This window comes from Pelophylax lessonae (assembly GCF_965119305.1).
Source record: "Pelophylax lessonae genome assembly, chromosome: 2".
NCBI lineage: Eukaryota > Metazoa > Chordata > Amphibia > Anura > Ranidae > Pelophylax > Pelophylax lessonae.
Window position 1 is genome coordinate 574690681 of NC_138769.1, and position 117869 is coordinate 574808549.

The 117869-nt window shown below is 44.0% G+C and overlaps 1 long non-coding RNA gene and 1 pseudogene across 2 annotated transcripts; both read right to left on the reverse strand.

Annotated features, from left to right (window-relative positions):
* Positions 1-26250: 26250 nt before the first annotated feature.
* On the reverse strand, positions 26251-90842 carry LOC309546386. The gene is made up of 3 exons (XR_014224931.1): positions 90653-90842; positions 40167-40293; positions 26251-26581 (listed from the first exon to the last, which is right to left on the reverse strand). It is a non-coding gene; the product is annotated as an uncharacterized lncRNA (long non-coding RNA).
* On the reverse strand, positions 63824-65033 carry LOC309546719 (annotated as a pseudogene). The gene has a single exon. The product of its transcript is annotated as an uncharacterized misc_RNA (transcript).
* Positions 90843-117869: the final 27027 nt, after the last annotated feature.

Sequence of the window (117869 nt, forward strand, 5' to 3'; positions counted from 1 at the left end):
CCACTTTCCACCTAAGGACGTACCCGTACGTCCTTGGGTTTTAGTGGTTATACTGGGATGATGCCTGCAAATGGCCGCTGCTGATGTTCAGTAGCGTGCGCACTTGTGTCCTGGCTGACCGCTGATTGGCCAGGAAATGTAGGGCTGGCTTTCGGCCTCACAACGCACTATTACGACATCATGTGCATGGCACATATGGGCCCGACCTCGGCCTCTCTTTAGGGACGCCTTTGAATGACATCCCGGCCGCACATGCATGGCATAACCCATGGGGCGGCCATACACAAATTTGACGGGCTGACACATACAGGTGTAATCTATCAGATAGTATTTAGTATAGCCCCCACCCCTTTTTCTTACTTAAAGACCCGGGCGATCCTCAATGGGTAGGAGTTACATTCTTACACTGACATAGGAGGGGGACACAGAGTGGTTCACTCCCCCCTGTATCACCAGCCGACCTACCACCCTGGGACGATACCGACTACTCTTTATTGATACCACATACCAGGTAAAGGGGCTTTATATGGGTTTCCTCTCCCTCTATGTATTTATACACATGTGACTATGTCCCTCCTTTATCTATGTAAGTGGGGGGAAATAGAAGTATGGACATATAGGTTTTGGTGGATAATATATGAGGGGAGTTATACTTCAACTACCTAGATACATTTTTGTCTAAATACATTTGAGGTGACAGATACAGTATGGTATTATCCTTGGTATAGCCCTTATAAAGTATGTTTTCTTGGGATGGGGAGTAGGGGTGTAGTTGGGAATATTTAGAGCTATTTACCTTATAGTACTTTTGGAATCCCCCTCTTGTCCCTCCTCATTCCACACCTATTGGTTCTTGCTAATAATTATTACCATAGAGTAGGGTTGAGCGGACACCTAGATGTCCGTGTTCGACGGGATCGGCCGAACTTTAAAAAAAAGTCCGGGTCCGTGTCCCGGACTTTTACCAAACTTTTCCCGGACACCGAACCCCATTGAAGTCAATGGGGACCCGAACTTTAAGGCACTAAAATGGCTCTAAAACACCAAAGGAAAGGGCTAGAGTGCTGCAAATGGCAGCAAAACGTAATTAAGAGCATGGCAAGTGCTCTGCAAACAAATGTGGATAGGGAAATAACTTAAAACAACAAAAAAAAATAGAAAAATAAAACAATGTTCTTCTTCATCTCTGAAGGACGAGGCCCATATGGAGTAGGAGGGAGGTTGAGGTGGTGGTGGATGTGGCGGTGACATAGGCGTGCGCACAGGGTGTGCTGGGTGTGCCTGGGCACACCCTAATCACCTAGGGCACATAGCATTGCCAGTGAGGAGATGGGAAAGATCTCCCTGGGACCTGCTCTGCTCTATTTCTCCTTGCCTACAGGTACATGGCCCCGATACATTACTCTCCCTGCTGGCAAACACATGCATGTGTATTTCAACTTTGGGGTGCACACCTTAATGCAATAGGCTGCGCACACCTATGGGCGGTGTAGGTGGAAGCGGCGGTGGAGGAGGACCAGGGCCGGATTAACAGCATCATGGGCTTGGTGCTGAGGATTTTGAAGGGCCTTAAGGGCCGTGCCTTGCCATGCACCCAGAGGAGGAAGGGTGCAGCCATGCATGCCTAATTCAACATGGGATGCTGTCTCTGAAGCCCATAAACACATCCATGCATCGCCAACTGTCCCTCCTTGTCCGGCCTTCACGCTGTGTGGGGAGGTTCTGAGGGTGCTGCCTGGGGAAGCGAGCATAGAAGCCAGACTTCTGTGTTTACAAGTGACAGAAGAGCGGTAACAGTGAATATGGCCAACCCGGGGCCTATATAAAAGGTAGGGGCCTGGAGCTGCAGCTCCAATAGCCCCTACATTAATCTGGCCCTGAGGAGGAGGACGAGGTAGCCAACACTGCTTCTTTTCAAAAATTTTAAATGAGGGTACACCCCAAAAGAGTGAGAAAGAGCAAAAATGGAACAATGGGTGGGTAAGGTCGGTATCCATTGCTATTCTGCATAAGGTACGGAAAAGTCCCGTGGGATCCATGCCTGGTTCATTTTAATGAACGTGAGCTTGTCCACATTGTCTCTGGACAGGCGGCTGCGCTTGTCTGTTATAACGCCCCCAGCCGTGCTAAATACCCGTTCAGATAATACACTGGCTGCAGGGCACGCCAGCACCTCCAAGGCGTAAAGGGCAAGCTCAGGCCATGTGCCCAATTTGGAGACCCAGAAGTTGAAGGGGGCAGACCCGTCATTCACTACATGTAGGCGTGTGCACACATACTGCTCCACCATGTTGGTAAAATGCTGCCTCCTGCTAAGACGTTCCATCTGAGCTGCTGGTGCTGCTGTTTGTTGTGGCGTGCTGACAAAGCTTTTCCACATTTCGGCCATGCTAACCCTGCCTTCTGAGGTGCTGGCGGTGCCCTGGTTGCGTTGGCGACCTCCTCCTCCTCCTCCTCTGCCTTGTGCTTCCACTGTGGCCCCGCTGTCAGATGGGAATGCCAGCAGCATGGCGTCTACCAGCGTGCGCTTGTACTCGCGCATCTTGCGATCGCGCTCCAGTGAGTGAATTAAGGACGGTACGTTGTCCTTGTAACGGGGATCCAGCAGCGTGGCCACCCAGTAATCAGCACAAGTTAGAATGTGGGCAACTCGGCGGTCGTTGTGGAGACACTGCAGCATGTAATCGCTCATGTGTGCCAGGCTGCCCAGAGGCGACGAAAGGCTGTCCTCTGTGGGAGGTGTATCGTCCGTGTCCTCTGTATCCCCCCAGCCACGCACCAGTGATGGCCATGAGCTGGCCTGGGTGCCACCCTGCTGTGAACATGGTTCCATCTCCTCCTCCAGCTCCTCCTCCTCCTCATCCTCCTCATCCTCCAGAACTGTGCCCCTGCTGGACAATTGCGTCCCTGGCGTTTGCGTGTGCAGGAACCCACCCTCGGAGCCCCTTGCGAATGACTGCCCTGAAAGCCTTGGAAATGTTACCTCTTCATCCTCCTCCTCCTCCTCATCCTGTGCCACATCCTCTTCCATCATCGCCCGAATTGTTTTTTCAAGGAGGCATAGAAGTGGGATAGTTAAGCTGAGAACGGCGTCATTGCCACTGGCCATGTTGGTGGAGTACTCAAAACAGCGCAACAAGGCACACAGGTCTCGCATGGAGGCCCAGTTATTGGTGGTGAAGTGGTGCTGTTCCGCAGAGCGACTCACGCGTGCGTGCTGCAGCTGAAACTCCACTATGGCCTGCTGCTGCTCGCACAGTCTTTCCAGCATGTGCAAGGTGGAGTTCCACCTTGTGGGCACGTCACATATGAGGCGGTGAGCGGGAAGGCCGAAGTTACGCTGCAGCGCTGCCAGGCGAGCAGCAGCAGGGTGAGAACGCCGAAAGTGCGCACAAACGGCCCGCACTTTCTGCAGCAGCTCTGACATATCGGGGTAGTTTTTAAGGAACCTCTGCACCACCAAATTCAGCACATGCGCCAGGCAAGGGATGTGCGTCAAACCGGCTAGGCCCAGAGCTGCTATGAGATTTCGCCCGTTATCGCACACCACCAGGCCGGGCTTGAGGCTCGCTGGCAGCAACCACTCATTTGTCTGCTGTTCCATGCTCCTCCACAACTCCTGCGCGGTGTGTGGTTTGTCCCCCAAACAGGCAAGTTGTAAAACTGCCTGCTGTCGTTTACCCCTGGCCGTGCTGAAGTTGGTGGTGAAGGTGTTACGCTGTCCGGATGAGGAGGCGGTAGAGGATGAGGAAGCGGAGTAGGAGGAGTTAGGAACAGGAGGCAAACTGAAGCGCCCTGCAATCCTCGGTGGTGGAAGGACATGCGCCAAATTGCTATCCGCCTCAGGCCCATCCGCCACTGCATTTACCCAGTGTGCCGTTAGGGAGATATAACGCCCCTGACCGTGCTTACTGGTCCACGTATCCGTAGTTAGGTGGACCTTGGCACAGATGGCGTTGCGCAGTGCACACCTGATATTTTCCCCCACTTGGTTGTGCAGGGAAGGGATGGCTTGCCTGGAAAAGTAGTGGCGGCTGGGCACGACGTACTGTGGGACAGCCACCGACATAAGGTTTTTAAAACTGTGCGTCTCCACCAGACGGAATGACAGCATTTCAAAGGCCAATAATTTTGAAATGCTGGCATTCAGGGCCAGGGATCGCGGGTGGGTAGGGGGGTACTTCCTCTTCCTCTCAAGTGTTTGGGAGATGGAAAGCTGAACGCTTCCACGGGACATTGTGGAGATGGTTGTTGGTGACCCAGGTGGTGGTGTTGCTGACAGATCGTCTGTTTGCGGGGTGGCAGGTGCCGGTATCACTACAGATGTGGCTGGAGCGGCCGAGACTGCAGCAGAAGAGGAAGCAGGATGAGCCAGAGACGTTTCTTGGTTTTGAAGGTGTGTACTCCACTGCAGCTCGTGCTTTGCACTTAGATGCCTGATCATGCAGGTTGTGCTCAGGTTGAGAAGGTTTATGCCTCGCTTCAAGCTCTGATTGCACAGGGTGCAAACCACTCGTGTCCTGTCATCAGCACATTTTCTAAAGAACTTCCACGCTAGAGAACTCCTTTGAGCTGACTTTGGTGCGCTCGTTCCCTTGCTGCGTTGGGCAGTAGCGGGCGTAGTGTCTAGGGCACGGCCGCTCCGCTTCTGCACCCTGCTCCCTCTTCTGCTGTGCTGGTGGCTCTGTGCGACCACCGCCTCTTCCTCCAAACTACTCAGGTCACCTGCATGACGTTCATTCCATGTGGGGTCGAGGACCTCATCGTCCTCCACATCATCTTCCACCCAGTCTTCACCCCTGCCCTCCTTGTCGGTCTCCACAATGCTGAACGCCGCAGCAGTTGGCACCTGCGTTTCGTCATCATCGGAGACGTGCTGCGATGATCCTTGCATGTACTCATCTTGAGAAATAAGTGGTTGGGCATCGCTGCACTCAATCTCTTCCACTTCTGGGGCAGGGCTAGGTGGATGGCCCTGGGAAACCCTGCTGACAGAGTCCTCAAAAAGAATAAGAGACTGCTGTATGGCTTGGGGCTCAGACTGCTGGCCTGATTTGCAAGGGGGTGAGGTGAAAGACGGTTGGACATTGGCTGCAGGTGCCAACTCTGACCTTTCTGCAGTAGACTGGGTGGGAGACAATGTGAAGGAACTGGAGGCACTGTCAGCAGCAAACCAATCTACTATCGCCTCAACTTGTTCTGGCCTCATCACTTCTAGGGGCGTTTGATGCCCTACCAAATACTGATGCAGGTTCTGTCGCCTACTCACACTTGAGGAAGGTGTTTCACTTGTGCGTGTAGCTGGCACAGATCGACCACGTCCTCTCCTTGCAACAGGAGCTCTACCAGCAGCACCACGACCCAGGCCACGGCCCTTATTTGACGGTCTCCTCATATTTCTGTAATTTAAGATCTTGCCCTAGAAAGGTTTTTATTGAATAGCGGAATAGGAAATATGATCCAAAAAAGTGTATGTATCTCGCACGTACAAAACCACACTAGGCCCCAATTACTATTGTTTCTACCCCTAAAAGGATGGATGAGGAGTAGGAGGAGTATGGAACAGACAGCACCCTCAAATCTTCAGAAGTATGAGATGAACCCCAAAAACTTGGAAAGGTGGATCTCACACGTACCGACACAGACTATCCCGCAATTCAATTGATCCTCAAAGGTTTTTATTGAATAGCGGAATAGGAAATATGATCAAAAAAAGTGTATGTATCTCGCACGTACACAACCACACTAGGCCCCAATTACTATTGTTTGTACCCCTAAAAGGATGGATGAGGAGTAGGAGGAGGAGTATGGAACAGGCAGCACCCTCAAATCTTCAGAAGTATGAGATGAACCCCAAAAACTTGGAAAGGTGGATCTCACACGTACCGACACAGACTATCCCGCAATTCAATTGATCATCAAAGGTTTTTATTGAATAGCGGAATAGGAAATATGATCAAAAAAAGTGTATGTATCTCGCACGTACACAACCACACTAGGCCCCAATTACTATTGTTTGTACCCCTAAAAGGATGGTTGAGCAGTAGGAGCAGGAGTATGGAACAGGCAGCACCCTCAAATCTTCAGAAGTATGAGATGAACCCCAACAACTTGGAAAGGTGGATCTCACACGTACCGACACAGACTATCTCGCAATTGAATTGATCCCCAAAGGTTTTAATTGAATAGCGGAATAGAAAATATGATCAAAAAGAAAGTGTATGTATCTCGCACGTACACCACCACACTAGGCCCCAACTACTATTGTTTGTACCCCTAAAAGGATGGTTGAGCAGTAGGAGGAGGAGTATGGAACAGGCAGCACCCTCAAATCTTCAGAAGTATGAGATGAACCCCAAAAACTTGGAAAGGTGGATCTCTCTCACACGTACCAACACAGACTATCCCCCAATTTAACTGATCCCCAAAGGTTTTTGATTAAATAGCGGAATAGAAAATATGATCCAAAAAAAGTGTATGTATATCACACGTACACAACCACACTAGGCCCCAATTACTATTGTTTGTACCCCTAAAAGGCTAGATGAGGAGTAGGGGGAGTATGGAACAGGCAGCACCCTCAAACCTTCAGAAGTATGAGATGAACCCCAACAACTTGGAAAGGTGGATCTCTCTCACACGTACCAACACAGACTATCCCCCAATTTAACTGATCCCCAAAGGTTTTTGATTAAATAGCGGAATAGAAAATATGATCCAAAAAAAGTGTATGTATATCACACGTACACAACCACACTAGGCCCCAATTACTATTGTTTGTACCCCTAAAAGGCTAGATGAGGAGTAGGGGGGGTATGGAACAGGCAGCACCCTCAAACCTTCAGAAGTATGAGATGAACCCCAACAACTTGGAAAGGTGGATCTCTCTCACACGTACCAACACAGACTATCCCCCAATTTAACTGATCCCCAAAGGTTTTTGATTAAATAGCGGAATAGAAAATATGATCCAAAAAAAGTGTATGTATATCACACGTACACAACCACACTGGGCCCCAATTACTATTGTTTGTACCCCTAAAAGGCTAGGAGTAGGGGGAGTATGGAACAGGCAGCACCCTCAAACCTTCAGAAGTATGAGATGAACCCCAACAACTTGGAAAGGTGGATCTCTCTCACACGTACCAACACAGACTATCCCCCAATTTAACTGATCCCCAAAGGTTTTTGATTAAATAGCGGAATAGAAAATATGATCCAAAAAAAGTGTATGTATATCACACGTACACAACCACACTAGGCCCCAATTACTATTGTTTGTACCCCTAAAAGGCTAGATGAGGAGTAGGGGGGGTATGGAACAGGCAGCACCCTCAAACCTTCAGAAGTATGAGATGAACCCCAACAACTTGGAAAGGTGGATCTCTCTCACACGTACCAACACAGACTATCCCCCAATTTAACTGATCCCCAAAGGTTTTTGATTAAATAGCGGAATAGAAAATATGATCCAAAAAAAGTGTATGTATATCACACGTACACAACCACACTAGGCCCCAATTACTATTGTTTGTACCCCTAAAAGGCTAGATGAGGAGTAGGGGGGGTATGGAACAGGCAGCACCCTCAAACCTTCAGAAGTATGAGATGAACCCCAACAACTTGGAAAGGTGGATCTCTCTCACACGTACCAACACAGACTATCCCCCAATTTAACTGATCCCCAAAGGTTTTTGATTAAATAGCGGAATAGAAAATATGATCCAAAAAAAGTGTATGTATATCACACGTACACAACCACACTAGGCCCCAATTACTATTGTTTGTACCCCTAAAAGGCTAGGAGTAGGGGGAGTATGGAACAGGCAGCACCCTCAAACCTTCAGAAGTATGAGATGAACCCCAACAACTTGGAAAGGTGGATCTCTCTCACACGTACCAACACAGACTATCCCCCAATTTAACTGATCCCCAAAGGTTTTTGATTAAATAGCGGAATAGAAAATATGATCCAAAAAAAGTGTATGTATATCACACGTACACAACCACACTGGGCCCCAATTACTATTGTTTGTACCCCTAAAAGGCTAGATGAGGAGTAGGGGGAGTATGGAACAGGCAGCACCCTCAAACCTTCAGAAGTATGAGATGAACCCCAACAACTTGGAAAGGTGGATCTCTCTCACACGTACCAACACCGACTATCCCCCAATTTAACTGATCCCCAAAGGTTTTTGATTAAATAGCGGAATAGAAAATATGATCCAAAAAAAGTGTATGTATATCACACGTACACAACCACACTAGGCCCCAATTACTATTGTTTGTACCCCTAAAAGGCTAGATGAGGAGTAGGGGGGGTATGGAACAGGCAGCACCCTCAAACCTTCAGAAGTATGAGATGAACCCCAACAACTTGGAAAGGTGGATCTCTCTCACACGTACCAACACAGACTATCCCCCAATTTAACTGATCCCCAAAGGTTTTTGATTAAATAGCGGAATAGAAAATATGATCCAAAAAAAGTGTATGTATATCACACGTACACAACCACACTAGGCCCCAATTACTATTGTTTGTACCCCTAAAAGGCTAGATGAGGAGTAGGGGGGGTATGGAACAGGCAGCACCCTCAAACCTTCAGAAGTATGAGATGAACCCCAACAACTTGGAAAGGTGGATCTCTCTCACACGTACCAACACAGACTATCCCCCAATTTAACTGATCCCCAAAGGTTTTTGATTAAATAGCGGAATAGAAAATATGATCCAAAAAAAGTGTATGTATATCACACGTACACAACCACACTAGGCCCCAATTACTATTGTTTGTACCCCTAAATGGCTAGGAGTAGGGGGAGTATGGAACAGGCAGCACCCTCAAACCTTCAGAAGTATGAGATGAACCCCAACAACTTGGAAAGGTGGATCTCACACGTACCGACACAGACTATCCCGCAATTCAATTGATCCTCAAAGGTTTTTATTGAATAGCGGAATAGGAAATATGATCAAAAAAAGTGTATGTATCTCGCACGTACACAACCACACTAGGCCCCAATTACTATTGTTTGTACCCCTAAAAGGATGGATGAGGAGTAGGAGGAGGAGTATGGAACAGGCAGCACCCTCAAATCTTCAGAAGTATGAGATGAACCCCAAAAACTTGGAAAGGTGGATCTCACACGTACCGACACAGACTATCCCGCAATTCAATTGATCCTCAAAGGTTTTTATTGAATAGCGGAATAGGAAATATGATCAAAAAAAGTGTATGTATCTCGCACGTACACAACCACACTAGGCCCCAATTACTATTGTTTGTACCCCTAAAAGGATGGTTGAGCAGTAGGAGCAGGAGTATGGAACAGGCAGCACCCTCAAATCTTCAGAAGTATGAGATGAACCCCAACAACTTGGAAAGGTGGATCTCACACGTACCGACACAGACTATCTCGCAATTGAATTGATCCCCAAAGGTTTTAATTGAATAGCGGAATAGAAAATATGATCAAAAAGAAAGTGTATGTATCTCGCACGTACACCACCACACTAGGCCCCAACTACTATTGTTTGTACCCCTAAAAGGATGGTTGAGCAGTAGGAGGAGGAGTATGGAACAGGCAGCACCCTCAAATCTTCAGAAGTATGAGATGAACCCCAAAAACTTGGAAAGGTGGATCTCTCTCACACGTACCAACACAGACTATCCCCCAATTTAACTGATCCCCAAAGGTTTTTGATTAAATAGCGGAATAGAAAATATGATCCAAAAAAAGTGTATGTATATCACACGTACACAACCACACTAGGCCCCAATTACTATTGTTTGTACCCCTAAAAGGCTAGATGAGGAGTAGGGGGAGTATGGAACAGGCAGCACCCTCAAACCTTCAGAAGTATGAGATGAACCCCAACAACTTGGAAAGGTGGATCTCTCTCACACGTACCAACACAGACTATCCCCCAATTTAACTGATCCCCAAAGGTTTTTGATTAAATAGCGGAATAGAAAATATGATCCAAAAAAAGTGTATGTATATCACACGTACACAACCACACTAGGCCCCAATTACTATTGTTTGTACCCCTAAAAGGCTAGATGAGGAGTAGGGGGGGTATGGAACAGGCAGCACCCTCAAACCTTCAGAAGTATGAGATGAACCCCAACAACTTGGAAAGGTGGATCTCTCTCACACGTACCAACACAGACTATCCCCCAATTTAACTGATCCCCAAAGGTTTTTGATTAAATAGCGGAATAGAAAATATGATCCAAAAAAAGTGTATGTATATCACACGTACACAACCACACTAGGCCCCAATTACTATTGTTTGTACCCCTAAAAGGCTAGATGAGGAGTAGGGGGGGTATGGAACAGGCAGCACCCTCAAACCTTCAGAAGTATGAGATGAACCCCAACAACTTGGAAAGGTGGATCTCTCTCACACGTACCAACACAGACTATCCCCCAATTTAACTGATCCCCAAAGGTTTTTGATTAAATAGCGGAATAGAAAATATGATCCAAAAAAAGTGTATGTATATCACACGTACACAACCACACTGGGCCCCAATTACTATTGTTTGTACCCCTAAAAGGCTAGGAGTAGGGGGAGTATGGAACAGGCAGCACCCTCAAACCTTCAGAAGTATGAGATGAACCCCAACAACTTGGAAAGGTGGATCTCTCTCACACGTACCAACACAGACTATCCCCCAATTTAACTGATCCCCAAAGGTTTTTGATTAAATAGCGGAATAGAAAATATGATCCAAAAAAAGTGTATGTATATCACACGTACACAACCACACTAGGCCCCAATTACTATTGTTTGTACCCCTAAAAGGCTAGATGAGGAGTAGGGGGGGTATGGAACAGGCAGCACCCTCAAACCTTCAGAAGTATGAGATGAACCCCAACAACTTGGAAAGGTGGATCTCTCTCACACGTACCAACACAGACTATCCCCCAATTTAACTGATCCCCAAAGGTTTTTGATTAAATAGCGGAATAGAAAATATGATCCAAAAAAAGTGTATGTATATCACACGTACACAACCACACTAGGCCCCAATTACTATTGTTTGTACCCCTAAAAGGCTAGATGAGGAGTAGGGGGGGTATGGAACAGGCAGCACCCTCAAACCTTCAGAAGTATGAGATGAACCCCAACAACTTGGAAAGGTGGATCTCTCTCACACGTACCAACACAGACTATCCCCCAATTTAACTGATCCCCAAAGGTTTTTGATTAAATAGCGGAATAGAAAATATGATCCAAAAAAAGTGTATGTATATCACACGTACACAACCACACTAGGCCCCAATTACTATTGTTTGTACCCCTAAAAGGCTAGGAGTAGGGGGAGTATGGAACAGGCAGCACCCTCAAACCTTCAGAAGTATGAGATGAACCCCAACAACTTGGAAAGGTGGATCTCTCTCACACGTACCAACACAGACTATCCCCCAATTTAACTGATCCCCAAAGGTTTTTGATTAAATAGCGGAATAGAAAATATGATCCAAAAAAAGTGTATGTATATCACACGTACACAACCACACTGGGCCCCAATTACTATTGTTTGTACCCCTAAAAGGCTAGATGAGGAGTAGGGGGAGTATGGAACAGGCAGCACCCTCAAACCTTCAGAAGTATGAGATGAACCCCAACAACTTGGAAAGGTGGATCTCTCTCACACGTACCAACACCGACTATCCCCCAATTTAACTGATCCCCAAAGGTTTTTGATTAAATAGCGGAATAGAAAATATGATCCAAAAAAAGTGTATGTATATCACACGTACACAACCACACTAGGCCCCAATTACTATTGTTTGTACCCCTAAAAGGCTAGATGAGGAGTAGGGGGGGTATGGAACAGGCAGCACCCTCAAACCTTCAGAAGTATGAGATGAACCCCAACAACTTGGAAAGGTGGATCTCTCTCACACGTACCAACACAGACTATCCCCCAATTTAACTGATCCCCAAAGGTTTTTGATTAAATAGCGGAATAGAAAATATGATCCAAAAAAAGTGTATGTATATCACACGTACACAACCACACTAGGCCCCAATTACTATTGTTTGTACCCCTAAAAGGCTAGATGAGGAGTAGGGGGGGTATGGAACAGGCAGCACCCTCAAACCTTCAGAAGTATGAGATGAACCCCAACAACTTGGAAAGGTGGATCTCTCTCACACGTACCAACACAGACTATCCCCCAATTTAACTGATCCCCAAAGGTTTTTGATTAAATAGCGGAATAGAAAATATGATCCAAAAAAAGTGTATGTATATCACACGTACACAACCACACTAGGCCCCAATTACTATTGTTTGTACCCCTAAAAGGCTAGGAGTAGGGGGAGTATGGAACAGGCAGCACCCTCAAACCTTCAGAAGTATGAGATGAACCCCAACAACTTGGAAAGGTGGATCTCTCTCACACGTACCAACACAGACTATCCCCCAATTTAACTGATCCCCAAAGGTTTTTGATTAAATAGCGGAATAGAAAATATGATCCAAAAAAAGTGTATGTATATCACACGTACACAACCACACTGGGCCCCAATTACTATTGTTTGTACCCCTAAAAGGCTAGATGAGGAGTAGGGGGAGTATGGAACAGGCAGCACCCTCAAACCTTCAGAAGTATGAGATGAACCCCAACAACTTGGAAAGGTGGATCTCTCTCACACGTACCAACACAGACTATCCCCCAATTTAACTGATCCCCAAAGGTTTTTGATTAAATAGCGGATTAGAAAATATGATCCAAAAAAAGTGTATGTATATCACACGTACACAACCACACTAGGCCCCAATTACTATTGTTTGTACCCCTAAAAGGCTAGATGAGGAGTAGGGGGGGTATGGAACAGGCAGCACCCTCAAACCTTCAGAAGTATGAGATGAACCCCAACAACTTGGAAAGGTGGATCTCTCTCACACGTACCAACACAGACTATCCCCCAATTTAACTGATCCCCAAAGGTTTTTGATTAAATAGCGGAATAGAAAATATGATCCAAAAAAAGTGTATGTATATCACACGTACACAACCACACTAGGCCCCAATTACTATTGTTTGTACCCCTAAAAGGCTAGATGAGGAGTAGGGGGGGTATGGAACAGGCAGCACCCTCAAACCTTCAGAAGTATGAGATGAACCCCAACAACTTGGAAAGGTGGATCTCTCTCACACGTACCAACACAGACTATCCCCCAATTTAACTGATCCCCAAAGGTTTTTGATTAAATAGCGGAATAGAAAATATGATCCAAAAAAAGTGTATGTATATCACACGTACACAACCACACTAGGCCCCAATTACTATTGTTTGTACCCCTAAAAGGCTAGATGAGGAGTAGGGGGGGTATGGAACAGGCAGCACCCTCAAACCTTCAGAAGTATGAGATGAACCCCAACAACTTGGAAAGGTGGATCTCTCTCACACGTACCAACACAGACTATCCCCCAATTTAACTGATCCCCAAAGGTTTTTGATTAAATAGCGGAATAGAAAATATGATCCAAAAAAAGTGTATGTATATCACACGTACACAACCACACTAGGCCCCAATTACTATTGTTTGTACCCCTAAAAGGCTAGATGAGGAGTAGGGGGGGTATGGAACAGGCAGCACCCTCAAACCTTCAGAAGTATGAGATGAACCCCAACAACTTGGAAAGGTGGATCTCTCTCACACGTACCAACACAGACTATCCCCCAATTTAACTGATCCCCAAAGGTTTTTGATTAAATAGCGGAATAGAAAATATGATCCAAAAAAAGTGTATGTATATCACACGTACACAACCACACTAGGCCCCAATTACTATTGTTTGTACCCCTAAAAGGCTAGGAGTAGGGGGAGTATGGAACAGGCAGCACCCTCAAACCTTCAGAAGTATGAGATGAACCCCAACAACTTGGAAAGGTGGATCTCTCTCACACGTACCAACACAGACTATCCCCCAATTTAACTGATCCCCAAAGGTTTTTGATTAAATAGCGGAATAGAAAATATGATCCAAAAAAAGTGTATGTATATCACACGTACACAACCACACTGGGCCCCAATTACTATTGTTTGTACCCCTAAAAGGCTAGGAGTAGGGGGAGTATGGAACAGGCAGCACCCTCAAACCTTCAGAAGTATGAGATGAACCCCAACAACTTGGAAAGGTGGATCTCTCTCACACGTACCAACACAGACTATCCCCCAATTTAACTGATCCCCAAAGGTTTTTGATTAAATAGCGGAATAGAAAATATGATCCAAAAAAAGTGTATGTATATCACACGTACACAACCACACTGGGCCCCAATTACTATTGTTTGTACCCCTAAAAGGCTAGATGAGGAGTAGGGGGAGTATGGAACAGGCAGCACCCTCAAACCTTCAGAAGTATGAGATGAACCCCAACAACTTGGAAAGGTGGATCTCTCTCACACGTACCAACACAGACTATCCCCCAATTTAACTGATCCCCAAAGGTTTTTGATTAAATAGCGGAATAGAAAATATGATCCAAAAAAAGTGTATGTATATCACACGTACACAACCACACTGGGCCCCAATTACTATTGTTTGTACCCCTAAAAGGCTAGATGAGGAGTAGGGGGAGTATGGAACAGGCAGCACCCTCAAACCTTCAGAAGTATGAGATGAACCCCAACAACTTGGAAAGGTGGATCTCTCTCACACGTACCAACACAGACTATCCCCCAATTTAACTGATCCCCAAAGGTTTTTGATTAAATAGCGGAATAGAAAATATGATCCAAAAAAAGTGTATGTATATCACACGTACACAACCACACTAGGCCCCAATTACTATTGTTTGTACCCCTAAAAGGCTAGATGAGGAGTAGGGGGGGTATGGAACAGGCAGCACCCTCAAACCTTCAGAAGTATGAGATGAACCCCAACAACTTGGAAAGGTGGATCTCTCTCACACGTACCAACACAGACTATCCCCCAATTTAACTGATCCCCAAAGGTTTTTGATTAAATAGCGGAATAGAAAATATGATCCAAAAAAAGTGTATGTATATCACACGTACACAACCACACTAGGCCCCAATTACTATTGTTTGTACCCCTAAATGGCTAGGAGTAGGGGGAGTATGGAACAGGCAGCACCCTCAAACCTTCAGAAGTATGAGATGAACCCCAACAACTTGGAAAGGTGGATCTCTCTCACACGTACCAACACAGACTATCCCCCAATTTAACTGATCCCCAAAGGTTTTTGATTAAATAGCGGAATAGAAAATATGATCCAAAAAAAGTGTATGTATATCACACGTACACAACCACACTAGGCCCCAATTACTATTGTTTGTACCCCTAAAAGGCTAGATGAGGAGTAGGGGGAGTATGGAACAGGCAGCACCCTCAAATCTTCAGAAGTATGAGATTGTGTTCACTGTACCCCACAAAGATTGAGTTCACTGCACCCCACAATGATTGTGTTCACTGCACCCCACAAAGATTGTGTTCACTGCACCTCACAAAGATTGTGTTCACTGTACCCCCCAAAGATTGTGTTCACTGCACCCCACAAAGATTCTGTTCACTGTACCCCACAAAGATTGTGTTCACTGCACCCTAAAAGGATGTTGTTCACTGCACCCCACAAAGATTGTGTTCACTGCACCCTAAAAGGATGTTGTTCACTGCACCCCAAAAAGATTGTGTTCACTGTACCCCCCCAAAGATTGTGTTCACTGCACCCCACAAAGATTGTGTTCACTGCACCCCAAAAAGATTGTGTTCACTGTACCCCCCAAAGATTGTGTTCACTGCACCCCAAAAAGATTGTGTTCACTGTACCCCCCAAAGATTGTGTTCACTGCACCCCACAAAGATTCTGTTCACTGTACCCCACAAAGATTGTGTTCACTGCACCCCAAAAAGATTGTGTTCACTGTACCCCCCAAAGATTGTGTTCACTGCACCCCACAAAGATTCTGTTCACTGCACCCCACAAAGGATTTTGTTCACTGCACCCCAAAAAGATTGTGTTCACTGCACCCCAAAAAGGATTTTGATCACTGCACCCCAAAAAGGATGTTGTTCACTGCACCCCAAAAATGATTTTGTTCACTCCACCCCAAAAAGATTGTGTTCACTGCACCCCACAAAGATTGTGTTCACTGCACCCCAAAAAGATTGTGTTCACTGTACCCCCCAAAGATTGTGTTCACTGCACCCCACAAAGATTCTGTTCACTGTACCCCACAAAGATTGTGTTCACTGCACCCCAAAAAAGATTGTGTTCACTGCACCACAAAAAGGATGTTGTTCACTGCACCCCAAAAAGGATGTTGTTCACTCCACCCCAAAAAGATTGTGTTCACTGCACCCCACAAAGATTGTGTTCACTGCACCCCAAAAATGATTTTGTTCACTGCACCCCAAAAAGGATTTTGTTCACTGCACCCCAAAAAGGATGTTGTTCACTCCACCCCAAAAAGATTGTGTTCACTGCACCCCACAAAGGATTTTGTTCACTGCACCCCAAAAAGATTGTGTTCACTGCACCCCAAAAAGGATGTTGTTCACTGCACCCCAAAAAGGATTTTGTTCACTGCACCCCAAAAAGATTGTGTTCACTGCACCCCACAAAGGATTTTGTTCACTGCACCCCACAAAGATTGTGTTCACTGCACACCAAAAAGGATTGTGTTCACTGCACCCCAAAAAGATTTTGTTCACTGCAGCCCAAAAAGATTGTGTTCACTGCAGCCCAAAAAGATTGTGTTCACTGCAGCCCAAAAAGATTGTGTTCACTGCAGCCCAAAAAGATTGTGTTCACTGCAGCTCACACACAGAAAAATGGATGTGGATCACTGACACCTGCCTATCTCCAATCCCACACCACACAGCAATATCGATTGTAGTTTGTAGAACACAGTTTCCCTAAAATTCAGCAGACTCTGTCCCTAACAGGATTGAGAAGAGATCGTAGATCAGGATTGAGTGCAGATTCACCCCACCCCCCACACAGCAATATCGATTGTAGTTTGTAGAAGACACTGACCCTATAATTCAGCAGACTCTATCCCTAAAATGCCTACAACTCGCCCTGCCTAAACACTCCGACCTGTCCCTCAATTCTATCCGGACACAAATGGTTTTTTCCTGCCTATCTGTCCCTAATCAGCAGCCAGCACATTGATGTGTGCTCTGTCCCTTAGCTAAGCAGCAGAATGACGCTGCTGCGGCGGCTGCCTCGAACTTATAAAGACTTGGTCACATGCTTCAGACGGCCAATCACAGCTACTAAGACATTTGCAGGCATGGCTGGGATGGCTTAAGGCACACCAGTTAAACGATTGTTGATTGGCTGTTGAAAGCCCGCCATGAAAAGAGCGCCAAAGCATGCAAAACCCGGAAATAAAACGACCGAACACGGATTTTTACCCGAACATACAGTAAAGTGTCCGTGTCCGTGTTCGGGTAAAAAAAATCCAATTATTCGGTACGAACACGAATAATACAGTCCGTGTTCGCTCAACACTACCATAGAGCAAACTCTTTGTTGTAGATAACTACGGTAACCGCAAGATGCATGTTGCTGATTGAAGCCTTGATGACCTATGGATGAGGTCCCCTTTTGGACTACCCTATCAACTGAGGGAGTTGGCAACAGCTGGTCGTAGGATGAATAATGTTTGAGATTGTTTATACTGATGTTTACAGGTACTGAGGCATGTGGAGTGTTTATACTGGAAGCCGTATACTTCATTCCACAATCATAGTATTAAAATTGTTAACTGTATATGTTCTATTGTAGAGCTTGACTGTAATCTGCTTTCCTGAAGAAGCAGGCATTTGACCCGTGAAGCGCAACTGCGTCGGAAGCAAGCTAGTCATCACCAGATCCAATAAGGAGTAATGATCCAATTTCACATTGCGGAGTATTAATGTAACCTGTACATGGAATTATGTGTTATGTCATGTCCTCATTGAGTGTCTTAATGATTTTAAACTATGTATAAATACATTTTTGATACTTTTTATTAATTGGTATCGTCAAAGTCCTTATTTAGCTTATAGGGTCTTTTTGTGCAATTTCTCTGATAGGATGTGGTACCGGACATCTACAGTATGTCCAAACACCAGAGGGCCCTCCTTTGCGGTCCCTCCTCCCTCCCTTTCTTTTTCCTCTAAGCCTGAGCTGTGTAATCTGGGTCAGGTTAACTTTAGGTCAGGGTGGATGACTCATCCTGACAGCTCCTCCTCCTTATTTAGCTTAAAGGGTCTTTTTGTGCAACAGCTCAGGCTTAGTCCTGAGCTTAACATAAGTTTTAGCTACACTAAGTGGAGCAGCAGGGGTGGAGCTCAGCTCTAAGATAAAGAAGTTGATGCTAAAATGTAACCAGTCTGCCCAGAAAACTGTTTGGATGAGTCAAAGTTAGGATACATGCAAATGGGTTTTTTCGCCGGTCAGCATCAAATCCTCATGTTTTCGGGGGCACAAGAGGCACAGGTGCAGCATCTAGTCTCACTCCCAGCAGTCTTTCAAAATCAAATTACTGAAATGCCACTTGATTGGTCCGTGGCACCCCTGCCTCTTGCTGATGTCACTCCCAGTCTGGCGGCTCCAGTGTTCCACGCTGGTTAATGCCACCTCCAGCCTGCTTTCTGCTGCTCTCTGCTGTTCCACCACGAGCACACCAGTCACAAAAGTACCTTACCATTCAGGACCTTCATTGATGACCCTGGGAAGCCTAGTTACACCAGCCACAGACCACTAGATATGCCTACTTATTTTATACTTGTTGTAAGTTGCCAATTGGCTTTTAAATAAAGCTGCTACACTTAATCTGGCACCCCCTTGTGTTCCACTGAGGTTGCACAACTAATACACATATATTTTTGGACTTTTATGGACTTGTCTCATTTGGACTTTTAATCATAGGCTTTTGTGCATACCTTTACAGCATATCAGTTTTCCTGCGCCACTGAATTTTTTTAGTTACTGACTGAAATGTGCAGTTGCTGGACACAGATGGAAGCTGTACTAAGTGGTACTTGTGTTTGGGACCATATGTATTCAGGGATGTATGTCCTGAAAACAGAATTACTGCGTTCGGGGCATATACTCCTGAACACATATCACCTTACAGTATCCAGACGCATTCAGCCTCCGCATACCTTAGCCTGTCACAGATTTTGATAGGATGCTGAGCTACTAACTCAACAACTGTAATAATTTGTAGTACAAATCAGAGGACACCAAATCGGCCTTAGACCTTGTTTACATTGGCATTAGAAACAGGCATTTTGGGCGTGCATTTGCCACTCCCTGAATGCCTGGCAAAGCGGCCTTTAATGGATAATATGGACAGAGCTGTTCACATTTGAAATACAGTGCATCCGGAAAGTATTCACAGCACTACACTTTTTTCACATTTTGTTATGTTACGGACTTATTCCAAAATTTATCGTTGTGTGACATGATCCCCTGATGACGTCAGCACGGCCTGGCGAAACGTGCATCGGGAGCGTGAGACCGTAGAGTTCCGGGTTGGCGGAACGCTGGCGTGGAGTGGCGTTCCATCCACCGAACCCGTCGATTGTTGTATCTGTATTTGAATGCGGAATTTCAAGTGTAATTGAGTAAGTGCAATTTTAACATTAAACCTTCGTTATATTGGCATATTACACTATCGGAGTCTCCTTTCTATTTTGCATTTTGGATGTCCCTACAACCGGAGTTTCCTATAAGTACCTGGTCATGTTTCTTTGCTGATGAGACAGTGATAAAGATGGCTTGGAGCTTTTTTGGATATCAATGCTGATTATGACCCCCTGTAATTAAGGGGTCATATCCCTCTGGTAAGAAGTACCTAATCAGAGCACTGGGTGAAGGTCTTGAGGTGAAGGCTTTCCATCATTCCCACCAAGTCCACGCAGTTCACATTGCTGAGAATATTTATCACTTTGAATTGAGCACTTTAAGGACTTTATATATTATTTATTTATATATTAGCTGGTCTTCTGCTTTACCCATTGTTGTAGTTTTATGCTATTAATGGTTTTAGCAATTTAAGACTTATATTGGCTTTTACATTTATGCACATTAGCACCTTATTGTGAGTAATAGTGTTGAGTGCAATATTCACCCCCTTTTTTTACATTCATCACGTTCACACGTTTGTTGTTGCTGCTCGCAGTGTGGAAGAGATTCCCATAATCGCACACTCACTAATTTGTTATAGACCTCACAAAGTTTATTTAGCACTTATCAGTGCAATATTGTTAAATATTATCCACTTTGCGCAGTTCATTTTGGTTATTTCATCATTTTTTCTATAAATACTGTAAATACTTATGTACATGGGGTTTTTTCCTTTTTCAGCCAGTTCCTGTCTATGTCTGGCGTTAGACAAGGATTTTAAATTTGTCCAATTGCTTTTTACCCTAGTTAGCTTGATGTCTGAAACAGCCCAGACATTGGATTATTACATGATCCAGACATTTGACTGTCATATAATTAATATGGGCATCCTAGGTTGGCTTAAAGACTGTGCTGAAGTTGAACAATAGATCAACTTCAGCACAACCAACCTGCCTATAAATGGATCGAAATTCAGCTGGTTCCTGCTTAACTGGATGAATTTTGATCTGTCTATGGCTGGCTTTAGACAAGGATTTTCAATTTGTCCAACTGCCATTTACCCTTGTTAGTCTTGTGTCTGAAAGAGCTTAGACTTTGGATTATTACATGATTGGGACATTTTACTGTCATATAATTTTTATGGACACCCTAGGTTGGCCTAAAGATTACACTAACAGCAATGTTGAGGCATTTTTAAGCATTTACGAAAATGGACAAACGGATCAGGGCAATCTACCATTATCAGTTTACATAATTTCACTCTTTTAATAGGAACTCTTGATAGTAGACTGATCAGTAGTTCTTGCAACATAGCTGGGTGAGAATTGTTGAAAATTCCAGAAAACTGATGTGTATATTGGCCAGCATAGACAAGATGGGGACACTTCAAAGCCAGGTTACTGAATCCACACAGACTGTAGATTTCACACAATGGGATTCTCTTACCTAGTTTTATTTTAGGCAAAAAAGAAATACAGATAACCAAATAAAGTTGGCATAGCATATATACCCAACAAATGCTCAAAAACTGAAAAAAGTACATGTTTTTTATATTTTTTTCTTCCCTGGTATAATGTTTTCTTATATAAGGCATGTATATATAATGTTGCTGGTCTTTCGGGGTACTTTAATTTTCATTTCAGTCTATGCCATTGTTTGTAAACGACCATTTTATAGGATACCTACCTATACTGAAAATGAATATTCACAACCTCTAATCACTGATCTGATAGCTTTGTGCTTTGTGTTCTTATGAACTTCCTCCTATAAGTTCAGAATGGATGAGACTCACTTTATTGGAACATCAAGTAATCAAGGAGCTAAGAAAGCAGGTTGGTTCATGAGAGGTTTTGGGCTTGACAGTTTGCTGATGTGACCTGATCTTTTAGAAAGGAAATGAGGTAAGAAAGGCTTAAAGGAATTACTGCTAAAAACAGTCACCCTATGCAATTATCTGACCCAGTTTCATTAACACTCAGGAGAGAAATGGGCCAAGCACATGGCAGTGTAAGACAGATAAAGGGGTCTAATATGATGCAAGGAGCACTGTTGTGCTGTAATCTACAGTACGTAATAATTATATTTGTTTACAAGTCTAAAGCTCCTCTAGGCAGATGAAAAGTGTAATCTGGTTGGATGCAATGGGTTATGGTATTTACCCGTTTCATAACAGACACCTCAGAGTGGTAAAAAGCAGTTTAGAGATGAAGATGATTGGCAGGAATAAGGACCATATTCAAGCTTTGCAGTGAGGAAATAATTCTGGGTTCCATACAGCAAGTATACCCCCTTAACTTTGGATAACAAAAAAGAAAGGCTATGTGCAATAGGTCGGTCCTTTGTAGAGAGAGAAAAATGATTTATTTGTGGTACAGAGCACTGTGAACTGTTTCATAGATTCAATGAACAGAGAAGTACACAGTAAATCTGATTACATTCTGGCCTTCTTAAATGAGAGTGCTGCAAAGAAGATCTGTTCCTGTTGACCACAGCAACCAGCTGGATTCTCCCATTTGTTCTGTTAGTGAAGTAGGAGACTGAAAGTAAAACTTTAAATATAATGAAAAGTAAGAATAATCCTTTATCCACCACGATAACATTTATAGCTACTAACACCAGGGATAGTTGGTCCAGGAATATCAAATTGCCTTCTGGCGGACCAGGAAGGATTTTTTCTCTTGCTACAGCAAGTTGGACCATGCTTCATAGAGGTTTTTTTTGCCTCCCTCTGAATGAACTGTGTATATGAAGGTTTTCAATTACTTTATTTTGCTATTGGTTGAACTAGATGGGCTTGCACCTTTTTTCAGCTTGTCTATGTATGTAACTATGAAGCCAAATCACAAGACAAAACAAATGAATCAGACCTTTACCATAAATAACACTATTTATGTATACTGTAAGACAGGGCCGTCTTTAATATTGATTGGACCCTGGGCAAATATTTTCTTTGGCCCTCCAAAATCCACTTATTACCTATTTGCAGGCAGTGTGGTGCCCAAGGGGCAGCTGCTTCGGGCCCCACAACAATGACTGGGCCCAGGGCAGCTGCCCCTTTTGCCCTGTGTTAAAGATGGCCCTGCTGTAAGACTGTTATACTCTGTTTTTCTTGATTTTTTTAATCTGAAACCCAATGGGGTTGATTTACCAAAACGGGAGAGTGCAAAATCTGATGCAGCTGTGCATTGTAGCTAATCAGCTTCTAACTTTAGCTTGTTCAATTAGGCTTTGACAAAGAAGAAAACCCTGGAAGCAGGTTAGATTCTTTGCAGAGCTGCACCAGGTTTTTCACTCTCCAGTTTAAGTAAATCAACCGCAATGTATCTTTCAAAAAGAACGATGGGCATGTGTAAAGAGTATTTATAAGAGTACATACTATATGAATTTATTAATCACTTGCCGACCGCTCACATGTAGCGTACTGCGGCAAAGTGGCTCGTTATCGTCTAGTGACGTAGGTCTACGTCGTTGGACTCCTCCCCTTGTGGGCGGAGCGCGCGCGCCGCCAGGGGCTCGCCCCCATTGTATTCAGACACAGCGGGAGTCTGGCCAGGGGAGGAGAGGTGGTGATCACCGCCGCTCTTCCCCGATCGTCGGGGATCGAGTGAGGAGATCTGCCCGCTTGTGTAAACAAAGCGGGTGGATGTCCTAAGTGACAGGCAGGGACAGATTACAGGATTCAGCATAGCTGAACCTGCGATCTGTGCCTGTGTCACACAGTCCCCTCCCCCACACACGTCAGTAATCACCAGGCATACATTAACCCCTTGATCACCAATAAAAGTTAACCCCTTCCCTGCCAGTGTCATTTTTACAGTAACAGTGCATATGTATAGCACTGATTACTGTAGTAATGTCACTGGTACCCCCAAAAGTGTCAAAAATGTCAGTTAGTGGTCCGCCGCAATGTTGCAGTCCCGCAAAAAAAATCGCAGATAACCGCCAGATCGCTGCCATTACTAGTTAAAAAAAAAAAACAATAAAAATGACATAAATTTCCCGTAGTTAGTAGCTGCGATAACTTTTGCACAAACCAATCAAAATACGCTTATTGGGATTTTTTTTACCAAACATATGTAGCAGAAAACTAATTGGAGTAAAATGTTAAAAAATTTTGATTTTATATTTCTTTGGGGGGGGAATTTCATCTAAAAAAATGTAAAAAATATTGTTATTTTTTCAAAATTGTCGCACATTTTTTGTTTATAGCGCAAAAAGTAAAAATTCACACAGGTGATCAAATACCACCAAAAGAAAGCTCTATTTGTGGGGAAAAAAAGGCCATAAATTTAATTTGGGTACAGCGTCGCACGACCGGGCAAGTGTCTGTTAAAGTAACACAGTGCCGATTCGCAAAATATGGCCTGGTCAGGAATGGGGTAAAATCTTCCGGTCTTGAAGCGGTTAAAAATACGCTCATTGAGAATTTTTTTGTCAAAGACATGTAGCTAAATACATTTTGGCCTAAATATATGACAAAAATGTAATATATTGGATATTTTTTAACTGTCAAAGTAAAAAAATATTGTTATTTTTTTCAAAATTGTCGCTTTTTTTTATTAATATCGCAAAAAATGAAAAGCGCACAGGTGATCAAATACCACCAAAAGAAAGCTCTGTTTGTGGGGAAAAAAAGGACGTAAATTTCGTTTGGGTACAGCGTTGCATGAAAGCGCAATTGTCAGTTAAATTCGCACAGTGCCAAATCGCAAAAAGTGGCCTGGACGTAAAGCAGGAAAATCCTCCGGTCCTAAAGTGGTTAAGCACTACTCAACTGAATGCTGCATATACTTTTTTTTCCCACTTTTTAAGCAAAAAGGCCCCCTTCACATCTGGGTGTTTTGGGATTGTGGCAGAATTGCCTGCAATCTCAAAAAGCAGTACAATCGCAAAACACAGGTTTAAGTGCCATTATTTTTAACGCCACCTAAAACAGTGTGGCTAATTGCACCGTGTGAAGCTTGTGAGCAGGAGCTTCTCTTTGGGCGACTTGATGGACGTGATGCGATTTGCCATTGCAACAAAGCTGCACTGTGTCTTAAGTGCCATTGAAAAAAATGGCACCTGAACCTGTATTTTGCAATTGTAAGGTTTTTTTGAGATCGCGGGAAGAATCACAGCAATTCTGCCATGAGGTGTAAATGGGGTATAAGCAAATTAATTCAAGAAATGGCAAGTTATGGGTAGGAAACACTGTCACTCTGCTGAAAGAGAATCAGAAAAATATAGAAACTGACCTGGTTTTTAAATGTGTCATTCTCCTCCATCATTCACTACCTAACAAGACGCTGACCTAGGACAAGTATTCAAGCCAGAAATCCCAATTGCACTGGTTATATGCTTGTTCTGCATTACTAGCTCACATGACATCAGGACTCAGCTTTATTCATTCCAGTTTATATCATATTACCATTGTCTTTTTACAGTCAGACTGAGCAAAGACTTGAAAGTGCATGTTGGCAACGATGTAGCCTATTGCCAGTAATTTTGTGGTAGGCAATGTCCCTCTTTAAGAATTAAACCTCCCTTCACAGCATGCTTCCAGGAGACTACAGGGACATATAAGGGATATGAAGAATTACTTTTTTATTATTGGGAATTTGCGTAGTCCCAGACTGCATCATTTAAAAGGGCATGTTTATTATCAGATCTTGTTTTGTGATGCACAGAGAAGTGCATTTAGGACTTATTGACCTTCTTATTTGCAGGCCCAAGATGAAGGAGCTTCAGGAAACCAGGTTAATGTGATTATAATTATTTGCGGAGCAAGGCAGCCTAGTACATTGAAACAGTGTTATGATTAAAACTCAAGGTGCTTTGCAGGCTGTGTCCCTAGGTGGTAATCCACCTGTAGTAACGTAGAAAACCTGTAGGAAAAAAAGAGAAAGAAATTAATGCTGTTAGTTATCATTAACATCAGAACATTACCAAGAACATGGCAGCATAGAGAAGCATGCATTAAACATATTCATTAAAGGATAAGTTTGCCTTTATGAAAAAATAATATATGCACTTATTTTTGCAGGAAAAAAAAATTGCATTTACTAGTTATTACGGGAGCCTGCAGAGAATTGCATTCACGATCAGTGGATCATGGATCAGTGGGTGCAATGTCATGCTTCTGCAGGCTCTTCCTACAAATCCGTGTCCCTTACCTCTGAATGGACGGTCATCTTCAGAGTTGTAATAGGTTTGAATGGACTAGGAGTGCACTGATCAGCATGCTTGCCATTCATTGGAACTACAAGTTCTTCTTCTGCAGTGGAAGACAGGATTTGTAGTTTATTCATTAAAGATCCCTATGAGTTAATGACACAGCTCTATGGGCCAATTCCCACACAACTGCATCAATTTACAATGCCACAGCAGCTACGGAGAAGAGGAACCTGCCCACTGTCAAAGGGAAGGGGGGCTAAGGGGGAAAGGGAGTAAGCTTGAACATGTTACACCCTAAATCTGGTTGTAACATGTTCAAAAGTTGAACCTATCCGTTAATAGAACTTAAAACTTACATCCACAATGTACAGTATTTACCAGCTTCAGACTACTGATACACAGGCAGATCACAGTAGAACCAAAACCCCAAGGCATAAGTTCTATTACTGAATAAAAACTTTCCCTTACAAGTTCTTTTTATGCAAATCAGCATTTATTACTACTGAATGTTTGAACATTGTATTGTCAGCATTGTCCATACTTTTGCTAAATCTCTAGACAGATGATCTTATTTGACATTTTCTGGAAAATGAAGACTTTGCTCTATGGCCTAACAACATTCACAGGTTTCCCAGGCACATGTACCTGCTGCTCTTTATATTTACACGTTGCTTCATTTTCCAGCCAAAAATCAAGCAGCGTTATATCCAAAGGGCACCTGGACTTTGTCTCTTGCTTGCTTCCATGTCAGAATGTAATGAGTCAGCATCCAGTGACTGCTTCTCTCTTGTCACCATCCTGTTGTAATCTGGATTTTAAGGACAAGGAAAAATCCAAATATGTTAGAAAAACTCTCTTCTAAGTTCATATACATATATATTCAATATTGCTGCAGTATTATGTACAGAAGCAAGTGTATAGCATTTGCATCATCTTTGTTTAGCAAAATAGGATCTCCAGGTACCAAGACATAGCTTAGCTTATTGAATTCAGTAAGGGCTGATAGGCAAAATGAACAGTACTCAGTCAGAAAATATGGGGCAGTAGGCAGAATTTCTTTAACTTAACAATACTTAAAATATTTAAATGAATGACACCACCAAATTCTTTAAAGTTTGGAATAAAAGAGGCCGCGGCCGTTTATTATTTAACAAAATTTAAGATCAATAACTCTTTGAAATCTCAATAAACATCAGAATAAAACAACCCGGTCACCACGACCCAGGTTGCCATTAGCAGAAATTAAATACATCAAATTATTCATCCAACTCTTACATATTAAACATAAACGTCCCCCTTCGCAAAGAGCGAAGGTGACCCTAAAATAATAAAACTGACCGCGACAAAACAAAAGGGGGGGGGGGGAACCGCTGGGCTGTCTTCTTTCTTCTTCTTGACAGGCGATGTGAAGTCCCGTCCGTGAGGGGACCCCTTAAATGGCTCTGCTGGAAACCCTCGAACCAATCATAATCCTGTATCCCCGGCGGGAAAAACAGGATAAAACAGGTAAGGGGCTTATTCTACCTAGTTACTCGGGCAGCTAACTGTTATTTTATCGTCCAATCAGCTTAAAGTACTAGCTGACAGACTGAGAATCTGCCTAACAACTGAATCTGCCTATTACTTTGACTATAATAACCTTACCTGCCACTGCCCCAAAAATAAAAGAGGCTATTCAGCCCCTTTTCTCTTTAATCTTTTGCTAATGTGACTTAAGTTAACTAAACATCTGTCTTATTAAGAATGATTTTGTAGTTTATAGGCATTTCTCACACATCGTAAACTTCAACATATTCACAAGCTTAGGGCTATGAGACAACTGAAGCAAACCTGCCAACCTCATGCAATGACATTACCCTCTACACACATCCTTAGCATCATTGAATTCTTTCTGAACTAGTTAGCAAAGAGGACTCCTTTTCAGCGGATTACTAGATTTCTTATTTCAACTTCATAGGATAACATCCTTTAATAGTCCCAGAATAAATAATTTGTTGTTACATCCCATCAGAACATCAGTCATATGGCATGGCAATAATAAGACTCCATATCTAGGGTTGAGCGAACACCTAGATGTCCGTGTTCGACGGGTTCGGCCGAACTTTAAAAAAAAGTCCGGGTCCGTGTCCCGGACTTTTACCGAACTTTTCCCGGACACCGAACCCCATTGAAGTCAATGGGGACCCGAACTTTAAGGCACTAAAATGGCTCTAAAACACCAAAGGAAAGGGCTAGAGTGCTGCAAATGGCAGCAAAACGTAATTAAGAGCATGGCAAGTGCTCTGCAAACAAATGTGGATAGGGAAATAACTTAAAACAACAAAAAAAACAGAAAAATAAAACAATGTTCTTCTTCATCTCTGAAGGACGAGGCCCATATGGAGTAGGAGGGAGGTTGAGGTGGTGGTGGATGTGGCGGTGACTAGACATATGCCGGTTTTCGGTAATTCGATATATCGCGGTATTGCATAGCCACGGTATTGTTATTGTGGCATTTTTAAAATACCGAGTTTCTCTGTCAAGTCTGCCTGACTTGTGAATTGATACATTTCAGTGAGCTGGATGACTCATTCACTCACTCAGCTAACACCTTTCAGCATTAAGTCTCCTAACTATAAACAAAAATGATTACATTTGTATCTTTTCCTTCCCTCTGCCAGGGAGAAAGGAAGTTTAACCTCTTAAAGACTGGATCTTTTTCTGACACTTGCAGCTTGCAAGTTAAAATCAGTTTTTTTTTTGCTAGAAAAGTACTTAGAACCCCCAAACATTTTATATATTTTTTTAGCAGAGACCCTACAGAATAAAATGGCGATTGTTGTAATATTTTATGTCACACTGTATTTGCGCAGCAGTCTTTCAAACGCAATGATTAGACTTTAATGAATAAAAAAAAAAAAAAAAAACGTAACAGTAAAGTTATCCCAATTTTTTTTTTTTTTGTTACACAGAGAATCGTGAGAGAATCGTGATCTTTATTCCAAGCTAAAAAATCGTGATTCTCATTTTGGCCAGAATCGTGCAGCTCTAATAAATATATATATACACACACACACGCCTAGCAGCCCACATTACATTATTATATAGCCATCAAGCAGTGTCTGGCCTACCTGGTGATGACTGGTCCTGGCGCTCTGATCCGATGGCCTGGTCTTTAAAGGGGCAAATCCTTGCGATCCAGAAGTGGTTAAACCTGCAGGAGGACCGGTGTTTTTATCTATTAATGACTTTACTATTGCTTTAGGCCTGGTTCACATGTATGCGGGTTGGTGGTTCACATGTATGCGGGTTGGCGGTTCACATGTATGCGGGTTGGCGGCCCACATTTGCACAGGCATAGCAGCCCATTGATTTGAACGGGCTGCTATGCCCTCATTTTCCGCAGAAAAAAGGTGCATGCAGCATTTTTTTTAAATTCAGTGGCCTTGAAATCCATCCTGCTTTTGCACCATGCGACTAACCTGCAGTTCCTGCTCTGGCAAGCTTTCTGCATTTTTTGTATACGTGGGCACGGCATTTAAAAATAAACAGTTTGCGTGTGCAGCAACGGCAGGTAAGTCGCATGGTGCAAAAGAAGGATGGATTTCATGGCCACTGCATTTTTTTAAATTCTGCATGCACCTTTTTTCAGCTGAAAACGCAGGCATAGCAGCTCAAGCCCATTCACATCAATGGGCTGCTATGCCTGTGCAAATGTGGGCCCCCAACCCGCATACATGTGAACCAGGCCTAAAGCAATAGTAAAGTCATTAATAGATAAAAACACCGGTCCTCCTGCAGGTTTAACCAATTAATGACTTTACTATTGCTTTAGGCCTGGTTCACATGTATGCGGGTTGGGGGCCCACATTTGCACAGGCATAGCAGCCCATTGATGTGAATGGGCTTGAGCTGCTATGCCTGCGTTTTCAGCTGAAAAAAGGTGCATGCAGAATTTAAAAAAATGCAGTGGCCATGAAATCCATCCTTCTTTTGCACCATGCGACTTACCTGCCGTTGCTGCACACGCAAACTGTTTATTTTTAAATGCCGTGCCCACGTATACAAAAAATGCAGAAAGCTTGCCAGAGCAGGAACTGCAGGTTAGTCGCATGGTGCAAAAGCAGGATGGATTTCAAGGCCACTGAATTTTAAAAAAATGCTGCATGCACCTTTTTTCTGCGGAAAATGAGGGCATAGCAGCCCATTCAAATCAATGGGCTGCTATGCCTGTGCAAATGTGAACCACCAACCCGCATACATGTGAACCAGGCCTAAAGCAATAGTAAAGTAATTTATAAACAACACCTCCTTCAGGTTTAACCACTTCTTGACCACAAGGATTTGCCCTCTTAATGACCAGGCCATCGGATCGGAGCCGAGCGCCAGAACCAGTTATCACCAGTTAGGCCAGACACTGCTTGATGACCTATTTTAGGCCTGGTTCACAGAGTCTGTACTGACTGACTATATAATAATGTGCATAAGTGAACCAAAGCCCCTAAATTCAGCAATGAAATTGAAGTGAGGTGGAAATTTAATAATTTAAATTTAATAATAGAATACCGTGATAATACCGTATACCGTGGCAAAACCTTAATCAATTAATCGCAGCATGAAAATCTGATACCGTCACAAGCCTAGCGGTGACATAGGCGTGCGCACAGGGTGTGCTGGGTGTGCCTGGGCACACCCTAATCACCTAGGGCACATAGCATTGCCAGTGAGGAGATGGGAAAGATCTCCCTGGGACCTGCTCTGCTCTATTTCTCCTTGCCTACAGGTACATGGCCCCGATACATTACTCTCCCTGCTGGCAAACACATGCATGTGTATTTCAACTTTGGGGTGCACACCTTAATGCAATAGGCTGCGCACACCTATGGGCGGTGTAGGTGGAAGCGGCGGTGGAGGAGGACCAGGGCCGGATTAACAGCATCATGGGCTTGGTGCTGAGGATTTTGAAGGGCCTTAAGGGCCGTGCCTTGCCATGCACCCAGAGGAGGAAGGGTGCAGCCATGCATGCCTAATTCAACATGGGATGCTGTCTCTGAAGCCCATAAACACATCCATGCATCGCCAACTGTCCCTCCTTGTCCGGCCTTCACGCTGTGTGGGGAGGTTCTGAGGGTGCTGCCTGGGGAAGCGAGCATAGAAGCCAGACTTCTGTGTTTACAAGTGACAGAAGAGCGGTAACAGTGAATATGGCCAACCCGGGGCCTATATAAAAGGTAGGGGCCTGGAGCTGCAGCTCCAATAGCCCCTACATTAATCTGGCCCTGAGGAGGAGGACGAGGTAGCCAACACTGCTTCTTTTCAAAAATTTTAAATGAGGGTACACCCCAAAAGAGTGAGAAAGAGCAAAAATGGAACAATGGGTGGGTAAGGTCGGTATCCATTGCTATTCTGCATAAGGTACGGAAAAGTCCCGTGGGATCCATGCCTGGTTCATTTTAATGAACGTGAGCTTGTCCACATTGTCTCTGGACAGGCGGCTGCGCTTGTCTGTTATAACGCCCCCAGCCGTGCTAAATACCCGTTCAGATAATACACTGGCTGCAGGGCACGCCAGCACCTCCAAGGCGTAAAGGGCAAGCTCAAGCCATGTGCCCAATTTGGAGACCCAGAAGTTGAAGGGGGCAGACCCGTCATTCACTACATGTAGGCGTGTGCACACATACTGCTCCACCATGTTGGTAAAATGCTGCCTCCTGCTAAGACGTTCCATCTGAGCTGCTGGTGCTGCTGTTTGTTGTGGCGTGCTGACAAAGCTTTTCCACATTTCGGCCATGCTAACCCTGCCTTCTGAGGTGCTGGCGGTGCCCTGGTTGCGTTGGCGACCTCCTCCTCCTCCTCCTCTGCCTTGTGCTTCCACTGTGGCCCCGCTGTCAGATGGGAATGCCAGCAGCATGGCGTCTACCAGCGTGCGCTTGTACTCGCGCATCTTGCGATCGCGCTCCAGTGAGTGAATTAAGGACGGTACGTTGTCCTTGTAACGGGGATCCAGCAGCGTGGCCACCCAGTAATCAGCACAAGTTAGAATGTGGGCAACTCGGCGGTCGTTGTGGAGACACTGCAGCATGTAATCGCTCATGTGTGCCAGGCTGCCCAGAGGCAACGAAAGGCTGTCCTCTGTGGGAGGTGTATCGTCCGTGTCCTCTGTATCCCCCCAGCCACGCACCAGTGATGGCCATGAGCTGGCCTGGGTGCCACCCTGCTGTGAACATGGTTCCATCTCCTCCTCCAGCTCCTCCTCCTCCTCATCCTCCTCATCCTCCAGAACTGTGCCCCTGCTGGACAATTGCGTCCCTGGCGTTTGCGTGTGCAGGAACCCACCCTCGGAGCCCCTTGCGAATGACTGCCCTGAAAGCCTTGGAAATGTTACCTCTTCATCCTCCTCCTCCTCCTCATCCTGTGCCAGATCCTCTTCCATCATCGCCCGAATTGTTTTTTCAAGGAGGCATGGAAGTGGGATAGTTAAGCTGAGAACGGCGTCATTGCCACTGGCCATGTTGGTGGAGTACTCAAAACAGCGCAACAAGGCACACAGGTCTCGCATGGAGGCCCAGTTAAATTAAATAGCGGAATAGAAAATATGATCCAAAAAAAGTGTATGTATATCACACGTACACAACCACACTGGGCCCCAATTACTATTGTTTGTACCCCTAAAAGGCTAGATGAGGAGTAGGGGGAGTATGGAACAGGCAGCACCCTCAAACCTTCAGAAGTATGAGATGAACCCCAACAACTTGGAAAGGTGGATCTCTCTCACACGTACCGACACAGACTATCCCCCAATTTAACTGATCCCCAAAGGTTTTTGATTAAATAGCGGAATAGAAAATATGATCCCAAAAAAGTGTATGTATATCACACGTACACAACCACACTGGGCCCCAATTACTATTGTTTGTACCCCTAAAAGGCTAGATGAGGAGTAGGGGGAGTATGGAACAGGCAGCACCCTCAAACCTTCAGAAGTATGAGATGAACCCCAACAACTTGGAAAGGTGGATCTCTCTCACACGTACCAACACAGACTATCCCCCAATTTAACTGATCCCCAAAGGTTTTTGATTAAATAGCGGAATAGAAAATATGATCCAAAAAAAGTGTATGTATATCACACGTACACAACCACACTAGGCCCCAATTACTATTGTTTGTACCCCTAAAAGGCTAGATGAGGAGTAGGGGGAGTATGGAACAGGCAGCACCCTCAAACCTTCAGAAGTATGAGATGAACCCCAACAACTTGGAAAGGTGGATCTCTCTCACACGTACCAACACAGACTATCCCCCAATTTAACTGATCCCCAAAGGTTTTTGATTAAATAGCGGAATAGAAAATATGATCCAAAAAAAGTGTATGTATATCACACGTACACAACCACACTAGGCCCCAATTACTATTGTTTGTACCCCTAAAAGGCTAGGAGTAGGGGGAGTATGGAACAGGCAGCACCCTCAAACCTTCAGAAGTATGAGATGAACCCCAACAACTTGGAAAGGTGGATCTCTCTCACACGTACCAACACAGACTATCCCCCAATTTAACTGATCCCCAAAGGTTTTTGATTAAATAGCGGAATAGAAAATATGATCCAAAAAAAGTGTATGTATATCACACGTACACAACCACACTAGGCCCCAATTACTATTGTTTGTACCCCTAAAAGGCTAGATGAGGAGTAGGGGGGGTATGGAACAGGCAGCACCCTCAAACCTTCAGAAGTATGAGATGAACCCCAACAACTTGGAAAGGTGGATCTCTCTCACACGTACCGACACAGACTATCCCGCAATTCAATTGATCCTCAAAGGTTTTTATTGAATAGCGGAATAGGAAATATGATCAAAAAAAGTGTATGTATCTCGCACGTACACAACCACACTAGGCCCCAATTACTATTGTTTGTACCCCTAAAAGGCTAGATGAGGAGTAGGGGGGGTATGGAACAGGCAGCACCCTCAAACCTTCAGAAGTATGAGATGAACCCCAACAACTTGGAAAGGTGGATCTCTCTCACACGTACCAACACAGACTATCCCCCAATTTAACTGATCCCCAAAGGTTTTTGATTAAATAGCGGAATAGAAAATATGATCCAAAAAAAGTGTATGTATATCACACGTACACAACCACACTAGGCCCCAATTACTATTGTTTGTACCCCTAAAAGGCTAGATGAGGAGTAGGGGGAGTATGGAACAGGCAGCACCCTCAAACCTTCAGAAGTATGAGATGAACCCCAACAACTTGGAAAGGTGGATCTCTCTCACACGTACCAACACAGACTATCCCCCAATTTAACTGATCCCCAAAGGTTTTTGATTAAATAGCGGAATAGAAAATATGATCCAAAAAAAGTGTATGTATATCACACGTACACAACCACACTAGGCCCCAATTACTATTGTTTGTACCCCTAAAAGGCTAGATGAGGAGTAGGGGGGGTATGGAACAGGCAGCACCCTCAAACCTTCAGAAGTATGAGATGAACCCCAACAACTTGGAAAGGTGGATCTCTCTCACACGTACCAACACAGACTATCCCCCAATTTAACTGATCCCCAAAGGTTTTTGATTAAATAGCGGAATAGAAAATATGATCCCAAAAAAGTGTATGTATATCACACGTACACAACCACACTAGGCCCCAATTACTATTGTTTGTACCCCTAAAAGGCTAGGAGTAGGGGGAGTATGGAACAGGCAGCACCCTCAAACCTTCAGAAGTATGAGATGAACCCCAACAACTTGGAAAGGTGGATCTCTCTCACACGTACCAACACAGACTATCCCCCAATTTAACTGATCCCCAAAGGTTTTTGATTAAATAGCGGAATAGAAAATATGATCCAAAAAAAGTGTATGTATATCACACGTACACAACCACACTAGGCCCCAATTACTATTGTTTGTACCCCTAAAAGGCTAGGAGTAGGGGGAGTATGGAACAGGCAGCACCCTCAAACCTTCAGAAGTATGAGATGAACCCCAACAACTTGGAAAGGTGGATCTCTCTCACACGTACCAACACAGACTATCCCCCAATTTAACTGATCCCCAAAGGTTTTTGATTAAATAGCGGAATAGAAAATATGATCCCAAAAAAGTGTATGTATATCACACGTACACAACCACACTAGGCCCCAATTACTATTGTTTGTACCCCTAAAAGGCTAGGAGTAGGGGGAGTATGGAACAGGCAGCACCCTCAAACCTTCAGAAGTATGAGATGAACCCCAACAACTTGGAAAGGTGGATCTCTCTCACACGTACCAACACAGACTATCCCCCAATTTAACTGATCCCCAGAGGTTTTTGATTAAATAGCGGAATAGAAAATATGATCCCAAAAAAGTGTATGTATATCACACGTACACAACCACACTAGGCCCCAATTACTATTGTTTGTACCCCTAAAAGGCTAGGAGTAGGGGGAGTATGGAACAGGCAGCACCCTCAAACCTTCAGAAGTATGAGATGAACCTCAACAACTTGGAAAGGTGGATCTCTCTCACACGTACCAACACAGACTATCCCCCAATTTAACTGATCCCCAAAGGTTTTTGATTAAATAGCGGAATAGAAAATATGATCCCAAAAAAGTGTATGTATATCACACGTACACAACCACACTAGGCCCCAATTACTATTGTTTGTACCCCTAAAAGGCTAGGAGTAGGGGGAGTATGGAACAGGCAGCACCCTCAAACCTTCAGAAGTATGAGATGAACCCCAACAACTTGGAAAGGTGGATCTCTCTCACACGTACCAACACAGACTATCCCCCAATTTAACTGATCCCCAAAGGTTTTTGATTAAATAGCGGAATAGAAAATATGATCCCAAAAAAGTGTATGTATATCACACGTACACAACCACACTAGGCCCCAATTACTATTGTTTGTACCCCTAAAAGGCTAGATGAGGAGTAGGGGGAGTATGGAACAGGCAGCACCCTCAAACCTTCAGTATGAGATTGTGTTCACTGTACCCCACAAAGATTGAGTTCACTGCACCCCACAATGATTGTGTTCACTGCACCCCACAAAGATTGTGTTCACTGCACCTCACAAAGATTGTGTTCACTGTACCCCCCAAAGATTGTGTTCACTGCACCCCACAAAGATTCTGTTCACTGTACCCCACAAAGATTGTGTTCACTGCACCCCAAAAAGATTGTGTTCACTGCACCCCAAAAAGGATGTTGTTCACTGCACCCCAAAAAGGATGTTGTTCACTCCACCCCAAAAAGATTGTGTTCACTGCACCCCACAAAGATTGTGTTCACTGCACCCCAAAAAGATTGTGTTCACTGCACCCCAAAAATGATTTTGTTCACTGCACCCCAAAAAGGATTTTGTTCACTGCACCCCAAAAAGGATGTTGTTCACTCCACCCCAAAAAGATTGTGTTCACTGCACCCCAAAAAGATTGTGTTCACTGCACCCCACAAAGGATTTTGTTCACTGCACCCCAAAAAGATTGTGTTCACTGCACCCCAAAAAGGATGTTGTTCACTGCACCCCAAAAAGGATTTTGTTCACTGCACCCCAAAAAGATTGTGTTCACTGCACCCCACAAAGGATTTTGTTCACTGCACCCCACAAAGATTGTGTTCACTGCACACCAAAAAGGATTGTGTTCACTGCACCCCAAAAAGATTTTGTTCACTGCACCCCAAAAAGATTGTGTTCACTGCAGCCCAAAAAGATTGTGTTCACTGCACCCCAAAAAGGATGTTGTTCACTGCACCCCAAAAAGGATGTTGTTCACTCCACCCCAAAAAGATTGTGTTCACTGCACCCCACAAAGATTGTGTTCACTGCACCCCAAAAAGATTGTGTTCACTGCACCCCAAAAATGATTTTGTTCACTGCACCCCAAAAAGGATTTTGTTCACTGCACCCCAAAAAGGATGTTGTTCACTCCACCCCAAAAAGATTGTGTTCACTGCACCCCAAAAAGATTGTGTTCACTGCACCCCACAAAGGATTTTGTTCACTGCACCCCAAAAAGATTGTGTTCACTGCACCCCAAAAAGGATGTTGTTCACTGCACCCCAAAAAGGATTTTGTTCACTGCACCCCAAAAAGATTGTGTTCACTGCACCCCACAAAGGATTTTGTTCACTGCACCCCACAAAGATTGTGTTCACTGCACACCAAAAAGGATTGTGTTCACTGCACCCCAAAAAGATTTTGTTCACTGCACCCCAAAAAGATTGTGTTCACTGCAGCCCAAAAAGATTGTGTTCACTGCAGCCCAAAAAGATTGTGTTCACTGCAGCCCAAAAAGATTGTGTTCACTGCAGCTCACACACAGAAAAATGGATGTGGATCACTGACACCTGCCTATCTCCAATCCCACACCACACAGCAATATCGATTGTAGTTTGTAGAACACAGTTTCCCTAAAATTCAGCAGACTCTGTCCCTAACAGGATTGAGAAGAGATCGTAGATCAGGATTGAGTGCAGACCCCACCCCCCACACAGCAATATCGATTGTAGTTTGTAGAAGACACTGACCCTATATAATTCAGCAGACTCTATCCCTAAAATGCCTACAACTCGCCCTGCCTAAACACTCCGACCTGTCCCTCAATTCTATCCGGACACAAATGGTTTTTTCCTGCCTATCTTTCCCTAATCAGCACTCCCACCCCAAAAAGGATTTTGTTCACTGCACCCCAAAAAGGATGTTGTTCACTCCACCCCAAAAAGATTGTGTTCACTGCACCCCAAAAAGATTGTGTTCACTGCACCCCACAAAGGATTTTGTTCACTGCACCCCAAAAAGATTGTGTTCACTGCACCCCAAAAAGGACGTTGTTCACTGCACCCCAAAAAGGATTTTGTTCACTGCACCCCAAAAAGATTGTGTTCACTGCACCCCACAAAGGATTTTGTTCACTGCACCCCACAAAGATTGTGTTCACTGCACACCAAAAAGGATTGTGTTCACTGCACCCCAAAAAGATTTTGTTCACTGCACCCCAAAAAGATTGTGTTCACTGCAGCCCAAAAAGATTGTGTTCACTGCAGCCCAAAAAGATTGTGTTCACTGCACCCCAAAAAGGATGTTGTTCACTGCACCCCAAAAAGGATGTTGTTCACTCCACCCCAAAAAGATTGTGTTCACTGCACCCCACAAAGATTGTGTTCACTGCACCCCAAAAAGATTGTGTTCACTGCACCCCAAAAATGATTTTGTTCACTGCACCCCAAAAAGGATGTTGTTCACTCCACCCCAAAAAGATTGTGTTCACTGCACCCCAAAAAGATTGTGTTCACTGCACCCCACAAAGGATTTTGTTCACTGCACCCCAAAAAGATTGTGTTCACTGCACCCCAAAAAGGATGTTGTTCACTGCACCCCAAAAAGGATTTTGTTCACTGCACCCCAAAAAGATTGTGTTCACTGCACCCCACAAAGGATTTTGTTCACTGCACCCCACAAAGATTGTGTTCACTGCACACCAAAAAGGATTGTGTTCACTGCACCCCAAAAAGATTTTGTTCACTGCACCCCAAAAAGATTGTGTTCACTGCAGCCCAAAAAGATTGTGTTCACTGCAGCCCAAAAAGATTGTGTTCACTGCAGCCCAAAAAGATTGTGTTCACTGCAGCCCAAAAAGATTGTGTTCACTGCAGCTCACACACAGAAAAATGGATGTGGATCACTGACACCTGCCTATCTCCAATCCCACACCACACAGCAATATCGATTGTAGTTTGTAGAACACAGTTTCCCTAAAATTCAGCAGACTCTGTCCCTAACAGGATTGAGAAGAGATCGTAGATCAGGATTGAGTGCAGACCCCACCCCCCACACAGCAATATCGATTGTAGTTTGTAGAAGACACTGACCCTATATAATTCAGCAGACTCTATCCCTAAAATGCCTACAACTCGCCCTGCCTAAACACTCCGACCTGTCCCTCAATTCTATCCGGACACAAATGGTTTTTTCCTGCCTATCTTTCCCTAATCAGCAGCCAGCACGTTGATGTGTGCTCTCTGTCCCTGAATCTAAGCAGCATAATGACGCCGCTGCGGCTGCCTCGAACTTATAAAGACTTGGTCACATGCTTCAGACGGCCAATCACAGCTACTGAGACATTTGCAGGCATGGCTGGGATGGCTTAAGGCACACCAGTTAAACGATTGTTGATTGGCTGTTGAAAGCCCGCCATGAAAAGAGCGCCAAAGCATGCAAAACCCGGAAATAAAACGACCGAACACGGATTTTTACCCGAACATACAGTAAAGTGTCCGTGTCCGTGTTCGGGTACAAAAAATCCAATTATTCGGTACGAACACGAATAATACAGTCCGTGTTCGCTCAACACTATCCATATCCAAGTTCATAATTTGCAACATTATGGGTGGGTTCTTTCCTTGCTCAAGCAAGAATTTAAACTAAAAAATCTCAGATTGAGAAACGGTTGCCCAGACCAATTCCAGTCTTATGTGACTGCTGCTCCAAAGGATGGAACCACTGACTCTTTACAGTTGGACTATTGCAAAATATTATGATGCCCTGAAGTTGAATAAATAAGCTATAAGGACCAATCTCAGGTTTTGGGCTTGTGTCCATGGCATCAGTTTGACACGCTTCTGAGATCATTCAGAATCTGATAGGCATATGTAACCAGCAGTCAACTTCCTTCCAGTGGATTTTGCTTTCCCATAGACATTTCAAAACAGGCCCCTATTTTGTTGAAAAGAAGTTCTCTGTGCTGACCAGTGCGGACAGAACATGCTAAGACCAACAGCATATTTGACCTAATGCCTATGGCCCCGCACAGCATATCGCTAACCTTCCTCCTAGCCTAATCCTAAACAATCTCTAGACCTAAAGCTTACCTATCTGCTTCAAAAACCAACCGAACACTAACACTATCAAGGAAATGTCCTAGTTAAAGCTCAACTCCAGCAATTTTTTTTGGACAACATGGGGAAAGGAAATAAGCACTGTCAGGTTTTTACTGCAATTAGTTTCCCTATTGGGGGAATTTCCCTTTTACTTCCTGTGGGGAAAGGATGTGATAGGAAATATTTCCAGTGGGAACAAAAATTGCAATACAACACTTTTCATTAAAATGGGAAAGGTTTAAAACATCCGTCAAGGTATTATTAATTTAAATATATCCTATTTTAGCAAATACCCACAATTACTGTATCAGGGTGGTCAATTCACATGACTAATCAGCCATTACATCCAGATAGATCTCTTACAAAAAAAAAAAAATGAGGATGGAAGTGACTTTTAATGTTTTTTTAACCAAACCAGTACAAAAATGAACAAAGCGTTATTAATATTTTTGCAATAAAAACAGAAAACAGAAAAATCATGCACAGGCTGCAAGCTAATACATCATACTGTATGTGGCTCACATTACTGGAATCATATGTCTACATGTGATGCTACATATCCTCACATATTCATTCCATGCAGATCATATGAAGCCCAAGTTCTTAATTGTTTTGATACTTGCTCTTCCTCTGGGGCAACATCCTGGATCTTCATATAGAAATAAAATTCTAATAAAAAATAATAGTAAGGTGTAAATGTATAAGAAAAAACTTGTAACTGTGGGTGCCACAATAACACTAAATATTGCCATGATCTTTCCCCCCCATATTTGTTTTAAGGTATTTCAGCAGACCTGGGATCTTTGTGGCTGTAGGCGATTCCCCTCTTCTCCGGTGGCTCTGATGGAAACACGCAGAGTGTCGTGTTTTTAACCAACTCTTTCTTACTAATTGTATGCATTATTCATCCAACAATTCTGTAAGTTGCATTTCAATCATAACAATGTAGCCAAGCTGGGACTACTATATATGTATATATGTCATAAGTATATATAATCAAGTTATCGTTATAATGCAACTAGAATGCTCCTTTAAGAGTTTTACAAGAAGGATCGGCTTTTCCTGGAAATTGACAAATTGGATTGTGGGAGATGTAGTTTGGTGTGGACTGCAGATTGTTACATGGATGGGAGAAGGGACTATACTCCCAGGGTGCCACGGGAGAGTGAAGGATTGTGGGAGAGCCGATATACCTCTCTGCGGGGCCGAACGTGCGCTCTCTTGCTTCCGGGACCCGTGGAGAACGGATCAGTCTGAGAGGTGCTAGAGGACACAGTTGGTGACGGAGGCCTGAGTGTGCGGCCTAGAGAGAGCAGAGCCCATCCTCAGCAGTGCAGATGCTGGTAGTCACAGGGAGGTGACAGATCCAGTTGAGCTAAGTGCAGAGCGGGTAAAGCTGAACTGACTGACCGGAACAGCGAGAGCCGAACATCCCCAGTGACATAGCATCGTGAGGAGACGTTCCGCCTGGGTGACCGGATAGTCACATGTGGACACTGCTGCGTGAAAAAGTGCCTGGTGACATCTGGAATTGCAAGTATAAACCTGCATCCACCATACACTGACTGCAGATAGGATTTCATATACACCACTTCATTGGGATTACAAATATTACACTGAAGAGTGATAAATAACTTCATTGCTCACAATTCTTAAAGGGGACCTATTGAAATAATCCTAGATTCTTATTAGGTAAACATGCCAGTTCTGATTTTAGAAGAGGTTAAGCAGTGTTCATTGTTAATACATTTAGCAATAGCCCTGGCAGTTAAAGCTAATAGTTCTTTCAGTCACTCTTATTCACTGAATATAACAATCTGTTGATTAAGCATTTATTTCTGCAGTGTCATTCTTTTGAGCTCCCTTGTAATAAGTGGGGTTTTAATGGATTGATACTGAAATATCTGTTATGACAGAACCCTACCTGTTCTTATTAAGTTGTCTGATTTACCTTTTATCTCAGTAAACAGTCAGACTTGTATATCTATTGTGAATGTCATAAGGAAAAAAGTGCTCTGGACTAACAGAAAAGCCGCAACCTTAGAAAAAAGAATGTGAAGTGAAAAAGGTGTATCAGGTGCGCTAAACTGTTGAGTGATGTATCTCGTAATATATTAACTATATGTGAGAACAAATCAATAATAAAGATCATATGTCAAAACATAATAAAAATCAAACAATATATAAATGTAAATCAGAGAGGACAAAGGACCTCTAAGGTGATATAATAAGGTTCCAGTGACAAATCAATGTGCTCGACATAAAATTCAAAAACACAATCAATAATAAAATATAGTAATGAGTCCGTGAATGAATAAAGTCCTTTCAATTCCACCATACATGTGACGTGTCTCCAAGGTGCCAAACTTCAAACTTATTAGGTGAGTACAGCGAAGACCTCCACCATAAGTGAATTAACCCCTTACCAGATGCAATAATACAAAGGCGTATGTACTATTCGATCCACTGATAGACTAGCCCAAAGAAAGCAGAGAAGAGTTTCCCACACACCTTTCCCTCTGTGGGGGGGAGCAGGTCAGCCTCTTACCAGAACAATATATAATCTGTGCCAGAAATATCAGCCTGTGTGGACTCCTTCCTCTGTTGCTCCTGGGTCCTGGGATCTATGCTGCTCTGGTTACTAAAGCGGATCTCCCCGGTAGGACATAGAATAAAAAACCGCAGATAGTGTAAAATCTTCCAACTTATTTATTAGATAAAGGAAATACACTTACATGGTGCCAACTTGAGTTGTAGCGAGAAGCGGTGTGATACCGGAGAGTACAGCAGCCGCGGCCGCCTGCAGTGCGGTCCGTGGCGATGGATTGTGACGTTGCTGCGCTCCTCTCTCAGTGTATTTTTGGAGATCATCTCTGAAATGTCTGAACCTAAACTGCCTAGCGGGTTGGATACTTCTCAGGGTCAGGTGAGTGCAGAGGAACTTCCACTAACCAGCAGGCCTCAAGGGGGTCGTGCTACATTTGGGGACTCGTCCTGGATCCTATTTGCCACTCCAGCCCTGAGTACACCCCCCTACGAGCCTATTCCAGGAAGGGCCATGGACTTGACCATCACCAGAGCCTGGGGACAGTCCCAAGGGGCCCAATTGGAGCGGAGCACAGTCCTGAAGGTCACACGGAATGAGTGCACAGAAAAGGAGATTCAGAGGTGGGTGAAAGCTTTGGCACCAGATCAGAGGGCTTATTTATTAGATACCTGGGCAGACAACGAGTTTGACGTCGTCCAAATGCTGCTAGAATGGCAAGAAGACATACCTGAATGCTTTCAGGTAGAAGAGGTGACACCAAACGAGGGAATTCAGGCCCTTTCAACTGGAGAAGAAGGAGATGTTAGAAGAAGGGTCACCACCCTCACCGCCCAGTCCCGTCCCTGTGAACGGGGACGCCAACAGACTAGTAGTTCACCCTGCCTCTTTTTATGTAGATATGAGCCTTCTAGTAGACAGTCTGGTCAAGACTGGTTCTAATGGCACTGGACAGAGCTACAGGCGGCTGCTGTTCTTCTCTGGCCAACTACCAACTCCCACTGGAGAAGAGGACTTTGAGAGTTGGATGAGCCAGGCCACCCAGGCTGTGGAAGAGTGAAGTGTGCCCAAGGCGGTGAAGAGACAGCGGCTCAGTGAGAGTTTGAGGGGCCCAGCTGCTGAAGTGATTAGAAACCTGAGGATGGGCAACAAAACCTGTATGGCTAAAGACTACATAGATGCCCTGTTTGCTGTCTTTGGACGAGTGGAAAAAACTACAGATCTTTTGTACAAGTTTAATCATACCCACCAGCAATGGGGAGAGATATTATCTGACTATGTTTTCCGGTTGGACAAGATGTTGCACCAGATTCTGCTGAAAAAGGGCATAGACCCTAAAGATGCTGATCAAGTGCGGCTGGACAGGGTGCTGCAAGGGGCTCGGCCTAATCACCCTATCATCCTAAAACTGTTACTAAAAGGAGTCCGAACCAACCCTACCTATCCTGAGTTGATGAGGAAGGTGAGAGAAGAGGAGGCCTTGCTGGAAGAAAAGAGCCAAAGTGTCAGAGAGCTGTTAAGCAGTGAAGGGCAGAAAGAAAGGGACTCTGCCCATTTAGCTCGAGTTGAGAACAGCCTCTCAGATGAAGAGAGTGAAGTGGGTACCGACTTAGGTCATTGTGAAAACCCTGCAGGGAAGAAGAAGTCTGAAGAGAATCCAAGTTCCACCGAATGAATGAATAATCCAGGTGACACATGCCCAAACTCAGATGTGCCAGACCCTGATGCAAGTCATGAAGTTTAAGGGAAGAGTTCAAGAACCAAAGAAGAGTCTTAAGGGGTTGAATCTTTCACCCTTCTGAGATAGAGGGTGTTTTGAGTGTGGAGAAGTTGGACATTTTCGGGCCAAATGCCCCAAGCGGGGACTCAGTCCTGAAGTGTTGGAGGAGCTGTTGAAAGCTTTACAGAAATTCTTTTTGCAAAGAAGGCGTAAAACTATAGGGGACCTCAGTGAAGGAGCCAATTGAGCATCCCAAGATTAAAAAGAGCTCCAGCACTAGTAAAACTGGTAAAAAATGGAGTGGGAAAGGGCGCTCTGCCCGGTCCTGCCCCTCTACACTTAGTTTACAAGGGGGGCCGCCTGGGTTGGGTGAAAAGACACAAGGGGTCAGTGCATCTTCTCCGCCAGTGAAGAAGAAGAGGATCTGGTCTCCCATCATGAAATCGTTAGAAGTACAGACTGCTGAGTTCCCTAGAAGGGACACATCCGGATGTGAAATGAGAACAGTTTCTCCCATTAGTTTCACTCCAGTAACACCTGTAATAGATACACCCAGAAGACTGGAAAGACCGGCGCCAACCGCACGGCGAAAATTATTCACAGCTGCAGAGGGGAGGATGCCTAAGAATTTGGTGGGGCCCTCTCCGGTGGTCTCGTTGCAAGTGGAGGGAATCTATACTAAGGCCTTGTTAGACACGGGGGCTCAAGTTATGCTGTTGTATAGAGACTTCTATGACAAGCATCTGAAACATATTCCACTGTGCAAGCTAGAGGAGTTGGAAATTGTGGGGCTTGGACCCCAGAAGTTTCCCTATGATGGGTATATACCCATAAAAATTGCTTTTAATCCATCAGCAGATGAGAAGATGGAGGTCTTCGACGCACTGGCGGTGGTGTGCCCTCGGCCCCCTGGGGCAAAACAGAACTCTTTGATCATTGGGACTAATACAGATCTGGTGAGGAGAATGCTTACCCCCTTGGCCTTAAGGGGTTCTCCAGTTGAAGAAGTACACCCTCAATTAAGAAATGCGTTTTCAACGAGTGATACAAGAACAGAAGGCCCCAGCAGAAGGAGTGGGGAAGCTGTGGCGATTGGACACTCAAGAGGGGGTGTTGCAGCCAGGTGAAAGGACATGTATGAAAGCCACAGTCAAGCTGTCTTTGGTTCAGCCGGATCCTTTCGTGATGCTGGAAGGCAATCCACTGGGGGATGACGCCGGGCTGGAATTAGTCCCAGAAATAGTCCCTATGAAGGCCTTGTGGAGAACTGGAGGGAAGGTTCCTGTCAGTTTTCAGGAACATCACTGGGCAGCCGGTCCAAGATTAATGGAAAATACTGTGGGTGACATGAATTTAGTCGAAGTCCTTGTATATTTGGACGATATTATCATGTTTGGCAAAACGGTGGAAGAACACAAAGCTCGTCTTGAGAAGGTTTTTCAGAGGCTCTATAAAGTTGTCCATGTAGAAGTGCCAGTTCTACCAGACGTCTGTCACCTATTTGGGGCATGTGGTCTCAGCAGATGGGGTGGCGACTGACCCCAAGAAGTTAGAGGCCATTACTACTTGCCCCAACCAAGATAACGGAACTGCGGTCTTTCTTGAGGTTCTGCCCCTATAACAGAAGATTCGTCAAGAATTTTGCACAGATAGCAAAGCCTTTGAATGAGTTGCTGAAAAAGGAAATTGACAAAGAAGGTTTGCAACCGAGTGAAGAACCATGTTCAAAGGGACCTAGAGGGTCTAGAGAGTCAATTCAAAATCAGTGGAATACCGGATGTGAGCAAGCTTTCTGGAAATTGAAGAAGAGTCTTACCAGAGCCCCTGTGTTGGCTTATGCTGACCCAGCAAAACCCTATTGATGTTGATGCCACTTGGGACGGACTGGGTGGAGCGCTGTATCAAGAGAATGAAGGAAGCCTATGTCCTGTAGCCTATGTAAGCCGCAGTCTGTCGCCTTCAGAGAAGAATTACCCCATACAAAAGTTGGAGTTTCTGGCCCTCAAGTGGTCAGTAGTGGACAAGCTGCGGGATTATCTGTATGGGGCCTTCTTTGTGGTGAAGACAGATAGCAATCCATTCACTTATTTGCTGACTAAGTTAGATGCCACTGGACATGAGTGGTTGGCTGCTTTATCAGGGTTCCAGTTCAGCCTAAAATACCGACCTGGGAAAGGGAATCTGGATGCAGACGCTCTATCAAGACGAACGCATTCCTCAAATGGAGAAGAAAGTGACTGGGTGCATCTGACCTCAGAGGGAGTTCAAGCTGCATGTTAAGGAGTAGAATATCGACATAAAGGAGCTGAGGCAGTGGGAGTCTTTCCGGCGGAGGTGCCTCATTTCTACTGTGCTTTAACTCAAGTGCGAAGTTAACAAATGAAGATATGAGGAAGGATCAGAAGGAGGACCCTCTGTGTGCACTAGTGAAAGCAGCGCTGACTTCAGGAGATCCTGAAACCTTACTGGATATCCCAATTGGAGGGGTTAGAGTAATTTTCAAGGACTGGGACAAGATGAAGTTGGAAGACGGGATTGTCTACCATATGTGCCCTGCAGAAGAGGCAGACGGAGTTCAACAGTTGTTCTTGCCATTGAAGCATCGGTTGATTGTACTAATGGCCCTTCATGATGCTCATGGACATTTGGGGCCGGACCGAACTTTCAAGTTGGTCAGAGATCGGTTCTATTGGCCTTTTATGAGGAAAGAAGTGGAAAGTTATTGCCACTCTTGTATTCTGTGTATTCAGAGGAAGACTTTACCACATAGAGCTGCTGCAATGGGCCATCTACGAAGTCAAGGACCTATGGAGTTAGTGTGCATTGACTTCCTGTGTCTCTAACCTGACCTGGGTGGGTGTAGTAATGTCCTGGTTGTGACAGATCATTTTACTAGATATGCTTAGGCTTTTCCAACGTGAGACCAGCGGGCTAGCACAGTTGCCAAGACGCTTGTGGAAAAGTTCTTTGTCCATTACGGCCTACCACAATGTATACATTCTGATCAAGGCCGGGACTTTGAAAGTAAGCTGATCCGAAGACTATGTGAATTTCTAAATATACAGAAGTCCAGGACAACTCCATATCATCCACAGGGAGATCCTCAACATGTGAGGTTTAATCACACTCTGCTGAATATGTTAGGAACTTTGCCGATGGAGAAAAAACAATCCTGAAATCGCAAATATAAACCTACATCCACCATACACTGACTGCAGATAGGATTTCATATACACCACTACATTGGGATTACAAATATCTGACAGTTAAAGCCTGACAATTAAATAAGTGATAAGTGGGGTTTTAATGGATTCATACTGCAATATCTGTTATTACAGAACCCTATCTGTTCTTATTAAGTTGTCTGATTTACCTTTTATCTCAGTCAGACTTGTATCTCTATTGTGTCAGTGCATTTTTGGAGATCATCTCTGAAATGTCTGAACCTAAAGCGCCTAGTGGGTTGGATACTTCTAAGGGTCAGGTGAGTGCAGAGGAACTTCCACTAACCAGCAGCCCTCAAGGGGGTCGTGCTACAACAACATTTAGTGTTAATGTGGCACCCATGGCTTAAAGTATTGGCTTACACTATGAGATCACAAAAAATGTTGAACGTCTCAATTTACAATACAAGTACTCAAACTCAGTTTATGTTTTCATAATCTTGTAACAGGTATGTTGGCAAATGTACTGTGCACTGCAAGTGCACTTCAAGTGAACTGCAAGTGCAGTTGCGCTAGATCTAAGGGGGAGCTCTGAAAAGAAGGAAAAGCTCTGTTGATTTCTATGTGCAAGCAAAAATGATTTTATTTTATTTCCTTGCATGTTCCGAGAGCAACTGCACTTGCAGTGCATAGACTATTTGCCTTTAGGAAAATCAACCCCAGTGTGTTTGTGTGATATAGGCCCCTTTTTAAATTTCTCTAGGCCTATTTAGTTCCTTTAACATAACAATGGCAATGTGCAAAGTGCAATAACCATGTAATGAGATTTCAGGTTATTATAAATATGATTTATAACTAGATGAAATGGTTTATTGCACTTTGCATATCATGCATGCTCTTTGTACTGCCTTACTGAATCATTTGAGTAATTGTCTAAAAATTACTATGTGAAAATTACATAATTATAGTATATTTGATCCAAATGCTGTAAAAATAATTATAGATAAGTTCAATTTACATGGAAGACTTGCTAAGATATGTTCTCCGTTTACATTTTGGTAAATATAAAAGTTCCCATGAAAGGACATATTTAGTAAGCAGCTGGCAGTGAAAGAATTTGGCTGCATACATCCATAGATAAACAAAGAGAACATATTGCCAGAATCTGATGACACCTTGCTGAATAAATGGTTAGGAAGTGTGTGAAAGGTTTCCCAAATAAATTGGAACAATCCATCAATACAGAAAAGTACATGGAAATACATTCCAAAAATGTTGCCTTGTATTGTGTAATGTACTCACTACCGCTCTGGCTCAATACTTGCCCATATGATATATATATATATATATATATATATATATAGATACAGTGGGGATCGAAAGTTTGGGCACCCCAGGTAAAAATTTGTATTAATGTGCATAAAGAAGCCAAGGAAAGATGGAAAAATCCCCAAAAGGCATCAAATTACAGATTAGACATTCTTATAATATGTCAACAAAAGTTAGATTTTATTTCCATCAATGACACTTTCAAAATTACAGAAAACAGAAAACAAAAAAATGGTGTCTGCAAAAGTTTGGGCACCCTGCAGAATTTATAGCATGTACTGCCCCATTTGCAAGGCTGAGACCTGCCAGTGTCATGGATTGTTCTCAATCATCGTCTGGGAAGACCAGTTGATGTCAATCTCAAAGGTTTTAAATGCCCAGACTCATCTGACCTTGCCCCAACAATCAGCACCATGGGATCTTCTAAGCAGTTGTCTAGAAAACTGAAACTGAAAATAGTTGACGCTCACAAAGCTGGAGAAGGCTATAAGAAGATAGCAAAGCGTTTTCAGATGTCAATATCCTCTGTTCGGAATGTAATTAGGAAATGGCAGTCATCAGGAACAGTGGAAGTTAAAGCAAGATCTGGAAGACCAAGAAAAACATCAGACAGAACAGCTCGCAGGATTGTGAGAAAAACAAATCAAAACCGACGTCTGACTGCACGATCCCTCCAGAAAGATCTGGCAGACACTGGAGTTGTGGTACACTATTCCACTATAAAGAGATACTTGTACAAATATGGTCTTCATAGAAGAGTCATCAGAAGAAAACCTCTTCTACGTCCTCACCACAAAAATCCATGTTTGAACTTTGCAAATGAACATATAGACAAGCCTGATGCATTTTGGAAACAAGTTCTGTGGACCGATGAGGTTAAAATTGAGCTTTTTGGCCGGAATGAGCAAAGGTACGTTTGGAGAAGGGGCACAGAATTTAATGAAAAGAACCTATGTCCAACTGTTAAGCATGGGGGTGGATCAATCATGCTTTGGGGTTGTATTGCAGCCAGTGGCACTTGGAACATCTCACAAGTAGAAGGAAAAATGGATTCAATAGAATTTCAGCAAATTTTGGATGGTAACTTGATGCCATCTGTGAAAAAGCTGAAGTTAAAGAGAGGGTGGCTTCCACAAATGGATAATGATCCTAAACACACCTCGAAATCCACGGGGGATTACATCAAGAGGCATAAACTGAAGGTTTTGCCATGGTCTTCTCAATCTCCTGACCTCAACATAATTGAAAATCTATGGATAGACCTTAAAAGATCAGTGCGTGACACACAGCCCAGAAATCTCAAAGAACTGGAAGACTTTTGTAAGGAAGAATGGGCAAAGATACATCAAACAAGAATTGAAAGGGGGGCGTGTCCAAGATGGCGACCTGAGCAGACGTGCCTGCTGAGAGCTCCGAGAGCGATTTATCCTGCTTGTAATCCGTGATTGCCTTTCTCACTTACCCTGCCGATTTCGGTCCTCTGCATGCCCAGCCGGTCATCTGCCCGAAAACAGCGGACGAAGAAGCTCCATTTTCCGCAGACGGTGCAATCCCCCGGGGCGCCTGCTCCTGCGCAGACTAGGCCGCAGCCGCCTTGCCCTTCCTGCAATATGGCCTCTCAGATGGAGCAACAACCTGCTGCCGAGGTCCCGCTGCCTGGCATCCCGGAGGTCATGGCGGCAATAGTGGCCTGCCAGACGGCACTCACCACGAAAATCGAGGCAGTGCAGATGGATGTCTGTCTGATGCGGCAGGACTTCGACAAGATCCGGTCCCGACTCACGGAGGTGGAACAGCGCGTTGGCCCTGTGGAGGACACGCTGGCTGAACACACGGCCTACCTACGGGTCTTGCATTCCAAGGTGAGAGCATTGGAGTTCTGTGCCGAGGACGCCGAGAATCGCAACCGGCGCAATAACCTCCGGATAGTGGGACTCCCGGAGGGAGCGGAAGGTAGGGACCCGTCGCTGTTCGTGGAGGAGCTGCTCCAGTCGGTGCTGCCTGTGGCCCGCTACTCCCAGCACTACACCGTGGAGCGGGCTCACCGGGTCCCTCCTCGCCCGGGCCCGGAAGGCTCTCCGCTTCGCACTATGATCCTTTCGACTCTTGAACTTCAGAGACCGGGATGAGACCCTGCGGGCGGCTCGGGCGGTGGGGTCGCTGTCCTACCAGAACGCCAAGCTCATGATCTTCCCGGACTACACCGTGGAGACACAGAAACAGCATCGCTCTATTGATGCAGTCAAGGCTGCGCTCCAGTCCCGGGGCATCAAGTACAATATGTTGTTCCCGGCTAAACTCCGGGTGATCGATGGGGAATCCAACCGTTTTTTCACGGATCCTAGAGATGCATCGGACTGGCTGGAGCGACTTCCCCCCCGTGGCTGAGTGGGTATTCCCTGTGCTGTTCGTTGCCCGGCGATGTTTCACCCACCCTTATGTTGCCACTGGCTTGTGTATTTCCTCCCTCCCTGACTTTTCTGTGCCCTGGCTGCCATGCTGGCAGCAACTTACATCACCCTTGTTGGATTGCGGCGTTACGCCTGGTCGCCCCCGGATGGATGTCTGCACCCTTTGTCAGCTGGCTGGCTGGCTTGAGCTCCTTTGAATTGCATGCTCGGATCCGGTGTGTATCGCTCTCGGCTGCACCACGCAGCTGCACTTGACTGGTACCGGTTGTGCCTTATATCATTGCCTTACCCGAGTGCCCGTTGGCCCTTGGTTTCACGTCACCTTTCTGACTTGACTGTTGTGGGGGGTTAGGGGATCCATGCCTGCCCTTGTTTTTGGGTCTGGCGGGGAGGGGGGTGGGGGGAACCGTGGGTTGTTTTGTTCTGACTCGCACACTGTGATTTCTAATGTTCGCTTTGGGTTACTCTGCGAGCTCAGGGGTTTATTTGTACAAGATTTTGTTTTTCTGGTTGCTCTTTATAATCTAACTGGTGTGGCTACGGTCCTGTGTGCGACCCTTGAGGGGGTCTGGTCGGTGGGCGGGGGGCCTGGCCCCCCGGCTTCCGGTGGAGTGGTGATGTGTGCCTATCCTGCATTGATGGTCCCCTTGGGTGATTATGGCGAAGGTTGATGTGCTTTCCTGGAATGTGCGGGGTATGAATTCTGCGGTTAAACGCTCCTTGGTCTTTACCTTTCTGCACAGATATGCCCCGCACATTTGTGTTCTACAGGAAACCCACCTGCTGGGATCTCGCACTCGGGGTCTTAGGCGGGCCTGGGTGGGCTCCCATTATCACTCCACGTATTCATGCTACGCCAGGGGGGTTAGTATCCTCGTGCATCGCTCACTGCCTTTTCAGCTGCTGGAGGTTCGGACTGACCCGGCCGGGAGATATGTGCTGTTACATGCTACCATACATTCCGTGCCCTTTCTGCTGGTGGGTCTTTACTTGCCTCCTCCGGTTGACCATGCCTTCCTCTACACTCTTATGCAATTGATTGTCTCGTTTGATGTGGTCAATGTACTATTGTTGGGTGATTTTAATATGTCTCCCACTCCGGATCTGGATTGCCTCCACCCTCCCTCGGTCTGGTCTGACGCCTTGGCCCGTTGGATGTCCACCTTTTCTCTGGTGGATGTCTGGCGGAGCTTACACCCATCGGATCGGGCGTTTTACGTGTCACTCGGCCTCTCATCGGACTTTCTCCCGTATAGACTTAGCGTTGGCCTCCCGTATGGAGGTGGTTAAAATGGTCGCCGCTGCCTCTATTTTGCCCCGGGGCATCTCTGACCATGCTCAATTATTGCTTTCTCTCCGATTGTCTGATGGGAGGCCGAGTGGCGGGTGGCGGCTATCTAGATATTGGATAATGGAGCCCTCTATTCTTGACGCTATGCCGACTGAATTATCCATTTTTTGGTCACGCAATATCGAGCACCCTGACCCACTGGTCCTATGGGATGCCTTCAAGGCCTGGTTGAGAGGAGTGTATATTACCCGTATTGCGGCAGCCCGCAGGAATTCTGTACAGTCTCTGGAGCAGTTGGAGGCATGACTCCGCTTGGCGGAAGAGTCTTATGTAGCGTCCCCTGATGCGGCCCATTATGCATCCTTCCAGCTTGCGTTGCGGGAGCTCTCGGTGTGCAGGGCTGCTGCCACGGAGAAGTCCCTTCTGTCGACGGCTCAACGTATTTTTGAACATGGGGACAAAAATGGCCGTCTCTTGGCCTGGCTGTCGACTCCTGTCACGCATATTGGTCGGATCCGGTCCCCCTCTGGCGACATGTTATCTGATGTCACAGACATCAATGATTGTTTCCGTGAATTTTATCAAGCTCTGTACACCTCTAGGGTGAACTATGATGAGGAAGACCTGGAGAGTTACCTGGCTGGTGTCTCCCTCCCGGAATTGGATGAGGAGACTAGGGTACGCTTGGATAGGCCAATTACCTTGGAGGAGGTCCAGATGGCCTTGTCGAGGATGCAGCCTGGCAAGGCTCCGGGCCCAGATGGTATCCCAGTGGAATTTTATTCTACGTTCCAGGAGCCCCTGGCGCCTCGCCCGGTGGACCTTTTGGCTAAATTTACAGACCTGGGTGCCTTGCCGGACTCCTTCTCAGAGGCCCTCATAGTGCTCATCCTCAAACCTGGTAAGGACCCGGGGGACTGCTTCTCGTACCGCCCTATATCCCTGCTGAACACCGATGCCAAGCTTCTGGCCAAGGTCTTGGCCATTCGTTTGACTTCGGTCATTGAGGACCTTGTGCATGTGGATCAGACTGGTTTTATGCCGCGGAAGGGGACGGATATTAATCTCCGTTGTCTTCACCTTAACCTTTCTGCCCCGCATCTCAACCCTGGGCAGCGGGTGGTGGCCTCTCTAGATGCAGAGAAGGCTTTCGACTCGGTCGAGTGGCCGTATCTCTGGTCGGTGCTCCGTCGCTTCGGTTTGGTCCTCGCTTTCTGGGTTGGTTGCGCCTGCTTTATCGCCGCCCGTCGGCTCGGGTCCGCACAAATGGCGTCGCCTCTGCGGCCTTCCCTCTGGGTAGGGGGATGAGACAGGGCTGCCCACTTTCCCCGGGGTTGTTTGCCCTGGCGTTGGAACCGCTGGCGGCCCTGGTTCGTTCCTCGGAGGCTGTCCGCGGTTGGCGGATGGGCTCCCTTGAGGAGAAGGTGTCTCTCTACACCGATGACACCTTGCTGTACCTGGCGGATGCGTCCTCGTCCCTGCAGGCTGCCCTGGCCATTTTTGAATCATTCGGCAGGTTTTCGGGGATACGTATAAATTGGTCCAAATCAGTGTTGTTTCCCCTCGATTCGGATGCGAGGGCCCAGGTGGCCCCTTCTCCCTTGGTGTGGGTGGACGAATTTAAATACCTGGGGATCCGGATTACCAAAAACAGCGGTGACTACCTCTCCCACAACATTAACCCTATATTGGACCGTCTTCGCGAGCGCTGCACGGGCTGGGGATCCCTGCCCTTGAACCTGCTGGGCCATATTAATATCATCAAGATGATTTTTTTTGCCAAAATTCCTGTATGTATTCCTCCAATCCCCGGTGTGGATCCCGGTCAGCTTTTTTCGTGACTTAGATACTTGTGTCGGCTCCTTTTTATGGGCTGGATCGCATCCCAGGTTGGCGCGGTCTACATTGCAGCTACCTGTGTCGTCGGGTGGCTTGGCCTTTCCCCATTTTAAGTTTTACTTTTGGGCGGCTGTCCTGGTCACCGTCCATTGGTGGTTTGAGGGCTCTCGGTCGAACGCGGCGACGTGCCTGGAGGCTGCTTGCCTGGGCTCCCTAGCGGGTCTCGGCAATCTGCCCTACCGGGGTGTGAGAGCGTATCCGTCTCTCCCTCCACCAACTAGGACTACCCTCAGGGTTTGGACGGTGGCTCGAGCGCGGTTTCTCCAACCTAATACTTGGTCCCCCTACCAGCCTTTGTGGGGCAATCCGTCCTTCCCTCATCTGCGGACGCTTCCAGATCCGCAGGTTTGGGCTGATCGCGGAATTCGCAGGCTGAAAGATATTATGCCAGTTGGTGAGCTGCGCACGCTTGCGGACTTGCGTGGCTCCTTTGACCTCCCCCGTTGGATAGGGTTCCGCTACCTCCAACTGCGCCATGCGATTCGCGCCCAGTTCCTGACCACTCCAGTTCTCCAGACTGACCGCCTGGAGGATGTCCTAGCGCAGGCCGAGCTCCCCAAACCGTTATCTGCCCTGTATGCCACCCTACTTGTTGAGGCCTCTCCGGCCCTGGAGCGCCTGTGGCAGCGTTGGTCTGCGGATATACCTCACTTGGATAGGGAGGACTGGGACAACTGCCTAGGTCAGGGATCGAGCTCGGTTATCGCTGCCAGGGACAAGCTTATATACACCAAATTTCTACATAGAGTTTACTTCACTCCTTCGAGACTGCACAGAATGTACCCTGCGCGTTCGGCTGACTGCCCTAAATGTCTGCTGGCTGAGGGCTCCTACCTGCACATGTTCTGGGACTGCCCGCGTGTGACGGAGTTCTGGGGCGAGGTGTTTGACGTTCTGAACACCCGTCTCAACCTCAATGTCACGTGTACCCCGGAGTTGGCGCTTCTGGGCATCCCAGATCAGGTCAAGCGTTCTAAATACTCGAGGTTAATGATATCTTTGGTACTGTATTATGCCAGGAAGGAGATAATTCTGCGGTGGGGTTCCCCCTCCCCTCCCACGCTGCCGGCGTGGAAGGCCCTGGTTAACGGGGCCCTCCCCATGTATAAACTTACCTACATTAATAGAAATTGCCCCCGCAAATATGAAAAGATTTGGCAGCCATGGGTAGACAATGTGATTTGATCTCCCCTTCACTGGTTGTATTATTGCATAATGATCTGTTGGATTTCTCAAGGATCTTTTTCGTCTCTTCACACCTTGTTGTTGTATCACTATATTGTGCTCCCACACTGTGCCTTTTTATGCATTGTTTCACTATACTGCTGTTCTGGGATTTATTCTCCCCGTCTGTTTTCATGGTGGCCACTGGCTACACGTTTACTGTATGCTGTTTTTCTCTGTTTTACTTCAATAAAGAGCAACCTTGTTTGTAAAAACAAAAAAAAACAAGAATTGAAAGACTCTTGACTGGCTACAAAAAGCGTTTACAAGCTGTGATACTTGCCAAAGATATTAACTCTGCAGGGTGCCCAAACTTTTGCAGACGCCATTTTTTTGTTTTCTGTTATTTTGAAAGTGTAAATGATGGAAATAAAATCTAACTTTTGTTGCTATGTTATAAGAAAGCCTAATCTGTAATTTGATGCCTTTTGGAGATTTTTCCATCTTTCCTTGGCTTCTTTATGCACATTAATACACATTTTTAACGGGGGTGCCCAAACTTTCGTTCCCCACTGTAGATAGATAGATATTATATATGAGGGCTTGCTCTGTGTCATGGTGTAGTAGGGGCTTGTTGACAGCTAGGGTTCCCACCCATTCAAGGATTTATGCCTCATTAAGAGAAAACTGGCCTTCTATTAGTAAATCCTGGTATGGGCATGGGAGCCCAAAGGTAATTGACCTGACCAGACTGAAGCCTAGTAGGAAAAGTTTCAGTTTTGCATGGAACTAGACTAAAGGCTAGAGCTGATGTTAAAAGCCAGGAAGCTAAGGGATTTATGTTGTATACTATTTGAGTTGGTACCCCTGTGAGGGCAACCCTTCTGCTAAATAAAACTTTGAATAAAAGTGGGAGAAAAAGCCCCTAACCACAAGTAGGCATTCCAACCTACAAAAAATTATTTCAGGAAGGTAGCAAACTAATTTAAGGGAGGTGGCACTTCGCGCCCCCCCCCCCCCCCCCGCCGCGCCGCTGAACCTTTCCTGCTCGGCCGCTCCCCCCTGCACTAATTTAACACAATTAGAGGATGATGAAATGAAATGGAATGGAATTACTATACAGAGGTTTACTTCTTCTGAGAAATGTTAAAGGAATACTCTAACCACCATGACCACTTCAGTGATTTGAAGTGGTCATGGTGGTGGGAGTCAGAAACACTGCACATGCTGGGATATTTACAGTTATGTGCTGGGGGCTAGTTGCACCCCTAGCACAAATTACTTAGGCAGCCAGAAAATTTCATTTCCTTATTCATAGATCTATGAACAAGGACATGACATATTATGACAAAACACAACTAGTTATTAAAAAAAACATATTGCAACAATTCAAACACGCTAATGCAAATACCTTTTCTACTTATTTTGCAGACTGCTGGTGGTTACTGCTGGCGGGTACTGCTGGTGCGGTTATTGCTGGCGGTTACTACTGGTGGGTAATACTGGCAGGTAACTGCTGGCAGGTAATGCTGGTGGGTACCACTGGTGGGTAGTGCTGGCAGGTAGTGCTGGCAGGTAGTGCTGGTGGTTACTGCTTGCGATTACTGCTGGCGGTTACTGCTGGCGGGTACTTCTGGCGGTTACTGCTGGCTGGTAATGCTGGTGGGTAATGCTGGTGGGTAATGCTGGCCGGTAATGCTGGTGGGTACTGCTGGCACTGTTGGCGGGTAATGCTGGTCATGTGGGTACTGCTGGAGGAAGCAGCAGCTGCAGTAGAGAGCAGAGCCGCTGCTTCCTGTATGGCTCCTGTCACAGCTGGAGTGCATTTCATATCACTCCGCCTGTGACAGAGCCAGAACTATACAGGAAGCAGCGGCTCTGTCACTGACTGCAGACATCCTAAGTCTCCTGCAGCAGTCGGGAGATCGCACGGCACTTGCGGGTGTCCGTGAGCCGCCGGCCAAAGGCGGGAGACTCCCGTAAGTTGCGGCAGACTTGGGATGTCTGCAGTAGAGGGGACAGACAGGGTTTCTCAGTGATGACAGTAGAGGGGACACTAAGTAGCGTGACAGAGGCCCTCATTGATGACAGTGGAGGGGAGACACAGGGGCCCCACTGGGACAGAACACACAGTAAGTTCCTCCCTGGCCCCCCTCCCCCCTCAGTCTCATGTCTATCTATCGTAGATATGGGGAAGTAATTAAGGGCCAGCACTCACTCCATCTCCGCCATCTCTCTGCACCTTCATAAAACGAACGGTACCATAGAGTGCATTTGAAGAAGCAGTGGCTGCAGTTGAGAGCAGAGCCGCTGCTTCCTGTATGGCTCTTGTCACAGGCCGAGTACATTTCATATCACTCCACCTGTGACAGAGCTGGAACTATACAGGAAGCAGGGGCTCTGTCTCTCACTGACTGCAGCTGGGAGATCAGATCGCACGGCACTTGCGGTTGTCCGTGAGCCGTTGGCCAAAGGCGGGAGACTCCCGCAAGTCGTGGGAGACTTGGGATGTCTGCACAAGTGTTGACGAGTTTACTGTGTCCTAAAGACTACACTTGATACCTAATCTTCACACAAATATATACATTTTATAGGGTGAGAATGAAGTGGCACATGCACAATCCTGCCTAGAAGCAGAGTGTATCTGATCCATCTCTGCTGCAATTTTACCTTTAGTTTCACAGATTTCCTTCCCACCCCCACCCTCTGACTGTACAGTGAAGGAAGAAGTAGTACATTGATGATGTCATCTATCTTTCACTCTGCTCTCTCCTCGAATCAGCATGCTAATTGTACTACAGCATACCTAACAGGTTCCTTATTCTGCTTCTACCTCCCCTCTCTGAACTCTGAGTGATATTATACCAAATTCAGGTATTTACACTGCTTGCAATAGTTTGAATATGTTATCTCTGCCTGGAGTTCAGCTTTAGTTGAACTCTATTTTTTGGAGTTTTTACAATAAGTATTTGGACATATTTTGTGCAGTTCCTAAAGTGGTTCTGTTTTCATGTTAGTCTTGTTATGGACCAGTAGCAGTGTTTCTAAAGTAGAACGGAAGTGGTTTTATAAAAAAGGCTGATGGCTTTTTTATAGCCAATAGGACTCTCTGTCAGTGCTGGAACATTAGGTGGGTTTGTGGGTCTCTGGGATTTGGATCAAATCCAGGGACTGTCCTACCGAAATCAGGACATTTTTGAGGTATGTTTCTTGGTAGGGGCAGGCCTCGTGTCGGAGCCTCCAGCAAGAGCAGTGATCAGCACAATAGTAACATCACCAAACCTGCTCCCAAATCTGAGACTAGCAGTCAGAGAAAGCAGTTCCTTTAGATTTCACATAGCAGATAAACAGCTAGGAGGCTTTAGTTACCGGAGTGCCTAGGCACCCTTGCTAAAAAAAAAAAAAAGTGGTTGTAAAGGGTGAAGGTTTTTTTACCTTCATGTATTCTATGCATGAAGGTAAAAAAACTTCTATGTGCAGATCCCCCAACAGCCCCCCCCCCCAATACTCACCTGAGCTTACTCTCGATCCAGTGATGTGCATGGGAGTCTCGGCTGTCTCGGGTCTCTCTCTCCTCATTGGCTGGGACACAGCAGCTGGAGCTGTTAGCTCCCAATGCTGTCAATCACAGCCAATGAGCCAGTAAGGAGAGAGTGGGGGGTGGGGCCGAGCCAAGGACACATAGGGCAGGGCTGGAGAGCGAGCAAGCACCATTGCCCCCATAGCAAGCAGCTTACTATGGGGGCACTGGTCAAGGGGTAGGAGCCAGGAGCGACGAACAGGGACCTGAGAAGAAGAGGATAAGGGCTGCTCTGTGCAAAATCATTGCACAGAGCAGGTATGTATAACATGTCTATACATTTTTTTTTTTTTTTTAAACAAACCTTTATCACCACTTTGACATTTCTAGATGTTCCCTATAACTTAAAATTCTCACTTTTTAACTTTAGGTCCAGTTTAAATGATGCACATCTCAACCGCGTTGCAAAAATTCAGAAAATGTATGTACCCCATCCATTGTGAATAGCCACTATAGTCATAAATACAGTATGTAAAATATGCATAACGGGTTAGGTTAGCAAAACTTAGGCATCAAGCTGTCGGTAAAGAACACATGATGTGGTATTAAGATTATTAAATGAGGAATGTGTCTTCCATCACGTGTGTTACTGAAGGACTTTCCTCCCACCCTCTCTCTCCCCATAAACACACCTTACTGAACATGTCACTGCATTAGACGTGGCTGTCACTGCCAACCTTGCACAGTAGCATAATATGTGTGTCAGCATTTGTCATGCATGGCTTGAAAAGCTGTCTGTGTCTTGCTACAAAGTCTGTAGTTCTGCTTATCACCTATGATAAATCAGCTATTATGGAGACAGTAGAGATTAGGTGAAGAGGACAGCCCCATAGAGTTTAACCTCTTCATGTCGTTATGAACATTAAAAAAAAAAAAGTTCCAAATTTCAATAACACAATTGAAGGCCTTGTGCCAGAGGCGTAACTAGAACCTTCAGGACCCCGGTGCAAGAAACCATGAATTTCCCCCTGACCTCTAGTCTCGGGCCCTTTCCACTGATCCCGGGTTCTTTTCTCCCGTCATGGGGCCCTTTGTTATGGTCCTGCAACAGGACCCCTTCCTGCTGTCTTGGGTAGGGTTATCACCTTTTCTTCAAGCCAAACCCAAAGACTTTAGCGGCGGACAGCAATTTTTTCTTTTTGCAGTATAGATAATATATTTATATTTTGTAATTAAATAACAATTCTAATGTTATATATTTAATCACAAAGGTCCCCCCTTATATCAGAGTCTACAGAGTTCCCTCTTTACATCTGAATCCAGAGTTCCGCTTTACATCTGAATCCACAGAGTTCAGTTTTACATCTGAATACGCAGTTTACCATTTACATCTGAATCCACAGAGTTCCCCTTTATATCTAAACTCACAGAGTTCCCTTACACTGTTAGGGGGACTCTACAGACTCTGATATAAGGGAGAACTCTGGAGACTTTGATATAAGGAAGAAAAGTGAGAACTCTGATGTAAGGGGGACTATGGTGTAAAGGGTAACTCCTGGTAACCAGAGCCTCCACTTACATCATCGTTCCCAGAATTCCCCCTCAATCAGGGTTCCCAAAGCCCCGTTACTTCAGAGTCTGCAGAATTTCCACTTGCACTGTAAGGGCCCTTTACACGGGTAGACCAATTGGACCACCCACTGTTCTGTATGGGGAGGTGGATGCAAACAGACATGTGTCCATTTATACCCACCAGCATCCAATCCACTGAAAACATACAGATGGGGATGACAGTAAGATGTAAACGTAAAAGTGGTTCATTTACATCTGACCGCCCCATACAGAACAGTGTGCTGTGTCCATTCTAGTATGACTCTTGCGACCCTGGTAATTCCGCCACTGCCTCATGCACAGAAGGCATTTGTACCTAAGCACTGTTCTTCCAGGTAGCAGCATTTTGGTAGAGAAAATGTACAAGTGGTCCATTTACTTGTACATCTGACCGCCCCATACAGAACATTGTGCTGTGTCCATTCTGCACAAGTGCAGGGGACACGGACCTGTCATCTACCTGCTCAGCAGGGACTCAGCAGACAGATCCCTCGCTGAGCAGACAGATCCACTTAGTGGAGTAAAAGGGCCCTAAGGGGGAGCTCTGTGGATTGTAGTGTAAAGGGGAACTCTGATGTAAGGGGTGATTTGGGAATCCTAATGTAAGGGGGTCTCTGCTTACCAAGCCACCACTTATATCAGAGTCCCCCTTTACATTACAATCCACAGAGCTCTCCCTTATATTTGTGTGCTCAGTGGCTAGTGAGAGAAGGGAGGCAGGGGGCACTTCACTCCAGTGCTAGGGCAGGGCAGTGTGAGTGTAGTAGACACTCTGCTCATAATAACTGCAGCTAGCAACCCTGGAGCCACCTTGCAGGCTATTACATTGGCAGAAATTCAGGGTCCGGTCACAAGTGCGACTCTTGCAACCCTGGTAGTTCTGCCACTGCCTTGAGCACAGAGGGCATTTGTACCTAAGCGCTGTTCTTCCAGGCAGCAGCATTTTGGCAGAGAAAATGTTTGAGGCTTATAAAAGCATATAGGCATGTTTAGGCATGTCAAGCTCATGAATGCTGACGTGCATAGGTCCGGAGAACCATGTTACCATAATAACCAATACCCCTTGCCCCTTCCCCATACAAAACCACACTTACAAATGATTAAGTTGGAAAGGGCAAGGCCACAGCTTTATTTAATTTCAAAACCAAATAAGTACACATTAGTTGTACTGTGAGCACTCTTAGTCATTAACAAAATAATTCCAAAAGGTGAAAGAGGGAAGGTCTGTCGTTATCATCAGTGCAGGACAGACAGCCTACCCCCCAATTTGCATAACCCATTACCATAACTTTAACTGCTGGCAAGGTCAAAAACCGCCACGAAAGCTGTGACAGAACGACCAAAGAGTGGCGTGGGGGGGGGGGGGGCGTTTGGCCAGCTCTTCAACCACGTTTCTTCTTCAAAGACCCAGAATTCCCTGGGTAAGGTATATTTAACTGAGCTCAGGCCCAACCCCGTGCCCACAAATCCATCCAATCCTTTCTCCCACATAGCCTCCTGCTATTACCAAGCACCCTGGCCATGCCCCCATCAGTCAAGTCTCTCTTTCCCTATAGGGATCAAGAGGCCTTCATGACTGCTGAGGTGCATAGGTCCGGAGAACAATGTTACCATAATAACCAATACCCCTTGCCCCTTGCCCATACAAAACCACACTTACAAATTATTAAGTTGGAAAGGGCAAGGCCACAGCTTTATTTAATTTCAAAACCAAACAAGTACACATTTAGACCAGTGCCAGTCACAGTTGTACTGTGAGCACTCTTAGTCATTAACAAATGAATTCCAAAAGGTGAAAGGGGGAGGGTCTGTCGTTATCACCAGTGCAGGACAGACAGCCTACCCCCCAATTTAAAAACAAGGGCGTGACCCATTACCATAACTTTAACTGCTGGCAAGGTCAAAAACCACCACCCGCACGTCAGGATTTAACTGACGTGCACCCCACCGAAGCCAGCGCCTGTTCCACACCGCGTTGAAGGCCAGGGTTAAAAATGTCCAGTCCAATGTTGTTAAGATGAACGCCATTGGCGCAACAAATCACCATTGTCACCTTCCAAGTCCCTGTGTCAGATCACCACTCCACCCAAGTGAGGAACAAACTTCGACACCTGTGCATTTATCTTCCGGCGGGAACCTTCCAGGCATGGACCCGGAATGTCACGGGCCCAAAGTAGACGAGGCACAATCTCGGACCGAGCGAGAATCAAATTGGTGATGAGTGCGTAGCAATAACCTATATCCTGTTTAACAGCCGTGATGATGTCAACTGACCGGGTGTAACCGACATCGTTCCCCCCGGCATGCAGGATGAAAATAATTGGGCCAGAAACAAGCAAACGAAGTGTCAGGCACTCTTGGAGGACTTGGGGCCAGCGCAATCCATGCAATCCACGCCAACGGATTCTGACCATGGCATCGTCAAAGCCTAGGTTCTTCCAATCATGTCGGATGCCAGACCGGCGGGAGGCCCAGAAAACAAAGGAATCCCCGATGATCCATAGCAAGGCAGGGTGGGAGGCTGAAATCAAAACAAAAGATGGGGACGAACATATAACGAAAAACGGGGGGATTCCCACCTGCCCAAGCGCTCGAGATCTGCGTCAGAAAAGCCCATGCCAGAAGCCGCAGTAGCGGCACAGATCCGAAAAGAGTGCGTCAAAAAATCTGAGGCGGGGAGACCCAACTTTGTCAGGCAGAGCTGGAAGACCCTCAAAAATTGGAAACTGCTGAGAGAGGACGAATCAGCATGAACAAGAAAAGTAGGGGATGGGGGGCGAATAGACCTGAAATGAAATGCCAATGAAACCGGGCAAAATGGGCCCCGGCAGGAATACAAAACAACCCGTCTGCCTCTGCCCAAGGTGTCCGTTTTAGAGGTGTGAAGCAACACGGTTACGCAATGCTCAGCGAAAACCAGCTCACCGATGCGAAAGGCGCCGAAAAAGGCCCAAGAAAAGGCCACCCTAAACAAGAGGGTCTCAAAAGGAGAGGAGCACACCGACGGCAACAGAGAAAGAATACTGGACAGGATGGCAAGTGAAACCGGACGTTGGGAATCGGGGGACTGAGTTGTGCGTCGCCAGCCACGCAAAACCCACCGCACCGGGAAATCCTTGGTGATGTCCTCCCAGACTAGAAAGTGGAACCAAAAAGATAAGGCAGACATGGCAGAAGAGACTGTGGATCCCGAAGAGCCCCTGTGGAGTAAAAACACCAGATAAGAAAATAAAGCAAGTCGTCTGTCGTGGTGTGATGTAAGCAAAAACTCACCGTGGGAAACGGACACCCACTCGTCCCAGGTGGTCCGAAGATACGGCGACCACGTCCGAGGGTAAAGAGAAGCCCGAAGGAGGTCTAACAAGCGTTGGAAACGAGGTTCCATAAAAAGGGGGGGCAGGGAAGGCCCTCCTGGGCTGCCGTCGGAGCCAGGGAGCGGAAGCGGTCGAGCTGAAAACGAGAGAGAGCATCAGCCAGATCGTTAGATATACCGGGCACATGCTTAGCTCTAAACCAAATGTTAAGTTATAAGCATCTAAGGACAAGAAAACGCAGCAATGAAATGACAGGGGGAGATCTAGCAGACTGGTGGTTGACTACCTGAACCACGCTCATATTATCCGACCAAAAAACAACCTGGCGGTTACGCAACCTCTCCCCCCACAGCTCAATGGCAACAATAATCGGAAAAAGTTCCAGCAAAGTGAGGTTGCGCAACAGATCTATATGGGCCCATGAGGCCGGCCAACGTTCGGCAGACCATTCCCCTTGGAAAAAGGCCCCGAAGCCACAGGAGCCTGCCGCATCCGTGTAAAGCTCCAGCTGTGAGTTCAGGACCTCCTCCATAAGCCAACAGGAATGACCATTGTAAGACTGGAGAAAGGAGAGCCAAATCCCCAAGTCATCCCGCATGGGCCTAGTAATTCGTACATAGTGGTGGGGAGCAGTCACGCCTTTCATGGCCCACGACAGGTGCCTGCAAAAGGCCCTCCCCATGGGTAAAACCCGACAGGCGAAGACGAGATGACCCAAAAGGGACTGCAATTGCTTCCACTGAAGCTTTTTGGCCCCCTTTGCTAAGCGGAGCAGGGAGCGAAGCCTAACCAATTTGTCGCCCGGCAAATGAAACACCATTGCCACCGTGTCAATTTCGATGCCCAGGAAAGACAACACCATTACCGGGCCCTCAGTTTTGTCAGCCGATAGCGGGATAGAGAACTGCTCGCATATGGACTGAAAAACGGAAAGGAGCCGCTGGCACTGATCACCGCCAGCCGAGCCAACAAAGAGGAAGTCGTCTAAATAATGCAAAAGGGAATGCAGACCGGCTGACTGGGCAACCACCCATTAGAGGAAGCTACTAAACAACTCAAAATAGTAACAGGAAATCGCACATCCCATGGGGAGGTACATTTCAAAAAAGTAGCTGTCCCCGAAAGCAGCAGCCCAGCAGGTGGAAGCATTCCGGATGAACAGGGAGAAGGCGAAAGGCGGATTCAATGTCCGCCTTAGCCAACAACGCAGACTGACCAGCAGATCTCACCAACCCAAGGGCTTTGTCGAAGGAGGCATATTGGACCCTGGATTCCTCCTTATCAATGGCGTCATTGATAGAGGAGCCGGAAGGATGGGAAAGATGGTAAATGAGACGGAATTTGCTCTCCTCTTTCTTGGGAACCACACCCAGAGGCGAAACCTGTAGGTTGTGAAAAGGAGGGAAATCAAAGGGGCCCATCATATGCCCCAAATTCAAGTTTCTTCTGAAGCTTCCCGGCCAGGACAGGCTCGAACTGCAACGCCGACTTTAAGTTCGCTGCCATGGAAGGCTCGTCCGAGTAAGTAAAAGGAATCCAGAATCCACGATCTAGCCCATCCCTCAAGATCAAAGCCTCCCTATGCAGAGGGTAACGGTCTAGCCAGGGTAGCATCCTTGAGATGTTCACCGGTGTCCTCCGCCCTAGGAAGGTCGGGCTTGGCCCCGGGTTTGGCAAGCGGTTGCTTGTTCCTCCGAAAGCATCGGATGGCGGGGTGCGCACCCCTGTACACCGAGCATTCGTGTTTAAATTGGCACGCGGTGTACCACTTACAGTGGCTTTCATTGAAAAGCCAGCAGACACCTTTCTTGGGGGCAGCCGATGCTCCGTGGAAAGCGCCGGCCGAGGATTGAAAGGACGACGGCCTGTGGGTGCACATGAGCAACAACCACAGACTCCCATCCTGGCAATCAAAAGAAATTCCTTCCGAGCCGCCATCTTTTGGCGAAACTGTGTATCATAATGATACCAGCACTGTCCGCCATAGACTTTGTAGGCACCCCAAATGAGATCAAGGTAACAAAAGAGAGAAGGGCCTAACTCGGAAAAAACGCTCGTAAAGCACCCCGGCGTAAGCACAGAAACCCTGCAGCCAGTTCCCAAAAATGCGGGGAAGCTGTTTAGGTTTGTCGCCCTGTACAGTAACGTCAACCTGCCGAGATTTGTCCACCGTCTCCCGATCAGAGGGAACCAAAGTCAGGAAATCGACAAATTCGCAATGCCAAATCTTATTGCGTACCTCGGCCGCAAAGTGCACACCGGTCGAGGAAACTGCCCACAATGGGGAGCCCGAAAAAACGCCCGGATTACTTGAAGGGGTGGATACGCCCAATTGAGACAGGACGGATTTGACCGCCGCAAAAATGCACTCGTCTGGCGGGCCTGATACAGCAGCGCCTTTGGACCTACCCCAGACTAAACCACAATCATATTCACTGAGGTGTGGAGGGGGAACCAGCGCGGAGGGTTGTTCTGGCAGCCGCCCGCGATTTCCAGTGTCCACAGGAGCCTCAGGGAGCTGCGATGAAGGTCGTTGCCCCGAGAGATCCAAAGGCGGATGTACAGTCAGCGGCCCAGGTGGGCCCAGGTGGCGATGAGCAGAAGAGCAGGAGCATGCAGAGTCCGGAACAGGAGGAGCAGCAGCGGGAACCACTGCGCTGGAACGGCAAAGAGGCAAGCGTCCGTCCCCCGCCCAGCCGGGCGCAGGGGGAAGAGGAGGGTAGGCTGGCAATGCCAGCCCGGCAGGAAAAATAGCGGCGTGCGACTCTCCTGCCCGGCTGGGCACAGGAAGGCGCGGAGGGGCTTCCGCCACGGAGCGACTGACAGGGGCATGGGACTCTGAAGCATCTCCCGCCCTGGCGGGCGCAGGGAGACCTCGTGGGACACCGGACATGCTGGAAAAGCCGGATGAATGCCCGACTTGCGCATCTCCCGCCCTGGGGGGCGCCTGGAGAGCAGTGAGGGCTGACGAATGGCAATCCTCACCAGGAGCTGACAGGGAACGTGAATCTCCCGCCCTGGGGGGCGCAGGGAGACCATCAAGGCTGGACGAGTGGCATACCCTCGCAAGAGGTGACGTGGAAAAAGGATCTCCCGCCCTGCAGGGCGCAGGGAGACCAGGACCAGCCGGAGGCCGTGCATGGATCCCCGCTCCCCAGCTATGCAACTGACAGGGGGGGACAGACCAGCGGTCATCGGGAACTCCGGGGACAATATGCCCGCAGCAGGGGGGGCTGGAAGCCGTGGCGAAGAAGAAGGAGTGGACCCGACATCCGCAGGTACCCGGGCTAGCAGGGGGGGGACCTGGGCCTCCGTGAGCGGGCAGATCGAGTGCGGGGTAGGCCGGCAGCATTTACAGCCCCAGGCTGATGGGGGGCACGCCGGGAGGAGCCCCGCTGACGGTGGGCAGATGAACGGGGGACAGGTGGCTGGGCAACGCCAGCCCCATCAGGGGCAGTGGCGCTATTGTTCAGGCAGGGCCCCCCGCTCCACGACGAGCCCGAAGAGGACTGGGGCTCAAACGGGATGGGGGACGGGAGCGCCTCTGGGCTCCGGAGGCCGCAATTAACTCCTCAGGTGCAGCAGGTGGAGGGGCAGTGAGGGGGGGTGATAGAGCAGGGGAAAGGAGGGAAGCAAGCCAGTCAGCCTGACCTTGGTCCATGAGCTCCCGGACCCTGGTAAGTAAAAATTCAGGGTCCATGATGAAAAGGCCTAAAAACCCCAAAAGTCCAGCTCTTACAAACTGCAGCTCTTCAGCTCTTCAACCACCTTTCTTCTTCAAAGACCCAGAATTCCCTGAGTAAGGTATATTTAACTGAGCTCAGGCCCAACCCCGTGCCCAAAAATCCATCCAATCCTTTCTCCCACATAGCCTCCTGCTATAACCAAGCCCCCTGGCCATGCCCCCATCAGTCAAGGCTCTCTTTCCCTATAGGGATAAAGAGGCCTTCATTGGTATTAATTCAGTGGCCAGAATAATAATATATTATTTGCGCGAGGCCTGAAGCATAGCTCCTGCCAAAAACATTTATTTTGTTTTGGATAGAACAGGAAAGGTTCTGTTATCTGTAATTTTATGGGGAAACATGATGGAATCAATAAAATAATTTTAGTCATCTTATAAAATGTAATATGTGACAGATCTTTTCAGTAATAATGCACCTGAACAACAAAAATTTACATTGTTCCGATGATATGTAGAGGTCAAGAACATATCCTTCATCTGTTAAAGCCCAACACTAGTCAGAAAATGTTACCCTGTCTTGAATAGAACGTATAAGAGTTTGGGCCTCTGTCAAGTTTTTAGTGCTATCTGTAGTGATGGGCCGAACACCCCCTTGTTCGGATCGCACCAGAACATCTCGAACAGGGAAAAAGTTGTAGTGAACATGCAAACTCTATTAAAGTCTATGGGACACGAACATGAAAAATCAAAAGTCCTAATTTTAAAGGCTTATATGCAAGTTATTGCCATAAAAGTGTATGGGGACCTGGGTACTGCCCTGGGGGACATACTGTATATAAATTCATTTTTTTTTTTTAAAACAATAATTTTTAAAGGAGCAGTGATTTTAATGATGCCTAAAGTGAAACAATAAAAATGAAAAATTCCTTTAAATTTCATGCCTGTATGGGGCCTTAATGTGCCTGTAAAGTGGCACACCTGTACGATGTATGGAGCCTGCTGCACAATATTGACATTTCTAAAGGAAAAAATGTAATTTAAACTTGCTTGCGGCTATGGCTATAATGTATTGTCGGCTCCCAGCAATACAGAAAAAAAAAATTTAAATAAAATGGAGTAGGGTCCCCCCTCGGTCCATACCAGGCCCTTTTTAAGAAAAAACGGCATGGGGTTCCCCCCACAATCCATATCAGACCCTTATCCAAGCATGCAGCCTGGCAGGTCAGGAACCATACCTGGCCACATGCCCTCAAAATAAGGGGGTGGGTGCTTTGGGCAAGGGGGGGCTCTGCCCCCCCCACCGCAAAGCACCTTGTCCCCATGTTGATGGAGGCAAGGGCTCCTTCCCAACAACCTTGGTCTGTGGTTGTCAGGGTCTGTGGGTGGGGGCTTATCAAAATCTGGAAGCCTCCTTTAACAAGGGGGCCCCCTGATCCCGGCCCCCCCCCCCCATGTGAATGGGTATTGGGTAACCCGTACCCATTCAACAAAAAAGTGTAAAAAATAAAATTCACAGAACACAGTTTTTGACAAGTCCTTTATTAAAAAGAAAAAAAATTGTGTACCTCAGTGTAAATCCATTGTCAATAACGATGACCGCCAGACCCAAAAAAATAGAAAAAAATTAAAAAACCCTTCGCTTCTTAAGAGGCTACTCCCCGTATGTCCAATCTTCAGATTTGATAGTTCTTTTATAGGTAAGGGGCGGGGCCACCCGGCTATGCCACCCGGTGGCACTGCCCCTTCTGTCATCTTGGGATGTCATGTGACGTCAGAAGGTGCAGTGCCACTGGATGACGTAGCCGGGTGGCCCCGCCCCTTGCCTATAAAAGAACTCTCAAAGCCGAAGTTCGGGCATACGGTGGGTAGCCTCTTAAGAGGCAAAGTGTTTTTAATTTTATTCTATTTTTCGGGTCTGGTGAGCATCGTGATTGACGATGGAATTACATCGAGGGACGCAAGTGGTTGTTATAACCCCTACATCTTATTACTTACAGCATATCAAGGAGGAAACTCCTCCCTAAGAGGTACAATATTTGGAGACACTCAATGCCCAGGGGTCCTTGTGTGCAACATGACAGTGAAGTTGCTGGACTTAACACTAGAGGAGAGCCGTTAATATGCCCAAATGTTTTACTTAGAGTAAGTAAATGGAGAAGAGATGCATGCATTTCAATGTATTAGAAGCGGACATGGATGTAATGTTGGTTATCTATTATTACAGAGTGGTAAAAACTTCCTTGAAGAAGACTTTTCTGAATGTTGAAACACATTGGAATCCCAGCATTTTGTAGCATTCACCACAACAAGAAAGTGTCGCATGAATGAAGGATCCCTACAAATACTGTAGCTGGAATTACCACTATGGGCTAAGTTATGCTTTATGGTATGAAATGAGCTGGAACATATGAGCTCTGTCATAACTGATTGAGCCCCTAATGCTCCAACACTGACCAATTGTGTTGAAAATCCAATGTCTTTGGTATTTTAAATTGTGACACCCCCCGTTGTGGGGATATGTTCTTTGCCTTTTTATATGGAATTAATTAAATGTTAATCTTTTTAATAGTACTTTTTTTCTTTTGAAATCAATTGCCTACATAATCCCAAACAAAATAGGATACAAGTTTTATAACAATTGATTAGGGATGATGGGAAACATACCTTTGGTTTCAAGAGCACCTTCCCCAAAAGATTATTTTCAACAAGGAAACATATAAATATGGCCACACTTGGCTAAATATATATTTCAGATGGTAGATATTATGTACACTCAAAAGACATAACAACATAGAACCTTCCAAAATGGAGAGTTTGTAGTCCCCAATATGTCTTGCAGGTAATTACATAGTTACATAGTAGGTGAGGTTGAATAAAGACAATAGTCCATCCAGTTCAACCTGTGTAGGTGTGTGTGGCTGTAATCATCTCACATACCCCTGAATGTTCTGATCCTTGAGATGTAAGTCTAAGAGTCTTTTGAAAGCCACCATACTACCCGCAGAAACCACCTCTTGTGGTAGAGAATTCCACAATCTTGTTGCCCTAACAGTAAAGAACCCTCCTCGTTGCCTGAGGTTAAAATGCTTCTCCTCTAATTGCATTGTATGCCCTCGAGTCCTCATGCAATCCCTTCGAATGAACAGCTTTTTTTCTAAGCTGGGATCCCCATTAAGATATTTATAAATTGCTATCATGTCCCCCCTCAGACGTCTCTTCTCCAGGGAGAATAAATCGAGCGATTGTAGACGCTCTTCATAGTCAAGGTCCTCCAATCCCCTAATTAGTTTAGTTGCCCTTCTCTGGACTCTCTCCAGCTCCAACACATCCCTCCTGAGAACTGGCGACCAGAACTGGACGGAATACTCCAGATGCGGTCGGACCAGAGTTTTATAAAGTGGAAGGATTATAGTCTTATCTCTGGAATACATCCCTTTCTTTATACATGCTAATATTCTGCTGGCTTTGGCAGCTGCCGCTTGACATTGCATGCTGTTGCCTAATCTATCATCAACCAAGACTCCCAGATCCTTCTCCATTTTTGATTCCCCCAAGGGTTCCCCTCCTAACGTGTATTGTGTTTTTATGTTTTTAGTCCCCAAGTGCAAAACCTTACACTTCTCCACGTTAAACCTCATTTGCCATGTCGTTGCCCACTCTGTAATTTTGTCCAGGTCATTCTGTAGGATATCTGCTTCATGCTGTGCAGTTATTATCCTGGCCAATTTTGTGTCATCTGCAAAAACTGATATCGAACTCCTGATCCCGACCTCAATGTTGTTTATGAATAAATTGAACAAGGTTGGTCCCAAGACTGAGCCTTGGGGGACCCCGCTTACCACCTCAGACCAGTCTGAGTATGCGCTGTTTATTACTACCCTTTGGACACGCCTTTTAAGCCAATTCCATATCCAAGAGCAAACCCTGCTATCGATACCTGCAGACCTTATTTTATAAATTAAGCGCTTGTGGGGAACTGTATCAAACGCCTTAGCGAAATCCAAGTACACCACATCCACTGGTCTGCCCCTATCTAGCTCACAGCTCACCTCCTCGTAGAATGTTAAGAGATTGATTTGACAAGAACGCCCATTTGTAAACCCGTGCTGATTACTGCTGATGATGTTGTTGTCTTTAGCAAACTCTACGATATAGTCCCTTATCATCCCCTCCAGAAGTTTACATACTATTGATGTCAAACTGACAGGCCTATAATTTCCCGGGATATGCCTCTGGCCCTTTTTGAATATCGGAATCACATTAGCTTTCTTCCAATCCCCTGGTACATCTCCTGTCCTAATACTGTTAGCAAAGATCAGGAACAGTGGTCTCGATATAACTTTACTGAGTTCCTTGAGTACTCTCGGATGTATGTGTAAGATTCTGGTACCTCCGGTACCCTTAATCACCACTTTCTCTGTAATGCGTCCCACCTTTCTCTTCAGGTGGTACGCATATACCTTTAAGAACGATGATGTCACTGCTGAGCGCCGCAGAGCGGCTATTTCAACCGCCGGCGGTCTCACTCACATTGTTCGTTCAACCGCATGGTTGGTTCGATCAAGCCATGTCAGAAGCAGCCTACCTGATGTTACTCGCTCATGTATCTCGCTACCTGGACTTGTTTCACTCACTGATCTTGTATCTCGCTACCTGATCACTCCTGGCATACCGTTTCTACTTATGGCTATCTCTCCCTACCTTCCTGCCTTGTTATCCACATGCTTTCAAGCCTGTCTCTCGATCGGAACCTCCAGCTATTCCCTTTACCTGGAGCAGACCGGAACCTCGCTACTGATCCCTGTATCTCGCTACCGGATCATTCCTTATCTACTGGACCTCTCTAAACTACTAACATTACAAGTGATAAGTACCCCGCAGGGGAACCCTCCATAACCTTATTGCACTATCTACCTATGCACATTAAGGACTGTTACTACCTATCCATACTATCCTATCATCTGCACTGTTACATAGATTGCTAGCTCTTGAGCCTACTACCATCTATCATCTGCACTGCTGCATAGATTGCTAGCTCTCCTGTCTACTACTATCTATCCTTGCACTGGGTTAGTCTATCCTGTATTTGTCATCTGCTGTCCTCACCACCTGTTAGCATACTCAATACTAACCTATCTGCATTCCTAAATACCATCTTGAACTCTCCTATACAAACCTATAAAGTGATTACCATCCTTGTCACTGTTCACACCTGTCCCTTCAGCACATCACCTTCATACTATCATATACATCCTATCACTCCAGGAACATCTCATTGAGTGTGTATATATCTGTATGTTGAAGCTGACAGGCCCACGGTGACGAGTCCTGGAGAGTTGGATCTGGTATTCAACACATCTCTACATGACTACTGAGTGGAGATTTTGCAGCTGCAAATCCAGCCTATACTAAAAACGCAGGAGCGTTACAGATTGAACGAACCTTAAAAATGGATTCAGCAGAATTACCCACTCAAGTGACACAATTAACACAACAAGTAAAAGCGTTAATACTTGCTCTGACTGACGTACAAGAAAAGAATCAGACTCTGACACAGCAGGTAACCCAGCTCTCACGGCTTACTGCTATTCAGCCTCCTGAACCTAAAATAAATCCTCCTCTAGTGTTTACAGGTGATCGGAAAAAATTTTGTGAATTCAAAAACGCATGTCAATTGCTTTTTTTGTTAAAACCTCGTACATACCCCACTGATCAAATAAAAGTCTGTACCGTTATTTCATACTTGACCGGTGATCCACGGGCCTGGGCAGACTCTCTCTTTGAGAATAATGATCAGATTCTCAACACCTATTCCTTATTCCTAGCGGAACTCGCTAGTTTATACGATGACCCCAATAGGCAGAGTACTGCTGATATTCAGTTGAGGGCCGTAAAACAAGGAAGGAGACCTGTAGAAGACTTTGTATCTGAGTTCAAAAGATGGACCCTTGATTCAGGGTGGAATGACACATCTTTGCGAACTCAATTCAGACTCGGGTTATCGGAAGCTGTTAAAGACGAGCTCGCCCGAGCTGATTTACCTGGCACCTTGGAGGCCTTGATACAACTTAGTATCAATATCGACAGACGACTGCGAGAAAGAAGGGCTGAAAAGATGGGAATGCCATTGTCTAGTCCTTCTCAGATTTCGGCCGTTGACCCTACTCCCATGGATGTAGGAACCATACGCCCACCTTTAACGACTACTGAACGAGCTAGAAGAACATCCAGAAATCTCTGCATGTACTGCGCATCCTCGGATCATTTGATAAGCACCTGTCCCCTTGTCCGCAAAAAAGAGGGTGAGTGTTCACATGTCTTGCTGGGAGGATTAACGACTTCCTTTTCTAACCCCTATCTTTTTGTTCATTTAATATTACAGTGGGACCAAACTAGGATCACCACCAAGGCTATGGTCGACACTGGATCTTGTGGAAACTATATTGATACACGCTTTGTTACCTTAAATAAAATACCTATTATTTCAAAATCTAAGTCTGTTTCTGTTAGTTTCATTAATGGTATTCCACTGTCTTCTGGTCCAATCACCAACCAGACACAGGCACTCCTTGCCACTACCAACGAATCACATGTGGAGACCATCACCTTTGACATACTATCCTCACCCCATTTTCCTATTATTTTGGGACTTCCCTGGTTACACACACACCAACCAATCATAGATTGGAAAAAACGGACTTTGGTTTTCCCTTCTCACTATTGTGAGAATACGTGTAACCTCTCATCTTATGGGAAGATTCTGTCTGTGGTGTCAGATGAAATTGCACCACTATGCTATCAGGATCTGTCCGAAGTGTTCCTTGAGAAAAATGCTCAAGTGTTGCCTCCCCATAGGGATTACGATTGCACTATCGATCTACTCCCTAACAGCAAATTGCCTTTCGGTCATGTTTATCCCCTTTCACAGGATGAACTTTCTCATCTCAAGGAATACTTGGATGAGAATTTGACAAAAGGGTTCATTAGACCCTCTACTTCTTCCACTGCTGCAGGACTTTTCTTTGTCCGCAATAAAGATTCCAGTCTCAGGCCTATTATCGATTATAGGCAATTAAACACGATTACGATAAAAGGATCGCTATCCTTTGCCGCTCATCCCTGAACTTATTGAACAGGTGCGTGGGGCTACTTATTTCACCAAATTAGACCTGAAAGGGGCATACAACCTAATCCGAATCCGTGACGGGGATGAGTGGAAAACAGCATTCAGAACCAGATACGGACTATTCGAATACCTTGTGATGCCATTCGGGCTATGTAATGCTCCCGCAGCTTTCCAAAGATTCATAAACGACATCTTTAGAGACTTACTTGATGTCTGTGTTGTAGTATACCTAGACGATATACTTATTTATTCTCGATCTATGCCTGAACACATAAAACATGTAAGACTTGTGTTGTCCAGACTGCTCTCACACAGACTATATGTGAAATTAAAAAAATGTCTATTTCATAAAGAAGAAATATTATTTCTAGGATGCTTCATATCCAAAACTGGAATTAAGATGGATATGACTAAGATATCCTGTATTCTAGACTGGCCTATACCAACAACTCGTAAGGCCCTACAGCGATTCCTTGGATTCTCGAACTTCTATAGGAAGTTCATCAAGAACTTTTCCGCTATTGTGAGACCTCTCACACAACTGACAAGTATAAAAAAAACATTCAAATGGTCAGAAGAAGCAAATCAAGCTTTCTGCTTGTTAAAATCAAGCTTTACTTCTGCTCCCATACTACGCCATCCAGACCCATCCCTCCAATATATTCTAGAGGTAGATGCGTCAAATATGGCAGTAGGAGCAGTTCTCTCCCAACGACCAACAAACACTTCATCACTCCACCCAGTTGCTTTCTTTTCAAAATCACTAAGCAGCCCAGAGGTGAATTACCCAGTGGGTGAAAAGGAGTTGCTTGCCATAAAACTGGCACTGGAGAATTGGCGACATCTGCTCGAAGGTACCCAGTTACCAATACTCATATATACAGATCATAAAAACCTTCAATACCTCCAGACTAACAAGACTCTCTCCCACCGGCAGGTACGATGGTCATTATTCTTTTTAAGATTTAATTTCCTAGTGACCTACACGCCTGCAGACAAAAATAAAAAAGCGGATGCGCTATCACGATTAACCGAAGATAACTGCGCCGAAATCCCTTCCATTCCCATAATACCCTATGAACGCATTATTGGTGTTGTCCGTTCCTTGAAGGAAGAGATTTTGCACAGTATAAGAATGGATTCACCTCCACCACAACTAAGTACTGATGCAGAAGGCTTCCTCTATTACAATGACAAACTCTACATACCCCCTACTATGCGCACCAAGATCTTGGAGTTATCGCATGATGTGCCCATGGCAGGACATATGGGTATAACGAAAACCTTTAATTTGCTCACCAGGCAGTTTTGGTGGCCTGATATGAAGACGTCTGTACAAAAATTTGTTTCTTCATGTGACATCTGTGCAAGGTCCAAAATTGACACTACAAAACCATCTGGACTACTTTGTAGTCTACCAATACCCCAGGTTCCATGGGAAGTTGTGTCCTTAGATTTCATAGTAGAACTACCACCCTCTAAAGGATTTAATACCATCCTAGTGTCAGTGGACCACTTGACAAAGATGGCACATTTCATTGCTATCCGTAGACTACCTTCATCTAAACAAACAGCAGAACTACTGATGAAACATGTGTTTAAGTTGCATGGAATTCCAAAAACTCTTTTGTCCGACCGTGGTTCACAATTCATCTCTAAATTTTGGCAAGCACTTTGTCAAATTTTACGCATTGAGCGAAAGCTCACTTCTCCCTACCATCCTCAGACCAACGGACAGACTGAAAGAGTCAACCAGTGCATTGAGCAATATCTACGTTGCTACACATCATACTTGCAGGATGATTGGGTTGATCTCCTTCCTCTAGCAGAATTTGCTTACAACAACGCAACCCACAGTACTACGAAGCAAAGTCCGTTCTACTTGAACTATGGGTTTCATCCCACTCTTCTTCCACCACGCATCCTGCCATCGAGTAACCCAGTAGCCTCGGATTACCTTACCCAAATAAAAGACTCTTTGGGTTTACTCAATACCACTATATCACACGCTCACAGTCAACAAAAAAAGTACTACGACCTTCGTAGAAGACCTTCTCCTCAGTATGCTATTGGGGACCTTGTTTGGCTATCGACAAAGAACTTAAGATTAAAAATCCCTAGCAAGAAGCTTGGACCTTTATTTTTGGGACCCTTCCCAATTAAAAAACTTATCGGAAAAGATGCAGTACAGCTCACCCTACCAGCAGATCTCAAGATCCATCCCATCTTCCATGTGTCGCTACTGAAGCCCCATGTTCCTAACCAAGGAATAAGGCCTACCATCTTACCTCCACCTCCAATACAAGTTGAAGGCGGAGAAGAGTATGAGATCAAGGAAATTTTGGATTCTCGCATCCATAGAGGAAGACTCCAGTATCTCATAAGATGGAAGAACTATGGACCCCAAGACGACACCTGGCTAGATACCTCTGATATTCATGCGCCTAGACTTATACGGAACTTTCACTCGAAACACCCAGAGAAACCTGTCCTATAGGCCTTCCGGAGCCGGCCTTAAGGGGGGGGTACTGTAAGATTCTGGTACCTCCGGTACCCTTAATCACCACTTTCTCTGTAATGCGTCCCACCTTTCTCTTCAGGTGGTATGCATATACCTTTAAGAACGATGATGTCACTGCTGAGCGCCGCAGAGCGGCTATTTCAACCGCCAGCGGTCTCACTCACATTGTTCGTTCAACCGCATGGTTGGTTCGTTCAAGCCATGTCAGAAGCAGCCTACCTGATGTTACTCGCTCATGTATCTCACTACCTGGACTTGTTTCACTCACTGATCTTGTATCTCGCTACCTGATCACTCCTGGCATACTGCTTCTACTTATGGCTATCTCTCCCTACCTTCCTGCCTTGTTATCCACATGCTTTCAAGCCTGTCTCTCGATCGGAACCTCCAGCTATTCCCTTTACCTGGAGCAGACCGGAACCTCGCTACTGATCCCTGTATCTCGCTACCGGATCATTCCTTATCTACTGGACCTCTCTAAACTACTAACATTACAAGTGATAAGTACCCCGCGGGGGAACCCTCCATAACCTTATTGCACTATCTACCTATGCACATTAAGGACTGTTACTACCTATCCATACTATCCTATCATCTGCACTGTTACATAGATTGCTAGCTCTTGAGCCTACTACCATCTATCATCTGCACTGCTGCATAGATTGCTAGCTCTCCTGTCTACTACTATCTATCCTTGCACTGGGTTAGTCTATCCTGTATTTGTCATCTGCTGTCCTCACCACCTGTTAGCATACTCGATACTAACCTATCTGCATTCCTAAATACCATCTTGAACTCTCCTATACAAACCTATCAAGTGATTACCATCCTTGTCACTGTTCACACCTGTCCCTTCAGCACATCACCTTCATACTATCATATACATCCTATCACTCCAGGAACATCTCATTGAGTGTGTATATATCTGTATGTTGAAGCTGACAGGCCCACGGTGATGAGTCCTGGAGAGTTGGATCTGGTATTCAACACATCTCTTCATGACTACTGAGTGGAGATTTTGCAGCTGCAAATCCAGCCTATACTAAAAACGCAGGAGCGTTACAGTATGCCATCTGGACCTGGTGATTTGTTTGTGTTAAGTTTATCCAGCCTTTCCCTGATTTCACCCTCTGTTAGCCATAGTGGCAAGTCCTGTGTATTACTACTAACCATACAGTCATGGTCAGTGTACCCCTCCGTTTCCTGTGTAAAGACTGACGAGAAAAAAGCATTCAGCACGGTTGCTTTTTCAGTGTCCTCTGTAACCATCCTCCCATCATTGTTAATTATGTGTGCAATATGCTCTGCCCTAGATTTGATATATTTAAAGAATTTCTTTGGGTTTTTTTTACTATCCTCTGCTATTTGTCTCTCAAAGTTGATTTTAGCCATCTTGATTTCTTGTTTACTTTTCTTATTTGCCTCCTTGTATTGCTCGAAAGCCGATACTGTGCCCTCTGATTTATACTTCTTGAAGGCCAATTTTTTTTCCCTAATAAGTTTTTTGACGCTATGGTTTAGCCAGCCAGGTTTGGCTTTGTCTCTTCTAAATTTATTTCCCATAGGAATGCACTGCAAGATGCCTTTGCTTAATATGTTCCTAAAGCATTCCCATTTTTCCTCTGTGGTCAGGGATCCCAGGGTTTGGTCCCAGTTTACCCTTTCCATCAATGAGTACAATTTTGGAAAGTTTGCCCTTCTGAAGTTTAGGGTTCTTATATTCCCCACTTGCCTTGTTATATTGTTATTTATACTAAATGTGATCATCCTGTGATCGCTAGAGCCCAGGTTGTCCTGGACTCCTACCTCTGAGATTAGGTCTGGGTCATTAGTGAGCAATAGATCAAGGACTGCGTTTTCCCTGGTAGGGGAATCCACCAACTGTGACATGTAATTATCCAGTAAGGTTTCCGTGAATAGACGGGCCTTCTGTGAGTGTGTAGTCCCCTCTTCCCAGTCAATGTCGGGATAATTGAAGTCCCCCAATATGATGACTGATCCCAATTTTGCCACTTTACCCATTAGTGCTAAAAATTCCAGCTCTACCTCCTCCCCTTGGTTAGGTGGCCTATAGCAAACCCCCACAATTACTTTCCCCTTTTCTCCTTCCCTATGGAGTTCAACCCACACAGATTCTAAATCCATGCTCATCCCATCCGTAATGTCACTCCTTTCTATCACCTTTATATTGTTCTTGACATAGAGACATACCCCTCCCCCTCTTTTTCCTAATGACCTGCTTCTTCAGGAGGATGATTGTTATAGTCACGCTAAAGGATGTAATGGTAAAATGTAAGTATAGATGTATAAGCACACCCATCATACATATAAAGATTATGCTGGGTCACAATTCAAAAAACATATAAAGAAGTGTGAAAATTTTGCATATATATATATATATATATATATATATATATATATATATATATATATATATATATTTATATATATATATATATATATATATATATATACCGTATATACCAAAAGTATAGGGGAATAAAGACATAGAAGATACTCCTGCTCACCAATGAAGTTACATCAGGCGTCCAGTACAGCAGAACAGCCTCGCCGAAAACAACACACAGGGGACTAAAAAAAAAAAAAAAAAAAAATAGATATTAGCAAAAACTTACAAGGTAGAATACCAGAAAGGAAAAATATACATCAAAACAATATTGGTAACCCATTTTGTATGGTTGATATAAAACTAACCTTCTAATTGATATAGCCACAAAGTGCAAGCCAGGGTGGAAATTAGGCAGAGTACGTCACAAGTTGCAAGAACAGTATATATATATATATATATCCTGGTGTTAAAAAGGTTAGGAAATGACTAGCAATTTACTATATGGACTGGAGGTAAGGAATAGCCATATATGGTTTATAAGTCCCCACAAAGGAAGGTATCAAGCTCGATCTGAAATTCCACAAAAAAGGAGGAATTGGCCACACATTGAGAAATTGTTTAACCTTAAGCTGGTTAGGGAGTTTTTCACTGTCAGGGAAATAAGGATGTGGAATTCTCTTCCACAATTGGTGGTGTTAGCGGGGAGTATTGATATTTTTAGCAGATTAATGGACATGCATCTTGATGAACACAACATACAGGGATATGGGAAATGATTAATGACACCCACACTTGTACACCTACACAGGTTGAACCGGATGGACGATTGTCTTTATGCAAACTTACCTACTATGTACAGTGGTGATCGAAAGTTTGGGCACCCCAGGTAAAAATTTGTATTAATGTGTATAAAGAAGCCAAGGAAAGATGGAAAAATCTCCAAAAGGCATCAAATTACAGATTAGACATTCTTATAATATGTCAACAAAAGTTAGATTTCATTTCCATCATTGACACTTTCAAAATTACAGAAAACAAAAAAATGGCATCGGCAAAAGTTTGGGCACCCTGCAGAATTTATAGCATGCACTGCCCCCTTTGCAAGGCTGAGACCTGCCAGTGTCATGGATTGTTCTCAATCATTGTCTGGGAAGACCAGGTGATGTCAATTTCAAAGGTTTTAAATGCCCAGACTCATCTGACCTTGCCCCAACAATCAGCACCATGGGATCTTCTAAGCAGTTGTCTAGAAAACCGAAAATGAAAATAGTTGATGCTCACAAAGCTGGAGAAGGCCGTAAGAAGATAGCAAAGCGTTTTCAGATGTCAATATCCTCTGTTCGGAATGTAATTAAGAAATGGCAGTCATCAGGAACAGTGGAAGTTAAAGCAAGATCTGGAAGACCAAGAAAAATATCAGACAGAACAGCTCGCAGGATTGTGAGAAAAGCAATTCAAAACCCACGTTTGACTGCACGATCCCTCCAGAAAGATCTGGCAGACACTGGAGTTGTGGTACACTATTCCACTATAAAGAGAAACTTGTACAAATATGGTCTTTATGGAAGAGTCATCAGAAGAAAACCTCTTCTACGTCCTCACCACAAAAATCAGCGTTTGAACTTTGCAAATGAACATATAGACAAGCCTGATGCATTTTGGAAACAAGTTCTGTGGACCGATTAGGTTAAAATTGAACTTTTTGGCCGGAATGAGCAAAGGTACGTTTGGAGAAGAAGGGGCACAGAATTTAATGAAAAGAACCTCTGTCCAAATGTTAAGCATGGGGGTGGATCAATCATGCTTTGGCATTGTATTGCAGCCAGTGGCACAGGGAACATCTCATGAGTAGAAGGAAAAATGGATTCAATAAAATTTCAGCAAATTTTGGATGGTAACTTGATGCCATCTGTGAAAAAGCTGAAGTTAAAGAGAGGATGGCTTCTACAAATGGATAATGATCCTATACACACCTCGAAGTCCACGGGGGATTACATGAAGGTTTTGCCATGGTCTTCACAATCTCCGTCCTGACCTCAACATAATTGAAAATCTATGGATAGACCTTAAAAGAGCAGTGCGTGACAGACAGCCCAGAAATCTCAAAGAACTGGAAGACTTTTGTAAGGAGGAATGGGCAAACATACCTCAAACAAGAATTGAAAGACTCTTGGCTGGCTACAAAAAGCATTTACAAGCTGTGATACTTGCCAAAGGGGGCAGTACAAGATATTAACTATGCAGGGTGCCTAAACTTTTGCAGACGCCATTTTTTTGTTTTCTGTTATTTTGAAAGTGTAAATGATGGAAATAAAATCTAACTTTTGTTGACATATAAGAATGTCTAATCTCTAATTTGATGCCTTTTGGAGATTTTTCCATCTTTCCTTGGCTTCTTTATGCACATTAATACAAATTTTTACCTGGGGTGCCCAAACTTTCGATCACCACTGTAACTATGTAGGTTTACAGACAGAATGGGCAATGTTTTGGTTGGCACTCCTCCTTCATCAGGTGTTAAACAACAATGAACAGGCAAACATATAAGTAACCACTTGCAGGAATTATTATATACAATTTAAAGTCTATACCACTTCTTCTTTTTATTGAAGTCTGAGTCATGCAAGAAACATGGGCCAAGAAATACTTGTGTTTGCTTAAAGGAATGACAGTTTTTCTTTTCCCTAGCATCCCTTATCAATCTTATACTTGTCTTTACCACACACCACTGTCTTATCATTTGTCCTCATGCACATGAGGGGTTAGAAAAAATGAGCTGCAAAGCCACTACCAATGTCAGGAAAAAACAGCTGTAAAAACATGTTTAGTAGCTTTTTCCATTGGCGTTAATGTGCATTTAGCAATGTTAGCTTTTAGCAGTGTTTCTCTGCCTCTATTCAAAATCATTGGTTCCCTATGAGAGCCGTCTTTGATCCGACTTTCAGCCCATTGATTTGAATAGAAAATTCATCTAAGTCAGGTCCGCTCGCTGCCACTTCTTAAATAGCCATGGCCATCTGGTGACATCACCAGGAGACCCCCACCCCTTGTGTAGTCACGTGATGTCACTGAGTGGTCACGCCCCCATGGCCATATAAGAAGTGGCAGAGAGCGAACCTGGAATAATCACGGGAGACAGCGTCAGAGGAGGACCTGATCGGTGGTGGAGAAGACTGAAGGCAGAAGACCAGAGGAAGAGCACCGGAGGGAGAAGACCTGAGGGAGAAAAAAAATGCTTGACGCGTCCAGGTCCGGACTAGGTATAAAAATCAGCCCTGGAAAAAGTTACATACCAGCCCCATAGCATTGCGTCGTCATACCAGCACAACGTCATTTTCTTGTTCATAAAAGGTAAAATCATGCATTTTAACCACTTCCCCACCACCCTCCGCCTTTTTACTGCGGCAGAGTGGCTTCATCACTCGGCAGCAGGGAAGCCGATGCACAGGTCAGGTGGCTTCGATTGCCACCTGACACCCGCGATCGCTCCCCGCTGGCTGTCTACAACAGGGGCAGGGCAGCTCAGGCTCAGCTCTGCTCACTCAGTGTGTCTCAGATAACCTGCTGGCTGCTGCAATGCTGGCATCACGTCTGTGTGGGAGGGAAGGGAGGGATCAGATGCCGCGGCCCTTCATGCAGTCAGGAGATCTGCCGTCGCACATCCGCCGGCCACCGGATATGACGTCATGCCGTTAACAGAGGCTGGAGTAGGAATTGGGAAAGAATCTGTCGCTCGAGTGCAGCGGGCTGGCAGCGGCCTGGTGGCCCCATCTCTAAGCGGCCCCATCTCAAAGCAGCCCCAGGTCCGGCGGCCTACCGGGAAATTTCCCGGTATCCTGGTAGGCCAGTCCGGCCCTGGCAGCGTCAGACCTTTTTACAGCTGTAACCCTGGTTCTCAGAACATGCTGGCCCTGGGTTTTTTTTGCAGCTTGAAAACGCATATGCCACTTACAGTTTCTAAAAGACTGTGTGTGCATGAGGCCATAGAATAACATGGAGGAGCGTTTTTTTAAGCTGCAAAAAAAAAAAAAAAACGTCTCACGCTCCTAAAAGCGGCTGTAAAAATGCCCTGTGTGCATGAGGCCAAAGTGCCTGGTATGTCTAGGTATGGGGGGCATGCAATCTTTTCTTCTTCCTGGATGCAGTGTTTGGGCCTAATGGCTAAAACTAAACATACGTGTTTCCCCTATTCATGCTAAGCAGCATGGATGGAGAAATCTCCTCGGTTGGCTATTGTATTCGAGTACCTGTGACACCCACAGCTGCCTAAATCCCCAAAAAGTGACTGCATCTATAGGATGCATTCACTGTTTGATTGTGAATTTTCTACCTGGCTTAGTCAATTTTTAAATTGAACTTTGTTGAGCCAGCTAAGGCTGACAGGGCCACTCACAGCTTTGTCAATGCAGCAGTAACTGGGCAAATGTTTGAGCTTTGTATGCTCCCTTCTGCTGTTATGCTTTGGATAGAAAAGTAATTTAAGTCACCTCTTTTTTATTATCATGAAATAGGTGTTGTAGGCGACCGTTGTTACCAAACGTGTTAAGTCAACTGAATAAGGAGTAAGTGCATTCTTTCTGCCAGACATTGGCAAAGGCTAGCTGGAGTCCAAAGGCAGCATAGTAGCCTTGTTTCATTGTGCAGCAAGATACCATCTAAGAGAAAATCTGTGCTTCCTAACACATGCACCAAACAATACATTTAAGACTACTAAATATTTTCTAAGAATGATTAACTGTTTGAGCATCTAATTATTATAATAATAATAATAATAATAATAATAATAATAATAATAATTGTTTTAATACTGATTCTAATAGTGGTGAATAGGTCACTTAGTCGTTAAGAGACCTGCACTGTGGGGGGTAAGGAGACTGTTACTGCTGACCACTACTGTTATATAGACTAGCTTGCTAGTTAAAATGCTGAGCCAATGGCATGAATACTTTCTAAACCACTGACTCAGAACATTTATGTACATTATATTGTGAAAAGTATTGGGACGCCTGCCTTTACATGCACGTGAACTTTAATGCCATCCCAGTCGTAGTCTGTAGGGTTCAATATTAAGCTTCAACTTTTCTGGGAAGACTGTTGAAAAGGTTTAGGATTGTGTCTGTGGAAATGTTTGACCATTCTTCCAGAAGCGCATTTGTAAGGTCAGGCACTGATATTGGATGAGAAGCCCTGGCTCACAGTCTCCACTCGAATTAAACCTAAAGGTGTTCTATCAGGTTGAGGTTAGGATTCTGAGCAGGCCAGTCAAGTTACTCCACTCCAAACTCGCTTATCCATGTCTTTATGGACCTTGCTTTGTGCACTGGTCCAAATCATTTGGTGGAGGGGGGATTATGGCGTGGGGTTGTTTTTCAGGGGTTGGGCTTGGCCCCTTAGTTCCAGTGAAGGGAACTCTTAAGGCGTCAGCATGCCAAGACATTTTGGACAATTTAATGCTCCCAACTTTGTGGGAACAATTTGGGGATGGACCCTTCCTGTTCCAACATGACTGCGCACCAGTGCACAAAGCGAGGTCCATAAAGACATGGATGAGCGAGTTTGGGTGGAGGAACTTGACTGGCCTGCACAGAGTCCCGACCTCAACCGGATAGAACACCTTTCGGATGAATTAGAGCAGAGACTGCGAGCCATGCCTCCTCGTCCACATCAGTGTGCCTGACCTCACGAATGTGCTTCTGGAAAAATGTTCAAACATTCCCATAGACACACTCCTAAACCTTGTGGACAGCCTTCTCAGTAGAGTTGAAGCTGTTGTAGTTGTAAAGGATGGGCCAATTCAATATGGAACCCAATGAACTAATACTGGCATGCCATTAAAGTTCATGTGCTTGTAAAGGCCGGTGTCCCAATACATGGTGACAATATAGTACATGCTTTGACTTCTAGCAAACAAGCAAATGTACTGTCAATGCAGCACCTATTCCCTGCGCTCTGAGTGGTGCAATCCTCTATCCAACCTGACTGTAGGCTTGTAGATGAGAACAGATGACACGGCAACTTGATAATACTTCAGCCTTGCAGCCCCTTGCTGGACCAGGGTGGTCCGAAAACACTAGTGCATTATCTCTTAAACAGGTTTATTAAAATAATAGATTGAAAAAATAGATTAAAAATACTCACAAATGAGTTTCTTGATAAAAAGCACATCAAATAGATATAAAATCCTCAGCAACAAGATCAGGATTGAATCGTCCCCTGAAGCTGTGCAGGCTTACGCGTTTCGAGGAGCGCCTCTTCTTCAGAGCCTGAAGAGCATGTCTAAACACATGCTTTATATATGAACAATGAACAAAAACTCAGTGGATTCAGTACAATTAGATGGAGTCCCTCCCGCTCCAGGGCGTGTGCATGAGGTTCCCACCCACAAGCTATCATCTATCAAGGATAGAGTCATCCCCCCAGAGACTAGGGAGGGCATAATCGTAGATAAATAAAAGAAAAATATAAAAGGTAGGAGCTGAGTGGTTTGGCTTATATAAACCTGTTGTAGTACACTAATAGTTAACACCTATGTATAAAAAATATATATTACATATATATAATATATGTATATATATTTACATGTATATACATATATATTACATATATATAATATATGTATATATATATTACATGTATATACATACACACACACACACACACACACATATATATATATATACATATATATATATATATATATATATATATATATATATATATATATATATATATATATATAAACACATACACATACCTACATACAGAGAAACACCGGTATCGGCTGAAGTAGGGTTGCACTTAATTAGAATATAGTGGTGAATGCGACTATTCAGATAACCATTGTTACCACTAGTATCGCTAACAAACCCGAAGGTAGGGGCGACAATCCAAAGAACAACAAAGTTCGAGCAAAGAAAGCAACCTCCAAATGGCACATCCAAAAAGAAAAGAAGGAGGGAAAGAGGGAAAATAACACGTGAATGGTAAAAACAAAGGCAATATACAATCAGGAGGGGAAAAGCATTGTATTAGGGGAAGGGGGCCAGGGGGGGTCAGCAGTGTGTTAGGAGGAGGGGGGGAGTCAGCATTGTATTAGGGACAGCTGGGCGGGGGGGGGATCAGTATTGTATTAGGGGGGTCAGCAGTATATTAGGGGAGGGGGATCAGCAGTGCATTAGGGGGAAGGGGCCGGGGAGAACAGCATTGTATTAGGGGGAGAGGGCCTGGGGGGGGACTGCATTGTATTAGGGCCCCTAATATTTCCGACATCTCCTGTACAATGTCTGCACAGCCCCTGACATCTCCTGTACCATGTCCTCACAGCCTCTTACCATCTCCTGTACCATGTCCACACAGCCTCTGACATCTCCTGTACCATGTCCGCACAGCCTCTGACCTCTCCTGTACCATGTCCGCACAGCCTCTGACATCTCCTGTGCCATGTCCGCACAGCCTCTGACATCTCCTGTACCATGTCCGCACAGCCTCTGACATCTCCTGTACCATGTCCGCATAGCCTCTGACATCTCCTGTGCCATGTCCGCACAGCCTCTGAAATCTCCTGTACCATGTCCGCACAGCCTCTGACACCTCCTGTACCATGTCCGCACAGCCTCTGACACCTCCTGTACCATGTCCGCACAGCCTCTGACATCTCCTGTACCATGTCCGCACAGCCTCTGACATCTCCTGTACCATGTCCGCACAGCCTCTGACACCTCCTGTACCATGTCCACACAGCCTCTGATATTTCCTGTACCATGTCCGCACAGCCTCTGACATCTCCTGTACCATGTCCGCACAGCCTCTGACATCTCCGTACCATGTCCGCACAGCCTCTGACACCTCCTGTACCATGTCCACACAGCCCCTGACATCTCCTGTACCATGTCCGCACAGCCCCTGACATCTCCTGTACCATGTCCACACAGGGCCTGACATCTCCTGTACCATGTCCGCACAGCCCCTGACATCTCCTGTACCATGTCCGCAGCCCCTGACATCTCCTGTACCATGTCCACACAGCCTCTGACATCTCCTGTACCATGTCCACACAGCCTCTGACATGTCCTGTACCATGTCTGCACAGCCTCTGACCTCTCCTGTACCATGTCCGCATATCCTCTGACATCTGTACCATGTCCACACATCCTCTGACATGTCCTGTATCATGTCCGCACAACCTATGACATCTCCTTTACCATGTCCGCACTTTTACCACTTTTAACTAGAATTTACTCTTTTATATATAAATCCCTATATGCTTTCATATCTGTCTTATCTATGTATAGTACACTCTTCAAATCTGCTTTAAAATGCATGGTTTTCCCTTTTATGAACAAGAAAATAACGGCGTTATGCTGTTGGGCCGGTATAATAATGCTATGGGGCTGGTATGAAATTTTTTCCAGGGCTGAATTTTATCCCCAGTCCGGCCCTGATCACATGTACTTTTAATATTATCTTTTGGGAAAATCTGTGCATACTTACTGATCTCTGAGCATCAGAAAACATCAAGAAGGAAAGTGGAAACTCTGAGATCCATTCATTCATCCATCCATCCATCTATTCATTCATCCATTTTTGGTGTGTTTCTGTGCTGTTTTAGCCCAATTGATTTAATATTGGGCATTAGAAGCTGGGGAGTGTGAGACCAAATGTAGGTGGTGAGCTACACTAGATTGCATTTTGTTCACAGTAGTGAATAAGAAGTTTCAAGAGGTTTTTTTTTAAGTCTGCACATAAGGAGTTGACAAAAAAGTGGACTGTTCACTTCTACTACACTACTTCAATCAAATGTATTTCAGTTACATATTACTTTGTAGGTTTTAGAGACACTTCACATTTATGAACACTTTTTGGATGCTATTTATTTATGAACACATTGTAAGCTTGATGCTGAATTCCAATAAGGATCATATATGGTACCTCATTCCTATTGGAGTGTAGATTACAAAAAAAAAGGCAGGGTGGGACTTTAAGGGTACTAATGACCATAAGAACAATTCTAAAAATGATTGCCTTTATGCACAAAGTTTAAAATTGTTACCATACATTAAAAATAGACAACAATAAAATACATCAATGGTTATCTGAATCATATACTGTGTGTGTCCCATCAATCAAGATGTCTTCAGAAGGCAACTTGAAAAACCTCAACGCGTTTCAATTCGTAAAGAGTCTTCATCAGTAGAAAGCAAAGTACTACACAATCCAATGATGCATTAATGTATTGCTGTGCTTGTTGGGGGTTTGTTTGCTACTATCAAGGCGATTCTACGATTCCTGGATTTTGTTATTTATCTGTACCAGGTTACCTCCTTTTATATTTTTTGAGGAGGTGGTTGGGCCAATCTCCTTTGCATCTCATCTGATGCTATTTCAGGGGCCTCTCTCTTGGAGTTACATCCCTCTATTCTCTCATATCAATGCCTTATTGGGTTATGTAATACATTGATTTCTTCCTGATGAAGACTCTTGAGTTAAAATGTTGAGGTTTTTCAAGTTGCCACCAGAAGACATCTTGATTGAGGGAACACATATATGAAGCAGATAACCATTGATGTATTTGGTTCTCGTCTTTTTTATTTGTATGTATGGTAACATTTTTAAACGTTGTGAATAAATTAAATAATTATTGGTTAAAATATATTATTTATGAACAAAGTTTTATTGTGGTGTAGCGCTGTATACAGTAAGGATCAGCCTTATATTTATGGTCATCTTAGAGTATTTATATACAGCTTCTGCTTTTTTGTTTTGGTTTTTATTTTTGGATTTTTATCACTTTATTATTTTATTCTTTTTTTTTGAGTCCACTGTTTATTTTTTTTGTTTTTAATTTTTGTTTGGATTGCAGCTACCATTAAGCACAGAGAGGGGTTACTAATATAAATAAATAAGGTGAAGCTTTGTTCACGTTAAACATCCATTTGTATGAGGGAAATAAAATAAAAAAAACAGATATATTTGCAGTAATCACAGCTTCATCTTATTTACCATGAGTAAAAGAAAAGAATATGCAGCGCTATGGATCAAATAATGTGTGAATAGAGATATGAATGTGATGTTTCAGTTGACTACTAGAGTGTTAAAAAATACCAAACGTGATGCTTTAAAATAAACTGAAAAGGAGCTGCAGCCCCCAAAAAAGGCCACTACCAAATAGTGTCTGTTATGGAATATTTATAGAATTGGGTATGGCGCTGCTCCACATAAAATAATTGCTATAAGTGCAAATGCTGCTCAAATGTGCTGCTTGAATAGATAAATAAAAATGGTAAAATTAATATATAAACCACATATAATACTGTGCAAAAAACACAATCACCGCAAAAAAGTGCAAGAGAGTGTGTATGTCTCCATGTGGGGAGGCAACTGGGAGCATGGCTGCGTATCCCTGAAACTTGGATATCATTTTTTGCTTTGTAAAGGACACCTACCTTAGTACAAGGACTTTGTCGGACAAGGGACACACTGTAAAGAGTATACGACCATACAGAAGATACGAGGGGGAGCTTAAGCTTAAGCCTCGAAGGGAAGAAAAAGGCAGTTTTTCCACTTATCTGGTGAGTGTACTCCTGGTGGGGGACACTAGAGGACTGGGGGTTCACTGAATGTTTGGACCTTTATTGTGCTAGGGTAGCACTGATGCATGGATTTATTGGAGGCACCACAAGGACCAGCAATCTCATGTGAAGATTATTCAAAACGACAGCGCATGCAGTTTTGAAGGACATTTTTTATCATCACACTGATATTATATTATCATTCAATTATAAGCAATTTTGTATACAATTAGCACTTGCACTTCTTTGCAGTGATTGCACTTATGTTCTTTGTACAGTATTGGATATTTTTTGCACAGTATTGTATGTTATTTATTTTTAAATTTTACCATTTTTATTTATCTATTTGAGTAGCACATTTGAGCAGCATTTGCACTTCTAGCACCTATTTTATGTGAAGCAGCGCCATACCCAATTCTATAAATATTCCAAACCCCATGAGGGTTCGAGTTCATTGAGAGTCTGTTATCAATTGCAGAGATTTTCAGACATACATCGATTTGTTGCAATTGATTATTCTAATTGCAGTTATTTGTTATTATTAGATATGGATAATATGGGAAAGAGTTACAATTTCTGTCGCTGACCCCACTAGAGTGATTTTCTCTAACTTCCTGTCCTTGTTACAGCTGGACAAGAACTGGGGGTCCATTTTTCATATCTCTGCAGCATTGAGTTATCTGGCTCTCCGTGGTCAATTTATCTGTGTTATTATACAATAAAAGAAGCCGGATGTTTCAATATTTACAGTACCATCATATCTGATAAAGGAATTAAGATTATGCATTACCTTCCCAGCACACCTGGCAGACTGCCAGAAGTCCAGACTATCCAGCTCCACATAACATTTTGTTACAATCTAAGATCATAGGTCAACCTGGAGACATACATTTGACAAGATTCCAGACTGACGTAATGCAGTGCAGAACTAATGTTGCTTACTCAATCAAACTGCTGGATTGCAGATCATTTGTTTCTGCAGTGCTAACAGACTCTGTTAAAAAACAAAACAAAAAACACAATTAATCTTCATAAAATTATGAAATTAAAGGAAAGGATTTGGGACTTTATATGAGGCACATGACACATTATTGGTAAAGTAGTCAAAAAGTAATGACAATATTATTTTAATACAAAAGTAGATAACGTAGCACATTGCAGTAATTGCACACATAGATAAATTCATATATATACCCCAATAACATATGGCATATTGCAGTTCATGTATTATACACACACAAATGTCACCATAATACACTACAGTGGATGATATTGAGAGACAATTTGCACTCAATGTCATATAGTTATAGATGAGGCAGAAAAAAACATCAAAATGAGATCTAAAATAGATAAAAAACGTGGGAAGTTTAAAGATAATTCATATTTATTTCTACAAAAGGTAATTTTTGAGACTAGAATATAGGAGTTAAAGCACTATTAAACTTCAAAACAAACATTTATTATATTGCAGGTTACCAAACGTTAGATGTGACGCCTGTATTAGTGTTTTTTTTTGGGCTTTCTGTCTTCAATTCGTGACAGTGTTGCGCAGGGGTGAACAGGGCCTTATCCCAAAAGGAAAAAAAAAACTGCTATAACTGCTTATAAAGTGTGAGTTGGTTTTTGGCTTCAATTTCTAAGCGTATCTAAATCAGCTAGTCCATATAACACTCCCCTAACCCCAGACTGACAATGCTGCTGTCTGCTGTGCCCCCTGTTCTCCTTCATCCAGAGTGGAAACACTCAAATGTAGGAGGTGTGTTACTGGCCTTGTCACATTTGCATTGACAAGGATCCGTATTTCAGAATTTAAACTGAGATAATTTGAGTACTATCCGTGATACGTTTTTTATTTGCACTAACATAATAAATAAATAAAAAAAGTATCACAGATAGTACTCAATTTATTTCTGTCGCAAGAGCACTAATACGGCTACAATCACCTCAAGCAGAATTTAAACTGCAATCAAAGGTGCTGCCCTAGGGTTTGTGATCATAGCGCTTAATCTCACCAACAACTTGCCAGAAACACCAGCTCTTTCAAGAGATCTAGTAATCCAAGAAAATCTTCACCATTGAATCAAGATCCCCACCAATCAAATGAATGCAAGTAAAATCAAACAAATACATCTAAATGGATTTCTACCACAGAGGAAACCAATGAAAATACAGAGAGAACATAAAACTCCATTTTTTTTTAACTGTGTTCATGCAGCCGCTAAGTCCCCATGGACGTCAATAGGACTGCAGGCATGGAACACCTGTGCATCCCCGTGCAGGCAGTCCCATTGATGTCAGTTGGGATGCAGCCACTGCATTGCATACTAGCACATTATGTTAAACTTACCTGAAAAGGAAGCCTTCCATCGCTGGAGGCAGCGTCCATCTATACCTGGTCTTCCTTCTGGGTCCACGGCTCCGGCTCTGTGATTGGCTGGAGCCGTGATGACATCACTCCCGCGCATTCGCGTGGGAGGCGGACGTTCCTTTAGAGTGCATGCACCAGTTACGTAACTGGCTGCTAGGTCAGTAAATATTTCCTAAACGGTGCATGTATAGGAGATAGTTACACTACCTATAGGTAAGCACTAATATAGGCTTACCTATAGCTAAAACTTAAAGATGGAAGTTTACTTCCTCTTTAAGGTCAACTTTGTGTAACCGTAAAGGGGTACTGTACCAAAAAAACTATATTTTATAATTTGCCTCTTCTATCATTTCACTAAACAAGCTCTGGTGAACTAGTTGGCAGATGGTCTGCCATGACTCATCAGTGAAGGAAATCGTCAACTCCCTTTACCATTGTCATTTAAAGGGATATTCATCAGTATTGGGGGAGTTCTCTAATGTCATTTTTTTTAAAAGCATGAGAAAGGACATGTATAACAGTGTAAAAAAATCTGGAATCTATAGGTAGATCCACTATAGTAGATTGTTAATGTTTGCCAGTTTCTGAATGTCATGTTTAGGGAGAAATGAGCCCTGTTTAAAAAAGTTGCCAAACGTGGTGAATCATTTCTCCAAAAAAACACATAAATTAATGGGAGTTTGCATGAGAAACATATCCAACCAGTGAAGTTAGAGGATTTTGCTATGTTGTAAATGTGGGAGAATTGCAACCCGAATGAAGGAGTTGCCCTTATTGGGGGGGTTGTTTCCAAGTCTGCCAGCAGTTTTGTGTATACAGACCACTGTATGGTCTGTAATGGATGAGTAGACCAGAATTGTTCACCGATTACCCATGACTTGTTCTGTGTATGGAGAAATCAGTCAGAATTTCTCAGTATATGACAAGCATGATGATAGTTTTTTGGATTCAGTAAGGCCCCTTTCACACTTGTGTGACCTAAAAGGCACGTGATTTTGCCGCAAATTTACTATGACTTTTTTGCCGTGATTTGACTGGGCTTGAAGCAATGCCTATGTCTATGGACCTCAAAACGCATCAAAGTCAAACCAAAGTAGTGCAGGGACTACTGTCGTTGCCACTTGAAGTCGCACAGATATGAATGGTACTCACTGGAAATCATGGAGCACGACTTCTCATGCAACTTTGCAGTCCCAAATCACAGGAAAAGTCGCACAAGTGTAAAAGGGGCCTAAAGCTAGGCCACTGTTAGTTTTAGAGAGATGCAATATAGTTTGACAGATTCAAGATCCCTTGTCTAGACAGATGAAGTGAATAAATGCTGCCTCAAGCTGTTTAACCACCTTAGCGGTAATCCCGAGCGTGACTCGGGGTTGATTTTTCATATCAGGAGCGGTAACCCCGAGTCACGCTCGGGGTGGATTGCAGAGAGCGCAGCGGTGTTCTCTTACCTTATCCTGGCGATCCAGCGATGATCTCTCATTGCTGCGACCGCCAGCCGAGAGTCCCGCCGCTCCTCCGTCCCTCCGTCGGTACGATCACTTCCTAGTTCCGTTCCCTGCAGCAGCAATGCTGCATGGGAGCGGAACTAGGGAGGGAAATTAAAAAAAAAAAAAAAAACGTTGCACAAAACACACTTTATATTATATTATATTATATATATATATATATATATATATATATATGTATATATATATATATGTATATATATATATATATGTATATGTATATGTATATATACATGTGTGTGTGTATATATATATATATATATATATATATATATATATATATATATATATATATATATATATATATGCATATATATATATATATATATATATATATGCATATATATATATATATATATATATATATATAAAATTATATTATTGATTCAATTATAATTCATGCGTTATATATTATATATATATGTGTGTGTATATATATATGTATATGTGTATATATATATATATATATATATATATATATATATATATATATAAACACACACACACATATATCTATATATAATATATAATGCATGAATTATAATCTAATCAATAATATAATTTTATTATATATATTATATATTAAATAATAAAATAATATTATTGATTCGATTATAATTCATGCGTTTGTGTTTCAAATTTATCACATCTGGGATGTCTACTAGAGTCTTGTTTTGGTCAGGTTTAAGTCAGTAATTACTAAGAATTATAGGCCTATAATACATAACGCCAAATTTCCATGAAAAGAATTGTACCGCTTTTGGTATGTAATTCCAGACATAATCATACCGCCAGGGAGGTTAAAAAACTTGAAAATAAGATGTATAGGAATTGTCTGAAAAATGTAAAGCAGACGTGGTAATATGTTCATTTTAATAATCACCATCCGACCTAGCCAGGAAAAGGAGATATTTTTTCCACTTTTGAAGATACTGTTTTATCCATGTCAATAAAGGTCATGTCACTAAAATAAGGTCCATGTAAATAAAATAAATTTAATTAATACAAACTTGAGACTATGGTTGGAATCTTATTACCAAGGAGAGTGATATGAAATGTGGTCCATCCAAATGGCTATAACGGTTGCATGACTTGGGATACTGGCTCTAAAGGGTAGGTTCTCAAACTATGGATTTGTTGAAATGTATTTGTAAATTGGAGTAAGCTCAAAAGAGATCAAAGTCCCTGAGTAGGTTGGGGAGTGCTGGGGAGTCTGAATGTCAGTCAAAAGAAACAACACGTGATCCGCATAGGCTGCAGTTTGATTGAAATTGTCTAATTTCTGTTTCAGTTCTAACAATCCTAAGGAATGGTTTTAGAATGACAATAGGCACCCTTGCCTCAATCCATTCCTCATAGGAAAGATGTCTGATAAAAAGATTGTTAACTTTGACTTTGTGTATGGATGCGAGTAAATAAACTTAATCCATGATAACTTGTGAGCCTGCATCCCTATGACTTGCAGTACCTCACACACATAGTCCCAAGCAATCCTATCAAAAGCCTTGGAGTCCACTAATTGGTCGGTTAGTTTAAAAGTAAGTGATTTATGTATAAGTATCGAAAACTCCCTTTGTTCTTGGTGGAAGGAGAGGGTGCACAGTTACAGTATGTTGTGTTTGTGCGCTAATAGTGATTTTAAAATATTTTTAGTGAAAACTGTGATTTGATAAACATTTATGCAATTATTGCAAGGCTCAAAAAATCATTAGCACCTTTTTATATTCCACAGGTCACGTGCTTTCAGAAAATGTATGGTTTGTGGGGTCTTCGCAAAAAAGCGCAATCTAAAATTTACAAATATTTGTTATTCATTAGCTCAGTACAGTTTACATTTCTATATTTAAGAGGAATTTAGAAGGGATTCTGTATGTTTTGCTGTGTTTGTGTCTGTTAATAAATTTAGTGAAATAATATTGTTTGGATAAACATTTGTACAAATATTACAGGGCCTAAACAATCAGTAGAACCTTATTTTTATTCTACTGATCCTATGCTTTTAGAAAATGTATAGTTTGTTGGGTCTGAACAAAATCCGAAAGCTGTAAGTGAAAAATAAAAAAATAAAAAAACATTAAGGGAAAAATTTAAATAGTGGCCTGGCAACCTTAAGTGGAACACAGGGCCTGGCAGCAAAAAGTTTAAACTTTTGTTGCAGTTAAAGGAGGAAGTATTGCAAACTATGTTCTCAGTGCTTCTATGTTTGTGTCTTGGTGAGGCTTTTTTTTCTCATTTATATATATATTAATAAACCTTAGAATTCATAAAGAATGGCGCAGACAGATTTTGCAAAAATGTCACACGTGCATTCTAAGGCTCTATTCACACTTGTAGGATTTCAAAGTTGCGCCGACTTTGGAGTGCAACTTTGATGCAACTTTGGATGGGTGCAACTTGGATACGACTTTGGCTTTGACCAGTGATAATGGCCAACTGTTGCATTTCATAAATTCAGGTACAACTTTTAACTAAGAGAAGCTTAATGGTGTGTAACTAAGAGAGGTTAACTTTTAAAGTCTATGGCCTTTAAGTTGCATTAAAGTCAGACGCTGCACCACTTTTAGAGAGTTAGTCTTAGTTACGTAGCTCCACTTTTGTAAGATACAAATTGTCATTATTCTATTTTGAATGGGGCAGACATTTCACTACAATCTAACAGTGGCATATTATAAAAGTGAAAAAGATTTGTGAGTCAGCGCTGCCCCCTTATTTCTGACATACTGTGTAGTGATGTCGCGAACCTAAAATTTGCCGTTCGCGAACGGCGAACGCGAACATCGGCAAATGTTTGCGAACCGGCGAACCGGGCGAACCGCCATAGACTTCAATAGGCAGGCCAATTTTAAAACCCACAGGGACTCTTTCTGGCCACAATAGTGATGGAAAAGTTGTTTCAAGGGGACTAACACCTGGCCTGTGGCATGCAGGAGGGGGATCCATGGCAAAACTCCCATGGAAAATTACGTAGTTGACGCAGAGTCGGGTTTTATTCCATAAAGGGCATAAATCACCTAACATTTCTAAATTGTTTGGAATAACGTGCTTTAAAACATCCAGTGTGTGTATACGATCAGGTATGATGTTGTATCGATCAGGTAGTGTAAGGGTTACGCCCGCTTCACAGAGACAGACCAAACTCCCCGTTTAACGCACCGCAAACAACCGCAAACAGACCAGAACCGACCAAAATGGGACAGGAACTGGGCTTTAAGGGTTAGGGTTAGGTTTAGTGTTAGGGGCTAGGGTTAGGGTTACGGTGAGATACTTAGGGTTAGAGTTAGTAACACAACCCCTACGCCTCTAACCCTAACCTTCTAACCCTAAGCACTAAAAATAACCCTAACCCTAGCCCTAACCCTAACCCTAGCCCTAACCCTAATTCTAATTTTTTTTCTGGTTCTGGACATGCTACAGAGCTGAAACTTCACAGGTTCACTTTTTAGACCCCCAGACACTGAATCACACAAAAAAAGTTCTTAAAAATTGTCATTTTTTTGATAGAGAGCCAATTATTGGAAAAATTAAAAAAAAAAAAAAATATCTTTGGATTTAGCGTCTGGGGGGTCTAAAAAGTGTACCTGTGAAGTTTCAGCTCTGTAGCATGTCCGGAACCAGAAAAAAATTACCAATTAGGGTTAGGGCTAGGGTTAGGGCTAGGGTTAGGGTTATTTTTATGGCTATGACAATTTTTAAGAACTTTTTTTTTTGTGTGTGTGATTTAGTGTCTGGTGGGTCTAAAAAGTGTACCTGTGAATTTTCAGCTCTGTAGCATGTCCAGAACCAGAAAAAAAAGATAAATTTTCAGTAGAGCAGGGATGGTGGGAACCCCTTTTACACCTATATGATCTTTTTTTTCTGGTTCTGGAAATGCTACAGAGCTGAAACTTCACAGGTATGCTTTTTAGACCCTCCCAGACACTAATCCAAAAAAAGTCATGCCTGCCACCGTATATATCAGTGGTGGGTGGGCAGTGGCACTGCAGTGCGCACAGTACACTCTGTGGACCTGACAGTCACTGGCACCCAGGCAACTGCAATTATAAAAAAAAATATATATATTTTTAATTTGCAAGCTGCTGTGCCACCGTATATATATCAGTGGTGGGTGGGCACGCAGTGGCACTGCAGTGGGCACAGTACACTCTGTGGACCTGACAGTCACTGGCAGCCCAGGCAACTGCAATAATAAAAATATTTTTTTTTTTTCAATTTGCAACAAGATGCTGTGCCACCGTATATATATCAGTGGTGGGCAGTGCACTGCAGTGGGCACAGTACACTCTGTGGACCTGACACAGCACTCACTGCAATTATGACAGAGGAAAAAAAAAATATTTTTTAAAATGCAAGGTACTGTGCCTGTGCCACCCGAAATGAGTGTGGTGTGCACACAGTACAGTCTGTTGTGGGTCTGTGGCCTCTCACACACAGCGGGCAGGTAACTGCAGTGCACAATATATATATATATATATATATATATATATATATATATAAAAAATACTCAAATACCAGCCCTCAAAAGGGCTTTTGGGGACAATAGATATATATATATATATATATATATATATCACAGAACAAAAAAATTACACAAATACCAGCCCTAAACAGGGCTTTTTGGGGACAATAGATATATATATATATATATAAAAAAAAAACTCAAATACCAGCCCTAGGAAGGGCTTTTTGGGGTGCTGTCCTTACAGCAGGAGTGTACCAAGAACACTGGCTAACAACAAGACCGGGAACACTGACTAACTGTCCCTAGCTATAACAGCAGCAGCAGCAGCACTTTCCCTGCTCTCAGTAACACACTGCTTCAGAAATGATCTAAGATGGATGCTTATGCCTTGCTTATTTATAGGAGGTGGGAGGGTGTGGGAGGGAGGTATGCTGATTGGCCTGGAATGTGTCTGCTGACTGTGAGGTTCAGGGTCAAAGTTTGACTCAATGATGATGTATAGGAGGCGGACCGAACATCGCATATGTTCGCCCGCATCGGCGAACGCGAACATGCTAAGTTCGCCGGGAACTGTCCGCCGGCGAACAGTTTGGTACATCACTAATACTGCGTAATAAAATAAAGTGCTAGGGTGCAAATCTAATTACCATCTGTATGGATCCTAATAAAACCCATAAACATACAATTAAATATCTTTAACAAAATAAATTGATACTTTATGAATAATCAAGTGTTGGTTGTGCTTTTCAATCAATATATAACCACATGAATAAATATGTAAATATAAATGAAAAATGAAAAAGGTCCTTCAATAAATCAGTTGATAGTGAACAAAAGGTGCACGAGTGCAGTATTCACACAAAAAGTGCTGGTGCTCCCCTTGGGTGACCCCACTCACCAGAAAGATGTAGATACTGTGCCTTGTATCTTGATATGAAAATGGCTGGATAATCCCACACTGACTAATAAGGTGTAGTGCCTTTAAAAGTGAAAAAGATTTGTGAGTCAGCGCTGCCCCCTTATTTCTGACATACTGTGTAATAAAATAAAGTGCTAGGGTGCAAATCTAATTACCATCTGTATGGATCCTAATAAAGCACATAAACATACAATTAAATATCTTTAACAAAATAAATTGATACTTTATGAATAATCAAGTGCTGGTTGTGCTTTTCAATCAATAAATAACCACATGAATAAATATATAAATATAAATGAAAAAAGTCCTTCAATAAATCAGTTGATAGTGAACAAAAGGGGATAAAGTGCTGGTGCTCCCCTTGGGTGACCCCACTCACCAGAAAGATGTAGATGCTGCGCCTTGTATCTGGATATGACAAAGACTGGATAATCCCACACTGATCCTATATCTCTACAGGGTTGCTGGTAATATCGCTGGTTGTGTATTTCCTCATTTAGACAAAACAAGAATAGCCTGCCATGGTGAAGTACATAATGAAAGTTTATTATAATAAAAGAATCACACTTACAATGTTGCAGGTAATAAAATGCGGTCTGGTCTGGTCTGATGGACGCTGCTAGCTATTGAGAATGCCCAATAGGAGGGCGAACGCAGCGTCTAGCGAGGCAGGGAGCGCGTGACGCCAGCCCCTACTACTTCCGGTCGGTGAAACGCACGCTGCGAGGGCAGCGTCCATCAGACCAGACCAGACCGCATTTTATTGGAAAATCTTGGTCAACCTGGCATGGCACTTCTCACCAACTATAAGTGACAGGGACACAAAACTTAGGGAGCACTGAGAAGGGATCCAGGACTACAACATAGCTACAGCTATACATTATAAAAGTGGGGCATAACCTTTACACTACACTGACTGCACTAAACTCAACACACTATCCACTAACTACCTGCCTAACCTCTACAGTATTATCACACACTATACATGGCTGCCGTGTAAGCAACAGCCTTATATAGTGTGGGGTGTGGACTTAGCCCCAAGCCATGACTGGCTAAAGGCACCCTGCCTTTGGCCAATCATGGCTCTGACAAGACATTGTGCTGTGATTGGCCAAAGCATAAAGGTCAGGTGCATGCTTTGGCCAATCACAAGTACTTAATGCACTGCAATCATGCAGTGCATTATGGGGCGCTCATCGGCTGGCAAACTTGCCACCCAACCCCCACCCCCCTCCCTGGGGGTTCGTGCGTTTGTGTGTTCAACGAACACACGAACAGCCGATGTTCAAGTCGAACTTACGTTCAACTCGAACATCCAGCCTATCCCTATTCATGATGCATTGGGCTGGTTTTAAAAGTAGAAGACAGACACAGATTACTGTTGAATTTAAAGCATATTGATACCCCCCAAAATGTAATATTTTGTAGCTTTCCAGTTTTTAACTGTGGTGGCTGCATTTTTTTTTTCAGGCTAAGAATGGCTATATCATGCACAGAAAATACCTGTTGATATTCTTAGAAATGCATTGTCCTTGTCATTCCCCGTGAGCTGAAAAAACAGAAAAAACAATGTTATATTTCTTGTATAAACTATTAATTCCATCAACTACAATGTAAAGAAGATGAAGAAAGGCAGACATGTTTGAAATCCAGTCTGAGTGACAATCATGGCTGCCTTCATGCATACAATGGTGTATGTGTTTAGCCATGAAGCAATAGGAAGGTTTAGATATGCTTTAAAGAGGAAGTAAACTCCCCTCTAATGTTTGTACCTATAGGTAAGCCCAGGGCAGCCATCAGAAATTTTGGGGCCCCTTACACAGCTTTAGGCCTGAGTCCTTCAGTGCACCCACTTCTGTTTTAACACTCTTACAACTTAATGAATGAAAATGAATCCAATCCATCAAAGAGACATCCCCATAAATTCAGCAAAGAGACATCCCAATCCAGTAAAGAGATGGTCTCATATATTCAGCAAAGAGACATCCCAATCCAGTAAAGAGATGGTCTCATATATTCAGCAAAGAGACATCCCAATCCAGTAAAGAGACGGTCTCATATATTCAGCAAAGAGACATCCCAATCCAGTAAAGAGATGGTCTCATTTATTCAGCAAAGAGACATCCCAATCCAGTAAAGAGATGGTCTCATATATTCAGCAAAGAGACATCCCAATCCAGTAAAGAGACGGTCTCATATATTCAGCAAAGAGACATCCCAATCCAGTAAAGAGATTGTCTCATATATTCAGCAAAGAGACATCCCAATCCAGTAAAGAGATGGTCTCATATATTCAGCAAAGAGACATCCCAATCCAGTAAAGAGATGGTCTCATATATTCAGCAAAGAGACATCCTAATCCAACAATGAGATGGTCTCATATATTCAGCAAGGAAACATCCTAATCCAACAAAGAGACGGCCTCATATATTTAGCAAAGAGATATCCCAATCCAGCAAAGAGACAGACTCATATTTTTAGCAAAGAGACAGCGCAATCCAGCAAAGAGACATCCCTTCAGCTGCATCGGCTTACTCTGCCGCTGCCATGCTTTAGCAATTGCTAGTTACTACAGCAGCAACAACTCGGTCTTGTTGGTTGGGGCCTGGACGGCTGGGCCCCTTGGAACCCCTGGGCCCCCTACATGTGTATGGGCTGTCCCCCCCTGATGGCTGCCTTGGGTAAGCCTATAATAAGGCTTACCTATAGGTACAGCAAATATCTCCTAAACTTGCACAGTTAAGGAGATATTTACTGTATAACGGAACGGCCGCCTGTGCCGTTTCTACAGAATCCTGTGCTGTGACCAGCGGCTCCCGTGCACATGCGGAGACGACGGGGGCTTTGTTTGCAGGTAAGTGTCACATAATGTGCTAGTATGCAATGCATATCAGTACATTTTGCCTTTACTTTAAATAAAAATAAAAAGCAGAGTTGACTTCCTTTTAACCCATTTAGGTGTTAGAGAGCAGCGAAATCAATGTATTACGTATAACTATAGTTAGTACATAGTTAGTTCTGTGGCCAACAGTCTTGGAAATACTGTAAATGTAATAGATGACAAATGTGGTCCTGTGATAGCAATGTGCAGTGACAAAACATTGTACATTGTAATTAGTCTTCAGAGATTACATAGGGCAATTACTGGAAAATTATCTCCGAATAGTTCAGTCTAACATCATAATTGTATTTGCACCATAAAAGTACCCATATACAGGCTTAAAATAGCAAGCAGTACAAATGATTAAAGTATTAATAAAAATGATGCAATGATCAGACTGTATGGTGGTTAGAATAGTTGCAATAGTAAGCAGTTTTGACATTTGGGAATCTCAGTAAAAAAGAGTTTCTTTTAACACAATGAAATATCTCAGCGCAACCAAGCTTAGGTTGCATTGAGGTACAGCAAGAAAAATATCATGCGAATGAACAATGCAATACAAGGAAGAACAAACCTTTATCTCATTGTTCTAGAGGAGACATTTGCCCATTCATAATATGTGAAATTGTATGACTAGATCCTGGCCTTTCAGCATTCATTATCTGTATTATTGTAGAATGATCTATTCTGGTAGATACAAAGCCTAACTGTTGTAAGTTTAAAGTAGAACTATAAGCAAAACTTTTTTTTTTTGATAGAGCATGGGAGGTATATAACCCCTGTCAATTTTTTTTTTCGCTACTTGCGTTTCATTGTGGAGATTTCACTTCACTTCCTTTCCCAAATGCAAACAGGAAGTGAGAGGAAATCCCTGCAAATAAGCTAATTCCTTGGGACCCCCCGGGTCACCAGAACTAGTGTCCCCATTGGAAGATTTCCCCTCTATAACTTTTCCGGGGACAACCCATAATTTGGGATTTTCTTTTACTTTCACTTTTAATGAAAATGGTAAACAGGACAAATAGAGAGGGGAAATCTCCCTAACAAGGGCAAAGGCAGCAATAAAACCTGACAAGTGTTCTAATCCCTCTCCACTCTATCTAAAACTAAAAAAAAAAGGTTTTACCTTTACAAAAATAAAAAATGATATTATACTTACCTGCTCTGTGCAAGGGTATTGCACAGAACAGCCCAGAAATCCCTCTATTTGGGTCGCCCGCCACCACTCTTGGCAACTTCTTTTCTCTGTGTTCTACCACAAGAGGCCACTTCCTATTGTGGCACATGTACAGAATTGCTACCTAGCTGAGCTGTGTGCGCCCCACCCCCCGCTCTCTGCTTACTGTATTTGAATGACATCAGCAGGAGCCAATGGCTCCCGTTGCTCTCAGTCAAGCTTATAAGAGAGGGGTGAGAAGACCTGCAAATGAGCACAGTGCTGGATTGATACAGAACTCAGATAAGTATTTAGGTATGGGGGGGGGGGGGGAGTGGGAGCTACTTAAAGTTTTTTTTCTTTAATGGTTGCATTAAGGTAAAAAAAAAACTATTTGACTTTAGAACTACTTTAAAGTAGAGCAAAAGGCAACATTTTTTCTTTGGATTGAGTAAGGGAGAGTTATATAACCCCTTTTTGCCATCTGTGACCCGTTGGGGAGATTTCCCTTTACTTCCTGTCCCATAGCTAAACAAGGAAGTGAGGTGAGTTTCCTCCAAAGTAAAGAAAATACCTGCCTGTCACCAGGGTCACTAGAGCTAGTGTCACTATTGGAAGATTTACCCCCTATTACTGTGCTGTGGACAACACAAAATTTGTGATTTTCTTATACTTTCACTTTCGGTAATAATGGTAAACAGGACAAATGGAGATGGTGAATTTTCATAAAGGGGGCACAGACAGCAATAAAAATGGACAGGTGCTCTATTTATTCTCCACTCTATCCAAAACGAAAAAATGTTTTGCCTTTAGTTATACTTTAAGTTAGTTTGCAAAATAGTATTTATCAACCAGGGTGCTGTGACAACCTGGGGTGCCATCTGGGAACCCTCCGGGTGGCGCAAGCATGGGACCCAGTTTGCAGTGATGCTCTAGGGCCAGAATGCATGGTGACATTTGTTGCTATGGTGGCTGACCAGCTTACACCATGCCAACACATGATGCTGATCCAGGGCAAGTGGCATGCAGGGCTTACCCAGCATTCAGGAGCAGAAAAAGTCTGCTGCGCTGCTGGAGCCAAAAGATGGGGATTTGATATGAAGAGGGCGGTGTGTATTTAGGGGGCTTTGTGATGTGGGGACTGTGTGATTTGGGGCCCCTGTGATGGGGATCCTGTGTGACTGTGGGGCTCTGTGTTGGGGAGACTGTGTGATTGGAGTCTTTATGTTTTGGGGATACCCTGTTGTGATGGGGAGGCTCTGATGTGATGAGGGACTTTTGTATAGGGGACCTCTGATGTATAGGGTTGACTTTCATGTGATGGGGGCTTTCATGTTCAGGGGAGCCTCTGATGTATGGGGGGGGGGGCTTTGATGTGGAGGGGTGACTCTAACTCGAAGGGGGCACTTTGGTGTGATGGGGGACACCTTTGATAAGATGGAGGAACTATGATATGAAGGGGGGGGGGAATCTGATGTGATGAGGGGACATCTGATGTGATTGGAGAACCTCTGATGTTAACCGCTTGCCGACCGCCGCACGACTATTTACTGCGGCAGTAAGCCCCTCACAGGCAAAGCGACATAGGGCTATGCCGCTAGCCTGTGAGGCTCTGGGGAGCGAGCGCGCACCGCGAGATGCGCGCTCCCGCTCGGTCACGGACCCCCCCGCGCGCGTGCCCGGCGGACATCGCGATCGTCCGTTACACCGGGAGAAAGGCAGGCGGCTAATGTAAACAAAGCCGCCTGTCATTCTTCCCTGTGTAAGAATAGTGATCATATGGTTCTGCTATGTAGGACCATTGATCACTGTTCTTACGCACACAGCCACAACCAATCACAGTTAGAATCACGCCCCTAGGGACACACTTAACCCCTCCCTCTCAAAAAAGTTAACCCCTTCACTGCCAGTGTCATTTTTACAGTAACAGTGCATATGTATAGCACTGATTACTGTAGTAATGTCACTGGTAACCCCAAAAGTGTCAAAAATGTCAGTCAAGGGTCCGATTTGTCCGCCGCAATGTCGCAGTCCCGCAAAAAAAAAATCGCAGATCGCCGCCATTACACATTAAAAAAAAAACAACAAAAATGACAAAAATCTTTCCCTTAGTTAGTAAACGCAATAACTTTTGCGCAAACCAATCAAAATACGCTTTTTGCGATTTTTTTTACCAAAAATATGTAGCATAAAACAAATTGGCCTAAAATGTTAAAAAATTTTGATTTTTACATTTTTTTTGGGAATTTCATATAAAAAAATGTGAAAAATATTGTTATTTTTGCAAAATTGACGCTCTTTTTTTGTTTATAGCGCATGATCAAAAAAATCGCACTGGTGATCAAATACCACCAAAAGAAAGCTCTGTTTGTGGGGAAAAAAGGACGTCAAATTAGTATAGGTACAGCGTCGCACGACCGCTCAATTGTCCGTTAAAGTCACGCAGTGCCGAATTGCAAAATAGGCCCTGGTCGGGAAGGGGGTAAAATCTTCCGGGGCTTAAGTGGTTAAACAGGGCTTCTAAAGTGTAGATAGCTTTATGAAAGTGGTTGTGTGGATTGTTCAAGGCTCAGGTTTCCCATCGATACATACAATTTATGTTTTTTACACTTTAGACTGGGGTGCCTCAAGTCTTTGTATACTTTTAGAGGGTGGCACAACTGTGAAAAAAGGCTAATAAATGCTGTTACAGAGTAAAAAATTAAAACAATTCAGCAGGGTAAAACATTGTGTTTGACTCGTTTCCTGCCTTATGTTAAATGAGAACAACCTTCTTGACATGTTTCAGTTTGATCATTACTAAGCAAATACCAGACAAAAAAGTATCAGCAGTTTTGTAACCACAGAGGGGTGACAGCGGCACGCAGTGCAGCACGTAACTATGATATGCCTAATGACCTAGAACACATGTAAAGGGAAAACCCTGCCCTGAACCTTTGCTCTCCAGATGAGTAAAGTAAACTCTAGCTTAAATATTGTTCAAATCATTTCCCATGAAAAAAGTCATTATATCAAATTAAAAAAAAAAAAAAACATAAAATAACTTTACATACATAAATTTTAGATTATTATAAAGTAGGCAATTTTTTAGTGGCCTACAGCTACATAAGAGTGATTCAGTCTGCAGTACATTTCTGCAATACATTCACATTTGCTCATGTTTTGTATCTTTAAAAATGCTGCAAGTACAAAAAAATACCTGCTAATCTACTAAAATCCAAAGTGTTCCTAACTTCCTGTTTGAGCTGACAATACAGTGCCTCTGCTGCACTGAAACTCAAGAAGTGCTGTCAGCCCTGGCAAGTTGTCCCCTGCTTATCTCCCCCTTATCTTTTTAGCACTACTCCCTTGGGAGCTGCTGGTTATGGATTCCCCTGGGTTACCATTAGCAACAGCACGACAGTTCAACATTTTTCGCTCAGTCAGGAAACAGTCCAGTAGCTTTGCGTTTTGTGTTTTTTTTTTTTGAGAACTTGGATAGGAGAAGGGAATGAGTGGGATACTCCAACTTATATAACTATGTACAATTAGCTGGGACGACTGAATAATGCTGAGTGCGGCTAGGCCGCTGCTTCACCTTGTCAGTAGCAGTGAAGTAGTAATAAATGAACTGTCTGAGGTAAACTGTACTGTACTGCAGAACAATCTTCAGGCCCTTCCTGCCCCCCCCCTTTGTTCCTATTATTTAGGGTCAACTTCATGGCACCCCCTTTTACTGTTAAGCCTCCTACACATGATCAGATTATCAGACGATCTTTCGTCCGTTTTTTGCTGCATGCTAGTCTCATATCGAAAGTGAAGAGGTTACTTTCATATGAAAATTCCCATACAACAGAATTCTACTTCAGAAGTGATGTCATGTGTTGAATTGTTTTATATGTGTTCTTTAATTTCTGAGCATGCCTAGTCTTGCTCTTACGTTTTTTTACTGACGAAAACTGTACTAATTAAATGAAAATCATACGTTGTGTTGACATATGATAAAAATTTTATAGCCTGCACATCCAGTTTTTGTCGTCAAAAAATTCGTAATCGGCTGTCGAGGGCACTATACTAACAATCCGAAAATCAGCAGATCGTTCGTCATTTTACTTCCAATTTTCATATTGTGTCTTTATACTTCCTGTGTGAGATAGCTCCTTGATCCCCCTGACTTCATTGGAGTGGTCCCCCTTCCTGGGCCAGACCCTTTGACAGGTCCCTCAGTACTTACGGACAGGGTTTTTCCCAAGAGACACTATCAGCAGCTCCACCGTCAGCACTCTGGATCCTCCTCAGCTCAACTCCACACCTGGTTCACTAGGCTGACCGCCTAAGACCACCTTCCTCTCACACTGCAGGAGGAGAGACCAGCCGTCTGCCTCCTCCTGGGACTCTGCTTCCCGCCAAAGACACCCTGTCACATGTCCCTTCAGTATTTATGATCAATCCCAGGATGCATTGCAGGAATGCCCTCCCACTGAGACTGTCATAAAACCTGATGTGTCACTGGCTGGGTTTCCTCCACTGTCCAACAAGTATCATTGGATACAGTGGGGACACTCCCTCAGACCCAGTGAATAACACCTGGAAACATGTGACAGGCAAACTAATAGATCAGGCTCCCCTGATAAGCAGCAGGAGCAATATATGCTTTTTCCTAGCACCTACCTATGAGGGTGCTACATCTTTTTAACTTAAAGGGTTAGTACACTTGGATTTACTTTTGCCCAAACCTCCCTATACATTACAGTGTCCTTGAAACATTGAAATGCTTTTGTAACACAGCTCAGAGTTCTGTGACAGTGAGAGACAGCAGATTGCACATGCGTGGGTAGGGGACAAAGCTGAATACTCTTCATGAGTTGTTGGGGCCGTGCATCCAACGCTCATGCCATCTGAAAAAAGTAAGCATTCCTTTACCAAACAGAGTTGAGGGCAATGTAGTGCAAAGGTAAGTTAAGGGGAACTAACACTTTAAGCTATAGAGATAAGGTGGGGGGGGGGGGTCCAGCAGAGGAAAATTGGGCAGTTTTCTAGTCTAAATTCAATTTACTGAAACCATGGATCATAGAACAATACCCTAACAGATAAACAGTATGCTGTATTTAAAACTCTGGTACTTAACCACCATTTCCCGGAAGCTGTGATTGAGTGATGCCGCCCATCGAAAGAAGCGGGGTGATGTCACTTTTAGTTTTTTTCCGGAAACCATAACAATTGGTGGTGAGAAAACACAGTCTATATGTATGATGACCTATTATTGTTATTTTATAAGTATATCTACAGTATGTGTTTTTGGAGAATAAATGTTCACCTTTAAAGCAATATCATGCTATGGGCATTCTATTTGTTTGCTATGGGTAACAATGCCAGCCCTGTGTATATGAAGAGGTACCTGTTAAATACGCTCACTAAGAACCTGGAAAAGAAATCAAACTATACCTGTGAGGGATATCTTTTAAGCGCACTCTGACCTGTTTTTTGGGTGTTGGTCTAAGGTGAGCAGCAAATTCACATAGAGGTGGAGCACTTTTAGAGTTTTTAAGTGTGGTACAGATTGTAGATCTTTAGAACTTTAAGGAAGCTTGCTGTTTGTCTTTTTTTCCATCAAAGTAACAGCATTGGGACTGTGGATTCACTTTCACCTATATCTTGAGGAACGTTCACAGTTTTGCATGTATGAGTTGGACTGACAGCACCAGGATTTTGGACACACTGTTTATATTGATCATTGAAGATAATTTTAGTGTTTATTATATATTTTACTGCAGTTTGTATTTGACATTTGCACTTTTATGACACATTAATACACTTAGGATCCATATTAAGGGGGTTGATTTTAAAGGTTAAGTGAAGGGTTAAAGAGTTAGGTTGAAGTTAAAGTGGTTGTAAAGTCAGAAGGTTTTTTTTTTTATCTTAATGCATTCTATGCATTAAGATAAAAAGCCTTCTGTGTGCAGCAGTCACCCTCAGCCCCTCTAATACTTACCTGAGGTCCATCTAGAGCCAGCGATGTTGCAAGATTGTCCAGGCTGCACAGGACTCCCCTCCTCATTGGCTCCTGCTGCTGTCGATTAAAGTCAGTCAGCCAATGAGGAGAGAAAAGAGGCAGGCCTGGGTAGCGGCTCTATGTCTGAATGGAAACAGGGAGTTGTGGCTCCACTCGGGTGCCCCCATAGCAAGCTGTTTACTGTGGGGCACCCAACAGGAGGGAGGGGCCAGGAGAACAGAAGAGGAGAATCCGGGTTGTCCTGTGCAAAACCAACTGCACAGAGCAGGTAAGTATAACATGTTTGTTATTTTTAACTAAAAAAAAAAAAAACGAGACTTAAGTATCACTTAAAAGATTAAGGACATTGATACACGCCTTATAATTCCCGATAGTTTTGACAGAGGTGTGGCTGCTGATTTGAGTAAATAAGTTTGTGCTGTGTAAACTAATGCAATTGTTTGTTTTTTTTTTTTTCTTTTATTTCTTTTAGAATAGAACACCTTCTAAACAATTAATTCGTTAAATACATAGTTTGATCTGCTGTAGTAAAATAAATGCTGTGGCATTTTAAAAGTTTTTCAGCCATGTAAGTTTTCCTTATGCAAGTCAAACCTCTTGTACTGTTTGCATTAGCACTATACTTTGTACCTATATAAATCAGATTATCAGCAACCTGATAAAACTGATACTCACATAGACAGCTAAAAAAACAAGAATTCTTTAGTGTCTACAAAGCAAAGGAGAACTTATTTAGAAGCAGTGATTTTCATAATACTATATATCCTCAGTTATAATTGATTAAATGTATTCACATTTCTTCTCATTTAAAGGAACTCCACACCACAGTTTGGGGGCAATAGGGTGAGTTTGGTCTTGGGGATGAAAATATGACTCAGGTATATGATTACATCCATTCTAAAGTCCTGCGGCATGCTTTTACTGAAGACTTTTAATCCCTCTGTAACAATTTATGGGACATTTGTAAAACTCAGACCTGAGACAAAATAGATATGAACTGAAAACCGAATAGTATGGCATTGAACTTAATAATGACGGACTGATGAAATGAGGATATTGAGATAAACTATCCCCATTCTATTTAAAATAGCTGAATGGAGATCCTAAGGTTTATGAAAACACTAGAGCTGCATATGCACCTGTAGAGAGACATGAAACAAATGCTATATGCACTTGAGTACTGAGCCATTTGGTATAATTGGATTTGGCTACATGCAGTCCACCTAGTAATCTAAGCAACTTTTTATTTGGAGTTCATTGAGCTTGAAGTAAGGAGGTTTCTGCATGTTGCTGCATAAATGGTTCAGAAGTGGATTGGAGGTTTCTAATTAAAGACTTTTTTCAAGCTCAACTTTATGTGGACATAAGTACACACTTTTTAGTCTAGTTATTTGTTAAAAATCACTATTGTTTTTTAAAATAGTGGTAGTTTACAGTGCGCCCTAAAAGTATTCACAGCGCTTCACTTTTTCTACATTTTGTTATGTTATAGCCTTATTCCAAAATGGATTCAATTAATTATTTTCCTCAAAATTCTACAAAAAATACCTCATAATGACAACGTGAAAGAAGTTTGTTTGAAATCGTTTTAATTAATTATATTAAATATAAATTAATTTATTCAAAATAAAGAAGGAAAAAAATCTCATGTACAGCACATAAGTATTCACAGCCTTTGCTCAATACTTTGTTGAAGCACCTTTGGCACCAATTACAGTCTTAAGTCTTTTTGAATATGATGCTACAAGCTTGGCACACCTTTTTTTTGGGCAGTTTCTCCCATTCTTCCTTGCAGGACTTCTCAAGAGAGATGTTCATTTGGGTTCAAGTCTGGGCTCAGGTTGGGCTACAAAGACATTCACAGAGTTGTCCTGTAGCCACTACTTTGTTATCTTGACTATGTGCTTAGGGTTGTTGTCCTGTTAGAAATGAACCTTCACCCCAATCTGAGGTCCAGAGCACCCTGGAGCCGGTTTTCATCAAGGGTGTCTCTGTACATTGCTGCATTCATCTTTCCCTCAATCCTGACTAGTCTCCCAGTTCCTGACGCTGAAAAACATCCCCACAGCATGATGCTGCCACTGCCATGCGTCACTGTATGGATGGTATTGGCTAGGTGACTGACTTCCCTCAGACATGATGTTTGCCATTCAGGCCAAAGAGTTCAATCTTTTTTTCATCAGACCAGAGAATTTATTTTCTCATGGTCTTAGAGTCCTTCAGGTGCCTTTTGGCACCTTTTGGCAAACTCCCGGTGAGCTGCCATGTGCCTTTTACTGAGGAGTGGCTTCCGTCTGGCCACTCTACCATACAGGCGTGATTGGTGGAGTGCTGCAGAGATGGTTGTTCTTCTGGAAGGTCCTCCTCTCTCCACAAGGTAAATGCTGGAGCTCTGTCAGAGTGACCATTATGTTCTTGGTCACCTCCCTGACTAAGGCCCTTCTCCCCCGATCGCTCAGTTTGGCCGGGCGGCCCGCTCTAGGAAGAGTCCTGGTAGTTTCAAACATCTTCTATTCACGTATTATGTAGGCCTCTGTGCTCATTGGGACCTTCAATGCTACAGAAATTATTCTGTACCCTTCTCCAGATCTGTGCCTCAATACAATCCTGTCTCGGAGGTGTGCAGACAATTCCTTGGATTTCATGCCTTGGTTTGTGCTCTGACATGCACTGTTAACTGTGGGACCTTACATAGACAGGTGTGTACCTTTCCAAATCATGTCCAATCAACTGAATTTACCACAGGTGGACTCCAATCAAGTTGTAGAAACATCTCAAGGATGATCAATGGAAACAGGATGCAGCTGAGCTCAATTTGAGTGTCATGGCAAAGGCTTTACATGTGATTTTTTATTTGTAATAGTTTTGCAAAGATTTCAAACAAACTTCTTTGACGTTGTCATTATGGGGTATTGTTTGTAGAATTTTGAGGAAAACAATTAATTTAATCCATTTTGGAACAAGGCTGTAACATAACCAAATGTGCAAAAACGTGAAGTGCTGTGAATACTTTCTGGATGCACTGTAACTACCTGAAATCTATATAGGAATTTTCATCTGGAAAAAGGACCCAAGGGCACCACATCCCAATTGAGGAAATAGGAAAACTCAACCACCCATGGGGAAGGAAGAGAGAATTGGGTTCGGGATTTTTTAGGTGCCAATAAAAAGATAAATGATTTAAAATATACAAATTTTATTGTTAAATTGGTTTAAAATGAAAAAAAAACAGAAAACTGAAAGACATACAATATTAAAATCAATTTATGAGCTGCATGTATACTCAATTCAAATGCAAAATATGTATATTGATATCACGGAGTAGCAATCCCGACATGTTTCACCAAAACGGTTTCCTCAGGGGATAATTTCTGAGCTACTTCAATGATGAAACAGGTAGAAAATCTTTATCAATATAATACCATACATTAGGTTGATTATAAACGGATCATGGAGCGCACCCAAGGGATTAATAGATCAACTATTATATGATTGAATATCCTCCGATATACAATTTTAGAAGGGATACAGGGATATCCATATTATCAGGATTGGCAGTTTGGGTGAATGTAGGAGGATTTATTCCCCAGGTTTGAGCAAAACTTGGTTCAATGTATTAGATCAGGGAACAACGAGCTGCAGAGGGCGATGCCGTACACAGGTGTTCTGCTGGTGCTCGTTGTTCCCTGATCTAATACATTGAACCAAGTTTTGCTCAACCCTGGGGAATAAATCCTCCTACATTTACCCAAACTGCCAATCCTGATATTATGGATATCCCTGTATTCCTTCTAGAATTGTATATCGGAGGATATTCAGGCATATAATAGTTGATCTATTAATCCCTTGGGTGCGCTCCTTGATCCGTTTATAATCAACCTAATGTATGGTATTATATTGATAAAGATTTTCTACCTGTCTCATCACTGAAGTAGCTCAGAAATTATCTCCTGAGGAAACTCCGTGATATCAATATACATATTTTGCATATAAATTGAGTATACATTCAGCTCATAAATTGATTTTAATATTGTATGTCTTTCAAGTCTCTGTTTTTTTCATTTTAAACCAATTTAAGAATAAAATTTGTATATTTTAAATCATTTATCTGTTTATTGGCACCTAAAAAATCCCCAACTTAATTCTCTCTTCCTCCCCCAAATTTATGGGTGGTTGAGTTTTCCAATTACTTGAAATCTATATTATCTTCCCATCATCCCCAGCACAGCGGAATCATACTAAGGATGGACTTTTTTTATAGTATGCACCCTCTAAAGAAGTGAAAAGACCTAAATTAGAATGTAGCCTTCAGATTTTGGAGGGCCTCTCTTAATTATTTTTTCTTGGTAGGAAATTTGTGTCTACCAGGCGTTAATTACACCCATCTATAATAAAAATGTATTCATACTAAAATATTACCATACATATAGTCATTTAAAGTTGAATAAGCATGCACTATAAATTATTGGAGGAATACAGTGCTGTAAACAGAATCACACAAAATGAACAAAATAGATAACTTTGTGCAAAAAAAAAAAAAATTTTGGATTGGGAAACAGGCAGCTCAGACCAGGCCTGGACTGACCATAGGGCAGACCGGGCATTTTCCAGGTAAGCCGGGGCCACCCGCTCTATGGCAGTAAGCTCACCATCTCTCCTGCCTCTTTTTATATAAAATTAATTTAGGGAGGGCTCTGTGGACTCTGATGCAAGGGGGGCTTTGGTGATCAGAGACCCTCTTACATCAGAGTTCCCCTTTACACCAGAGTCCACAGCATTCCCCCTTACAGTGTAAGTGGCATTTCTGCAGACTCTAAGGGGGACTCTGTGCGGACTCTGATGTAAGGGGGGGCTCTTTGCAGACTCTGATGGAAGGGGGGCTTTGTGTGGACTCTGATGTAAGGGGGGCTCTGTGCAGACTCTGATGTAAGGGGGGCTTCTTGTGGACTCTAAAGTAAGGGGGGCTTTGTGCGGACTCTGATGTAAGGAGGGGCTCTGTGCAGCCTCTAAAGTAAGGGGGGGGTTTGTGCAAAAACTAAAATAAGGGGGGGCTTTGTGTGGACTCTAAAGTAAGGGGGGCTCTGGGCAGACTCTGATGTTGAGGGGGCTCCATGCAGACTTTAAAGCAAGGGGGGCTCTGTGTGGACTTTAAAGTAAGGGGGGCTCTGTGCAGACTCTGATGTAAGGGGGCTCTGTGGACTGAGATGTAAGGGGGTTCTGTGTGGACTCTGATGTGAGGGGGCTATGTGTGGACTATGATGTTAGGGGGCTCTGTGCGGACTCTGATGTAAGGGGGCTCTGTGTGGACTCTGATGTAAGGTGGCTCTGTGCAGACCCTGATGTGAGGAGGTTTTGTGCAGACTCTGATGTAAAGGGGAGCTCTGTGTGGACTCTGATGTAGGGGGGGGCTCTGTACAGACTCTGAAGTAAGGGGGGCTCTGTGTGGACTATGATTTAAAGGGGCTCTGTGCACACTCTGATGTATGGGACACTGTATGGACTCTAATGTAAGGGGGGCTCTGTGCAGACTCTGAAGTAAGGGGGGCTCTGTGTGGACTATGATTTAAAGTGGCTCTGTACACACTCTGATGTATGGGACACTGTGCAGACTCTGATGTAAGGGGGGGCTCTGTGCGGACTCTGCTGTAAGGGGGCTCTGTGCGGACTCTGATGCAAGGGGGGGCTCTGTGCAGACTCTGATGTAAGGAGGACTGTGCAGACTTTGATGTAGGGGAGCAGGGGAGGGAGGAGCTGAAGATCTGCACAGTAAGCAGAGATTAAAAGGGGGGGCATGATTGCTAGGGGCACTGTAATCATCGCAGTGGCCCCTTACAGTGCAGTCCCCTTTTATATCACAGTATCCCCTGTACATTACAGTGTGGGGGACGAACTCATATCCTATCACCAGCCCCCCCTGCGAACCCCCCCCCCCCCCCCCCGTCCCCATCCCCAGGTCCCTAAAAACATTGGCTGCTCAGTCTAAAATGCAGAGCCTATTTTTTGTCCCAGTCCAGGCCTGGCTCAGGCTAAAGTTGATGCCACAGAAAATAAAATAGTGCCAAGAGATTAGAGTGCAGTTGGGGTCTAGCCAAGGTCAGTAGCAACTCAGAGGTCAACAGGTCAATAATGCAGTGCAAGGATTGGAGTCCAGAGTTGTGGCATAGGTTGGTGTAAATTGAGTGCACTTAGAATCAGGAAACCAGCCAAAAGTCTGATCCAGGGAGACAAACGAATAACGGGAGATAAGACCAGGCACAGAACAACCAGAACAGGGCACAGGAGACAAGATCAGGTGCCGAGGAGGACAAGGGAAAAGAGTTCACAAATCAGACAGAATATCAGAATTCAAAGCTTAGACTTATCCACAAGAATAACGCCAGGGAATCCACAGGAACAAGGTACAGGGTTTCATAAAATGCTACCAATAATAAAAACAACTGAATTCAACTCTAGCTTTGGGTGAACCTTTCTAGGTGGACTGGTAAGTCAACTGGCATGCTTCTGTGAAGATGTGCTCTGTTGCATACTTTTCTGTATGGACAGAGCACAGTGATGCAAAACACACCCAAACGTCATAAAAGTGGGAGTACACACACCAGGATAGGCAGAGAAGACTAAGCAAAGGTCACAAGGATAGAGCAAGTCATTGGCATGTGAACTGGGAGTAACCACCTAGCAACCACATGGCTTAAAAGGAAAGGAGAACCCAGCAGAGAGGCAGCTAGGAGGTGGTTAGGAGATGACCCCACCAGATGAATTTCCTTCAGGCAGAAAAGTCCAGTGGATGATTGACCATAAGGCAGATGACTGACAAATGACAGTCAAGCGGATGAGACACCAGCTGGCCGATGAGTGTCAGGCAACTGGCCAGTGGACGAGTAACAGTAAGGATGAAAACCGACAAGAGTCCTTAGAAAAGAAACTAAGAGGATGCTGATCAGTGGTTCAGTACCTGCGCAACTGGGTGGCCAACCATTGCCAGACTAACCTAACGTACAAGCAGATAGTAGGGATAGTTCTTTAACAGTGTAGGTAATCAGCTAAATCATCAGACAGTTTACCAAACAGGAGAAAAGTTTGAAGCAATAATGCAAAACAGGGTCAAGATGGCAAACAACATGCTTACACTGCAAAATAAAACAAAATACATTACTTAAAGCGGAGTTCCAGCCACTAAAATGTTTTTTCAATAAAAATACCCCCGGGACAGTCAGGGCTAGTACATTCCACAATGGATAGCCTCTGTACTATCCCGGGACGCACTTACCTTTTAGAAGAAATACTTACCTTGAAAATTTCTTCTCCAGCGCTGCCATCTCGGATGTGGGCAGCTGAAGCCAGTGCATCCTCTTCTGCGTCCTCTTCCGTGTCCTCTTCTCCCAGAATGCGCCTGCATCGGCTCCGCTAGTCACTTCCAGTGCGGGCGCATTATCCCTCTACAGCTTCTGGGCATGCCCAGAAGCTGTTTAGCACTGAATGACACGCCCGCACCGGAAGTGACGAGCGGAGCCGGTGCAGGCGCATTGATTCCTGGGAGCGATGACGTTCAGCTCCCAGGAATCAATGCAAAGAGGAAGTGACGGCGCGGGCCGCGGCCGCAGAGGGAGGAAGTGGAAGAAAGGTGAGTATATTTTTCTTCAATAACAAGGTAATTAAACAAAAAAAAATCCTAACTATCCATTTATTTTTCAGGTGACCAAAAGCAAGCGAATGGCCCAAAATCGACTATGTCGATTTTGTGGCCGGAACTCCGCTTTAAGCTGCACAAAAAAAGGATTCTTCACAGCAACGTCTCTCTGGCTCAAACTGGGGTAATGTGGCTGCAAGACATAGTCACTATAAGACTCTATAACAACAGACAGTCTAACTAGGAATCACTACTCTAGTAGAACGGAGCTACTTGTGATTGTGTGCATAAACAGCATCCCTTTCAGTAAAGCCTGAGGCAGCTCTGGTAACACAGGATAACAGCTGGAGGGATCCATAGATAAAGGGGAAGCTGCATGCTATTAGGCTCCTATCTAGCAGCCCACGTGCCACGTTGGACAGTTGAGGGACGCTCGCCTGGCTGCCGATCATTTCTTCAACTACCTCTGCCTCATCAGGTGTGGTCTCTCAGATCTACTGAAAATGGGAAGCAGGGAATCTTATCTTCCCTGGGCATGTCCCGGACCCAGTGTTGTGGGAAACAGATTTAAAGGGGCTGGAATCTGCATCTAAGTATAGTGAGCAAGTGAGCACTGCTCTACAGTTCCAAGAGATATAGAGTATGTTAGCAATTATAGATTTATTGTAGCTTAGTATTAAATCTGGATATTGCAGTTTGATATCTTTTTTTTATATACATGTTAATCATGAAAACAGTCTAAGAAATGAGTAATTAAAAAGACTGAATGCAAGCTTTGGAAACATGATAGATTTCTTTGTTAGCCATGCTGTTACCTCCATACCATATGTCACTTCCCTGTATAACACTCCTGAATTCTAAATACTATCTCTAAAACCTGAAATTTTACAGCTGCATAAAGCACTTGCTACTACTGTTTTGTTTTTCTTTTTTTGCTGTCATGTAGACGCATTTGTGTTTTTCAAATCCAGTATAGTATCATGTCTGATAAAGAAACCTAATATGTTTTGAAAGCTGTCATTGACAGTCTTTGAGTAAGCCAATAATTTATTCTAAAACACAAGGGGAGAGAACCACAAGCGCCGATCTGAGTGTAG